This window comes from Puma concolor, chromosome C1 (assembly GCF_028749965.1).
Source record: "Puma concolor isolate L17-30 chromosome C1, mPumCon1.1.hap2, whole genome shotgun sequence".
Lineage (NCBI taxonomy): Eukaryota > Metazoa > Chordata > Mammalia > Carnivora > Felidae > Puma > Puma concolor.
Genome location: NC_141674.1, coordinates 92,977,078 through 93,121,256, shown reverse-complemented (window position 1 = coordinate 93,121,256; position 144,179 = coordinate 92,977,078). Strand labels below are relative to the sequence as shown.

Genomic DNA, 144,179 nt, shown 5'->3' with positions numbered 1-144,179 from the left:
AAGGCAGCCTAAACCCAGCAGAAGAAGAGAAATAATAAAGATCAGAGCAGAAATAAACAATATAGAATCTAAAAAAACTGTAGAGCAGATAAACGAAACCAAGAGTTGGTTTTTTGAAAAAATAAACAAAATTGACAAACCTCTAGCCAGGCTTCTCAAAAAGAAAAGGGAGATGACCCAAATAGATAAAATCATGAATGAAAATGGAATTATTACAACCAATCCCTCAGAGATACAAACAATTATCAGGGAATACTATGAAAAATTATATGCCAACAAATTGGACAACCTGGAAGAAATGGACAAATTCCTGAACACCCACACTCTTCCAAAACTCAATCAGGAGGAAATAGAAAGCTTGAACAGACCCATCACCAGCGAAGAAATTGAATCGGTTATCAAAAATCTCCCAACAAATAAGAGTCCAGGACCAGATGGCTTCCCAGGGGAGTTCTACCAGACGTTTAAAGCAGAGATAATACCTATCCTTCTCAAGCTATTCCAAGAAATAGAAAGGGAAGGAAAACTTCCAGACTCATTCTATGAAGCCAGTATTACTTTGATTCCTAAACCAGACAGAGACCCAGTAAAAAAAGAGAACTACAGGCCAATATCCCTGATGAATATGGATGCCAAAATTCTCAATAAGATACTAGCAAATCGAATTCAACGGCATATAAAAAGAATTATTCACCATGATCAAGTGGGATTCATTCCTGGGATGCAGGGCTGGTTCAACATTCGCAAATCAATCAACGTGATACATCACATTAACAAAAAAAAAAGAGAAGAACCATATGATCCTGTCAATCGATGCAGAAAAGGCCTTTGACAAAATCCAGCACCCTTTCTTAATAAAAACTCTTGAGAAAGTCGGGATAGAAGGAACATACTTAAAGATCATAAAAGCCATTTATGAAAAGCCCATAGCTAACATCATCCTCAACGGGGAAAAACTGAGAGCTTTTTCCCTGAGATCAGGAACACGACAGGGATGCCCACTCTCACCGCTGTTGTTTAACATAGTGCTGGAAGTTCTAGCAACAGCAATCAGACAACAAAAGGAAATCAAAGGCGTCAAAATTGGCAAAGATGAAGTCAAGCTTTCGCTCTTTGCAGATGACATGATATTATACATGGAAAATCCGATAGACTCCACCAAAAGTCTGCTAGAACTGATACATGAATTCAGCAAAGTTGCAGGATACAAAATCAATGTACAGAAATCAGTTGCATTCTTATACACTAACAATGAAGCAACAGAAAGACAAATAAAGAAACTGATCCCATTCACAATTGCACCAAGAAGCATAAAATACCTAGGAATAAATCTAACCAAAGATGTAAAGGATCTGTATGCTGAAAACTCTAGAAAGCTTATGAAGGTAATTGAAGAAGATTTAAAGAAATGGAAAGACATTCCCTGCTCATGGATTGGAAGAATAAATATTATCAAAATGTCAATACTACCCAAAGCTATCTACACATTCAATGCAATCCCAATCAAAATTGCACCAGCATTCTTCTCGAAACTAGAACAAGCAATCCTAAAATTCATATGGAACCACAAAAGGCCCCGAATAGCCAAAGTAATTTTGAAGAAGAAGACCAAAGCAGGAGGCATCACAATCCCAGACTTTAGCCTCTACTACAAAGCTGTCATCATCAAGACAGCATGATATTGGCAGAAAAATAGACACATAGACCAATGGAATAGAATAGAAACCCCAGAACTAGACCCACAAACGTATGGCCAACTCATCTTTGACAAAGCAGGAAAGAACATCCAATGGAAAAAAGACAGTCTCTTTAACAAATGGTGCTGGGAGAACTGGACAGCAACATGCAGAAGGTTGAAACTAGACCACTTTCTCACACCATTCACAAAAATAAACTCAAAATGGATAAAGGACCTGAATGTGAGACAGGAAACCATCAAAACCTTAGAGGAGAAAGCAGGAAAAGACCTCTCTGACCTCAGCCGTAGCAATCTCTTACTCGACACATCCCCAAAGGCAAGGGAATTAAAAGCAAAAGTGAATTACTGGGACCTTATGAAGATAAAAAGCTTCTGCACAGCAAAGGAAACAACCAACAAAACTAAAAGGCAACCAACGGAATGGGAAAAGATATTTGCAAATGACATATCGGACAAAGAGCTAGTATCCAAAATCTATAAAGAGCTCACCAAACTCCACACCCGAAAAGCAAATAACCCAGTGAAGAAATGGGCAGAAAACATGAATAGACACTTCTCTAAAGAAGACATCCGGATGGCCAACAGGCACATGAAAAGATGTTCAGCGTCGCTCCTTATCAGGGAAATACAAATCAAAACCACACTCAGATATCACCTCACGCCAGTCAGAGTGGCCAAAATGAACAAATCAGGAGACTATAGATGCTGGAGAGGATGTGGAGAAACGGGAACCCTCTTGCACTGTTGGTGGGAATGCAAATTGGTGCAGCCGCTCTGGAAAGCAGTGTGGAGGTTCCTCAGAAAATTAAAAATAGACCTACCCTATGACCCAGCAATAGCACTGCTAGGAATTTATCCAAGGGACACAGGAGTACTGATGCATAGGGGCACTTGTACCCCAATGTTCATAGCAGCACTCTCAACAATAGCCAAATTATGGAAAGAGCCTAAATGTCCATCAACTGATGAATGGATAAAGAAATTGTGGTTTATATACACAATGGAGTACTACGTGGCAATGAGAAAAAATGAAATATGGCCTTTTGTAGCAATGTGGATGGAACTGGAGAGTGTGATGCTAAGTGAAATAAGCCATACAGAGAAAGACAGATACCATATGGTTTCACTCTTATGTGGATCCTGAGAAACTTAAAAGAAACCCATGGGGGAGGGGAAGGAAAAAAAAAAAAAAAAGAGAGTGGGAGAGAGCCAAAGCATAAGAGACTGTTGAGAACTGAGAACAAACTAAGGGTTGATGGGGGGTGGGAGGGAGGAGAGGGTGGGCGATGGGTACTGAGGAGGGCACCTTTTGGGATGAGCACTGGGTGTTGTATGGAAACCAATTTGACAATAAATTTCATATATAAAAAAAAACAAAAACAAAAACAAAAAAAAAAAAACGGTTCATGGGTTCGAGCCCACACAGGGCTATCTGCTGTTGGCACAGAGCCTGCTTCAGATCCTCCGTCCCCCTCTCTTTCTGCCCCTCCCTGACTTGCACTCTCTCTCAAATATAAACACTTAAAAAAGATAAAAGCACACACACACTTATGTAGAATTTATTATTGAAACCCTTGTTATAGATGTGAATGCATTCACCCAGAGACCTCCTCTTAGTTGGCCAAAGTCCAAGACTTTATTTTATAATAATAATAAATAGCAACAGACAAAAGGCATCAAATCTAATCATTCTTTAACTTATCCAAAGACTGTTTACTGAGGGCCTGCTATGTGCCAGGTAGACAGTGCTCTAGCCACTGCAGATACAACAGCTAACAAAACCAAGTCCCTAGTAGCTAACATTCCAGGGGGAGGAAACAGACAATAAGCAAGTGAACAAATACTAGGCTATCAAATGGCAATTAAGTGCTGACGCAAAAAACAATGCAGGGTAAAGAGAAAGGGAAGAGGGGTGGTGGAGAGAGATCTATTTGGCCTATTTGACTTAAACTCATTCTGAAAGCATAGAGCATGGTCTGTATCTCAGTGGGACTTAGAATCTGCGGGCAGAAGTTAAGATGAGGTACAGTGAAAAAAGAAGATGACAAAGAGTAAGCCAAGGTATTGGCCACGGGAAGGAACAGATGCAACTGACAGCTTGAAGAAGTCAAGATTTGGTGATTGTCCAAATGTGGGAGGGGTGGAAATGGACAGAGCCAAGGAGGATTTTCAGACTGAGAGTAGGAGACCAGGAAAATGATGAAATAGGCAAATTTGGAGAGGGAGCTGGACATGAGAATTCAAGTTCATAAATGAGCTGGCTAGCAGGTTAAGGCAAAAACTCTAGATCCAGGAATCCTGTACAGGCCATTAACTTAAATTCTTTAAATATTTTAAAATTGTGGTAAAATATAACACTGAAAATTTTTTTCCCAGTTTATATTGATTCAACAAGTCTGTTATGCTGAAACTTACCATCTTATTTAAAAAATTTTAAACATTTATTTACTTTTGAGAGAGAGAGAGAGGGAGAGAGAGACAGAAAGAGAGGGGACACACAAGTGGCGGGGGGGGGGGGGGCGCAGAGAGAAGGAGAGACAGAATCAGAAGCCGGCTCCTCCCTGTGAGTGCTGAGCCCAATGTGATCCTCGAACTCATGAACCATGAGATCATGACTTGAGTGGAAATCAAGAGTCAGCCACCCAACTGAATGAGCCACCCAGGTGCCCTAAAACTTACCATTTTAAATATATGGTTCAGTGGCATTAAGTATATTGATATTGTTGTGCAACCATCACTTCACCACCCATCTACAGAACTTTCCACCATCCCAAACTGAACTCTGTATCCATTAACCAACAACACTCCATTCCTTCTTCCCCCCAGCCCCTGGCAACCACCATTCTACTTTTCTGTCTTTATGAGTTTGACTACCTTAAGTGTCTTATATAAACGGGCTCATCTTGAAGGGGAGGAAAAATAATGTTCCCTCTATCCTTCTGAGTTTTTGGCTGAGACCCCTGTAATAAAAAACATATTAAGGGGCCCCTGGCTGGCTCAGTTAGTGAAGCATGTAACTCTTGATCTTGGGGTTATGAGTTCGAGCCCCACATAGGGTATAGAGATTACTTAAAAGATAGATTAAGAAGAGAAAAACAGGGGCGCCTGGGTGGCGCAGTCGGTTAAGCGTCCGACTTCAGCCAGGTCACGATCTCGCGGTCCGTGAGTTCGAGCCCCGCTTCAGGCTCTGGGCTGATGGCTCAGAGCCTGGAGCCTGTTTCCGATTCTGTGTCTCCCTCTCTCTCTGCCCCTCCCCCGTTCATGCTCTGTCTCTCTCTGTCCCAAAAATAAAATAAACGTTGGAAAAAAAAAAAAAAAAGAAGAGAAAAACAGACAAGTTTATTAACATGCATACCTCGTGTATACATGGGAGATACCTGGGAAGAATGAGTAACTCCCAGAGAAAGCCCAAACCAGGCCTTTTTTTTTTTTTTTTTAATTTTTTTTTCAACGTTTTATTTATTTTTGGGACAGAGAGAGACAGAGCATGAACGGGGGAGGGGCAGAGAGAGAGGGAGACACAGAATTGGAAACAGGGGGAGGGGCAGAGAGAGAGGGAGACACAGAATCGGAAACAGGCTCCAGGCTCTGAGCCATCAGCCCAGAGCCCGACGCGGGGCTCGAACTCACGGACCGCGAGATCGTGACCTGGCTGAAGTCGGACGCTTAACCGACTGCGCCACCCAGGCGCCCCAAACCAGGCCTTTAAATCCCATCTTCAATAAAGATAAAAGAAAGATGTTGGGGTAGGGGTATTGGGGGAGGCCAGTTATGGGAGGAAAAGCACAGTAAACAAGGGTGATTATTTTTTTTTTTGCATTTTTTTAATGTTTATTTTTTAGACAGAGAGAGAGAGGCAGAGAGAGAGGGAGACACAGAATCCGAAGCAGTCCCTAGGCTCTGAGTTGTCAGCACAGCGCCTGATGCAGGGCTCAAACTCAAGGATCCGAGCCACCTAGGTGCTCCTTAAATGTTTATTTTTGAGAGAGGGAACGGCACAGAGAAAGGAGGACAGAGGATCCCTTTTAAGGGCTTTGCGTTGACAGTAGTGAGTCTGATGTGGGGCTCAAACTCAAGAACCATGAGATCATAACCTGAGCTAAAGTTGGATGCTCAGCCGACTGAGCCACCCAGGCACCCCTTACTGAGCCATCTCTTAACCCTGAGAATAAGTCAGTTAAGTTAAAGAGTTGTGCCTCATTTCATGAAGTGGTGTTGCAGGTGAGATCCCAAAGTTAGGCCATATGGAACAAGCAATCAGGATTTAATAAGAGGCATTTATTAAAAATTTTTTTTTAAAATTTTTAAAAAACATTTATTTTTGGGGCGCCTGGGTGGCGCAGTCGGTTAAGCGTCCGACTTCAGCCAGGTCACGATCTCGCGGTCTGGGAGTTCGAGCCCCGCGTCAGGCTCTGGGCTGATGGCTCAGAGCCTGGAGCCTGTTTCCAATTCTGTGTCTCCCTCTCTCTCTGCCCCTCCCCCGTTCATGCTCTGTCTCTCTCTGTCCCAAAAATAAATAAAAACATTGAAAAAAAAAAAAAACCAAAAAAAAACACATTTATTTTTGAGAGAGAGAGAGAGACAGAAACAGCACATGATCGGGGGAGGAGCAGATAACGAGGGAGACAGGCTCCAGGCTCTGAGCTGTTAGCACAGATCTCGACGTGGGGCTCTAACTCATGAACCGTGGGATCATGACCTGAGCGGAAGTCAGAGTGCTTAACTGACTGAGCCACCCAGGTCCCCCAGTAAAAGAAAAACAGAAGTTATGGGATAGACTACAAAGTGAGTTTTTGGGTGCAAAGGGGCAGTTAATTGAGAAGATTTCCAGATGCTGGACTTGAAGCATCTTCAGTCAGACTGAGGAGAGGCAGTGGTGACCATAGATTTTCCTGGGATGCGGTGTGAATGTCTCTGGTGATGTCACCAGGTGTTCTAGTGAACTTTCTGGTTTGGCCCATATAACAAGGCACAAAGGTTGTCCATACATGAAGTGTTGTGGTGACTTCCATGGAATTCATATCAAATTAACCAGCTTTGGCTTTCAGGCTTTTGGAAAAGGACACTTTGTGTTATTACTGATTCCAAGTCAGAAGGATGGGAGAAAACTGATAATGTTAGAGAGTCAGATATTGGAGCAAACTAGAAAAATTCAAGATCCAGTCATTTGCAGGTAGATAACAAAACCTCAAAGACAATGAACAGGACTAAAATCTGATATCCATTAAAGTGTGCTACTGAAAATTATTTTTCCTTGTTCCCTTTTGTCCTTTTGTGACTGGCTTATTTCACTTAGCATAATGTCTTAAAGTTTCAACCATATTGTAGTAAGTTAGAATTTCCTTCCTTTTAAGGGCTGAACAATATCTCATTCCATATATATGCGACTTTTGTTTATTGATGGGCATTAGGGTTGTTTCTACCTTTTGCTACTCTAAATACTGCTGTGAATATTGGTGTACAAATATCTGTTCAAGTCTCTGTTTTCAATTCTTTTGTATATACACTGTTAATAGGTAAGCTGAAGCATATTGACATTTTTAGGAATTTGAAAAGATTAATTCAGATCAGGTAGGTCGTAACCACCGTCAGGAACTAGAGGAAAGACCTGTATAAGGAAGATGCCAAAGCAAAGCAGGGAAATTATTTGACTGGTTACAGCTTAACCAATTACCTTATTTGGGAAAGCCTAGAGATCTGTTTGCCCTTGGACATTCTTAGGTTTCCATGTTTTAACCTTGAGACACTTAAGAGGTTTAGGTTTGCTTATGTAGGGCTGCCAAGGCACTAGAGTCATCTCAGTCTAACGGCCTCCTTGTTTAATTAATTTAAAAATACCCAGAAGTGGAATTCACTCATTAACTTGTAAGGTTCTGTTTAAAAAAATTTTTTTTAATGTTTATTTATTTTTGAGAAAGAGACAGAGACAGAGTGTGAACAGGGGAGGGGCAGAGACAGAAGGAGACACAGAATCGAAGCAGACTCCAGGCTCCAAGCCATCCAGAGCCCTGCGGCGGGGCGGGGGGGGCGGGGGAGTTGCGGCAGGCAGGCTCGAACTCATGAGCTGTGAGATCATGACCTGTGCAGGAGTCAGCCGCCCAACCGACTGAGCCACCAGGAGCCCCTGTATGGTTCTGTTTAAATTATACATTCTGTAATAAGGAATATGCTCTTCTAATGAAGACAGTCTGTTCACATTGCAGTTTTAACCCCAGGACAATAGGAACCTCTCAAACAGTGAAGCTTGAGTTATATGCTTTTTACTGAGACTAGACCCCTCAAAACACCAAAAACAAAGATTGTGTAATCTAACCTTGTGATATTCCAAAACCGTTAGCACTGTCCTTTGCATATTGTAGGTGTTGTTTGAAAGTACAGTTCTAATATATAATTTATGATATATCAGGGGATTATTAATTCATTGGTAAACACCAGCTTTTGAGTCTTTTAAAATGGAGAAAAAAAAATTTTTTTCCCAAAGGCGGCGGCTTCGCATCTCTCCCCTCCGCCTCCTTAAACCCTTCCATCACATACAATAAAGAAATAACCGATTATAAAGTGTCAGGTTAAATGTCTGGCAGGAGAAGGACAGGATACAGTAACTTTTCTAGGAGATCATACAGTTGCATCCCCAGCATGCGTAAATTACCAGTTGGAGGTTTGGGGCTGAAAGAACGTTCTTCTAGGCTTAGATGTTATTGGACCAACTTTACTCAGCCCAGAGTCCTCTCCAGGCCCCTGAGGATTGTTGTGAGGCTCTGAGAGGCGGCTGAATCGGACACAAGCCGCTGGCTGGCTCGCGCTCCGCCTGGCCGCTCACCTTGCTGCCTTCCGCTGCCGGGGACCGTTTTCTGTTCTTTGCTGCGAACGGGGAGAGCCAGGAACCCAACAGCCGCCGGAGCCCGCCGCCCCGCTCGCGGCCCGCAGACGCGCCTGGGGCGTCGCCGCCTCGACTCAACAGTCTCGGCTCCTGGAGGGCCGGGGCTGGTCGAGGTCGCGCGCCAGTGCGGGGCGTGGCGGTAACAGTGGTCTCTACAGAGGTTCCGAGGGAAGGCTAGAAAATGGCCTCGGGAGATGCGCTACAGCGGCCGTTTAGAGACGCAAAACCAACGCTTTGGAACCTGGAGCCCGGAGAGGAACAGGGCAGGGCGCGGGGCCCGCGAGCGCCACCTACCCTGCAGATTAGGGAGTACCGCGGCAGAGCCGGCGGCGCAGGTGTGGGCGGTGCAGGTGTGGCCCCGGCGGGCAACGCCCCGCGGCGAGGCGGCGCTAGCGGAGGCTCGGGGGCGGGGCCCGAAGTTAAATAAATACAGTGGCGGCGCGGCGGACCCACTCAGTGTTTTCTGCGCTTTGCTTTTCTGCGGTCGAACTCCTTACGCGGAGGTAGGACGTAGTGGGTATCGTGCCCTATGCAGACTTTGGCATTGGGTCGCATGGGGTTGGGGGTGGCTTGAGATAGGACTTAGTGAATAACTGAAAAGTGAGGTGATTGACATGCTTACGTTTTAGGATGAGAACCAAAATTTAGTTTCAAGTCCATCTAAATTGGATAGATGTTGAAGCGTTTAGTTTATAAATTACTTGGGACATCCCCCCCCCCCCCCCCCGCCCCAGTTTTGATTTTGGTCATGTGTGAGCAAGTGCTTGAAAGAAATTCAGGGGAGACGGGTGCCTGGCTGGCTCAGTTGGTGGAGCATGGGACTCTTGATCTTAGGGTCCGGAGTTCAAGCCCCGTGTTGGTTGTGGAACCTACCTAAAAATTTTGAAGTTGAGGGCTTTAATGAAATAGTCACAACTGATAGGATTGTTCAGTTTGTATCAACTTTAACAGGAACTGGGAAGAATGGGTGTTACTGCATTTAGCCAGATTTGTCCTAGTGAAAAGTCACTTGGGCTTTCTGTGCTTGTTTCTTACCCGAAACCATACTCAGTAAATTCTGTGGATTAAATGGTAATATGTAAAGAGAAGGGAGGAAGCCTGCTTTCTCCCTTTCCTTGCCTTTTTTTTTTAAAACTTAGATTATTTTTTTAAAAAATGTTTATTTTTGAGAGACAGGATGTGAATGGGGGAAGGGCAGAGAGAGAGGGAGACACAGAATCTGAAGCAGGCTCCAGGCTCTGAACTGTCAGCACAGAGCCCAATGCCGGTCTTGAACTCAAAAACCACAAGATCATGATCTGAGCTGAAGTCAGACACTTAACTGACTGAGCCACCCAGGCACCCCACTCCCTGTCCTTGTCGATTAATACAGTTCTTTCTTGTCCAGGCTCCTCTTTATGAGAACTAATATTTTGTGTTTACAGAAGAGTCATTGCTGATTCATAGAACTTGAAGGAGAAATCTGCTTTTTGTCTCAACGAAGCTTCAAACTTGGAAACAAAATGGAAAAAAACAGCATGGAAGAGGTAATGCTGCTTTTCTCAACCTACTTGTATGAGTTATCTCCCTGAGAGGTATTGTGAGGTAGTTAGAAGTAAAATCCATCAGATTTAGTCCCTAACATTTCCCAGGGTGTTGGTTGGGATTGAATAAGAATCTACATAGATGAAATTTCACATTGGTGTATCTGAAGTGGAATAATTTCTGGTTGTTAAGTTAAAATCTACATTAGACACATCTTTAAAAAATGTGTATTTTTGAGAGCTACTGGGAGAGAGGCAGAGAGAGGGAGACAGAATCCAGAGCAGGTTTCTCTCAGCGCAGAGCCCGATGAATTGAGGCATTTTTTTGTCTGAAGAAATTTGATTTTGGCCACGTGTAAGCAAGTGATTGAAAGCAATTTGGGGGTGCCTGGCTGGCTTAGTCGGTAGAACATGCCACCCTTGATCTCAGGACTGTGAGTTCAAACCGCACATTGGGCTCTGTGCTGGGTGTGAAGCCTACTTCAAAAATGTTTGCATTTATTCTGGATTAATCCAGATATTATGATTAATCATTCCTCATGTTAAAGAAATTCTGGCACTTGTAGAAGTGATTAATACAACTCAATGAAAAAGGAAGGCTTTTCAAGGACTGAAATAAACATGACAGTAGGTAGGGGAGGTGGATTTGGGTTTAACTCCTATATTCAACAGTTTGTGATTTATAGCCTATGGGATTTATAGTCTATGAAGACCACAAGGGTGTCAGGGTCTTGCTAAGATTTAACAGGAATCGGGATTAAGGCAGCCCAGGGGGATCAGATTACAAAAGTGGTGGTGAGGAATTTGATCTGATAAGAGTTTAATAAGCTATTTAGGGTAGGGAATTTTTGGCTCAATTGACTTAGTAAAAACTGGGCTAATAAGCAAAGACTAGTCAAGGCCTAGTTAGAAGAGGTTTTAAGGAGCCTGACTTCAGTTGGGTCAAGAAGTCTTTGTCAGTCTCCTGTCTCCAGTCTTGGCAGTTCACTCCGCTATAGGTCCCTTGTGGCTAGGAGACTTTATTGTTATTAAATGCATTCATTAGGAATTTTGCTTTCGGCAGACTAAATTCTAGGAAAGCATAAAGCCAGATTCTCAAAAAATAGGAGAAGGCTTAGATGAACTGGAGAGGAAATGCAGTATCACATAGTGGTTGAAAGGCCAAGCTATTACAAAGTGACTGGGGAAATTAAGCTGTTTTTTCCTCGTGGAGTTCCTGAAGTTGGGCATGATTGGGAACACTTTTTTTTTGTTTAAAGTTTCAGCGCAGCACTGTTCCACGCAAGAACGTGATCGAGTTCAGACCTCCGTTATACAAACAAAGATACTTCTTTGTTAAAGATATAGTCAATCAATATAAACCAAAGAAGGTAGGTATTTTTCCTTTATTTTAAAATAAAAGTTTATCTATTTTGGGGTGCCTGAGTGGCTTAGTCATTTGGGTATCTGACTCTTGATTTCAGCTTAGGTCATGATCTCATTGTTTGTGAGTTCAAGCCCCACGTCAGGTTCTGTGCTGACTTGTGGAGCCTGCTTGGAATTCTTTCTCTCCCTCTCTTTGCTCCTCCCCTGCTCGCCCTCTCTCTCTCAAAATAAACATTAAAAAATCTATTTTGAAAAGAGTGTGAGTGGGGGAAGGGCAGAGAATCCCAAGCACACTTTGTGCTGGAAGATCATGACTTGAGCCACCTAGGCACCCTAGTATTTCTCTTTTCAAACATTGAAGAGGGTCTTTATGAAATGTGTAGTCAAAAAATAGGAAAAAACTTAAGGATTTAGCAAGTGTGTTTAGAATATTCAAAGATTTGTTACAGGGAAGGAAAGGGATTAGGGCAATAGGGAGAACCCTGACTGTAAGATTAACCGGTATCCCAGTAGTTGGGAAAAAAGGTTTTTGTATAAAAACTGGGTGTGGGGAAGTGGGATAAGAGGGTGGGTACAATTTAATTCCCCTGAGGCTATCCTGTTTTCTAGGAGGGAATCCTTGAGTAGAGGCTGCCTTCAAGTTAAGGCGTGTGTGGGAAGAAAAGCTTTAGCTAGTTGGGCTAACAAGAAATTGGGTATACTATAGAAGCACAGTTTAAAGCTGCTAAGACTGTAATTTGCTCTCTGGGATTAGGTTTTTTTTTTTTAATTTTTTTTTTTTTTAACGTTTATTTATTTTTGAGACAGAGACAGAGCATGAACGGGGGAGGGGCAGAGAGAGAGGGAGACACAGAATCAGAAGCAGGCTCCAGGCTCTGAGCCATCAGCCCAGAGCCCGACGCGGGGCTTGAACTCACGGACCGCGAGATCGTGACCCGGGCTGAAGTCAGATGCTTAACCGACTGAGCCACCCAGGCGCCCCTGGGATTAGGTTTTTTAAGTGCTTGCTATGTAACCCTTCTCCCCCATAGGTGTGCCTGCTTCAGAAAAGAAAATTACTGATTGTGGCCAGGGCACAACATTGTGGTTTACCTAAAACATTGAAGGAAATGATTTTGCAGTCAAACACATTTGAGGACTGAGTATAGGTTGAATATGCCTTATTTTTTAAAGTTTATATTGAGAGAGGTGCCTGGAGGCTCCATAGGATAAGCATCTGACTCTTGATTTCAGCTCAGGTCATGATCTCACAAGGTTCCTGAGTTTGAGCCCCACACCAGGCTCTGTGCTGATGGCATAGAGCCTGCTTGGGATTCTCTCTCCCTCTTTATGCAGATCCCCTGCTCACATGCTCTCTCACCCTCAAGCGTTAGAAAAAAAGTATTTTGAGAGTGAGCAGGGGAGGGGCAGGAGAGGGAGAGAGAGCCTGAGTGGGGTAGAGGCTGAGAGAGGGAGAGAATCCCAAGCAGTCTCTCCATTGTCAGCACAGAGCCTGCCACCCAGGCTCCCCTAAATGTGCCTTTATTACTAAAATATAGTTGTATTCCCCCTTTCCAGAGGAGAATTAGTGGCTTTTTGTTTGTTTTTTTAAAATATTTTTAACTTAATTTTTGAGAGAGTCCCGGAGAGCGGGAGAGGCCCAGGAGACAGGATCCAAAGCAGGCTCTACACAGTGAGCACAGAGCCTGTTGCTGGGCTCAAGAATTCAACTGTGACTGAGCCACCCAGGCACCCCCTTAGTGGTTTTTTTGAAAGCATCCTGGTAACTGCTGTAATGGAGAGTTTATGTAATCTTCGTTTTCTAATGGGATGAATTTTGAGGTAAACTTTAGTCTGTTTTTTAAACCCTTTGGAAACCTTTTTGTGCATTTTAAGATATATGGAATCTTTCCTGTCTGAGTATCCAGAAATAGTTCAAATTCCCAGATATCCCCTTTAGACTGGATTAGAGCCAATTAGCTACACTAGAAGCTGATTTGGGGTATCTTTGGTATTGGGTACCTTTAAATGTCATTAAATTTTTATCTTAATTTCCTTTTCCTAAAGTGGCAATCAGAAATTTAGGTGATACAGCTGTGGTAAATGAAGACTTTAGGGCATGATTAAAAAATCCATTTAAGAGTACATAACATTCACAATAAGGGGAATAGGTTAACAAGACTGTGGATAAATTATAAAGCACTGGTAAAGATCAGGCTCTGTCCTGATGTTTGGTAGGCACCCTTTTTTTGTGTTAATTATGAAGCTCAGAGGTATAAAGTTTGTATAGGGTACCTGCTTGCCATGTGTGGTGTCCCTGTGCCAGGCCCCTAGGATGCTGTTGGTACTCAACCTGAATTAGAATTTACTTGTAACAATCCACAAATCTGCCTCACCGCCAACCCATCTAATATCTCCGATTAATTTCCTTTTTGTGTACCTTTTTTCTACCAAAAAAGATCTTGGCATAGTGGTTTATTATATTGTAATTTATTTCTAATACCCAGTTTCCTAAAGAGGCTTTGGTCATATTTGACTTCTGGCTGTGTCTTCAATGTTCTATTTCATCTGTAGGTTGCAGACTTGGGGTGTGGTAACGCCACACTCTTATGCATGCTGAAATTCCATAGTTGTGTTCAAGAACTTGTTGGAGTAGATCTCCTCATGGATCGTCTATTAGATTGGAACAGGTAATTCAAGTGGCAAAATCTTAAATTTCTTTCTTTTTTTAAAAAGTTTATTTTATTTTGAGAGAGTGGGAGTTGGGGAGGGGGAGAGGGGGAGAGGGTCCCGGGCAGGCTCTGAACTGTGTGGAGTCCCACACGGAGCTTGAACTCACAAACTGAGATCATGACCTGAGCTGAAACCAAGGGTGGGACGCTTTACCCAGCCTCCCATGTGCCCCTAAATCTAATTTCTTTAATGCTGGACCCCCAAGGCAACTCATTACAGAGGATTTAAGTTGCCCCAGGTCTTTTAATTTAATTCAAGGCAGAGCAGCTCTCTGGTCTCTCTCTTGTACACATTTTTTCAGGAATGTTTTTCCTCTACAGAACAAAAATTTGAAATCACTGATCCAAAGGGAGTGGGAAGACCAAAAATATTGAGCAACAGCAATATTCAAAATCTTGTTCTCATTGGCCAATTTTGAGAGGAAGTTACCCCTATGCTTAATACATCAAGTCATGGAAAACTGATATAGGGAGATAATCATCAAAAGATCAGATTTATAGCTGGTGAGATATTCTAAATTAGAGTGTTCAAATGTTCCTTCTATATTTTTGCAGTGATAAGTTGTCTCCGTCAATAGGGGATCATTTAGGTCCTAGGGACCTAGATTTGAGTATTGTCTTGTATCGTGGCTCCGCTGTAGAGAAAGACTCCCGCTTGCTTGGATTTGACTTGATAACATGTATTGAATTGTAAGTATTCTTACTGTGTTGAAGTTATTAGAAAAATGTGAATTAATCTCCGTAAATTAGTGTCCTAACTAGATTTAAGTCCTCTTAATTCAGATTTGTAAAGTATATGCTTGACAGTTTGGACTGGCTTTTTACTAGCATGTTTTGGGGCTTTAATTCAGAAATTTCAAATTTACAGGTAAGCTGCAAGCAGTGCCAGGATCACCCTTTATGCAGATTCACCTATCAATTTTCTCCCCTACCCTTTTCTGAATTATTTAAGGGTAGGTTTTACCCATCATAGCCTTTTGCCCCAAATTCAGAATGTATTTAAAAGCAGCGGTGTTAAATAATGAGTCCCCCTCACCTCACTTTTAATAAGAATACTCATGTTTTGGCTCTTGGTCATTATGCCTTCCTGGAATACTGTAGAACGGTATTTGGGTCCTTCTCCGGGCTTCCATTCACAGAGGCCCAACGTCCATTTGTCTCTCCCCAGTGATGCTAATTTTGATAACTCCCCCAGTCAAGGTATATGTTCCTACTGGCTGCCTGTATTGGCAGTTGATCTTGTCCTTGGGTGTGGGTAGACAACTCTACTGGGATCTGCTGCTGAAGCCCACAACTTATTTAAGACATTCTGGTTATGGCCCTGCAGGGCTCCTGGGAGCTTGCCAGTCTCCCCTTGCATGCTTGAATCCATTGTTCATTGTTGGTGCTGCAGACTTCACATGTAGTCTCTGGCACTTGGCTATTCATCCCGGTGTCTGGGTTTGCCTGTTTTCTCATTACACGTTCACTGTCCTGGTTGGTCTACCACAGAAGTGGTTGTATTTGCATCCTGCCAGGGAGCGGGCAACATGGCTGATGGGCAGAGTGAGAATATATGAATAGTTGATTTTTAGGTCATGTAAGTACTATTATGTATTCAGAGAGGGGATAAATCAGTGTAGAGATAGAAAGTGTTTGCTAAATCAACTAGGAAAATAATTGCAAGAGAACTTCATTCTGTCCTTCCCGTTAACCATTTCAGAATAGAACATTTGGATTCAGAAGATCTGGCCAAGTTTCCCGAAGTCGTATTTGGGTACTTTTCTCCAGGCATGGTTGTCATCAGCACACCAAACTCAGATTTCAATCCCCTGTTTCCAGCATCGACCTTTAGAAATTCAGATCACAAGTTTGAGTGGAACCAAACGCAGTTTCAACACTGGTGATTTCATAAAGTGCTTCTTTGTTTTTTTGGGGGGCGGGGGACCCCACAGGAGTTTAAAGTACTATGAAGTCAATCATGACCCCTATACATTACTGAAATTATTTTATCATAATAAAATTCCCAGGATGCAGCTTAGCAATTAATAAGATCCTAAAGGGACCAGCATATTTCGGCAAAATAAATGGGGGAGTTTATTTTTTATGTCCCACAGGCAAGCGTGGAAAAATGGGGTGCACCAGGTGCTTTTTTATATGAGAACATTAGGAGTATCTGTGTGGAGGAAACAGAACAGGGTGTGGGGAGGTGAAGATGTGCTTCATGCCCTCATGTGCAGGGGTGTTTCCTCCCAGGAGCTTGAAGGGTGGTCATGTTTCCGGCATAACTGCAAACCCTAACAGGTGTTGGGACTGTAGTCATCATGGTCTTATTTACTCCTAAATTCTCCGTAACTTTCCCTTTCTGTCATTGTGATCACTTGGAAACTGACACTCATTATCCTAAAGCCCCTCAGAAGTAAGCAAAACCTGTGATTTGGCACTATCTGGTGCTGTAAGAATTTGCAACAAAAGTATTTTAGTTGTATTTACGCTCTATTCTAGTGGAGATTCTTTAACAGAACCTCTAAGTTTCAGAAGATGGTTTCTTGTGATTTCAGGGCTTCAAATGTGGCAAAACTCTATAGTTACACTGTAGAGTTTACTGGTGTGGGTGCTCCACCACCATGGGCTAAGCATGTTGGATACTGTACCCAGATAGGGATCTTCAAGAAAAAGCAACCGGATCCTGGCAGCTGGATCCTGGCAAAACCAACTGGATCCCGCGTTTCAGAGCCAGAGGAACATGCTTATCAAGTTGTGAGTATTCTTTGTGAGGTAGCTACCGGGGCAAAAAGCACATAGATTAGGATGGTTAATTATAGTGGGTACAGAGTCCCCACTGTAGAGATAAGTGTAAATGACCTTATTTTGAGATTGACCCTAGGAAGATCCTTCATGCTCACAAATGGTGTCAGAGTTGGTCTACTGCAGTCCCGGAGACCACCTGGCCTTTTGCCATATCTCAATGCGCACCACAGAGAAAGATCTGGAATCCTAGAAAGCTTCCAAGTGGTTGGGCCAGCTACCCCCCATTGTAATCTGTCAGGATCAGCAGCAGGAAAGAGGAATGCCAGCAGACTTCCTCCACAGCGTGGCTCAGGAAATGACTGTTGGCAGATGAGCCTCTAAGCTTAAGCTTCTTAGACCCTTTTGGTTGGGTTCAGGAGGAATGGTGAAGAATAAACAACACATTTCCCTTTTTTTTTTTTTTTAATTTTTTTTAACGTTTATTTATTTTTGAGACAGAGAGAGACAGAGCATGAACAGGGGAGGGTCAGAGAGAGGGAGACACAGAATCCGAAACCGGCTCCAGGCTCCGAGCTGTCAGCACAGAGCCCGACGCGGGGCTCGAACTCACAGACTGTGAGATCATGACCTGAGCCGAAGTCAGCCGCTCAACCGACTGAGCCACCCAGGCGCCCCAACACATTTCCCTTTTAACAATTTTTCTTTGCCTTTTTCCCTCTAATATCAAGTACAGGAACATTGGGTTAGTGTGAATTTGTGAATAGTGTGACTTGGTGGTGGCTTTTGTGACTTTGATCTTGATAATTAGAATTTTTAAAAAGAGATCAGATAATGTCTGTCAATAGTTTGATTCCTATTATACTGTGGCATTTTGATTTGCCTTCAGGTTTTTACAGCCTCATTCCCGAGTTTACAGCAAAAACACTTCCTCCTGTTTGTATTGTGTACGGAGGTGTTAAAAGAAGTCGAAGCCATAAGACAGAAGTATGTCTGGATTATGAAGAGAAAGGAATCCAGTGAACCCGAGTCAGAAGAAGACACTGACAGTGGCTTGGTCAGACGGCCCGGATTATTCCTCACCGATGCCCAAGTAGCCCAAATAGAGAAGTCCCCCAAACCCTACTCTGTGGGAAAGAGGTTTTATGTACCCCTGAAAAGACTTATTGGTTATCCGAAGGTGAACCGCTTGGTTGCTGACGTGTCCACGCTGAGAACACTCCTTGCTGAAGGAATTCCAATGCGACTGAACAGAGCTCATACTTCAGTGCAGATCGACTTGGACCCTTACGATTACCCTCACGATTACCGTTAGTGAGCGGGAGCTATCTTTATGTCCTAAAATTCATGATTTTAAGGATAGTTAGGCTCATTTAGAAAATTGTAGTCATACCTAGGTAGCTTAATTTTGATATTAACCTCGTTACGTGTTTTTTTAAATGCTTTTTTGGGTGGATGGTGTAAGTTCACAGTGTGAGTGTTCAGGTTTTTTTGTTAGACCCATGTTGATGTGACATTAAAATTTTTAAAAATAAATTGAGTTATCAATGTTTAAAGCTTTTCCCAGGGAATAAGAGTAACTTTAAAATCTTCTTAGGATTCCCTACCTCCTTTGGCCTAAATTCTGACCTGTAATACTTGGATAAAACACAAGACAGGGTGGGGGTGGGGAGGGGAGTGGGTGTTTGAAGGGAAGAGAAGCCTCAGAAGCCCTGTCCAGTTTTAGAGCATCATCCTCTTCGGGTAGTTTTCTGGTTAGAATTGGGGTAGTGGTCTCCATTGGGAGAGAAATAGAGTTTCACACAATGGGGAGAACTGGTCTAAATGAGACACTACTTTCTGAAGTATAGGGAGGGGTGTAGGGTGTAAGTTGCCCACACAGGGCAGCTCTACCACCAAAGGGACTTAATTCATCCACCTTCCTGTTCTGATGCCCCTTGGGGATGTTTTAGCATCCACTTGCATATTCCAAGTTGGGAGAAAAAGGAAAGGGGGCAAAGAGCATGTGCCAGCTTTTGGGTAAAGTTCTACACTGTTAGGCTCTTGTTGAGCGGATTGAAGTCCTCCTTACCACCTGGGAAAGCTGGGAGGTGTAGTCTGATATTCTGGGAGGGCGTATGCCCACGTGACACTCCTGTGAAGGGACAAGGACAGAAAGGACATTGTGGCAACTCTGCCACAACGGGCATGTCTTCAACTAACCTGGGAGAGACTGGCTGTGCTGTGTTGGTGCTGGGAATGGCATGCTGGGGCAGATTTTTCAAGGCTTTTTGAAGGGTTAATAAGTAGATGGAAAGTAGATTTGGTGAAGGCAGGGAGGGAAAGAAGGGATTCTGGAAGAGAATCCGATCACTGGAACCACTCCTATTTTTTTAAAATTAAAACACTTAAAAAAAAATTATTCGGAGAGAGAATCCCAAGGAGGCTCCATACCACGGGTCTTGAACTCACAATACTGTGAAATGGTGACCCGAGCCGAAATTGGGTCAGATGCCCAACTGAGCCCCCCCCCCCCCCCCCCCCCAGGCATCTGGTGATCACCGTAACCACTGTTAACCAGTTGTTCTTAAATATAGACTGCTCCATCAGTCACCTACCCCCTTTTTTTCTTACTGATTTTTCCCTCTTGAATGCATAGTACCAATAGATTTACCTTTGCTGCCCTCCCCTACCCACACAAAAGGCCCTGTCCTCCCCTTTCTAGGCCTCTGCCTGACTTTCACCCTAGGGTTTCCTTCTCATCTGTGTTAGAGCCAACATCTTAACCCCAAGGCCAACGCTTTATCCTGTTGTCCTCCAGGCTAATTGATCACTGTTCAAGCTTCATCACCTGAAAACTCAGGGCTGCTATGGGTGATGGCCTTCCCAGGGCTCCCCCATGTCTTGGTAACAGCAGCACCTACATTCTTCATGAAATTGGTCTTTACCTTCTATTTTGATAGAGGCCTTTCTCTGCACATGGAAAGCTTCTGTTAATGCTCTAAGCCAGGGGTCAGCAGATGTTCTTGCAGGGACAGCAAATCTTTGCAACCTTGCAACTACTGAGCTCTCTGGGAGTTGAAGTGGAATAGCAGCCAGACATAACATGCAAACAAGTGCATGTGGTGTTCCACTGAAATACTTACTAAAAAGGCAGCTGCTTGATGTTGTCAATAGTTTGCAGTTTTTTGTTTTTGTTTTTTAAAACAAAGCTATCTACTCCAACCTGCAGCACAGAAATGAGATCTTTCTAAAGGGACAAAACCAAGTAGAGACCTGCTTTCGTACTGCTGTAAAAGCAGCCAAAGTCAGGTTTGCTAAGGGAATTTTTGGCCCACTTGTGTGTATGCCGGGAGCAACGAACTGCTTCACAGAGTTCTTGTAAGCACTAAGAAGACTGCGCCTGGCCCAGAGAAATGTTCCTTTATAAGGCAGTTGTGTTAATCTTAGGGATGTTAGGTAACTTCAGTATCTGTTCAGTAATAAGGCTCATTCTTGTATCTGGCTAGTCAGTTCTCACATCAATGCATGTTGCATGTCTAGAAGGTGAACAGTCCTTCTTTAAGGTTCTTTCTGAGACAACCATCAAATACCTGACTAAAAAACAGTGGTGGGGCACCTGGGTGGCTCAGGTCAGTTGAGCATCTGACTTCGGCTCAGGCCATGAGCTCATGTCCATCCGTGGTTTGAGCCCCACGTCAGGCTCTCTGCTGTCAGTGCAGAGCCAGCTTTGGATTCTCTGTCCCCTTCTCCCTGCACCTTCCCCATTCTAGCTCACTCTCAACCATTTTTAAAAAGTGGCAACCCTATTAACTTCTATGTAGAGAATTTGCTCCGTATACAGCATGAGTTGTATATACTTCAGGCCAGATTTGAGAGGACTCACAGGTAACTGAATGTGGGGAGCTGCTCAGATGAGAAGCCTAGTCCTCTCCAACCACTACCTCTGTTACACCTGCTCTCCCTTTACTACCCCATCCTAGGGCATTCCCTTGTTCTTGTAAAACCCACCACCCCGGGGGGCAGGGGCAGTGCTGGATGGCCACCTCCCTTCATTCCTATTCTGTATTTCTGAAAATGGTTTTCTAGGAGCTTCCCAAGAAAAGGGAACATGAAGGCAATTTTAAAATTTTTGTCTAAAAATGTCTCTTTACATAAGAATCATGTCTTGCTATGAATGGCTTTTTTCTCATTTGGTGAGCTGTGTATTAGCTGCCACCCCCCTCCCCTTTTTTAAGTTTATTGTAGGGGAGGGGCAGAGAGAGAGAGAGAGAATCCCAAGTAGGGTGTGCACCATCAGCCTGGAGCCCAACTTGGGGCTCTGATCTCATGAACCATGAGATCTTGTCAGACTCATAACTAACTGAGCCACCCAGGTGCCCCCCCTTATGTAAATGGTAATAACTATTTTTTTGATGCAGCTTCCTTTATCATTAGCAATGTATTTTATAAATTCATTAAAAAGAATGAATACACATAGATGGTACAAAACATGAACAGTAATGCAAGTTCATGCTAAAAAAATCTAGACTGATTATTAGGACAAAAAAAATGTCAACAGTTTGCATAACCCCCATTTCACTCCCTAGGGACAACTATCAAAAGTTCTTAGGTTTCTTCAATTAACTGAGAATACACACAGATTCCAGTGTTGCAAGAACCAGTGACTTTTTTTGTGGGAATGGTTGTTCCTTTTTCTAGGAAAACCCTTTGAATGGATCCCAGGGTTTTGTAAATATAGAGGCCTCGAACATTTCAGATGACTTTCCTCCAAGGAATTTCACTGCACTGAATGACAATAAAAAATGTGGTTCTGCTGGAGACCATTTTATCTGCAGATCTTTTTCTTAAGAGGGAGAGTTGTCAAGACCACAGTTCACCTCCCAGAGTAGGTGTGAAATGGGTTACAAAGTATTAGAACACCCTGGCCCTTGATCTGAGTGAAAGTTTGTCTCCAATTTTTCTTTTCATGGTCTAAAAGTAAGTTCTCGAGGCACTCTGTCTTCAAGTTCGGTTTCCATGCATTCTGTTTCCATGCAGTTGAGATATAAAAGTGCGCTGACAGCTCCTTGAGGCTCAGCTCACATGCTGCCCCCCGCTGCTCCCCACCCTCCTCTGTTCTCTCACTTCCAGTCTCAGGTACATCATATCCTGCACTTGAGCTCTCTTTGAAGTACTTCTGTCAGCCCCTTGGGCTCTCAGTTCTGTTGCTGATTGTCAAGGAATAAATTCCTAGAGTTTTTGTTGTTGTTGTTGTTGTTATGTTTTTTTTTTTTGAGAGACAGAGAGAGAGAGAGGGAGGGAGGGAGAGAAAGAAGTGGGCTCACCCGATGCTGGACTTGAGCTTACCCAATTTGAGACTTGAACTCATGAACTGTGAGATCATGACCTGAGCAAAGTCAGATGCCTAACCTACTGAGCCACCCAGGTACCCCTATCAAGGAATAATTCCAAATGTAATTTCCTCAGCTAGATGACAACAAAAGCACCTTGTTACATGGGTCCTGTGCATTTAGCTGCTGACAGATCAGGGAGGAGCATGGTGCAAGGTACGATGTTCAAGGATGCCAGAAGTTAACTATGACTGACATCCTTTATTATCTATAGGACACATATCTTTGGGGATATCCCAAAAGAGGGAACACTTATGGGTATTGTTGATCTAGCAAAACAAGCTGGTAGGAGTCAGAAGTCTAAGTCTGTATGGTAAATGTTAGTTTCACCTCTTGTGCAACTAGTTTTTGAAGACTGTATGAAGCATGCAATATACTTTTTTAAATTTTTAAAAATTTATATTTTAATTTACATCCAAATTAGTTAGCATGTAGTGCAACAATGATTTCAGGAGTAGATTCCTTAATGCCCCTTACCCATTTAGTCCATCCCCCCTCCCACAACCCCTCCAGCAACTCTCAGTTTGTTCTCCATTTTTATGAGTCTCTTTTGTTTTGTCCCCCTCCCTGTTTTTATATTATTTTTGTTTCCCTTCCCTCATGTTCATCTGTTTTGTCTCTTAAAGTTCTCATAAGAGTGAAGTCATATGATTTTTGTCTTTCTCTGACTAATTTCACTTAGCATAATACCCTCCAGTTCCATCCACGTAGTTGCAGATGGCAAGATTTCATTCTTTTTGATTGCTGAATAATACTCCATTGTATATATATCCACGTCTTCTTTTTTTTTTTTGATTTTTTTTTATTTATATATGAAATTTATTGTCAAATTGGTTTCCATACAACACCCAGTGCTCATCCCAAAAGGTGCCCTCCTCAATACCCATCACCCACCCTCTCCTCCCTCCCACCCCCCATCAACCCTCAGTTTGCTCTCAGTTCTCAACAGTCTCTTATGCTTTGGCTCTCTCCCACTCTAACCTCTTTTTTTTTTTTTTTTTTTTCCTTCCCCTCCCCCATGGGTTCCTGTTAAGTTTCTCAGGATCCACATAAGAGTGAAACCATATGGTATCTGTCTTTCTCTGTATGGCTTATATCACTTAGCATCACACTCTCCAGTTCCATCCACGTTGCTACAAAAGGCCATATTTCATTTTTTCTCATTGCCACGTAGTATTCCATAGTGTATATAAACCACAATTTCTTTATCCATTCATCAGTTGATGGACATTTAGGCTCTTTCCATAATTTGGCTATTGTTGAGAGTGCTGCTATGAACATTGGGGTACAAGTGCCCCATGCATCAGTACTCCTGTGTCCCTTGGATAAATTCCTAGCAGTGCTATTGCTGGGTCATAGGGTAGGTCTATTTTTAATTTTCTGAGGAACCTCCACACTGCTTTCCAGAGCGGCTGCACCAATTTGCATTCCCACCAACAGTGCAAGAGGGTTCCCGTTTCTCCACATCCTCTCCAGCATCTATAGTCTCCTGATTTGTTCATTTTGGCCACTCTGACTGGCGTGAGGTGATACCTGAGTGTGGTTTTGATTTGTATTTCCCTGATAAGGAGCGACGCTGAACATCTTTTCATGTGCCTGTTGGCCATCCGGATGTCTTCTTTAGAGAAGTGTCTATTCATGTTTTCTGCCCATTTCTTCACTGGGTTATTTGCTTTTCGGGTGTGGAGTTTGGTGAGCTCTTTATAGATTTTGGATACTAGCCCTTTGTCCAATATGTCATTGGCAAATATCTTTTCCCATTCCGTTGGTTGCCTTTTAGTTTTGTTGGTTGTTTCCTTTGCTGTGCAGAAGCTTTTTATCTTCATAAGGTCCCAGTAATTCACTTTTGCTTTTAATTCCCTTGCCTTTGGGGATGTGTCGAGTAAGAGATTGCTACGGCTGAGGTCAGAGAGGTCTTTTCCTGCTTTCTCCTCTAAGGTTTTGATGGTTTCCTGTCTCACATTCAGGTCCTTTATCCATTTTGAGTTTATTTTTGTGAATGGGGTGAGAAAGTGGTCTAGTTTCAACCTTCTGCATGTTGCTGTCCAGTTCTCCCAGCACCATTTGTTAAAGAGACTGTCTTTTTTCCATTGGATGTTCTTTCCTGCTTTGTCAAAGATGAGTTGGCCATACATTTGTGGGTCTAGTTCTGGGGTTTCTATTCTATTCCATTGGTCTATGTGTCTGTTTTTGTGCCAATACCATGCTGTCTTGATGATGACAGCTTTGTAGTAGAGGCTAAAGTCTGGGATTGTGATGTCCCCTGCTTTGGTCTTCTTCTTCAAAATTACTTTGGCTATTCGGGGCCTTTTGTGGTTCCATATGAATTTTAGGATTGCTTGTTCTAGTTTTGAGAAGAATGCTGGTGCAATTTTGATTGGGATTGCATTGAATGTGTAGATAGCTTTGGGTAGTATTGACATTTTGACAATATTTATTCTTCCAATCCATGAGCAGGGAATGTCTTTCCATTTCTTTAAATCTTCTTCAATTACCTTCATAAGCTTTCTATAGTTTTCAGCATACAGATCCTTTACATCTTTGGTTAGATTTATTCCTAGGTATTTTATGCTTCTTGGTGCAATTGTGAATGGGATCAGTTTCTTTATTTGTCTTTCTGTTGCTTCATTGTTAGTGTATAAGAATGCAACTGATTTCTGTACATTGATTTTGTATCCTGCAACTTTGCTGAATTCATGTATCAGTTCTAGCAGACTTTTGGTGGGGTCTATCGGATTTTCCATGTATAATATCATGTCATCTGCAAAGAGCGAAAGCTTGACTTCATCTTTGCCAATTTTGATGCCTTTGATTTCCTTTTGTTGTCTGATTGCTGATGCTAGAACTTCCAGCACTATGTTAAACAACAGCGGTGAGAGTGGGCATCCCTGTCGTGTTCCTGATCTCAGGGAAAAAGCTCTCAGTTTTTCCCCGTTGAGGATGATGTTAGCTGTGGGCTTTTCATAAATGGCTTTTATGATCTTTAAGTATGTTCCTTCTATCCCGACTTTCTCAAGGGTTTTTATTAAGAAAGGGTGCTGGATTTTGTCAAAGGCCTTTTCTGCATCGATTGACAGGATCATATGGTTCTTCTCTTTTTTTTTGTTAATGTGATGTATCACGTTGATTGATTTGCGAATGTTGAACCAGCCCTGCATCCCAGGAATGAATCCCACTTGATCATGGTGAATAATTCTTTTTATATGCCGTTGAATTCGATTTGCTAGTATCTTATTGAGAATTTTTGCATCCATATTCATAAGGGATATTGGCCTGTAGTTCTCTTTTTTTACTGGGTCTCTGTCTGGTTTAGGAATCAAAGTAATACTGGCTTCATAGAATGAGTCTGGAAGTTTTCCTTCCCTTTCTATTTCTTGGAATAGCTTGAGAAGGATAGGTATTATCTCTGCTTTAAACGTCTGATAGAACTCCCCTGGGAAGCCATCTGGTCCTGGACTCTTATTTGTTGGGAGATTTTTGATAACCGATTCAATTTCTTCGCTGGTTATGGGTCTGTTCAAGCTTTCTATTTCCTCCTGATTGAGTTTTGGAAGAGTGTGGGTGTTCAGGAATTTGTCCATTTCTTCCAGGTTGTCCAATTTGTTGGCATATAATTTTTCATAGTATTCCCTGATAATTGTTTCTATCTCTGAGGGATTGGTTGTAATAATTCCATTTTCCTTCATGATTTTATCTATTTGGGTCATCTCCCTTTTCTTTTTGAGAAGCCTGGCTAGAGGTTTGTCAATTTTGTTTATTTTTTCAAAAAACCAACTCTTGGTTTCGTTTATCTGCTCTACAGTTTTTTTAGATTCTATATTGTTTATTTCTGCTCTGATCTTTATTATTTCTCTTCTTCTGCTGGGTTTAGGCTGCCTTTGCTGTTCTGCTTCTATTTCCTTTAGGTGTGCTGTTAGATTTTGTATTTGGGATTTTTCTTGTTTCTTGAGATAGGCCTGGATTGCAATGTATTTTCCTCTCAGGACTGCCTTCGCTGCGTCCCAAAGCGTTTGGATTGTTGTATTTTCATTTTCGTTTGTTTCCATATATTTTTTAATTTCTTCTCGAATTGCCTGGTTGACCCACTCATTCGTTAGTAGGGTGTTCTTTAACCTCCATGCTTTTGGAGGTTTTCCAGACTTTTTTCTGTGGTTGATTTCAAGCTTCATAGCATTGTGGTCTGAAAGTATGCATGGTATGATTTCAATTCTTGTAAACTTATGAAGGGCTGTTTTGTGACCCAGTATGTGATCTATCTTGGAGAATGTTCCATGTGCACTCGAGAAGAAAGTATATTCTGTTGCTTTGGGATGCAGAGTTCTAAATATATCTGTCAAGTCCATCTGATCCAATGTCTCATTCAGGGCCCTTGTTTCTTTATTGACCGTGCGTCTAGACGATCTATCCATTTCTGTAAGTGGGGTGTTAAAGTCCCCTGCAATTACCACATTCTTATCAATAAGGTTGCTTATGTTTATGAGTAATTGTTTTATATATTTGGGCGCTCCGGTATTCGGCGCATAGACATTTATAATTGTTAGCTCTTCCTGATGGATAGACCCTGTCACTATTATATAATGTCCTTCTTCATCTCTTGTTACAGCCTTTAATTTAAAGTCTAGTTTGTCTGATATAAGTATGGCTACTCCAGCTTTCTTTTGGCTTCCAGTAGCATGATAAATAGTTCTCCATCCCCTCACTCTCAATCTGAAGGTGTCCTCAGGTCTAAAATGAGTCTCTTGTAGACAGCAAATAGATGGGTCTTGTTTTTTTATCCATTCTGATACCCTATGTCTTTTGGTTGGCGCATTTAATCCATTTACATTCAGTGTTATTATAGAAAGATATGGGTTTAGAGTCATTGTGATGTCTGTATGTTTTATGCTTGTAGTGATGTCTCTGGTACTTTGTCTCACAGGGTCCCCTTAGGATCTCTTGTAGGGCTGGTTTAGTGGTGACAAATTCCTTCAGTTTTTGTTTGTTTGGGAAGACCTTTATCTCTCCTTCTATTCTAAATGACAGACTTGCTGGATAAAGGATTCTCGGCTGCATATTTTTTCTGTCTAGCACACTGAAAATCTCGTGCCAATTCTTTCTGGCCTGCCAAGTTTCAAAAGAGAGATCAGTCACGAGTCTTATAGGTCTCCCTTTATATGTGAGGGCACGTTTACCCCTTGCTGCTTTCAGAATTTTCTCTTTATCCTTGTATTTTGCCAGTTTCACTATGATATGTCGTGCAGAAGATCGATTCAAGTTCCGTCTGAAGGGAGTTCTCTGTGCCTCTTGGATTTCAATGCCTTTTTCCTTCCCCACTTCAGGGAAGTTCTCAGCTATTATTTCTTCAAGTACCCCTTCAGCACCTTTCCCTCTCTCTTCCTCCTCTGGGATACCAATTATGCGTATATTATTTCTTTTTAGTGTATCACTTAGTTCTCTAATTTTCCCCTCATACGCCTGCATTTTTTTATCTCTCTTTTTCTCAGCTTCCTCTTTTTCCATAACTTTATCTTCTAGTTCACCTATTCTCTCCTCTGCCTCTTCAATCCGAGCCGTGGTGGTTTCCATTTTGTTATGCATTTCGTTTAAAGCGTTTTTCAGCTCCTCGTGACTGTTCCTTAGTCCCTTGATCTCTGTAGCAAGAGATTCTCTGCTGTCAGCTATACTGTTTTCAAGCCCAGCGATTAATTTTATGACTATTATTCTAAATTAACTTTCTGTTATATTATTTAAATCCTTTTTGATCAGCTCATTAGCTGTTGTTATTTCCTGGAGATTCTTCTGAGGGGAATTCTTCCGCTTGGTCATTTTGGATAGTCCCTGGCGTGGTGAGGACCTGCAGGGCACTTCCCCTGTGCTGTGGTGTATAACTGGAGTTGGTGGGCGGAGCCGCAGTCAGACCTGATGTCTGCCCCCAGCCCACCGCTGGGGCCACAGTCAGACTGGTGCGTGCCTTCTCTTCCCCTCTCCTAGGGGCGGGATTCACTGTGGGGTGGGGTGGCCTGTCTGGGCTACTTGCACACTGCCAGGCTTGTGATGCTGGGGATCTGGCGTCTTAGCTGGGGTGGGTAGGCAAGGTGCACAGGGGCAGGAGGGGCAGGCTTAGCTTGCTTCTCCTTAGGTGATCCACTTCAGGAGGGGCCCTGTGGCAGCAGGAGGGAGTCAGATCCGCTGCCGGAGGTTTGGCTCCGCAGAAGCGCAGAGTTGGGTGTTTGCGCGCGGAGCGAGCAAGTTCCCTGGCAGGAACTGGTTCTCTTTGGGATTTTGGCTGGGGGATGGGCGGGGGAGATGGCGCTGGCGAGCGCCTTTGTTCCCCACCAAACTGAGCTCTGTCGTCCGGGGGCTCAGCAGCTCTCCCTCCCTTTGTCCTCCAGCCTTCCTGCTTTCTGAGCAGAGCTGTTAACTTACGACCTCCCAGCCGCTAAGTCGCGCTTGCTGTCGGAACACAGTCCGTCAGGCCCCTCCGCTTTTTGCAAGCCAGACTCGGGGGCTCTGCTTGGCCGGCGAGCCGCCCCTCCGCCCCGGCTCCTTCCCGCCAGTCCGTGGAGCGCGCACCGCCTCGCCGCCCTTCCTACCCTCTTCCGTGGGCCTCTCGTCTGCGCTTGGCTCCGGTGACTCCGTTCTGCTAATCCTCTGGCGGTTTTCTGGGTTATTTAGGCAGGTGTAGGTGGAATCTAAGTGATCAGCAGGACGCGCGGTGAGCCCAGCGTCCTCCTACGCCGCCATCTTCCCTCTCTCCCCTATCCACGTCTTCTTTATCCATTCATCCATCGATGGACATTTGGGCTCTTCCCATACTTTGGCTATTGTTGATAGTGCTGCTATAAACACTGGGGTGCATGTGTCCCTTCAAAACAGCACACCTGTATCCCGTGGATAAATGCCTAGTACTGCAACTGCTGGGTCGTAGGGTAGTTCCATTTTTAGTTTTTTGAGGAACCTCCATACTGTTTTCCAAAGTGACTGCATCAGCTTGCATTCCCAAGTTAACACACCTTTTATACATGTTTTGAAAGTTACCTGTCAGCGCTCTATGCCCATTTGTTGGGTTCTCCCTGTGCCTGTGAAACTGTGCATACTCCTGCATCACTGCAGTTCTCTCTGCTTCTCATCCTGCTGTCAGGACCCTAGCCGGAAGTAGTCAAATTAGGGTCTGATCCTTTTATTGGCTTTTCCAGAAACACTGCATTCCTACTTCCACACCTTGGCTTCGATCCAATCAGAAATTTTGCTTTTGTTGGACAGGCTGTTATTCCACTATCTTTGTCTAGCCTCATCCCTCTGGAAGCCATTTATCATGCTATGCTGACCATCCACTCCTTTTTGGTAGGAATCCTCATGAACTGAGCTGACAGAATCTTTTAATTCCAAACTGAAGGAAAGTAATTTTACCTAATTTAAGCAAAGTCTGTAATGCTTATTTTTTTGCAAGTATATCACATTATGTAAAATTCGTACTGAAAAGTGGCAGCTACCTGGCTCAGTTGTTTGATCTCAGGGGTTGTAAGTTTAAGCCCCACGTTGAATGGAGAGAATACTTAAAAATTAGTAGTGGGGGCGCCTGGTGGCTCGCTCAGTTGGTTAAACATTCGACTTCAGCTTGGGTCATGATCACTTGGTTCATGAATTCAAGCCCCATGTTGGGCTCTGTGCTGACAGACAGCCTGGAGCCTGCTTCGGATTCTGTGTTTCCCTCTTTCTCTCCCCTTCCCCTGCTTGCGCTCTTTCTCAAAAAATAAACAAACATTAAAAAAAAGTTAGTAGTGGGGCGCCTGGGTGGCTTGGTCGGTTAAGTGTCCGACTTCGGCTCAGGTCATGATCTCACGGTCCGTGAGTTCGAGCCCCGCGTCGGGCTCTGTGCTGACAGCTCAGAGCCTGGAGCCTGCTTCAGATTCTGTGTCTCCCTCTCTCTCTGCCCCTCCCCTGTTCATGGTCTGTCTCTCTCCGTATCAAAAATAAATAAACATTAAAAAAATTTTTAAAAAGTTAGTACTGAAAAAATTTAGTGTAGTTTTTCTTTGTCTTAATTCCATGTTGTATTGGGAAAGAAGGGCAGACACAGGGTCACTTTGGGAGAGTTGAACTGAATCACTGAATTTAAATACCACAAGGTGGCACACTTTTCCCATTTAAAAGTAACTGCACTCAAGAACTCCCCAATATAAATAAGCTATAAAATAACTTGAAGTTTTTTGCAATGCTACTTGGAAATCACTGCTAAATGGTTTAAAGATGTAGTGGTGAAGTCAGTTTAAGAAATGGTTAAGGAGAGGGGTGCCTGGGTGGCTCCATTCTGTGCTGACAGCTCAGAGTCTAAAGCCTGCTTTGGATTCTGTGTCTCCCTCTCTCTCTGGCCCTCCCCTGCTCATGCTCTGTCTCTCTCTCTCTCTCAAAAATAAACAAATATTTAAAAAATTTAAAAAAATGGTTAAGGAGAACTAGGAGTTAAAAGTAATTCATGCAGGAAGGTCTCTAACATTTCCTTGTCTGGTGGGCCCATATGGAGATGTCATTGATTTGAGGAATGTCCATAGTTAAATCTTTTATTTTTCCTGAATTTTTGTTACATTTTGTGTAATGTGGGATGGATTAACTCCACTAATGATTTCCTATCATGCAAATGTAAAATATTTCATTTCCTTACATGTGTCCACACCAGGTATGTGAGATGTAGGTACAGGAAGGAAGGAGTAAAATGTAATGAGGCGGAATGAGGGAGATAAAAACACTGGTGTTGAGGAAAGGTGGGTAAGTCATAAGCAGGCTGGGCCTGGGAACTCCATGCTTCAGGTGTGGGCAAAGTAGTATGAGGGCAGAGCAGAGGGCCCTGCCAGGTTCTGCTGTGATCTGGCACAAAGTTATCCCCATCCCACTTAGGCCAGCAAGCAGGATCTTTCTCCTTAATGCACATTACCTCCCATAACCTGCACTGTCCAGGAAAGCCATGGCAATCTGCAGAGAGAGAGAGAGACAGAGAGAGAGAGAGAGAGAGAATGCACACATGCACACAGGGGAGGGGCAAAGTGAGAGGGAGGGAATCCCAAGCAGGCTCCACTCTGTCAAAGCAGAGCCCCAGGTGGGGCTCAGTCTCATGAACTGAACCGTGAGATCATGACCTGAACAGAAACCAAGAGTTGGATGCTTAACCCACTGAGCCACCCAGGCGTTCCTGAACCATTGCTCTTTATTTAAATTGCTATTGTAATTTGAATGACAGCAAAGGGAATGTCATGGCATTGTTTTTCATCTGTGAGGACCTAGTCAAAGGGAGGAACAGTCTGTACAGTGGTGACACTGAGTATCATTTAAGTGAGGGTCTTAACCTAATAGTGGCACATTTATTGACCATCTATGTGTCTCACACTAGAATTAAGCTCTGTACGTAGCTGCTGCACAAAGGCAAATTTTGGCTTGATAATAGTGCTTATTGTGACATGTTCTTCACACTTCATGGGCTCTTGCTCACAACACAGAAGAGTTAGTGGTAGTATTATCTCCATCCTAGATTAGAAAACAGGTTCAGAAGGGGGCTTGGATTCAGTCTCAGGTCGGTCTTACTCTAGAGCCCATGTTCACACCACTGCAGGGTGAACCTCAGAGTTCAAAGAAGGGTCTTTCACCAGAAGATTCAAGTCTGTGCTATACCATCTGCTAATAAATGAGGGGAACCTCTCAGGAAAAAGTTACACTGTTTTACTTCTGTTTTTTTACCTTGGCAAGGATCTGATGGATTTCTGGCAGAATCTTAACTGACATTTTAAAGTATAAACACTGTAAAGTTTAAGATGATTTTTATTGAAGATTCACCTTAACATTATTACAAATACAATAAAAGGGTTTTTTTTTTTTTTTGGTAAAAAAATTTCCTGGAATTATAGTTGTACAGTAAAACAAAGAAATACATAAATATGAAGGTCATTTTCCAAGTATTAGAACAATACTAATGGAATCACTTCCATAACAATTTTTTTTTCGGTAAATATTTACATGATCACCCACAAGTATACCAACTTCCAGAATAAGACATATTTCCAAAAAACAATCAAACAATATATCCGAAGTCTTTCTCTGCATGGGATTTGGTCAATGAATATCAGCAAGAGAATTTTGTTATATGTATATATATATATATATATATATATATATATATATATGATGAACATAAACATTTGTAAATGCAGACTATACTGTCTGTGTAAATAAAAAATTTTGCCAGCTTTGTCATATAGGGAGTAGCTAGAGACCACTCACATGATTAAAATATACTGTGTATATATTATCTTACGAAAAATCACATATAAGGTAATAATAAGGCCTTTGCTTCCAGAGTAGTCTTAAGATAAAGTTAACAGGCTTAATTTCATCCTTTATATTTTTAGAGTTCATATTCTTAAACATCTTGGCTATTAAAATTATGCATAGTACCTAAGCCAACACAGAAAGTGGCATAACAATTTCAGTTACAGTACTTGACTATATTCACATGACGTACCATCTAAGAATTGACCAAGTATAATTTCTGAACTGTCCCAGTTTGACCTGTTAAAACAAAATGCAACCCCATCATATGAGCCCAGTTTCTTTCAAGCATATTATAAAAGTCTTAGGAAGCCTAACAGTTCAGAGTACTTAAATGAAGTATTTTTTTAATTTTTAATTTTTTTAAATGAAGTATTTAATACTGTCAGCTTGAGCTTGCAAAGTGGTCTAGTTGGCATGGAAATCTCAGTCTAAAATTACTTCTGGATGTTTTATGTTTTGGTTGGTGGTTCGTTGAGGATTTGTTTTCTTTCTAGAAACAAATGGGCTAAGGTGGTGGATCTTGATGGCTCACAGTTTTCATGAAAAGCAAAACAAAACAGAAGAATCTAGTTTGGATAACATTACTCTCATGGTATTTCCTGGAATGGGATGATGGACTTCAGGATTTTTGGTCAAGACTTTCTCAGATTTTAAGTACTAATCCATATCGGTTGCTTGTATATGAAAGCCTTCAACACCACAAAGGGGAGTCAACCATCAGAATGCAAACTGATGGCCCAGGGCTGCTCTGCCTGTCCCCTTCACATCCGCTCTGGTCTCAGTTACCAGCTCAAGTCATGGGAAGTGGGCTCCTGACCAGCTTCTGTACTTCCCCCAAACAAGGTATTTAAGATTTCTGTATCTAACCACAAATATATAGCTTTAATATGCCATTATGTTTCTCTAGGATAGGATTAGAAAGACAAGGTTATATATCTGCAAATTCTCTAAGACTGGGTGATTTGAAATTTGATTTTAATATTAAAAATTAATTTATTAAAATCTATTTTTTCGGGGCACCTGGGTGGCGCAGTCGGTTAAGCGTCCGACTTCAGCCAGGTCACGATCTCGCGGTGAGTTCGAGCCCCGCGTCAGGCTCTGGGCTGATGGCTCGGAGCCTGGAGCCTGTTTCCGATTCTGTGTCTCCCTCTCTCTCTGCCCCTCCCCCGTTCATGCTCTGTCTCTCTCTGTCCCCAAAATAAATAAACGTTGAAAAAAAAAATTAAAAAAAAAATCTATTTTTTCAAATCCAATTTTCTAAACTCCAAATGGAACAAAAAGTGCACTTGGTATTTAAAAGGCAATTTTTTTTTCAGTAGTTACATGGTTACATGTTCTAAGAAAAACCAGAAAAGTAAGGCAGACACTTAAGTGAACTTTAACAAATATTTTCAGAGGACTGTAATGAAATGTGATTGCAAAGTATCCCAATGCAACACAAACTAATATGAATCCAGACTTGCACTGATTTTTCCCTAATCAATTTTTCTATTTATTAAAATGATTTCTGGGGTGCCTGGGTGGCTCATTTGGTTAAGTGTCGGACTCTTGATTTCGGCTCAGGTCATCGTCTCACAGTTTGTGAGTTAGAGCCCCTATGAGTTTGAGCCCCTGCATCTGGCTGTGTGCTGACAGTGCAGAGCCTGCTTGGGATTCTCTTTCTCTCCCTTTCTTTCTGCCCCTCCCCTACTTGCGCAGTACATGTGTGTGCGCGAGTGCACACAACTCTCTCTCAAAAATAAACATTAAAAAATAAAATGATTTTCTACTACATAAATCAAGATGTATCTGGTGGCTGCTAAAATTATAAAGCCATGATATTTATACATTTCAAGATTTCCACATTTTGTTTTAAAAAATAATTCTGTATCATTTTAAATACTGGGAGTCAGTCTTGTATAAAGGTATCAGGCTGAGCGCAGGCAAGATGGACAATGCCTGGATTACAGCATGTTTTACATATCTGAAGAATGTCTTCCCTGAACCTTGCTTACAATCTATAGTTCTTATTTTCAAAACTGCAAAATTATTTGCATTAGTGCCAATGAAAAATATAGTCTAGAAATAATATTTTGAAAATAGAAAAATATGTTTTTAATACATCATAAATATCTCCAACACTACCTTCTTATCTCTGTTAAATACTTTGACACCCCCCCCACCCCCGCAACACCCCCATAATATATAATGGACAGATCAACTCACTTGTTAATCACAGAGAGCAAGCAAGTCTTTACCACTTCAGCTAACATTTTCCTTGGTTAGACTAAAATGTTCAGGTCACCTTTTTTCCTTTCAAAACAAAACAAAAGTATTAGTAACGACTCAGAAAACCTTATCTTTCAACATTCAAAATATTCTAAAATGGAATTTAACCTTTTAAAAAATATCTAGGTGCAACAGTAGTACTGGATTAATTTGGAATACCTAATCCTTGAATTGTTAAAAAACCAAAAACTGTAACATGAACTACTCAAATTTTTCTAAACCTTTAAATTTGGGTATTGAAATCTTTTAATATATTTTCCCTTTACTTTGCCAAAACAAAAATACCTAGACCAAAATTATTGAAACATACCACATTTTTTTTGACATGGTTTTGAAAGTAAGGACTGGGAATTACTGGTTCTAAAGAATCTACATTTTTCTTCAGTGACTGAATGATTCCAAGAAAATTAAAACTTGTCATGTAAGACCAGAAAAACTCTTCCCACCTGATAAAAAGATGATCTATCTTTCGAACTTGTTAAACTGGATCCAGATCAGATAATACTTGAAAAGCTGCATTGGATTATGTTATATTTTATTGTCTCAAAACAACAACTGTTATAGTAAAGGAAAAAACATACTATCCCATCATGGGGAGTTAAAATAGAAAATCACGAATCTATGTCAGTAATGTCAAGCAGCTGTCCCCTGTCTTATCTGCCACCTCCTTGGAACAATTTTCAGTTTCAGATAAGTCTGAACTTACACAGAAAAGGCTGCTTGGCTTTTGATGCTAAGGTTTTTCTCCTGTTCTGAATTTTGACTCCTGAAACCAGCAGATATTATTCAGTGAATAATAGAACAGCTCTTAAGGTGCCTCATGGGAGCTTACCATATTGAATATTAAGCTTAGCTTGAATCTCATATATAGTGCTAGCGGGAGTTGTGCAGCTCATCTAACATTAACAAGTAACAATGCATGCTGCATAATAATGGCGTTACACTCATTCACACATCTCAGACTTAAACACGCTTATTCCACTTGTGACGGATACGTTTAGAATTAAGCATTCTCCACGCTTTGACTGTAGTATAGCATTTCCCCGAAGGATGAACACCCAAACTTTCTATCAGTTATTTAACCAAGAAGAGTTAATAAACCTAGTACAATACCATAGGTAGTATATAATATTATGGAAGATATCCTTAAGAGATTGTAACTATCTTGACAGAATTTATAGGGTTTAAGACATTCACTTACTATCTCCCAAACATTAAAATTAAATAATTAGAGCCCAAACCTGTTGAGCACCTACCTCTACTACAGGTTTTACGCTTCAGGACTGAGCTATACTCAGACGTATAATGTTGTTTTCCCCACCTGGCTGTTTCAAAAGAAAGAGCAGGCTTTCATTATCATGTGCAGTGACCACAGAAGCTGTGTGCCTCTAAACACACGTGGCACAGCACCTGGATACTACTGTTCTGATGTTCCCTTTTGGTGGGTGGGACAGGATGGTGGCACACACTTTCACAGAAGGAATCAGTGTTGGCTTTCCTCTTGATAGAGGAACGTGCTTCATGTTTCAAATATGTTCATTTTCTCATAAATGCTTGAATGAAGTGCCTTGACAGCTTGATTGCCCATGTCTCAAACCCCCAGGGAAGAAGCTTCAGTTCACCAGCTTGACTTCTAGCGTTTGATCACAACTTGTTCATAAGCTCCAGACCCCACCCTACAACCAGAGGAAGAAAAAAAAACCCTTCAAAATCTTGAACTGTAATGTTTGAAATTGTTCTAATTAACCTTGCACTCAAAGAGTTAGGTGCATTAGGCATTTTCTACTAGATTTGATTTCCACAAGGTTTAAAGATATCACAGATAGAAAACACTTGAAATATTAAATGTTTAGGATTAGTACACTGGATTAGTCTAGACACACTTATTCCTACAATAATCTAGTACTGTTCCTAAATCTTGACCTGTGGCAAGAAAACTTTTCTTTAAACATGTTTATACATAAATCCTAAAATCAGTCTTATCCTAGGGCATATACTGACTGGCAATTTACCCAGGCCTTGCAGAGTTATGGGTGATAGTTTTTAGTTGCAATTATAGTGTGATGTCTTTTTTGTTTGTTTTATTTATTTATTTTGTGAGAGACAACACAAGTTTGGGAGGGGCAGAGAGAGAGAGAGGGAGAGAGAGAGGGAGAGGGAGAGGGAGAGGGAGAGGGAGAGGGAGAGAAAGAATCGCAAGCAGGCTCTACACTGTCAGTGCAGAGCCCCATGTGGGGCTTGAACCCACGAACTGTGAGATCATGACCTGAGCTGACGCTTGGACGCGCAACTGAGCCACTCAGGCACCCCTACAGTGTGAGGTCTTAATGTATCTTCCTGGAAAGTGTGAGAATTTTTTTAGTCAACATGCCAATGTTTTTATATGTAGTCAGTAATGTAAATTATACCCGTGTAATACAGATTTGAAGTGAAGTGATCTTGAAGAGAGGTTTATTTCTTCACTAGCTTGGTTTGGCAGGCTGCTGGTTGTCCCTCTGAATCTATCATTTCCTTCTTCGCAGTTTCAGTTGGCAACAGGCTGTCCAGGCTGCTCACCTAGAGGCCACATTTCCTAAATGCCTTGTTGATAGGTGTTGCCATGTGACTGTTTCATGCCATGGAACATGAATGGGGTTGTGTCAACTTTGTCTCACTTGCTTAAGGAGCAATTGCTTGCCTTGGACTAGTAGCAATCCAAGTTTGACAACAGGTAGGGAGGATGGTGAAGGGCAAAATGGAGGGCACTTGCATCCATGAATCACCTTTTACGGCAAAACTCTCTGTCCTAACAGCCTGGCCACTGTATTTTCGTTATACGTATTTGTGATAGCAGCTTTGCCGCAAAGCTGCTCTGCCTTGATATTCCAGGTGCTAACTGACCTCTATCAATAAAGTATGGAGAATACTAAAAATTTAAAATTAGCAAACTCTGTGAATAAAACAGGTGTTTAAATGAAGTAATGGCCTCATCAACAGAAGGTTTGTTACTGCTGATGTACCCAGAACCTTGGCCCTATGTTATAATGGAACACACATGTTCCCTCTATTGTTTCTTCATCTGGGAGGATACAGGTTTTCTACAAGTCTGTAAAAGCACAGTGTCTTTTTGATGGTAGCTGGATTTATTTTTAGATGAGGATTTTTGACCCCTCGAGCAATCAGGCGGGGAGCTGAGTGATGGTGTCGCATGGAGGGGAGAGTATTACTGCTTTCAGTTTTCACCAGTACCTATCTCCTCATGTGTCAGGATGCCAGGGGCCACACAACCTGACATTTCACTCTGAGAATTCCAGAGACCAGTAAGACCAAAAGCAAACAACATGGTTGGTGTCTTCCCATAATGAAATTTTAAGAGGAAATCCTAAAAAAGTGGGAGTAATGCAGTGGTTACCAGGCCACTGTGTACTGACTTGGAATTCTCAGTTGACTGCTTAGAGGCTCCTGTTCTTACAGATTCATTCTGCAGAAGAAACAGGAACATCCTTAACGGAACACCAGTGAACACCCATTCACAATTACAGATATTGGAATTTGAAGGAGTCTTGGTGAGCCCCACTGCACCCTGGCTGTTAGATGCCCTAAAACTGTTCTACTCTGGCAATAATGTAGTAATAGGAACCAGACTTTCCCTCCTGTTGTAAATAGCTATAATATTTTATAGAACATATAAAACAACAGTTCATATACTGGACAACAAGCAGCACAGGACTGGTCCTGAGAGAAGGGAAATCAATGAAGAAAAGTCTAAGACAGTTTCCTTCAGGGTCCTCCCGGCCTTCACTGCAGGAAGACAGAACCCAAACATAGCCAGGTGGTATGTATGTATGTATGTATGTATGTATGTATGTATGTATGTATGTATTTATTTATTTATTTATTTTTTACTTTCTAAGCAGGCTCCATGCTCAGTGTAGAGCCCAATGTGGAGCTTGAACTCACAACCCTGAGGTCAAGATCTGAGCTGAGATAGAGAGTCGGACGCTTAACCAACTAAGCCATCCAGGTGCCCCAGCCAGGTGGTCTTTCTGAGTGTGGGAGTCACAGGTCAGAGCACAGGGGGGCTGTGGGCTGGAATTTGTGGGTTAGGATAACAGAAGGAAGGGTAGGGGAAAATAACGGCTGGAGAATTTCCAAATTTGATGACAACTGTAAACCCACAGACCCAAGAAGCTCAATGAACCCCAAACGGAATAAACACAAAGAAAAACCCAGGCACATCATAACCAAATTGCTAAGAACCAGTGATAAAATCTTAAAAAAGTAGCCAGAGATGAAAAAAAAATCACATAGAAGAATAAAAACCGAAATGAAAGCAGACTTTTTTGTCAGAAACTATTGTCTCAAAGGCAAGCAAGGAGCAGCCTGTGCAAGCACTCCCAGGCCGGTTGGGCTGTGTCCACTAGACTTTAAGTGTATGACTGGGGATACTGCTCCCCCAAGTCTCTACTACTCTGCTCTGTTCTCTTCATTTTCATGGGTTCACTTTCTTAACCACATATGGTTCTTGTGCCTCTTCAGTGCCTGAGTAAATGACTCTAGTTTCATCTTGTGCTGCCAGTTTCTCTCTCAGAATAGATCTAATGCTAACACATTAGTTTCTCTGAGACACACCAGCTAGTTATGGAGAGTCTACGTGCACAGGTATTGTGCTGGACACTGCAAATAGCTCGATCTCAATCCTGCGAGAGAGACCTTTAATTAGTGTATATGGAGTACTGCATGCCAGATTATGTTTTAGTCACTTACATGTCTTACCTCACTTAATTTAGGCCTTGTAACTCTTATGAGGTGGGTTCTGTTATTGTCACTATTTCGTAGGTGAGGAGACAGGCAGAGAGAAGTGAAGTAACTTATCAAAGATGCACGGCTGATACGCAGGAGGGCTTGGGACTGCACCCATGAAGCCCAACTCCAGAGCCTGTGTTGTTAACCCCAGTGATAATGGTTGTCTTTTTGGTGGTAAGTAAGAGATGTAACTTGTCAGGATCATAGCTAAACTAAGCTAAGCTGGGTCATGATGGTTAAGCCAGGAATGAAATCCATGTCAGACCGCATGGCCCATTCTCTTTACCACGATACACTGTCTCTAACATTCCTCAGGTTTTCAGTGGCATGTAACATTAATCATCTACTTCAACCCCTAATTATCATTTTAGGCTTTCATGCATGAGGTGATGATTATTCTTTTTTTCTTAAATGTAGATTAAAAAATTTTTTTTTTTAAATTTACATCCAAATTAGTTAGCATATAGGGCAACAGTGATTTCAGGAGTAGATTCCTTAATGCCCCTTACCCACTTAGCCCATCCCCCCTCCCACAACCTCTCCAGTAACCTTCTGTTTCTTCTCCGTGTTTCAGAGTCTCTTATGTTTTGTTCCCCTCCCTGTTTTTATATTTTTTTTTGTTTCCCTTCCTTTATGTTAGGTGATGATTATTCTAACATTCATTTGGAAAAGGAGTGGGAGCCAGAATTCTAAATGCCTTCAGAGCCTAGGTTCTAGATTATTTCTCAAATAGAAAATTAACCTTCTTTCCTCTTAATAACTACAATATAAACAGCTAGCATATACTGAGAGCCTTCTGTGTATTAAGCACTACGCTAAGTATTTTACATAAATTATCTAATTTAATCAGTAAAATCCTATCAACTAGGCATTATTGGTCACTCCCATTTTTCAGGTGAGGAGAGTAAGGCTGACAGAGGTTAATAGTATCAGTGAAGTCAATAGGGGAGGGACTCTGACCTGGACCCTGAGCAGTCTGAAATGAGAGTACAGATAGCTGTTGCTTTTGAACATTCACTATTTTGGTTCCTTTTGGTTGGAACTTCTATTGTTTGCTGTTCCTGTACCTAAATTAATAAACACTGAGTATATTAGGTCATTTGCTCTTTACAACAATCCCATGATTATCTCTGCTTTTCAATGGAGGTAACTAAAGTTCCATTGAAGTTAAATGATTTACTGAGGCCCCAAGTGGTCTGGCTCAGATAGGAACTCAAGTCTCTTTAACTCAAAACACATGGTCTCTCTACCATATAATATGTATTACTGTCTTCATAAATGTCATTTTCTACCTGTTCCTTGCTACTAGTCTCTCCTTGTTCCAACCTCCCCACCCCCATCAAATTATGGCCACTTAGTTTTCTAATATGCCAGTATCATAGATCATTTTCCTGCCAAAGAATGACCAAACTGTGCACATGACAGAAAAGGATACATTCTTTGTTATGGCAACAGAGGCTGTTTATAACCTGGCTTTGAGATTCCTACCAACTTCATGTCCCACAGGCAGCCTTCACATGCCCCCTCCTCAGAATGCCTGTTCACTGGCAACTCCCAAAGTGGGTTATATTATTCATAAGCCAGTAAGGTATGGCAGTTAGGTACAACGAATGTGCTCTGGGCTCAAAGAAACAGGAGTCTGAATCTTGGTTTTATCAGTTATTAGTTTTAAGGCCTTGGGCAAATTATTTAACCACTTTGTTTTGTCTTTTTAAAGACTAATAATAGTACATCATGAGTACTGAAAGAGATAATGTAAGAACTGAATGAAGCATATATATGTGCCTAGCACATATGAGTAAATGCTCAGTGTTATTAATAATTATTATATATTTACTATTATATAATTAGATATTATAACCGTTATGCCTATACATTCATTCTCTTTGAATCTACTACCAGGTATATCTGTCTTCCTCACATCCACCTGTTAACCCCCCACACTTACTTTTAATTCTTCCCAACTCTCTCTTCAGGTGTCAAATTTCTAGTAAGTTTTCTCTGAGTGAGGTCCCATCTCTGTTCTCTCAGAGTCTCCTCTACTTCTCTATATTATAGTGCTTATTACACTACTATAAATTTTAGTTTGTCTATCTCACCTGCTAGAAAGAGTCAGATAATAAATATTTTAGGCTTGGTGAGCCATTATGGTCTCTATTATACTATTCAATTCTGCTGCTGTAGCATCAAGGCAGCCATAGATAATACATAAACAAGAGTTGCTATATTCTAAAAAAAATATTTTTTTACAAAAACAAGTAGTGGGCCAATTTGGCTCACAGGCTGTAATTTCCCAACCCCATATGCTAGACACATAGGCTAGCTGAGGGTGAACTTGGTCTTTCTATGTTGCATCCTTACCCACGACTTGGCCCAATAAATAGCTACTGAATTTAATGAGTGGATAACTCAGTGAGAGTTAATGAAAACTATAAATTGCATTTACATCCTCTATAAACCCTAGTTCAAATTAACTACTTCCTCATGGCCTCTTTATATGTCTCTCTCTTACCTACCTATCACAACTGATTGCAGTTAGTTGCTGATGTAGGTTCTCTGTTATATCCTTTGTAACTTTTGGACTCTGCAACGTGCTGGACGTGGAGGAGGAACTCAATAAAAGCAGTATTGGTGGAACAAATGAATTAGAAATTCCTTCAGGTTTTGAGCATTAGAGAACAAAATAACTGTCTTAGACACGGGGGCTCCCCAGTACAACTGTGACTTATTCTGGAACTCTAAATAAATATTACATGGAAATACTGAGTATAAGGGATGCACATAAGGTCAGGGGTCAGAATTCCTTAACTGTCCCAAGCCATCTGTGCTCAGTACTATTTGCTGCAGTACTGGAAATCAGAAGTAAGTCTGGCAGGTGCCTTTTCTTCATCTGAATCTGAATAACTACCAGAATGATGCTTGGTATTCTCAACTTTTCTTAGTATGTATGTTAGACTCTTGTAGGGTGGAGAAAGGGGAGTACAAAAAAGGTTAGTACCAAGTGTATGCTGGTGAGTGGTCATGTAACTGCTCATAACAGACAAGATGACTGACTGAAATGTAATTTTGCTTTGCTCTTTTTAAAATATCAGACTAAGAACTCTTTTCTAAACATCCTTTTTCATTGCATCTTGCCCAATGCTCTTCTGGTCCTCTACTAATATGTTCTAAAAACACATTTAAGAAAACCAACAGATAAAACTTACTAAATATAATTTCAAACATACTCAAGATAAGGAAAGCTAAGAGCTGTAATTCTTCTCATGGATGCATTATATGTATTTTCCAGCCTCAGTCTAATACAAACTTTGTAACTTTCACCTTCTACTCAAGAACATATTCTTTATTTAATACGAAGCTATCTGGACCACGTACCTATTTGGAAGATGATGGCTGCCGAAGGTCGTACTTCCCCCGGGACCCACAAATAACCTCAGTCCTTCTTCTGCAATTCATATTAAAATATTTGTTATAGGCACATGTATTACATTATTGTCAAATTATATTCCTATATTAAATTCATAATTTACATTTAAGTTTTATTAAATACATTTTTATTTTTTATTTTTAGATTTTATTTTTAAGTAATTTCTACACCCAACATGGGGCTTGAGCTCACAACTCAGAGAGCAAGAATTGCACACTGTACTGACTGAACCAGCCCCAAGAAATAAACTTTTAGAAAGCTACACATATATTTTAAAAACAGGCAATTTAAAAGATATGCTTTTTTTTTTTTTTTTTTTTTTTTTAAGTAGGCTCCATGTCCAATGTGGGGCTTAAACTCACAACCCTGAGATCAAGAGTCACATGCTGTACTGAGTCAGCCAGGCGCCCCTAAAAGATATCCTAATAGTTATTTCTCATTAACTTCCCTAAAGTTGTTTTTCTTTAAAACTGAGTAAAAAAGATTTCTCTTCCTACAAATTTCCATAAGTAAGGTTTAATTACTTCTCTTTACAACCAGTTACATAATGAAACTAAGTCCATTGCTAACTGCTCTCTATTCATGCCGGCGTGAATAATTACACCTTTCAAATTGGTGGCATGTAAATTTCGCCTCAGTGAAAATGCTGAGGAGGGAATAAAGGATTCTGTGATTCACTATCATCTCAAGATCACTATCCAACCCTGCAAATTACACAGTTGTTGTGTCCAGTTATGATAAAGCAGATACAGACATCTGCTGTAAGGTACATAAACACGGTAGACGTTGATGCATACACAATAAAAGGCTTCTTTAAAATTGGATGTTTTTAGGGGCATCTGACCGGGGGGTTAAGTCAGTTCAGCATCTTTTTTTTTTTTTTTAATTTTTTTTAATGTATATTTATTTTTGAGAGAGAGACAGAACGCGAGAGGGTTAGGGGCAGAGAGAGAGGGAGACACAGAAGCAGAAGCAGGCTCCAGGCTCTGAGCTGTCAGCACAGAGCCTGACGTGGGGCTCGAACTCACGAGCTGTGAGATCGTGACCTGAGCCGAAGTCGGACGCTCAACCGACTGAGCCACCTAGGCGCCCCAGCATCTGACTACTGATCTCAGTTCAGGTCTTGATCTCAGGGTGATGAGTTCAAGCCCCACGCTGGGCATGCAGCCTACTTAATCCACACACCTTCTGCACTGGAATCTAGGCTGAAGTCTTGACTCTGCAGTATTTTCTCTACAATATCATCTGCATCCACTCTGGTGTCATCAACTCGCTTCAGCTGAGATTCTACAGAATCTTGCTTCACTGGGCATCTTTGAAAATAATTAAAAAAATTTTTCCCTGTTTTTATTATGTTACAAGAACAAAGTTGTTTTTTTCCTCTCCATTTAAACAGAGACTGGAAAAATACCTGTTGAACGGTTCTGAAGCGGTATCTTCTTTGCCAGCTGTATCAAGATTTGGTTCAACTATTTTTTGCTCAATTTCATCACAGGGCTCTAGAATACTTTCAATTCCTGTTGATGTGCTTCCCACTGAGGTATTTCTCCTGTGGCAGAAGTCAGAGAAGCTAGATGACCGGGAGTGGCACGAGCTATACCCTGTTAGAGAAAAATTGCTTTGGGTAAAATACTAACACCAAACACACTGCACATAAACGTTCTCCCACATCCTGGCAGTTACAAGTAATACTTTAGAACAATAAATATCTAAGGAATTCAACTTCACTGTTAGCCTCTACCTGATACTTTTGACTGCTGGCTTGCATAGCTTGATGTTCTAGAATGTCCACAGGCACCAAGTTCATCTGGAACAGAGGCACTCTTTGCTGAAAGATCTGCAATAAGTCATAACATGATGTTACCATTACTGCCAAGAGGTCAATGGTCAATTTGTATTCTTGTCTGCAGATTTTATTAACTGCTAAGTTCATTATCAAGAAAAATTAGTTGCGAAGTGAAAAGAGACCTTTTAAATTGGTACAAGGTAAACAATTGCATTGTAGTGAAATTTAAAAAATTTAAATACCATGGTTTATTGAAGAAATATAGTTTTGGGTGCCTGGGAGGCTCAGATGGTTAAGTATCTGACTCTGGACTTTGGCTCAGGTCATGATGTCATGGTTCATAGGACTGAGCCCTGTATTGGGCTCTGTGCTGACAGTGCAGAGCCTGCTTGGGATTCTCGCTCTCACTGCTCCCTCTCAATATAAATAAACTTAAAAAAATTTTTTTCATAAGATTTAACAGCACTCTTAAATAAAACCATTTCAGGGTGCCTGGGTGGCTCAGTGGGTTAAGTGTCCGACTGTGGACTTCGGCCCAGGTCATGATCTCACAGTGCGTTTGAGCCCCACCTTGGGCTTTGTGCTGACACATCAGAGCCTGCTTGGGATTTTCTCTCTCTCTCTCTCTCTCTCTCTCTCTCTAAATAAATAAATAAATAAATAAATAAATGTAAAAACAAAAAGCATTTCAGTTTTTATGTTCAGTATTTCTCTAATAAAAATGAGTCAGATGTATTCTTATAAATACTCACAAAATTGTGTGCTTTTTGAGAAAATCCTGCTCTCAAAAATCCATCACAGCAGTAAACTAAAGAGCACGTTGTTACTTTAATATTAGTGTTGCTAGTGTTAGGCTATAATTTGGGCAAATGTCTGTGGTTTAAATCAACACAGCATGCAATGTAGCAGTGAGAATAAAAGTTCTTAAGAATTGATTATAGTATTCAGTTTCCAAGTAAATGTACAAAAAAACAGTGTCAAAGCCATTTCTAGCAGTTCCCTGATAATGTGCATATTCCAGATGCCAATTATGTATTTCCAGAACCAGGTTTCACAGAATGCAAAACTGTGGCCATTTTCATTAGCATGAACTATTTGAAAACTAGAACTGCTTTTCACTTAGAGGCAAAAGGAAACCAACTGAGTAACACAGCAATTACAGCAGCAATTCTATAAATGATACTGGATGTTGCTGGACCAAGCAATGCTGCCAAATGAGTAAGCTACTGGAGCAAAGGTTTCTCACTTCTGGGCAGGCTATAAGATACAAACTCCAAACCAGCATCCCTAGTCCACTTTATAGTGGTCCTAAATGCAAAGCTGATCTATACGAAGATCTAAACCCAAAGAGGTGGTTCATATCAAGAATTATATAGGACCAGGGTGCTTGGATGGCTCAGTTGGTTGAGGTCTGACTTCGGCTTAGGTCATCATCCCACTGTTCTGTGCTGACAGCTCAGAGCCTGGAGCCTGCTTTGGATTCTGTCTCCCTCTTTGTCTGTCCCTCCCCCACTTGTACTCTGTCTCAAAAATAAACAAACATTACAAACATAAAAAAATAAAATCTTAAAAAAATGATATAGGACTGTTTTTTTTCTTATTAAAATATTTTTTTAATGTTTATTTTTGAGAGAAAAAGTGAGACAGCATGCACAGGGGAAGGGCAGAGAGAGAGGGAGACACAGAATCCAAAGCAGGCTCCAGGCTCTAAGCTGTCAGCACAGAGCCCAATGTGAGGCTTGAACGCACAGACTGTGAGATCATGACCTGAGCTGAGGTTGGATGTTTAACCGACTGAGGCACCCAGGCGCCCCTAGGACTAATTTGTTAATCGCATCACTACACCTTTCTTTTCATTCTTTCAAATAATAACCCTGCTCACATCACATGAGAGAAGAAAGAAAGCTCCTAACTCCTTTTTCTTCAGGCAACTGAACATTTTAGGCTTTTAACTATTGGAGCAGATCTGAGTGTGGCTGGGAGTTTGCCTGGGGAGGTGGCTCTCAAGGTGTGGCCCGGGGCCCGGCAGCATCAGTGTCACCTTGGAACCCACGAATGCAATTTTCAGGCTCCAACCCCGATCTACCCAATCAAAAACCTCTGGCTGCAGTGTCAGCAACCTATGGTTTAACAAGCCCACCAGGGGACTCTGATGGACACTCATGTTTGGGACCACCAACAAAGGAGAGTGTTCGGTGGGGGAGAAGCAACACCTGACAGGTGGCTGGCAGAAGTTGCTAGGTACACTCCTGTAGTGTCCCGTTCCATCTGTGGGGAGAAGTACACCAAGGGGGTGTGTGTCAATACAACATTGAGTTGTTAATCTACCAGAGCCTGACATTTCAGACAAAACAAAGCACTGGCTCACCCCAAAATTGCATAATTAAAACTCTGCTGATAAATTCTTGGCCCATTTCAAGCCATGTACCCACAGAATTTTTTATTTTTCTTTCCAAGATCTTATTAAAAAATTTTTTTTAATGTTTATTTATTTTTGAGACAGAGAGACAGCATGAACGGGGGAGGGTCAGAGAGAGGGAGACACAGAATCTGAAACAGGCTCCAGGCTCTGAGCTGTCAGCACAGAGCCTGACGCGGGGCTTGAACTCGCGGACCGCGAGATCATGACCTGAGCCGAAGTCGGCCGCTTAACCGATTGAGCCACCCAGGCGCCCCTCCAAGATCTTATTTAAATTCCAGTTAGTTAACATACAGTATAGTATTGGTTTCAGGAGTAGAATTTAGTGATTCATCACTTACATATAACACCCAGTGCTCATCACAAGTGCCTTACTTAGTGCCCACCATGCTTCAGCCCATCCCTCTACTCACCTACCCACCTCCTTTACCCACAGAATTTGAAATCTGGGTGGGACTTTGGGAATCTTTCATGATGTCAAGTGGTGCCATTTCTCACAGATTAAAAAAAACAGTAAGCTACACACCCGTACCTGCTATTCCAAGATGGATTTTGAGAGTCTCTCCACCTTTTCTATCTTCTTCCAGAGATTCAGATTCACCAGCAATTGGTAGAGACATTGATGTAGAAGGAGGCCTGTAAATAAATATTTCAAAGGATCAGAACTTGATTAATGGATGGGTGAATCAGAAAGCTTGAGATAGTGTTAAAGAATGGTTGTGGAGTCAGTGCACCACTTTAGTAAGGTGCCTGCTTAACGGTACCTCTTTGAGGGTGAACGTCATAAAAATCAACACATACTGTATGAGCTGCCTCAAAACTGGAATACACTTCATGGGGAAAACAAAAGATTTTTACTCAACAAAAAATGTGAGACCAGAAAGGGGATTGCCTCCACAGAGTCTGGAAAAGAGGAGCTCTGGTTGTGTGTCCCCGGCACCATCTGTGGAGGATGCTTCAACTGTCAACTCTCAGACAAGGCAGGGAGGTTACCTGAGGCAGAGAAGGTGGTATCAAGACCCTTTGTATCTGAGGTCGGAGGGGAATATGTCATGCCTTCCACTCCAGGGCCTGAGCTCTCTTGTTGGCCTACTAACTTCTTAAATGTACCCACGGTTTTAACTTCTACCTTCTCTGTCAACGGCTCACTTACCCTAGGGGGAATCTGTAAAGAGCCCCAGTTGTTTAGATTGTTTTTTGGGCTGGATTCTCTAGGGGCAGGTGATGGTATCTTTTCATTGGCTAATTCAAGGCTCCTATCTCCATGTGGAAGATGTGTAGCAGGTTGGGGCAAATCTGAGTTCTAACAGGAATTTTTTTTTTTTTTAATAAAACATCCCTAACTTTTGAGGTTGACAGTCTAGAGGAAAACCACATCTTCCTGGAGACTATCCCTTGGTGACCTGAGGTAAAATAGGGAGGTGGCTGAAGGGATAGTGGGTGAAGCTGACCAACTACATGGCAATTCCTTTTTTGTTTTTGTTATTTTGTATTTACTGAAATTCAAAACATACTAGCAAAGTACCTCTAAAATAAAGATTGCTAAAATAAACTAGAAAAGTATTTCCAAAATACAGATGACCAAAAATTAGTTAGCCTGAGTATATTAGTTATGTTGTTGCTGGAACACATTACCACAAACCCAGAGACTTAACATAAATTCATTATCTTACAGTTTCTGTTAGAGGTCTGACATAGGTTCCACTGGACCAAAATCAAGGTGTTGGCAGGACCACATTCCTTCCTGGAGGCTTTAGGGGAGAACCTGTTTCCTTGCCTTTTCCAGCCTCCAGAGACTGCCTGCACTCTTTGGCTCAGGCTCCTTCCTCCATCTTCAAAGCCAGAAAGGCTGCATCTCTCTCTGACTGTTCTGTATTTCGCATTTCCCTCTAACCCTGACATGCTGCCAATTACCTTTTCTCTTGGATTATACCTCTTCCCTTTAAGGACCCTTGGGATTATAGTGGGTCCACGTGGAGAACCCAGAATAATTTCCCTATTTTGAAGTTAGATTACTACTTTAATTCCACCTGCCACCTCATTCTCCTTGGCCATTTAACTCAACATATTCACACGTTCTAAGGATTAGGTGTAGACATCTTTGGTGGTGCTGGGGACATTAGTCTACACACATTAATATACTACAGTTTAATATTTTCATGACAGTTCAGTAATTGTCATTCAGTTGCCCTAATACAGAATTTATCTTTTTTATCTATGTAAAACATTAAACTGGCCAAATGCAATAGTAACAAAAAAAATGTAATGCAATATAAAACCCATTGTACAACAGTATAAGTAGTGGTTATTTGTATACATACGTTCATATATGTATATATAAAACTATACATGTGTACACATGTGTATGTGTATATATTGTGTGTGTACATATATTGTGTGGTAATTCTTAAATTCTTAATATATTATGTCAGTAGAATCCTCTGGCTATTTAGGTCCTTGAAGATACAGACATTTAAGACCGTCATTAAACCTATTTCGAGATTCTTTCTTTCTTTTTGTGTTTATTTATTTTGAGAGAGAGAGAGAGAGAGAGAGAGAGAGAGAGAGAGAGAGAATGAATGAATGAATGAATGTGGGGAGGGGCAGAGAAGGAATCCCAAGCAGGGACATAAGACTTGATCTCACAAACCATGAGATCACAACCTGAGCCAAAATCAGGAGTCGGATGCTCAACTGACTCAGCCACCCTGGTACCCTGAAACCTATTTATAAATTATTTTTATCATAAGGTCTCCTAAATTCCAAAATTGCATATCCTGCTGGGATATTTTCAAGTATTTGTCTTGCAAGTATATTGAAGTCAATATATGCCCAGCTAAGGCCATCTTCTCTTCCTAAATCTGCTTTCTTCTTGTATTCTCCAACTCTGTGAATGTCATCATAGTCCACAAAGTCACTGAAACTACAGTCCTAGATACTGCCTCTGGGTCCTTCCTACTCACATTTCTCCATACCCAAACAGTTTCCAAATCCCACAGATTCTCCCATGTTCTTTCTATTTGTCATCTTTTCTCTGCCTCCAGTAATTACTTTAGTTTGGTCTTTGTACCTTAAGACCATAAGAGTCTCCTAGCTAGGAGCTTGTTATGAACATGTTATTCTCTGATTAAAAGCATGTCAATAGCTCCTTTCAGATAAAGCACAAACTCTTTGGGGCGCCTGGGTGGCGCAGTCGGTTAAGCGTCCGACTTCAGCCAGGTCACGATCTCGCGGTCCGTGAGTTCGAGCCCCGCGTCAGGCTCTGGGCTGATGGCTCGGAACCTGGAGCCTGTTTCCAATTCTGTGTCTCCCTCTCTCTCTGCCCCTCCCCCGTTCATGCTCTGTCTCTGTCTGTCCCATAAATAAATAAAAACGTTGAGAAAAAAAAAAATTTTTTTAAAGCACAAACTCTTTATAAGGCCCTTTGTAGTCTGGCCTAGACCTACTTCTTCAGTTACCAAAGGCTGTATTTTTAAATAGTGTGAAATAATAGTGGCCTAAAAAGCCCTGCATTCAATATTCCATAAGAAAAAGTAACATGCAAAACAAATACACTTACAAAGAATGGAGTCTACAGTCCCAGTCATTAATCACTGATGGTGACTCATGCCTGCCTGTCCTATTTTTTTAATGCCAAGTCCTTTGTTCCTCCTTTCACAGGTGGCCTGATTCCAGTGTCTCCATCCCTCTACCTCTTAGACCTGTTTTCCAACTTTCAGTGCTCCCAGCCTGTGGCCTGTTCCCTTTCTCCCTGTCTCCCTCTGGCTCCACTCTTTCCTGTTCAGCCTGACTTCAGGGCCACGATACTTTTAGCAATACCTTCAGTTTGGCATCCCTTGTTCTGAGGTCTCAAAACACTTGAAGAACCCCAACCCTTGATAATTTGAGCCTTCTTCACTAACTTAGTTAACTGGGGTAACTAAGCATTACAGAGAAAATTCAATAGTTTTGAATTATTGAATCAGTCCATGGGGACTGATATTAATTATGGTCCAAAATTTATAGTGGGGCCTTGGCAGCTCTCCTAAGTCTCCCTACACAACTCAGTCAGGTTGAATAATCACTGTGCTTAACGTGTGTCAGTTTTTATTCTATTACCCCTTTTTGTTCTGAAAATGTTTTTGTATCCCTTATAAGAACTTGTTTAATATAGCTCAATTACAGAACGAAGAGATGAGATTTTATTTTAATGTCACAGCAACGTTAAGAGTATGTGAAAAATGACCTGAAGTGACAATAGTACGTACTTGATATTCATGCCCTGTAACAATGCCATAAACTCATGCAAGACGTTTTCTATTCCTGGAATGTCCTACCCACCTCCTCTGCTTGATAATTTCCTATTCATCCTCTAAAAATTAGCTCAGTATCACCCCCTCAGTGAACACTTTCCTGCATTTCAAGAAAAAGTAGTTAGGGACTCTACCATCCATGCCTCAGTAGCATCATATGTTCTGTGTCTGTCTCCCACAGAAGGAGTAAATTTTTCAGAACAGGGGCTGGCCTTACTTAAGTTTGGTAAATGTTAGCACATGGCAGACAATCAATGCACACGTACAGAATAAATGAGTGAATCCTGGGACCCTGGACAAATTAGTTCCTTAACCTCGGAGCCTCAGGGTCCTCACTTAAAAAATACAGATACTGTATCAGAGTTGTTTCAACATTTAAATTGGAAGACAGTAATATTTACTAAATCATTTTGACAAATAGTACTCTCCTTCCTTCTAGAATATGAATGCTCCAGAACCCTAGCTATTCAAGAGGATTATCATCCCTAGATCTACTTTACCACCATATTGTCAGATGTCAGTGTAGCATGTATTTTTTCTCTCAAAATATCCTTTTTCTCTTAAAATTCTTAAAAAAAAATTTTTTTAATCTTTATTTTTGAGAGATAGAGAGAGACAGAGTGCGAGCGGGGGAGGAACAGAGAGAGAGGGAGACCAGAATCTGAAGCTGGTTCCAGGCTCTGAGCTGTCAGAAGAGAGACCAACATAGGGCTTGAACTCACATTCATGAGATCATGACCTAAGCTGAAGTCGGATGCCCAACCGACTGAGCCACCCAGGAGCCCCTCTCTTAAAATTCTTAAAAAGATTTTTATTTTTGTAAGTAATCTCACCCAGCGTGGGGCTCGAACTCACAATCCTGAGATCAAGAGCTGCATGTTCCGCCAATTGAGCCAGCCAGGGGCCCCTATCCTTTTTCTTTATTAGCACTAGTGGTTGGCTTTTTTTTTTTAGCCAGTTTCATTCTTTTACAAGAGTCGGATATTTGATGATTTGCAGAGAACTACAAAACAGAGTCCAGGGCAGGTAGGTAGAGGGTGACTTACCAGCTATCTTATTCATAAATACAGGCCTTATGGTATGAAATTTATCTTTCAGAAAATGATACAAATTATGGTACAGATCCTATGCTCATAAAATGTCAAAACTAGGGGCGCCTGGGTGGCTCAGTCGGTTAAGCGGCCGACTTCGGCTTAGGTCATGATCTCGTGGTCCTTGAGCCCCGCGTCGGGCTCTGTGCTGACAGCTCAGAGCCTGGAGCCTGTTTCAGATTCTGTGTCTCCCTCTCTCTGACCCTCCCCCGTTCATGCTTTGTCTCTGTCTCAAAAATAAACATTAAAAAAAAAGTCAAAACTAGAATTTAAAGCTGAGAATGCTGAAGGTCTGCTGTATTCTTGTTAGTTTCTCTAGGTTTAAAAAAAAATTTTTTTTAAAATGTTTACTTATTTTTGAGACAGAGAGAGACAGAGCATGAATGGGGGAGGGTCAGAGAGAGGGAGACACAGAATCTGAAACAGGCTCCAGGCTCTGAGCTGTCAGCACAGAGCCCGATGTGGGGCTCGAACTCACGGACCGTGAGATCATGACCTGAGCCGAAGTCGGCCACTTAACCGACTGAGCCACCCAGGCGCCCCGAGGTTTTTAAAAACTTTATATCCTGAAAAATTCAAAGACAGACAAAAGCAGAAAGAATAGTAGGATGAACCTCTCCAGCAGTTACTTACATCTATGTCTTAGAAATATTCAGTCATGTGACTCAGTTGTTTTTGCCTTAGTTTCCCCATCTGTAAAATGAGAACTTGGATTTTATAATACTTTTAAACTGGCTTGATGAAGCTCCTCCCTTAGAGACTTTAGGGGTAGTAAAGTACTATATCTTTTTTCAATAGAAAAAACTTATATATTGAGATTTATAATACATTTGAACACAAAGATTTTGTGGCTAAATATTCTGAAAAAAAATCACTGGACTGGACAAATTCCAACACTCTTTTCAGCTCTAAAGTACTGTGATTTTACATATTTGAGATATACTGAAATACAATATAATAAAAACAATTTACTTTTATCTTAAAAAAAGTTTTTTTTTTTAATGTTTATTTATTTTTGGGAGACAGAGAGACAAAGCGGGGGAGGGGCAGAGAGAGAGGGAGATACAGAATCGGAAGCAGGTTCTAGGTTCTGAGCTGTCAGTACAGAGCCTGATGTGGGACTGGAACCCACGAAGTACGGGAACATGACCTAGGCCGAAGTCGGATGCTCAACCAACTGAGCCACCCAGGTCCCCCCCACCCCCCGCTTTTTTTCTGTTTTAGAGAAAAAGTGCGAGCAGGGGAGAGGGGCAGAGGGAGAGACAGAATCTTATTTATTTTAGAGACAGAGAGCATGCATGCAAGCGAGTGGGGGAAAGGGGCAGCAGGAGAGAATCCTAATCCATGCTGAACGTGGAGCCCAATGTGGGGCTCGATTCCATGACCCTGGGATCATGACCTGAGTTGAAATCAAGAGTTGGATGCTCAACTGACTGAGCCACTCAGGTGCCCTCCAAATAATTTACTTTTTACATCAGTAGTTTAAACACTTTTCTGTTTTTTTAAAGTTTATTTATTTATTTTGAGAGAGAGGGAGAGAGCATGTGTGCACACATGTGCATAGGGGAGGGGCAGAGACAGAGAGGGAAGAGAGAATCCCAAGCAGAGCCCAACTCTGGGCTCGATATTATAAACTGTGAGATCAGCACCTGAGCTGAAAAACCAAGAGTCGGATGCTCAACCAACTGAGATACCCAGGCGTCCCTCACCATTTTTCTATTCAGTCCATACTCAGTATGCATAAGTGCATGGATGGGTCAGAGTTGATCCTTTTCCACTGACAGTTGTACAATTTCAGATATTCAGAGAAAAGAGAAAATAACTATTGGGAGTTTGGTTCTCCTGAGAAATATTTTTATGTATCTTGGGATTAGGTGAAGTCTGTTTATTCTAATGAGTTATAAACATCTTTCCTATAAATATAAATTCTAGACTCTCAGAATTACATTCCCAGAGATAATACAGAACATAAGGTGATATTTTTGAGCTCGTCAGTATTTGAGTTGCACAAGTGGAGAGATAAAATGGTAGGGAAAGGGCCAGAAAGGGAATATTCTTAAGTTCACGAGAAGGAATGATGAATTCCTTTCCTTCCACTTTGTTTTGCTGCTCATTTTCTCATTTTTCCTTAAACTGATTCCACTAGAAAAACACTGTTACCTAAGAAGCCAAATGTAGCATAGCAAAAATTGTTTAGTCTCAACAGAGCAGGATATAAAGAAAGAAGCCAGGAAATTACGGTTCAAGAGATGACAACACAGGAAAGGTAAGTTATAGTAAAATGCATAGTTTAATCAATTGATTTTTTATTAAATATGTATTTTCAACTTTACAAAACACTGTAAATAGGGAACTATATGGATGTTACTATTAAAAACATGGAAGTTGGTGCACAGCGAAAAATTAAGGTTTTCTTTCCTTTACTAAATATATTTTTCTGATATTCAAGTGATATATAATTAATTTTCTTTTGTAATTGAGTGTCTTCAGTATTGCTAACAAGCAAGCCTCTCCCCATTCAGCTCACTCTCCCACACTCTGACAGGACTCTTCCACATCTTTCCTCTTTCCTCAAACCCATCGCCATCTTTCCCGTCCGCACTCTTCAATGATCATCTCATTTCCTATTTCACTAGGAAATAAGGAGAAAATTGAAAATAACTTCTACATGCTTCCATTTCTCATATAACTGCATCTAAAGCCATATTCTCTGCATTCATTGCTCTTGACAATCCAAGGACACCGTCTAGCAACTGTCCTTTTTCTCTTCTGTGTCCCCTCTCTCCCTACCGAACCATTCAGATCTGTACACAAATACTATCTCCCATCTTAAAAAACAAACAAACAAACAAACAAGTAAACCCAAAGACCTGCTCTTGACCCTGCATCCTCTTTTTATTTGTAACTTGATTTTCTGTTCCTTTTTTTGCAGCAAAATTGTTTATGCTGTCTCCAATTTTTCTCTTCTCAAGCCCTCTTTAACCCACTCCAGAAAGATTACAGGCTTCCAGCAATCTATCAAAATGCTTGTCAAAGGCACTGGTGGTTTCTGGACAGCAAATCCAAAGGTCAGTTTCCAGTCCTCATCTTCCGTGATCTACTTCCACAGTGTGGGACACAGGCAATTACCCTTTCCTTTTTGAAACACGTCCCACACTTGGTTTTTCAGGACAGTCTTCCCCTTTGGTTCATTCCTTTTCTTTCACAGGTTGTTCCTTTGCTGATTCTTCCCCATCTCCCCAACCTCCAACACTGGAGTGTCCCACCCTTCAGTCTGTGGTTCTTTTCTTTATTTATAGTCACTCCCTTTAGGTCATTTAACCAAATAGCATGGCTTTAACTGCTCTGTATGTGCTGATGACGTCATGATTTCCAAAATTATGTCTTCAGCTCGGGCCTCCCCACTGAACTCTTAGTGTTATGTCCAACTGCCCACATGATGTGCCTGGCTGGATGTTAAATAGGGATCTCAAATCCTATTTGACATGCCTAACATCCAAGCTCCCAACCCCCAACCTGTTTTTCTTAGAGGCTCTGCTATTTCAGTAAGTGGAAAAACCATTTCTCTAGTTACTCAGGCCCTAAACCTTGGACTACTGAAACTGCCTCCTAACCCTTTACCTATTTCTGCCATTCCTCCTGTCGTTGCTTCCCCAAATTGTCTACTCTCTACCTAGCAGCCATAAGTCCGATAATTTTATTCCCTTGCTCTAAACCCTCCAGGAGCTTATTGTCTCACTCAGGTTATAAGTGGCTGACGAGACTCTTCATCACCTGATCCTATCTCCAATCCCCCTACTCCTCATTCTCTCTGTTCTAGACATACTGGTCTCCTGGCAGTTCCTGGGACACGACAAACACACTCCTCCCTCAAGACCTTTGTCCCTGTTCCTCTAACTCAAATGCTCTTTCCCCAAATGTCTGCATGGCGTGCTTTCCACCTCCTTTAGGTCTCTGCTCAAATATCAGCTTTGCCAGGGAGGACTTTCTTGACTATACTCTAAAACAGCAACGTTTCTCCCCACCATGCCTTCCTACCCTGCATTATTTTTCTCCAAAACCCTCATTGCTCTTTTTAAATTATACGTGTATTTATTAGCTCGTTATCTGTTTTCCTCTTAGAATACATGCTCCAAGAGGTCAGGGACTTGGTCAATTTTTTTTCACTGCTGTTTCTCTAGTGTCTAGAATAGGGCCTAGCACATGGTAAGGCACTTAAGAGGTATCTGTTGAAGAAATGAGTAAGTCTGCGGGGGTCAAATTAAAACATTTAATTTGTATAGTTTCACCCAAAACTTGAAGATGATAAAAGACCTATAGCTTAAATAATTTTAGACTGTGGGGAGCTTGTTTGGTAAAAGGTAATAGTAACTTCTATGTGGGTCAGGTCAGTCTCCTAGAAAAAGAACAGTCCCTTCCCTAGTAAATATTATGAAATATGAATGCAAAAATTTAAACAAACAAAAAGAAACCACTTTTATACTTTCAGATAAATAATTCATTTACAAAGCTTCAACTTACGTTTTAAAACATGGGTCTCCAGACATCAGCTGCATACTGATCAAAACCTGAATATTAGGAAAAGAAATGTGATTATAAAAGTTTCCTTGAGAGGAGAAGCCACATTCCGCTAATCTATGCATCCACCACAGAATCTAGGCCAATATTTTCTGTTTAGAAAGTATTAAATAAAATGATAGCTTAATTGGGTTACATCTAGTATTAAATTGCTGCTTTATACAGACACAGATTTAAAACCACTTTTTAACATTCAAAACTCTGTAACTGCAAAAATCAGAGTGGAAAAGATGGAAACAAAAAGCAAGTGCTGCCCTCATAACAGTTCTGTGGGTGTGTGCTGTGCTGGTCTAGTTTATCTGTCTTTCCTCCCCAATTCCTGTGGTGCCCAAGTGTCTGGAATGTTTTTCTCCAACTTGCCATGTTGTTGCCTCATGGGCTGCCTGAAGTGGCTTGCAAGAGCACAATGCTTCTGGCCCGTGTTCCAGCTTTAGATCAGAATTTAAACCTTTGCTAATGCTTTCTGAAATGCTGCTGTTCTCTAGTTGTGACTGTCTTTTAAGACTCAACCACAGCGGGCGGGGGGGGGGGGGGGGGGAGGAGGCGCCTGGATGGCTCAGTTGGTTAAGTGTTGGACTCTTAATTTCAGCTCAGGTCATGATCTTGTGGTTGTGGTGAGATGGAGCCCCGAGTCAGTCTCTGTGCAGAGTGTGGAGCCTGATTGGGATTCATTCATTCTCTCTCTCTCTCCCTCTGCTCCTCCCCCGGACTCACTGGAGCTCTTTTTCAAAATAAATAAATAAACATTAAAAAAAAAAAAAAAAGACTCAGCCATAGGACCTTGTTTCCTTCTTCTGGGAGTAATAATGATAACGGTAGTAACAACAACAACATTAACAGCAATCATGATTTGAGAATTAATTATGTGCCAGGCATAAGCTGTGTTTTATAATGCAAGATTTCACTGGATCTTCAACACTCCTATGAGAGATGGATACTTTCATTTTAAGTTCAGGAGATATATTAGTATTTTCAAGATCAGGTAGCTAATAAAGGGCAGAGCTGAGATCTGAAGCTAGGACTGCACAATACTAAAACCCACGGTCTTTACGAAGAGGAAGAGATATAGTGGCTGACATGTATCCTAATATAACCAACCTCATTTCTTTCTTATTTCTTCACCCCAGTGCCTCCACTGCTGTTCTTTTCCCCTTTGAGCACTACACTTACTAAATGTGTGCGTCTGGGCCTGCTGCGATGGTAGACTTATCCCCTCCACCACAGTCTGGTTTCTAACTCCGTCAAAACAGCACTCTTGAGTATCTTTAATGTCTGAGGAGGGAGGGAGATGGCACATGCAGCTCTTAAGAAATTGTGTGGGGAAGCAGAACAGAGAGAGTAGGATAGTGGTTGGAGGAGGTGAGAAGCGGTTTTTGTTTTAAACACAGCAGATACTAGAGCTGTTTCTCCGTATGTTAATGAGGATGATTCACTAGAGATAGAGAACGTCAGGAGAAGGGATAGTCCAAGTGGCACCGCTCTGGATTAGGCAAGCTCTGGATTCTTCAACCCAAGGGAAGCGATTGACTTCTGACAGGGAGAGGGGCATTTCCTTCATTGTAACCAGGGCAAAAAGGATAACAGGGCTGGACAGACAGGAAGAATCATAAATTTGGCAATGGGAATATGAGGGAATTTGATTTAATGGCTTCTGTTTTCTCAATAAAGGATAAAGAAAGACCATCAGTTGAGAGTAAGAGTGGTGCATAGAGATCCAAGGAGAAAGAAGGTATACAATAGAGTCTCTAGAAAAATGGGAAAGGATGCTTTCAAAGGAAGTACAGTTGCTTGATGTCAGGGAGCAAGACTGAAGGAATGGCAGCTGGATGGTTGTATGATGTTCCCCCCCCCCCCCCCCCCCCCCAGCAACATTCGGCAACTAGGATGCAAGTCCAGAGAGGACAGTTGAGTCTGACTGGGGTCGGGGATTACTCAGGGGAGAGCAATGAGGGAGACAGGGGCAAAGGAGCGAGGAATATTTTTGAGCATAGGATAATCAGGGATCCCAGAATCGAAGCTGGATAAAGAGGGAAGTGGAAACAAGTGGAGGCTGGTAGACAGTGAGAGCGGTCAGGTTAAGGATAGCCAAGTGAACAGTAGACCAAGAGGACTGGAAACATAACAGATGGGGGCAGGGGATACTTGGAACTAAAATTCTGGAGGTGGTGGGATTTCTAGAGGTAAGTCTAGACTGTGACCATGGGGTGTGGAATGGAGGTGAAGAAAAGGAAAAGGTTCCTGGAGAAGGGTAGTTTGAGGAAAGGAGAGGTCCTAGGTACATGAAAGATTAGCTAGAGGGAGAGAATGCACAGAAAAGACAGTCTGCAGGGACAGATCACCCACCAGATGGTGGAGCCATCAAAAAATGATGACAGAAGGGATGGAAAGAAAAACTGTCAGCCAGGAGCTAAGTCATCATAAGTAGGAGAGAGAAGGTAACTAGGTGACCAGGAGATGACAGCTCAGGCAGGGAGACAGTGTGTGTGATACAGAGTGGTATGATCTATAAAAGAGTAATTTCTTTGTAGGGCCAAGTGGGAGAAATGGTGTGAAAGGATCAATGGAGAGCCAAAAGGAAACTACTCCAGGAGCTGGCCCTAAGGAATAGCAGGGGATGGAATTTAAAATTTCCCAGAACACGTGGGTGGCTCAATCGGTTAAGTGTGGGACTCGATTTTGGCTCAGGTCATGATCTCACGGTTCAGTTCGTGAGATCAAACCCCATGTTGGGCTCCACACCCAGTGTTTCTCTCTTAAGATTCTCTCTCTTGGGGTGCCTGGGTGGCTCAGTAGGTTAAGAGCCTGACTCTTGATTTTGGCTTAGGTCATGATCTCATGATTTGTGAGATCAAGTCTTGCTTCAGGCTCTGTGCTGAAAGTGTGGAGTCTGCTTGGGATTCTCTCTCTCCCTCTCTCTGCCCTTCCCCTGCTCATGCTCTCTCTCTCCCTCTATAGATAAATAAACATTAAAAAAAAAAAAAGATTCTCTCTTTTCCTCTGCTTTTCCCCTGCTTGAGTGCATGCGTGTACATGTGCCTTCCATCTCTTTCTTAAAAAAAAAAATAAAGAAAAAAAAGAAAGTCATTTCAGTTCCTAATGAAAACACTATTCAGAGAAGGATTATCTTTCTTCTTACACTGCAAATATGAAGAAACTTAGCGGCTTGTTCAGCTTGTTTGGGATCAGTCTAAGAAGGAATAGGGCAGCCTGTTTCTTCGGAGTCTGATGCTTAGACAGCATGGCAACATGAAAAGACCACTGACTACATAATGGTAGAGATGCATTCTGGTCTCTGCTCTGCTACTGATGACTGATGACTTTAGTGAGACACTTAACCTTCTAAGTCTCAGCTTCTTCATCTATAAAATGGAGAGAATCTATCCCCATCTGAAGAACACTGTTTACCTTACATGGGTATATGCAAGTACTCTGAAATTTTTTTCAGTTATATTTATTGAAAACAAAGTTTGAAAAGTGTAGGTATAGGGTAATTCTTTGCTCCACTAACTTCCGACCATACAGTTTTTACTAGGAATTATTTTCCTTTCTTATCATTAGATAACTTACCATCAAGGGGTAAACTAACTAAAATACAGCAAAAGGTCTGTCCGGTGAGGCTTAGTAGGTACAAGACACTTTACAAACATATTCAGAACTGGTCTCATTTAATACTCCCACCAACCGTATGTGTTCTCTGTGGCCACCACACTATGGGGCTGCTGATGCTACTTGGAAACAACATCGCAGATGCCCAAAGTGAGTTCCACCTGTCACTTTACTAGTTACCAGAGAACCCAGTGACTTCTATGTGCCCACCATAGCTGCTTGGGAAGTCACTTTTCGGGAGTCATACATGTTTTAAGGTATTCATTCATCATGCTCCTTACTGTCAATGAGCCTGATGCTGTAGCAGTTGTATGTACTATTCCCTGAATGTTCACAGCCTCAGAAACACCTTAGGATCATGAAGGTGAACACTTGTTACTTTTTGCTGCTTCTGTGATATGGGTAGCCTTTTTCCCTTGAAGGTGAGTATTTCAGTGTGGTGTGGTCAGCTTATGATCTCAGTACTGATTCCCATCTTGCCCTTGACTGTGTATACCTATGCTTATTCAAAGGCAGAGATTCTCATTTGTTGACATGTAAATCTCAAAACATGCTTACTTTAAGAATGGAATTATCCTGTCTTGTATTTTTGGTATCATAGCCTTCCAGTAAACAGCGACGAGTGGTATTTCCTGATCCAGCAAACTCTGCCAGGTTTAGATCTGCAAAGCCCAGCTATGAAAAGAAAGGGAATTATATTAATAGAATATCTACTAGGCTTCTATCATATTCTCCTTAAAATAAACATTCAACCCATGCTCTAGACAAGTTTTCTCAAACAACGGTCATTTGCAAGTGTGGCCATCTTAACAATATCTGCCCCATTATTTGCTTAATGTGTATCTTAAGATTGGCTCACCTTTTTGTTAAAATATATCACCTTTTCAATTCTTAAGCAATATGATCTCTGAAATCACAGACTTGATGCACTAAATATATATTTTTTCCTGTACACACTGAAATATATAACTGTTGAAGTAAAAATAATGTTTATCAAACAATTAAAATCATTCCAAGTAGCAGCAGTACTCATCCAACACTGTGGGAAACGGCAGCAGACCAATCATGCATGATCATCTGCATATTCATATAGAAAACTGATCAGACTTTCTTCTCCCCATTCTGGTTCTGGCTCCTTTCCCAGTTAATCACTGGTGACTGCAGATAGTGGCAGGTTATTAAATTCTTACTTTAAGTGCAAGAAGTAGAATGATTTAAATGTATCAGACATTTTCTTTGGTATAAGCCCCTTCTCCTTCACCACCTTTCACATTGCCTTGCTGATCTCTCTTTACCTTTCTTTTCCCCTTCCCCAAAGCTGCACCCCACAACAACGCTCTATGCTGCTATCCAGAAGTTCAGCTGAAAGCTGTTCCTCCCTCTCATTATGACCCAGGTTCTTCTCCATTTTCTGAAGTTACCAATGATTGTCCTGCACTCTTCCCTCTGATGTTGTTCAACTTCTATTTCCCGTTTCCAAGCAGTAAAGAAATATGCCCCACCCCCCCCTTTTTTTTTTTTTTACAAACTAAGTCTGTTCTACATGACTAAATGTATATGGAATCTTTTGTTAAAAACAACAAAAAATGTTTTGAATTTGTAATTAAGCACATCTCCCTGAATACCTAATGAAGAGTATTAGCCATTTCAAGCACTGCTATGATTTTAAGCTGCCTGTTTTAATATTTAAAAACACATACTGGACACATATGAATGGCATTCAAGATGAAGATTTTAACTACAGGCTGGAGCATTAATTTAGTAGCTTTTACTAATTTTTTTAAAATGTTTATTTATTTTTGAGAGTGAGACAAAGAGACAGAGCATGAGCTGAGAAGGGGCAGAGAGAGAGGAAGACCCAGATTTCGAAGCAGGCTCCAGGTTCTGAGCTGTCAGCACAGAGCCCAATAAGGAGCTCAAACCCATGAACCGTGAAATCATGACCTGAGCCAGAGTCGGACGCTTAGCCGACTGAGCCACCCAGGTGCCCCTAGTAGCTTTTAACTGGTACAGAAAGAATGAAGAGTAAGAACTTTGAGACCAATTAAAGGGCCACAATTTCCCAATGCAGTAAGTCAGAACACATCAGGCCACAGGTGACATCTACTTAATTTTCACGTGGCTACTCCGGCCTTAGGGGAGTACCTTTTAGGGGTTCAGAAGAATAGCCTGGATGCATCCAGGGCAAAGCCACATCCAAATGAGCATGTGAAGATTCACGTGGCTATTTGATTGCACATCATCCAAAGGCTCTATTTCATACATTATCCTTTTTCTTTAAACCTCCAGCACCTCCTTTCCATCCAAACTCTGCTGATGCCTTACTTTTTAATTCACTCAGAAGATAAAAGCAATCAAAAAAGTGCTTAACTTCCACAAGCTCTTACTGCCAGCCACATCTACTCACCTGCCTGCAGCTAGGCCTGCTTATTTTAAGTGAACTGGCTGTGCTCCGATCTGAGGCCACCCACTGTCCTCCGGCCTACTCAAGTTCACTGCTTCAGGAATTCCTCCCTCTCTTCTGCATTCTCAAGTTTCCCTTCTCTACTGAACCATTCCCATTCCACCACGTGGACCCGCTGGAGTTTTTGCCATCTGAATGAACAAAAGAAAACCTCATCTCACATCTCTGTCCAGTCTGTTGGACTATTTTTCTGCTCCCTTTTATAGCAAAGCTCCTTGAAAGAGTCGTCTATGTTGACTGTCTCTGGTCCCTTCATCCTTGGCCACTACCTTGTCAGCTTCACTTCCCTGCTTTCTTATTTATTTGTATTTATCTTATTTATTTCTTATTTCTTCTGGACACAATGTCCTTTTACTTGCAAATGCCAAGTCCACCTCAAGGCCTTTAACACTAACTGTTCTTTTGCCTGAAACATTCTTAGATCTTGTAGCTTTCTTCCTCACTCCATTCAGGTCTACGTTCAAATGTCATCTAAGGGGCTTTCCATGACCATTCTAAATGCCTTGCCTCCTTCCTCCCTCTCTAACCCTGTAGTTGTCTCTCTTTACCCCTTACCTGCCTTGTTCTTCTCTTTAGTAGTTGTTACCATATCACATACATACATATTTCATATTTATTTTGTTTACTGTCCATCCCCTCCAACCTTCCATGAGAATATAAGCTCCATAAAGGCAGGAATTTGGGTCTGTTTTGTTTACTGCTATATCCACAGTACTCAGAATAGTGTCAAGAACAATGCCTGCCATATGGTAGGAGTTAATACATATCTGTTGAACAAATACCAGCCCACTGGCCCACTATCCACTATTAGAATGCTGGTATTATAGTGTCATTATGCATAATTCAAGTAAAAAAAAAAGGTATCTGGTCTGTCATCACTAAGAAAGCATATTAAAAGGTGGGGTATGTCAACGTGATATTTTAGGCTGCAGGTCAACACTTACTGAGCACCTTTTATGTGCTAGGCCCTGTTGGGGACCCCACAAAACAGTGATGAACAGGACAGATAAGGACTGTCTTGAAAGAGCTTACATTCTAGTGAGGCACAAGATAGTCCACATTTCCTTAGGATTGTCTCTGGCTTCACTGAGATAACTGTCTCATTAAAATGGCAAGTGTACATAGACACTAGCTACATCTGTGGTAGATATTACTTCATTTGGCAAACAATTTTGAGCATCTACATTTCAGGTAACACCAGGCATCAGGAATGTAAATCACTCCTATTCTCAAGGAGCTCATGGTTTAGTGAGGGAAGAAAGAAAGAAAACAAATTCTTATAAAAAGTGTAAGTGCTGTGACAGAGGAAGGCACAATTACAAGACAGAAAGGAAAAGAGAATTTCTCAGGGGAAAGGACAACTAAACTGAGTGTTTAATGTTCTAAGTGGTGACAGGACAAGGGAAGGGGGAAGCACATACATGGCAGGGAAAACATCAAGTCACAAGGCAAAGAGGCTAAAAGAGCATGGCACACTCCAGGAATTTTCTGAGCGCAGTATGTCTGAAGCATAAGAATAAGTAAGTGAGTGGGGCACCTTAGTGGCTCAGTTGGACAAGTGTCCGACTCTTGATCTTGGCTCAGGTCATGATCCCAGGTTCATGGGATTGAACCCAGTGTCAGGCTCTGTGCTGATGGCATGGAGCTTGCTTGGGATTCTTTCTTTCTCTCTGCCCCTCCCCCTTCCCTGCTCACACCCACATACTCTCTCTCTCTCTCAAAATAAATAAACTTAAAAAAAAGAAACTCTGGAAAATAATTTTTAAAAAAAGGAGTATATGCATGTACAGACAGATGATTTGTAAACCAAGATGGATCTAAATGTTGGGTTGAAGACTTTTCATTTCGTTTTCCCTTCCAGGCAATAGATAGCTGTTGAAGAATTAAAAGGGCGAGAATGATTGTGTTTGAATTTCAGAATGATCACTCTGGCAGTAATGTAGAGGATGGATAGAGGGAAACATCAGAGGCAGAGAACAAAAGATAGGAGGCCAGTGCAGGTTTTAAATAAGAAATAATGAAGGTATAACCTAAGGCACTGGCCTTGGGAGTGGAAAAAAAGGGATGGTTTTTAAATTAGAAGGGGGAAGTCACAGGATTTGTCAATCACAGCAGATCCTTTTTTTTTTTGCTTACCCACCATTATTCAATGTTCTGATATTCCTTGTTAGCAGAACCCTGATTTTATTCAAGTGTCCACTCTTAGCTCATCTATGTGGAAAAGAAAAGTAACCCAATCCCTAGCTCATTGTTAAACTGTGAGACTAATCACAAGCTAGCCATGGCAATCCATTCCTATTGTCCATGACTGGTTTAGGAGTGGGGATATCATCTAGTTGTGGCTAATGAAAGCTATGGGGGAAATTCTCTGAGGTCCAACTAGGAAAAGTTTTCTCACTCAAAGCCATACATAGAGAAACAGCTGCATTTTGTCATATGTGAACGTGTGGACTAAAACTCGAGCTACCTGGTGACCATGAGAACAGCTAGCCAAGGACAAAGTCATCACACAGAGAATGGAAGAATGAAAAGAGAAAAGTAACATGGGTTCTTGATGATGTTCTTCACTTAGTGGATTAACTAATCCTGAAGCAGCTCTATCTCCTATCTCAACTGTATTTCATACCTACTTGTTTTGTGACATTCAAATCTCTAGGTAAGAAGGGTATTCTGTTGCTTATAGCAAAGAGCATCCTAACTGACACTGCAACCAAGGAGTTTTAAGGAGTTAGGCAGATTTGATGGCTGAAGCTAGTGCCCCATCCTTGGCTCTGATGACTGAACTGATGGAGATACCATCAGAGACTGAAAATAAAAGAGGAGTATGTGGGTTTCTGGTAGTATTACTAATTACTAACTCCTTCTCTTCAGCAAAGAGGTGAGCACACTCATTAGTAATTCCATTTACGTAGTGAAAGTATAAAGGAGATTAGTGAACATGTATATAGAGTGCTAAGAGAGCACAGAGGAGAGGTCCTAAAACCCTGGAGGTGGGGGAGGTGGGATTGGGAATACTTTCCAGGACAGACTGAATTAATAGATCCTATTGCTTAATGGAAACCAGAGATCATCTTCTAGTAGGGAAGCTGAAATGTAAGAATAACATCCCATAATCAGCATTTAGAAAGAGTATGTCTATAATTTATTGTTGGGTCCAGTTGTTCAATCTCCAAGTTGCTTTATTTTATCTATCTATCTATCTATCTATCTATCTATCTATCTATCTGAGAGATCATGAGCTGGGGAGAGGGGCAGATGGAGAGTGAATCCCAAGCAGGCTCCACACTAAGCGTGGGTCTCAGTCCCACAAACCTGGGATCATGACCTGAACCGAAATCAAGAGTCAGATGTTCAACCAACTGAGCAATCCAGGTGTGCCTCCAATTTTTATTTCAATTTGAAATCTATATTTAAAAACAGCCAACTTGAAGAGCAATAAGAAGAGAAAACCATTTGAGGGGCACCTGGGTGACTCAGTCAGTTAAATGTCCAACTCTTGGTAGTGGCTCAGGTCATGATCTTGCAGTTGTGATCTCATGGTCATGAGATTGGGCCCCATGTTGGGCTGTGTGTTGAGTGTGGAGCCTGCTTGGGATTCTCTCTTTCCCTCTCTCTCTGCCCCTACTCTGCTCGTGTGTGCATGCTCTGTGAAAATAAACATTAAAAAAAGAAGAGCAAACCATTTGATTTTTAAGCTTATAAACAGCAAGAGTCATAAGTTCTAAAAGAGTTAAATAACATCCACTTACCTTTGCATAAGCTTTTCCACCTTTTAATTCCTGTCAAAGATAAAAAACACTATAAGGGTATCATATGATTGAAGATATAAAATTAAATATATGTCAAATAATCCTGAAGTAGATATTTACATATTTACATGCTGGAAAATATTGATAGTAAATTTCTGATGACCTTGAATTCAACTATTTGGATGACCATCCCACCCCACCCCCCAAATTACCAGAATTTTATTTTAGAATTTAACTTAAATCTGAAAGAGACAAATGGTAAGAAGACAAACTAATATTTAATCTACCCTGAAGAAGAAATCACTAAAGTGTCATAGACACACTGTAAGAAATTGAATCACCAAAGAAAAGTGAAATTAGTTATCAAAAAAATTACTTGGTAAGCACATTAGTAACACTGTAGATTTTCATAAGAGTTGAAGCCCCCACCCCAGAGATAACCATTATTACCAATTTTTAGGAACAGTCCAAAAGATGTTATGTATTCCCCTTTTATTCAAATATACCATACTACACACACTGTTCTAGACCTTACACACACACACACACACACACACACACACCCCATAACATAAATATTGTTCCATGTTCGTATAGAAGCCCTCTTAACTAATGTGACCAAGACTGGCAAAAGTGGAAAGTAACAAAAACCTAATATATAGATACCTTAACATTTTAATTTCAATTTGAAATCTATAACTACACTAATTTGCCAAATCTCTGGATTTAGGACACCACGCATATGTGTGAATTAAATGTAAAACACTTAGAACAAAGCCCTTATACTCTGTATCGTGTTTGCCATTACATGAGGGTGAACCCTCGATATACGAGGGTCAAACTCTCCTCTCCCGACCTACTTTTAAAAATGTGTTTGTTGAACGGAGTTATCTCATCTTTCTTGCATAAATGAGATATAATGCATTATATACCATTTCCATCTTTTTATTATTGAAGTATAGTTGACATACAACATTATATTAGTTTTAGGCACACAACACAGTGACTTGACAATTCTAAACATCACACAATGCTCACAATGGTAAGTGTCATCACCATCTGTCACCATACAGCACTATTATAATATTAGTAACTATATTCCCTTATGCTGTACTTTTCATGTCTGTGACTTATTTTATAATTGGAAGTTTGTACTTCTTAACCACTGATTTCTGCCATCCCTTCATACCCCTCCCTCTGGCAAGCAGGAGTTTGTTCTCTGTACTTATGAGTCTGTTTCTGGGTTTTGATCATTTGTTTTGTGTTTTAGATTCCACCTATAAATGAAATCATATGGTATTTGTCTTTCTCTGACATTTCACTTAGCATAACAATACCCTTTAGGTCCACCCACGTTGTTCTGAATAGCAAGATTTCATTCTTTTTTATACCATTTCCATCCTTGAGGTGGTAAATTTAGGTTCTCTGCTCCTCCCCTTTCTTTTTTTTTTTTTTTTTTAAATTTTTTTTTTCAACATTTATTTATTTTTGGGACAGAGAGAGACAGAGCATGAACGGGGGAGGGGCAGAGAGAGAGGGAGACACAGAATCGGAAACAGGCTCCAGGCTCTGAGCCATCAGCCCAGAGCCCGACGCGGGGCTCGAACTCACGGACCGCGAGATCGTGACCTGGCTGAAGTCGGGCGCTTAACCGACTGCGCCACCCAGGCGCCCCTGCTCCTCCCCTTTCAATGGACAGTTGCGTCTTTTGGTGCAGTACCAGCCGCGTCCCTGAGACACGATGGTGAAGGTCAGAGGAAACAGATTTAGCCATACTGGGCACCTGGATATCAGGGCTGCCTTTAACTCCAGCAAAGTAGATTTTGTCACCATCAATGACCCCTTCACTGACCTCAATTACATGATCTACATGTTCCATTATGAGTCCACCCATGGCACATTCAATGGCACAGTCAAATCTGAGAACAGGAAACTTTTCATCAATGGAAAGCCCATCTCCATCTTCCAGGAGTGAGATCCCACCACCAACAAATGGGTTGATGCTGGTGGTGGGTATGTTGTGGAGTCTTCTGGGGTCTTAATCACCATGGAGAAGGCTGGGGCTCACTTGAAGGGTGGGGCCAAAAGGGTCATCATCTCTGCCCCTTTTGCAGATGCCCATATGTTTTTTAATTTTTTTTTTTTTCAACGTTTATTTATTTTTGGGACAGAGAGTACAGAGCATGAACGGGGGAGGGGCAGAGAGAGAGGGAGACACAGAATCGGAAACAGGCTCCAGGCTCTGAGCCATCAGCCCAGAGCCCGACGCGGGGCTCGAACTCACGGACCGCGAGATCGTGACCTGGCTGAAGTCGGACGCTTAACCGACTGCACCACCCAGGCGCCCCATGATGCCCATATGTTTGTGATGGGCATGAACCGTGAGAAGTATGACAACTCCCTCAGGATTGTCAGCAGTGAGTCCTGGACCACTAACTGCTTGGCCTCTCTGGCTAAGGTCATCCCTGACAACTTTGGCATCACGGATGGCCACTCATGATTCTGTGCCATCACTGCCACCCAGAAGACCATGGACAGTCCCCCTTAAAAGCTGTGGTGTGGTGGCCAAAAGGCTGCCCATAACATCATCTGTTCTTCTACTGGCACTGCCAAAGCTGTAGGAAAGGTCACCTCTGAACTGAATGGGAAGCTCACTTGCATGGCCTTCTGTATCCCCACTCCTAACATGTCAGCTGTGGATCTGACCTGCCATCTGGAGAAAGCTACCAAATATGATGAATCAAGAAGGTGGCGAAGCAGGCATCAGAGGGCCCCCTCAAGGGCATCTTGGGCTACACTGAGGACCAGGTTGTCTCCTGTGACTTTAACAGTGACACCCCACTCTTCCACCTTTAATGCTGGGGCTGGCATTGCTCTCAATGACCAGTCTTTCAAGCTCATTTCCTGGTATGGCAAATGAATTTGGCTACAGCAACTGGGTGGTGGACGTTATGGCCTTCAAGGAGTTAAGAACCTCCTGAACCAGCAGCCCCGGAAAGAGAAAGAGAGAGATCTTCAGCTGCTGGGGAGTCCTTGTCCCAACTCACTCCCTCACCTGACACTGAGAATTTCCCAACCTCTACAGTATCCACCCTAGACCTCCTGAAGAAGGGGGAACTTGTGGAGCCCTACCTTGTCATGTACCACCAATAAAGTATACCATAGGGCTGCTGGGTGGCTCAGTTGGTTAAGCATCTGACTTTGGCTCAGGTCAGGATCTCACAGTTTGTGAGACTGAGCCTCGCTTTGGGCTCTGTGCTGACAGCTGAGAGCCTTGGAGCCTGCTTCGGATTCTGTGTCTTCCTCTCTCTCTGCCCCTCCATTGCTCATGCTCTGTCTCTCAAAAAACGAATAAATTAAAAAAAAATTTTTTTTAAAGTATACCATATTCAGGCCCCCCCACCCAAAAAAGTGGTGAATTTAAATAATATGAGAAGCAATCTACGGTAAACTCTATTATCATGAATATTTGCTGCCCTTCCCCTTTCCTGTCCCATTGATGTCAGGCATGGCCATTCCCCTAGATCTACCCCTATTATGAATTCTCAAATTATTCTTCTTTCTTAGGTTATTGTGATATCCCTTAATAGCACCTTGCACTAAATAAAACTTTACCTAGATGATCCCTGTCTCTTCTAGCTAATTCTTTGCTCCCCTCTACAGCCAAACTCCTCAAAAGACTTCTCAATTTGCTGTATCCCACTTAAATTCAATCTATTTCAAATATGTTTTTGTCCTCATCTTCCTTCTGCAATTGCTCTTAATGTTATCAATGATACTCATTTTTGTAAAAGCCAAAGGCTCTGTCTTCATCTTACTTAACCCCTCAACAGCATCTGACAAGATTGGCCTCTCCACTTCCTTTTCTAGAACGTCATTTTTTTTCTCTAACCTTCTGTGGTGCTGCAATGGCCTGGTTTTACTCCTACCTCAATGGCTGCTTCTTCTCACTCTCCTTTGCTGGACCTACTCCTGTTTTAACCTCTGTAGAAAAAATGCTAGTTGTACTCCAATTATCCATTTCCCTGCTCACCAAAGTAATAGAAACCTGCATTTTTAGATGGGTGTCTGGTTACCCAAAATAAAATAATGACAACATTTTCTACCTTCCTTTTGTGCTGTGGCAGTATGATTAAGATCTGGCCAAAAGGATGTAATATGTGATATATAGGAATTCTTGCTCCTCTTCTGCTAACAGTAATTTATACTTCCTCTGAGTATTAGACTGATCTAGGATTTGGTTCAGGGTCTCTTGTCTTCTGTCTATATTATCCCCCTGGGTGAGCCCATTCAGGTCTGTTGCTTTAAATAAAAACCATATGCTGCTAACTCTCATGTCTCTGTCTTTATTCTGACTTCTCCTGAGTACCACATCAGTATCTTCAATTTTTTATTTTTTAAAGTTTATTTATTTTGAGAGAGAGAGCAAGTAAGCATGCATGAACTAGGAAGGGGCGGGGGGGGGGGGGTGGAGAGAATACCAAGCAGGTTCCATGCTGTCAGCACAGAGCCTGATGCAGGGCTCAATCCCATGAATGATGAGATCATGACCTGAGCTGAAATCAAGAGTTGGACACTCAACTGACTGAGCCACCTAGGTACCCAGACCAGTATCTTTGTAATTTTTTTTTTTTCAACGTTTATTTCTTTTTGGGACAGAGAGAGACAGAGCATGAACGGGGGAGGGGCAGAGAGAGAGGGAGACACAGAATCGGAAACAGGCTCCAGGCTCTGAGCCATCAGCCCAGAGCCTGACGCGGGGCTCGAACTCACGGACCGCGAGATCGTGACCTGGCTGAAGTCGGACGCTTAACCGACTGCGCCACCCAGGCGCCCCTCAGACCAGTATCTTTAAATGAGTACTGGACATCCTTGCTTGGAATCTCACAGACACCTCCAATTTAACACGGCCAAAACAGGCCTGCTGATCTCTGCTTATTGGTCCCCCAAATTATTTCACTGTGAGCCTTTACCGTTTTAATAAATAGCACCATTACCTATCTATATGCTCAAAGGTCTAAGTTATCCTCAATTCTTTCCCCCTCATTTACCACATCCAATCCATTAGTGGAGGGGTCTACCTTGCAGAATCCATCCTGAATCATACCATCTCTGTATGGTATGCCATAGCAATAATGCCATACCAATGCAAGCATTGCTCACCTGAACCATCCCCACTACCTGTGTGGTCTATCTGCAATGCATCCTCCACACAACAGAAAAGTCATCTTAGAAGATCATATATCTCTCCTGACTAAAATCCTCAAATGGATTCCAGTTATAATTAGAATAAAATCCAAACTCATTACCTAATCTACTGCCTCCAACCTCACTGACAAGAGCTTTCCCTCTCTGTGTTACCATCTTCCAGCCTGGCTGGAAGACATTTAAACATGCCCAGATTTGTTGTTTATCTTAAATGGGGTTCACAGTACTTTTGAATCTGTGGCCTGATATTTTTCATCAGTTTTAGAAGATTCTCCACCACAACTTCTTTCCTCTCTTTCTAGGGATCCAATTATATATATATTAGACATTTATACTGTTTCCCATGTCTCATATTCTTTTCTGTATTTTCTACTCTTTTTTTGCTCTGTGATTTTGTCTATATATCTTTTGTCTTATTTTCCAGTTTTACCAAACCTCTTTTCACTTCTGATAAACCTGCTGTTAAATCCATCTGTTGAGATTTATTTTCATCTATTTAGCTTTAAATTTTAGTTATTTTTCAGTTCTAGAATTCAATTTGCTTCTTTATGGTTTCTAGTTCTCCAATAAAATTCCCCATATCATTCACTCATCACAGTTACTGTAAAAGTTTGTCTCTGATCCTCCCAAGACCTGTATCTTCCATGGATCTGTTTATTTAAATTTTATTTTTATCTGTTTTTATTATCTATTTTCCTTTTGATTTTGGTCATGCAATCACATCTCTTGGTATGCTTGATAAGTCTTGTGCATGATCACTTGAAGAAGTAATGTGAGGTTTGGAGTAATGTTATTTTCCTTCAGAGAAGATACACATTTGCTTCTGGCAAGTTCTTATAAGGCAGATCACCTTCATCCAAGCAGGGATTAAGATGATTAGAAGCTGAGTTTCATTCTTTTTACAGGCTGATCTATATCCACTACACACCTTCTAGGTTGAAACTCATAGAGAATCCCAATGAAAAGCTCAGGGTATTTACCAAGGCCCTTCATGATAATGGGTCCTGGACTCCAGTTTTTGTCCCTTTAGTCCTGTAAAATTGCTGTGATCTCAGCTAGCTTCTTAGCCTCTAGATCGCTGCTTTCAGCTCAGCTTATTAACCACTGCTTACAACTTAAATGCTCTGAGGGAAAAAGCAATGCCAAATGTCAGGCTCTTCTCTGTATGCTTCCCTTGTCTATGATTCTAAGCTTCTTAAGGCATTACTGCCATGGCAGCTTCTGATACCTTCAAGAAGCTGTTTTTTACATTCTGCCTCGTTTTTCTGGTTGTTCTCAGAGGGACAGGAGGGCTTTAATAAGCTGGTCCATTAATTTCAGAAGCGTAAGTCTCCAGTCTTATTATAATCTTAGGGCCTGTTACAGATCGCATTGTGCGTTTCTCCCCCACACCCCTAAAATATTTTGAAGTTCTAACCCTCAATACCTTGGAATGTGATATTATTTGGAAATACACAGTATTCTGTGTAATCTAGTTAAAATGAGGTCCTAATCCAGTAAGACTGGTGCCCTTATTAAAAAAAAAAAGAGAGAGAGAGATTTGAATGTAGATATAGATACAGAGGAAAGATGACGTGGAGACACAAAGGGAGAAAGCAGCCACGTAACTGGAGTGATGCATCTACAAGCCAAGGAATGCCTGAGGCTACCAAAAGGTAGGAGAAAGACATGGAACAGTTTCTTTCCTGGAGGCTTTAGAGCAAGGCCCTACTGATTTTCACTTCTGACCTCCAGAACTATGAGATGGTACATCTGTGTTGTTTTAAGGTACCCAATTTGTGGTATTTTGATATAGCAGCTCTAGGAAACTAACACAGGGCCTCTTTACTTGAAGGTATGGGATGGTTACTTTCATGTGACAACTTGCTGGGTCATGGGGTGCCCAGATATATGGTTAAACACTATTTCTGGCTATGTCTATGAGTGTTTCTGGATGAGATTAACATTTTAATCAGCCAACTGAAGAAAGCAATCTGCTTTCCTTAGTGTGGGTGGGCACCATCCAATCTGTTGAGGGCTTGAATAGAAGAAACAGGAAGAGGAAGGTTATAGTCTTTCTCTCTCTCTCTACCTGTCTGAATTGGGACACTGGTCTTCTCCTGCCCTCAGACTAGGACTTAACACCATTAGCACTCCTGGTTCTCAGGCTTTGACTTGAACTCACACCACTGGTTCCATGGTTCTGAGGGCTTTGGACTCAGACTGGAACTATGCCACCAACATTCTAGGGTCTCCAGCTTGCAGATGGCATATTGTGGGAGTTCTCAGCCTCCATAACTGTGTAAGCCAATTCCTTATAATAAATCTTTATCTATATACCTATATCTTGACTCTATTGATTCTGTTTCTCTGGAGAACCTTGACTAATACAAGGCTCTACTCCTCTATTTTTTAAAAAACATGTTTATTTATTTTGAGAGAGAGAGAGAGAGCGCATTAGCAAGGGATGGGCAGAGAGAGAGAGAGAGAGAGAGAGAGAGAGAGAGAGAGAATCCAAAGCAGACTCCATGCTGTCAGCACAGAGCCCAACGCTGGGTTTGATCCCATGAACCATGGGCTCGTGACCTGAGCTGAAATTAAGAGTTGGATGCTTAACTGACTGAGCTACCCAGTGCCCCCCAGCTCCTACTCCTTTAGACTGGTCTTTCCCTAAATCTTTACAAAGGTACCTCCTCTTCAAATGTTACCTTTCAGAGAAGTCTGCTGACCCTTCGCCTAATTTTCTAAAATGATCTTCTCTGAGTTATTCTCTATTATCTTATTGTATTTTATATACAACACTTATCACCATCTCAAACAATCTTATTTGGTTACATGTTTACTCTGTCTTTCCTACCACTCTTCCCCCCCAGCTCCAACCAGAAAGTAGAGTCCTTGAGGGCAGGAACTCATTCCAGTTCACTACGGTCCTTTAAGTGCCTAGAATAGTACCTGACACTTTGTAGGAACTCACATATTTGTTGACAGGTGATGGATGGCTTCCCTGTGTCCTAGGCAGCAGAGAGCATTATCAACCTTTTGGGTTGTTGTTAAATTTATAGGTAAAAAAGGATGCTTTATTTGTAGCTTTACTATATGAGTGAGATTGAGTAATTTTTTATATGTTTGAAAGCTATTTATATTTTCCTTTTTTGTGAAATATATTTTCCTCCTCTTGCCTGTTTTTCTAAAGGATTATTGATCTTTTCTTTTTGATTTACTTGAAGGAACTCTTTCCATACCAAGGAAATTAGTCCTCTGACATGGTTTGGACGTTTTCCCCTAATTTATGACTTTGCTTAAGGTATTTTTAAAATGTTTACTTATTTGAGAGAGAGAGAGGGAAAGACAGCACATGCGCAGGGGAGGGGCAGAGAGAGAGGGAGAGAGAGAATCCCAGGCAGGCCTTGCATTGCCAGCATGGAGCCTGGCTAGGGGCTTGATCCCACGAACTGTGAGATCATGACCTGAGCCAAAACTAAAAGTTGGACACTTAACTGACTGAACCATCCAGGTGCCCCCTACTTAAGTATGTATGTATGTATGTATTTTTTTTTAATGTTTATTTATTTTTGAAGGAGAGAGACAGAGTGTGAGTGGGGGTGGGTCAGAGAGAGAAGGAGACACAGAATATTTTTAAAAAATTTTTTTAATGTTTATTTATTTCTGAGACAGAGAGAGGCACAGCATGAGTGCGAGAGGGGCAGAGAGAGAGAGGGAGACACAGAATCAGAAGCAGGCTCCAGGCTCTGAGCTGTCAGCACAGAGCTCGATGCGGGACTCGAACTCACAAACTGTGAGATCATGACCTGAGCCACAGTAGCTCAACCGACTGAGCCACCCAGGCGCCCCAGGAGACACAGAATCAGAAGCAGGCTCCAGGCTCTGAGCTGTCAGCACAGAGCCCAACATGGGGCTCTAACCCACAAACAGCAGGATCATGACCTGAGCCAAAGTCGGATACTCAACCGACTGAGCCACCCAGACGCCCCTAAGTTTTTTTTTCCCCCCCCTTAAGGTATTTTTTTGCAATGCAGAAAATGTTCATATAGATGAGTTTACTAATTTTTCTTTATGGGTTCTTACTTTAATTTTCATGTGGCTTCTTCTCTTTTTCACTGGATGAAAGACGAGACTGGAGTGATTCCCTTGGATCTAAAAATGGGCACCATGTGGTGAAGATGGCAGAGCTACTCTAGTAGTCCTGGACCCCTTGGCTATTACCCAAGACAGACATACATCTCTATCTTGTCTAAGTTCTTGTGTAGTTGGCTTTCTGCTTCAGCAGCTTAACATACGTACCGTGATACACTAAACATCATTAAAAAAATATTTGAGAGCGAGTGCATGCCAGTGGAAGAGGGGCAGAGAAAGAGGAAGAGACAGAACCCCAAGCGGGCTTCATGCTCAGCACAGAGCCCAACACCCTGCTCGAACCCATGAGTGGTGAGATCATGACCTGAGCCAAAATCAAGAGTCAGACACTTAACTGACTGAGCCACTCAGGCACCCCTACACCAAACCATCATAATCTGAGGAACTGATTTCAGATGAACAAGTCTTAACTCAAATTACCCACCCCCCCAAAAAAAAGTGTTTTGGTAATAGACTTTAAGTGTTTTTAATTAGCAGTTATGCTTTACTCTAAACTGGTTATATGTTTTCTTTTTATTAAAATTGAAAGATTAACTGGTCACCTTTCAAAAATCATGACTAGAACCCATTTAGTAAAGGTTTCAATATAAGAGCCACAGCAATAATTAAAGTAGAAAGAGAAGATGGTAGGATGCTTAATTACATCTTGGTTAACCCCTGTAACTTCTAGACAAAGAAATTATCATATCCTTAATTTGCATGAGGAAAATGATTTTTAGTAAGTCAGGAAAACTGCCTAAGGTCTCACAGTGAGTAAGTGGCATATCTGGGATTCAAACCCAGATCACTATGATGACACACATCCTGTCACTGAACTATACTTCCTTTAGGGAAGCCTCTGTGCAAATATTGTGCTCCAAGTCAGACTGTTTAGAGATCTGTTTTCAGTAAAGGCTTAAAATCTACAAATGTATACATGTATTTTTGTTATATCATAAATGAGTAGATTAAGCAATATAAGAATTTAAACATAGCCACACAAAACATAGTGCTATCAGTTCATTCAAAAAGCAGAATAAGGTTAAAAGTACAACTTTTTATTTGATAAAGGAGGACACAAGACTGGGGTGGAAAAGAACAAGGCAAGGGACTCTTGCTTTTCATTCCAAGGCCTTCTCTAATTTTTGAACATGTATATGTATTATTTTGGTAATTTAAACAATTTATATAAAGTGGAACATAAAGGTTATTATTATTTTTTAATGTTTACTTATTTTTGAAAAAGAGAGAGAGAGCGCTTGCGTGCGAACAGGGGAGGGGCAGAGAAAAAGAGGAAGACACAGAATCTGAAGCAGGTTCCAGGCTCTGAGCTGTCAGCACAGAGCCTGACGCGGGGCTCAAACTCACAGACTGTGAGGTCATGACCTGAGCCGAAGTCGGACGCTTAACTGACTGAGCCACCCAGGTGCCCCATAAAGGTTATGTTTTAAAGCCAGCAGTTTAATTCACCCGTAGTGGTGACAAATGGATTCCCTCTTTTCACCCCAAAAAAGTAGGATCACATGTTTTTATATATATTAGGTTGAACCATCAGAGATTATCATCTTTGTAGATTATTTGTAACATGTCTCAACCTAATATGTGGAAAGGAAATGATGTAAAAAATAAAACATGGCCTTGGAATTAGAAAGATGTGTGTTTGAGTCCTCAGTTTGCCATTTACTAGCTGTGTGAATTTGGGCAATTGACAGCCTTTCTGAGCCTCAGTTTTCCTGAAAGTGGGAAAAAATGACACCCATTTTCAGGGTTATTCTTAGACATAATATATGTAAAGTCCCTAAAAACAATGCCTAACAGAGAGAAATTCAATGAATGGGAATATAAATATATATATATATATAGCCACCCCCTGCAAATATTCAAATAGGGTTAACACTTAAATGTATAATGATGGTGAGATAAGTTTCCTGTATAATAATTTATAACTTCAGATTTTAAAAATCGTATTTGTCACACCAATTTAAATTACTGCTGCAAGTGTGAAGTGAAATTACATAGAGCAGTTCCAACAATAAAGTAGAGCTGAATAAAGTAGAGCTGACTATGGAACTAATTATGGTTTCTGAAAGGGGAGACGTAATAGGCTATTTTTATACCTTCCTCACAGATACTCTGTAGATACAAGGATCCAGGATGCCTGTGGTGGCACTTGCACTCATTTTGCACATAAATGAGAACTTCTTTCTCCAGTGAACACAGTTTGCCTGCACCACTTCCCTGAGGGAACAAAAAAAAAAAAAAAAAAAAACACACAAGAAATTACAATTGATGACAGATTAAAAAAAGCACACACACTCTTTCACTCAGGTCTGTAATGCAGAAGTGGTAAAGTAAAAGACCGTATTTGGAAACACGAAGAAAACAAATCTTAACAATGTGATCTGAAAAGCTCTAGTTTTAATTATCCACAGAAACTTACAAGTGAAATTACTTATCAATTTAATCAATACAAATTGAAACTTCACTACTCATTCATTCAGCACATAATACATCCTATTTTAGGTGTGCTGGCCATGTGCTAGGTGTTTGAAATATGAAGATGAGAATGACCACATTCCTAACCTTGGAGGGCTTATAGTTGACAGTACGAGAGACAGAAATATAAACAAATAGTTATTCTGAAATAAACTGCTGTTACAGTTTTACTCCTGTAAAGGAATATGTTGCGCTTCAAGGAACTTGGTTGTTCCTGTCACTGAGATCATTAACATATCAGGAATCAGAGGCAATATTAAAAAAAGAAAAATCCCTGTATTTTACTTAAAAAAAATTACATAAAAACTTTTACAGATTTCAAGTTGAGGGCATGTATTAACCTCTGTTCCCTCTCCAAAACATTCTATGTTAATTTTTAAGGCATCATTTAGCAAGGACAAAGAGAATCAGAAAGGAGACAAAAATAAACGACCAGGGATGAGGAAGTGATAGTGATTTAGCAAATCCAAGAAAGCTGAACATTAAGCTAGTTACTAGTGAAGCCAAGAGCAGGTATCTTAGGCCTGTGATGAAGTAGAATGAAGGAGAGACAAATGTCAGAAGAACTGACTGAAAGGTGTTTTAGAAAGGACCCTCAGATCTTCCTGACTCCTACAGAAGACAGATTTATTTTCCTGATGAGGTAAAACAGGGAGATCTCTGTACTACCTGACTTGAGGGCAGGTATTGAAAATGGCACCACAACATGATCATATTGAGTGGGGGGTTGGTGGGGGGGTACACAGGATGAAAGGTAACTTACTGAATGCTGAGACTTCCAACCTTTGTCCCCTAACCTGGCTCCTCAGAATATATTCTTTTTTTTTTTTTTTCAACGTTTATTTTTTTTATTTTTGGGACAGAGAGAGACAGAGCATGAACGGGGGAGGGGCAGAGAGAGAGGGAGACACAGAATTGGAAACAGGCTCCAGGCTCTGAGCCATCAGCCCAGAGCCTGACGCGGGGCTCGAACTCACGGACCGCGAGATCGTGACCTGGCTGAAGTCGGACGCTTAACCGACTGCGCCACCCAGGCGCCCCTTAGAATATATTTTTTAACAAGATATAGGAAGAACAATCTCTGGGGAATTACAACCAGCCCCAAAGAAAAGCTCTAATGAGATGTATGTTGACGGTGACAAAATTGCTCTGCCTGCTCAATCTACAGTAAATACCTGAGTCAATGAACACTTTCCACATGTACAAAGCTGCTGAGCAACTTTTGCTGCCTCATAGTTAAATATGAGCAAGCACTTGAGGAAAGTCTCTTAATATGAACAAACTGAGACCAAAATGAATAGAAAAAGGCAACCAAATCTATGCTGGAAGAAGAAAAAAGAGTCTCAGAGAGACAGAAACTGCATCTACCATAAAAGAATAGGATGCTATAAAGCAGGGTATATAGAGAGCTAAAAAGTACTCATGGAAATCAAAACTATTGTGCTTAATATTCTATTTGTCATTCCATATCCACTCTACTCTTCTCTGTGGCCCAGGAGCCTGGTCTTTAGGGACTACATCAACCAGGCTCACTTGCACTCTGTCACTGAATGTAGTGAAGGGACAAACACCAGGATAGAGGGTAGGAGAGAGAAGGTAGCATGTTTATTCCACTGGCTCTTTCCCTGTCAGACCATGTGGGAAATGGGTAAATGATTAGGGATTGCAGTTTTCCACAGTATGTCCACAGAAGTTAGACTCTAAACTATATGCATTTATAACTTTGTTAAAATAAAAACCAAATCAACAAATTAAGAAACACTGTCAATCGAGTCCCTGGGTGGTTCAGTTGTTTAAGTGTCTGACTCTTGATTTTGTCTCTGGCCATGATCTCACAGTTCATGAGTTGGAGCCCCACATCAGGCTTCACGTTGACAGTACGGAGCCTGCTTGGGATTCTCTCTCTCCATCTCTCTCTGCCTCTCCCTCTGTCCCTCCCCCACTTGTGCACAAGTGCACTCTCTCTCTCAAAATAAATAAACTTAAAAAAACCCACAGTGTCAAGTACTGGGAAATCTGAAAATGAGAACAAGAGTATGTAACACTGCAAGCTATTTTTCCCCTAACTGCCTAAAAAACCCAAAACTGAAGGTATCTTAAGGTGTTATTCAGACAGTTATGATACATATTTCTAGATACATATTCTAGAAATTATGTCATATGTACAAAAAGTCCATTAATACTAACTGCAAAACTGTAAAACTTTGTTTATGTTCTACTTTTCATTTGTTTACGAATAATAATTCCTCAACAATACTAATTACAGAAACACATCTTTAGATTTTTATCTAGTTTAAAACACCTTATAAGGCAGCAGACTTTACATACCAAATAGTATATGCTATCAGTTACACAAATAGGCAGTTTTAGCCTGAGTAATAAAAATGAAGGAAGTCAGGGCACCTGGGTGGCTCAGTCAGTTAAGTGTCTGACTCTTGGTGTTGGCTCAGGTCATGATCTCATGGTTTGTGAGTTCGATCCCCACATTGGACTCTGTGCTGGCAGTATGGAGTCTGCTTGAGAGGGAGTCTCTCTCCCTCTCTCTCTGCCCCTCCTACACACACTTGCTCACTCTCTCTCTCAAAATAAATAAATAAATAAATAAATAAATAAATAAATAAATAAATAAATAAATAAAAAATAAAAGAAGTCAAGTGAACTCTGTGAGTGTTTGTCTTAAAAAACAAACAAGCAGGAAGGGAATATTTACAAGAAATACAGATCTAGTTTATCTAGAGATTAGAGGAAGGCCACATGAAGTCTTGTGGGTCTGGGGAGAGATTAAAAAACAGCAGAGCATCATAAATTTGGGCAGATAACTGAAGTTATGGTGTAGAACAGAGATGGAGAATATGTTTTCATAAAATATGTGACATTGAATCTTAAAGGAAAAAATACACCTCCATAACCCTCTGTTCCCACCTACTTACTACCACTCTTTCCCTTCAGGTCCAAGCTCCTTGAAGATGATACTAATGACGATGATGACAACAATGTCAACATTTATGAGTGCTTGTTACACACCGGGCATTGTTGCAAATACCTCACATGTATTAAGTCATTTAATCCTCAAAACAACTTATGAGGAAGGTACCATAAGGTCCATTTTACAGATAAAAGAATGAGGATAAGGGGTAATTAAATGATTGTCCAAGGTCACTCAGCTAAAAAGGGTTGGAACTAGAATTTGAAGAACTGCCTATAGTGTAGACATTTTCCATTTCGTCATTTCTCAGTAACTTTTCAATCTCCCTTAAGAAGGCCTCTATCCTCCCGAACTCTACTGAAACTGGTTACTAGTGAGCAGCTAGTTGCTAAACCTAATTGGCTCTTGTTTTTAGCATAGTAGTTGACTCCTCTTATACATTCTTGAAATACTCTAGTCCCTTTCTATTTCTGTGACTATTTCTTTTCATTTTCTACTTCTGCCTCCTTAAAATATTGATGTTCACTAAGGTTCTACATTCTTAGCTTTCTTTTCTTTTCACTCTTATGGCCTTAATTACTATGTGTATACTAAGAACATACAAACCTAAAGTCTTTGCCTTTAGTCCTTGGATTCATATATCTACCTACTCACTGGCAATTTCCACCTAGTACTTCTAGTCTCTAGGTAAAGCTTTAGGCCTTTGACCTTTGTCCAACAGGATGGTTGTCCATCAGTATGACTAGTTAAACTAGTAAAATGGTTTGCCCAGGTGCATATGTGACAGGGACTGCCAGTTGCTTATTCAATATGCAGTCTCTTCTCTTCCTTAAAAACAGAGACTTGATTTTATTTAGAATGGCAATGTGTCCATTTAAAAGACTGCACCTTCCCATTTCTCTTACAGCTAGAGATGTGCTTATTACAAGCCAATAAGATATAATTGAAGGTTATCTGATATGACTTCTGTAAAGGCACAGGAAAGGTAATTGCTTTGTGTCTTTTTACGCCTCTTTCCTTCCTCTGCCTGGAAAATGTCATGATGATGGTAAGAATGTCAATAGCCATATTGGGCCACAAGGCTACCTGAAGGAAAAGCCATGTGACAGTGGTACACAGAGACAAAGGAAAATGGGTCCAAATAATCATGTACCCTGGATGGTTTCCCTTCAAAGTTCTTAAGTTTTATGATTTAAAGTGCTTACTTTGGACTTTGTTATATACGGCTAACTAAATCCTAACTAATAGAGCCTACGACCAATCATGTCCAAATAACAGAATCTGCAGAGTTCAAACGTCACACATTGTGGTAGGTGCTCAGGAATCCCAGAGTCCTGTTCTCTTCATTTAATGTTTACTTATTTATTTAGAGAGAACAGGTAGGGGAGGGGCAGAGAGAGAGGGAGGGAGAGAGAATCCCAAGCAGGATCCAGCTATCAACACAGAGCTTGAGGTGGGCTTGATTCCATGAACTGTAATCAGAGATCAAGAGCTAGACACTTGACTGACTGAGCCACCCAGACACCCTTGCCCCTCATTTAAAATTACTCTGGGGGCACCTGGGTGGCTCAGTTGGTTAAGCATCTGACTCTTGCTTTTGGCTCAGGTCATGATCTTGTGGCTTTGTGGGTTTGAGCCCCACACTGGGCTCTGCATTGGCAGCACAGAGCCTGCTTGAGATTTTTTCTCTTTCCCTCTCTCCCTGCCCCTCCTGCACTTGTACTGTTTGTCTCTCTCAAAGTAAACTTAAAAAAAAAAAAACTCTTAAAAAAATAAAATTATTCTGTAGAGTGAGACAGTGGAAAATGAGGTACCCAGACTATATCCTCTCAAAAACAATGGAAACTAATATAATTGGTTTCATTTCTCCAAAGGAAACTAATTAATAAAGCTCCAGTAACCAAATGAAGAAATGGAGACCCACAGACTGCTTGACAAAGAATTCAAAATAATCATCTTAAAGCAGTTCAATGAGCTGCAAGACAACACTGACAGACAATGAAAACAAAATCAGGAAAGTAATACATGAACAAAAGGAGAAGTTCAATGAAGAGAAACTATAAAGAAGAAAAAGTCTGGAGCTGAAGCACGTAAGGTCTGAACTGAAAAATTCAACAGTGAGCTTCAATAGTATATTTGATCAAGCAAAAGAAAGAATCAATGAGCTTGAAAACAGGTCCGTTGAAATTACCTATTTGGAGGAACAAAAAGAAAAGAACAAGAAAGTGAAGAGAACCTCTGAGACTTACAGGAAAGCATCAAAAGAACCAACATAAGCATTACGGGAGTTCTAGAAGGAGAAGAGAAAGACAAAGGGGCAGAAAACTTATTCAAAGAAATAATGAGGGCACCTGGGTGGCTCAGTCGGTTGGGCATCCCACTTCAGCTCAGGTCATGCTCTCACAGTCTGTGAGTTCAAGCCCTGCGTCGGGCTCTGTGCTGACAGCTCAGAGCCTGGAGCCTGCTTTGGATTCTGTGTCTCCCTCTCTCTCTGCCCCTCCTCCACTCACACTCTGTCTCTGTCTCTCTCAAGCATAAACATTAAAAAGAATTTTAAAAAATAAATAATGGCTGAAAATTCCCTAAATCTGGGTAAATAAATATCCAGATTCATGAAGCCTAAAAGACCTCAAATAGGTTGAACATGAAGAGTTCTACAGCAAGACACATGACAAATTATCAAAAGTTAAAGACAGAGAGAATTTTGGAGACAGCAAGAAAAAAGCAACTTGTCATATACAAGGGAACCCCCATAAAACGAAGGAGGATTTCTCAGCAGAAACTTTGCAGGTCAGGAAAGAGTGAGATGATATCGTCAAAGGACTGAAATACAAAACTGCCGACCAAGAATACTATACCTGGAAAAACTGTCCTTTAAAAATGAAAGAGAAATAAAGACCTTCTTATATAAAACTGAGTAAGTTTGTCACCATTAGACTTGCCTTACAACAAGTGCAAAACAGTTTTTCAAATTGAAATGAACTGACACTAAACAACAACAAGAAACTATATGGAAGTATAAATCTCACTGGTAAAGGTAAATATCAACAAATTCAGAATATAATATTGTAATAATGGTGCATAAGTCACTTTTAATACGAGTATAAAAGTTAAATGATGAAAAATATTAAGAATAACTACAACCACAAAAATTTGTTAATAGATACGGTAAAAAAAAGTAAATTCTGACATCAATAACAAAATCTGTTGGGGGGACATAGAAGTGTCAAGTTTTGGTAGGCAATTGAACTTAAAGAACAGACTGTTATGAGAAGTTTTATGCAAGCCTCATGGTAACCACAAAGAAAAAAAGCTACAGCAAATACAAAAAAGATAAAGAATCAAAGTATATCACTACCAAAAAATCAGCAAGTCATATAGGAAGACAGCAAGACAGAGGAGAACCATAAAAACAGAAAACAATGAACAAAATGGCCATATTAAGTCTTTACTTATTAATAATTACTTTAAATGTAAGTGAACTAAACTCCCCAAAAGGTACAGAATGGCTGCATAGGTAATACAAAAACAAAACCCCAAACAAGACCCAACTGTATGCTGGCTATAAGAGACTCACTTTAGATTTAAGTACACACATGGACTGAAAGTGAAAAGGTAGAGAAAGATATCCTATGCAAATGGTAGCCAAAAGACAGCAGAGGTGGCTATATTTATATCAGACAAAATAGACTTTAAGTCAAAAACAAAGACGAGGTCATTATTTAATGATAACAGAGTCAATTCAGCAGAAGATATAACAATTATAAACGTAAATGCACCCAACATCAAAGCACCTCAATATATAAAGTAAATATTGACAGATCTGAAGGGAAAAATAGACAACAATATAATAATAGTAGGAGATTTCAATACTCCACTCTATACGGGGACCTATAATAAATAGATCATCCAGACAGAAAATCAGTAAGGAAACAGCAGAACTGAACAACACCATAGACCAAATGGACCTTAAAGACATATACAGAACTTTTTACCCATCAGCAGAAGAATATATTTTTTTTCCTCAAGTGTACATGGAACATTCTTTAGAGCGGATTACATGTTAGGTCACAAAATAAGTAACCAAATTTTAAGAAGATCTAAATCATTACAAATATCTTTTCCAGGAGCGCCTAGGTGGCTCAGTCAGTTAAGCATCTAACTTCAGCTCAGGACATGATCTTGCAGTCTGTGCCTTTGAGCCCCACATCGAGCTCTGTGCTGACAGCTCAGAGCCTGGAGCCTGCTTCGGATTCTGTGTCTCCCTCTCTCTCTGCCCCTCACTCACTTGCACTCTGTCTCTCAAAAATAAATAACCATTAAAAAAAATCTTTTCCAACCATAAGGAATGAAACTAGAAATCAGTAACAATAAGATGGGAAAATTCATTAATACATGAAAATTAAACATAGACACTTTTCCAAAGAAAATATGCAGATGGCTAACACACACATGAAAAGATGCTCAACATCACTCATCATCAGAGAAATACAAATCAAAACCACAATGAGATACTACCTCACACCTGTCAGAATGGCTAAAATTAAAATTCAGGAGACAACAGATGTTGGCAAGGATGAGAAAGGGGAACGCTTTTGCACTGTTGGTGTGAATGCACACTTGCGCAGTCACTTTGGAAAATAGTATGGAGGTTCTTCAAAAGATTAAAAATAGAATTACCCTACTACCCAGCAATTGCAATACTAGGTATTTATTCAAAGGATGCAAAAATGCTGACTCAAAGGGACACGTGCACCCCAATGTTTATAGCAGTGCTAGCAACAATAGCCAAATTATGGAAAGAGCCCAAATGTCCATTGACAGATGAATTGATAAAGAAGATGTGGTATATATATACACAATGGAATACTACGTGGTGATCAAAAGAATGAAATTTTGCCATGTATAACAACGTGTGTGAAACTAGAGTGTGTTATGCTAAGTAAAATAAGTCAGTCAGAGAAAGACAAATATCATATTATTTCACTCATATGTGGAATTTAACAAACAAAACAGATGAAGGACACTTGGGTGGCTCAGTCAGTTAAGCGTCCAACTCTTGATTTCTGCTCAGGTCATGATCTCACAATCATGGAATCAAGCCCCACACTGGGTTCTGTGCTGGGTGTGGGGCTTGCTTGGGATTCTCTCTCTCTCTCTGCCCCTCCCCTAATCACACTCTCTCTCTCAAAATTAACAAACAAAAACAAAACAAAACAAAACAGATGAACACATGGGGAAGGGAAGGAAAAATAAAAACAGAGAGGGAGGCAAACCATAAAAGATTCTTTAAAAAATTTTTTTAATGTTTATTTATTTTTGAGACACACACACAACACATGAGTGGGGGAGAGGCAGAGAGAGAGAGAGGGAGACACAGAATGTGAGGCAGGTTCCAGGCTCTGAGTTGTTAGCACAGAGCCTGATGTGGGGCTTGAACTCATGAACCATGAGATCAAGACCTGAGCTGAAGTCAGACACTTAACCAACTGAGCCACCCAGGCGCCCAAACCATAAAATATTCTTAAATACAGAGAACAAACTGAGGGTTGCTGGAGAGAAGGTGGGTGGGGGAATGGGCTAAATGGGTGACGGGCATTAAGGAGGGCACTTGTTGGGATGAGCACTGGGTGTTATATGTAAATGATGAATCACTGGGTTCTACTTGTGAAACCAATACTACACTATATGTTAACCAACTTGAATTTAAATAAATAAACTAAAAGAAAAAAAAGGTGGGAAAATTAATTCATACATGAAAACTAAACAATGACCCTGAGTCAAAGAGGAAATTGAAAGAGAATTTAAAAACAATCTCAAGACAAATGTAAACTAAAACACAACATACCATAACTTATGGATTGTAGCAATCCATGCAGTACTAATAGGGAGGTTTATAGCAATAAATACTTTAAGAAAGAAGAAAGATCTTAAACAACCTAACTTTACACCTCCAAACTAGAAAAAGAACAAGCTAAGCCCAAAGTAAGTAGAAAGGAGAAAATAATAAAGATAAATATAACATAAATCAAACATAAATCAAATAAAGAACAGAAAAAAAATCAACAAAAGTAAGAGGTGACTTTTTGAAAAAAGTAAACAAAATCAAAGAACCCATAGCTAGACTAAGAAAAAAAAAAAAGAAAAGTCAAATAAAATCAGAAACGAAAAAGGAGACATTACAACAGATATTTCAGAAATAAAAAGAAACAAGGGACTATAATGAACAATTATATGCTAACAAGCTGGGTAACCTAGAAATCAATAAAGTCCTAAAAGCATACAATTTACTAAACCTGAATCAAGAAGAAACAGAAAACTTGAACAGACCAATAATAAATAAGGAGATTGAATCATGAATCAAAAACTTTTGAACACAACAACAAAAAGACCAGGACCAGACAGCTTCTTGGGTGAATTCTACCAAACTTTCAAAGGAGAATTAATACAATCCTTCTTAAACTCTTCCAAAAAAATAGAAGAGAGATCACTTTGAAATTCATTTTGAAGCCAGCATCACTCTGATACCAAAGCCAAAAACACCACAAAAAGAGAAAGCTAAAGGCCAATATCCCTGATGAATACAGATGCAAAAATTCCCAATAAAATACTAGCAAACTGAATTAACAACACATTACAAGGATCAATCTATGCAAATCACTGTGATAAACAACAGTAAAAGAGTGAAAGATGAAAAAGCACATGATCATGTGAGTAGATGCAGAGAAACCATCACAAAATTCAACATCCACTCATGATAAAGACTTTCAACAAAATTAGTAGAGTAGGAACTTACCTCAATAAAGACCATATAAAGGGATGCCTGGGAGGTTCAGTCATTTAAGTGTCTGGCTCTGGCTCAGGTCATGATCTCATGATTCGAGAGTTTGAGCCCCAAGCTCAGAGCCTGGAGCCTGCTTCAGATCTGTGTCTTCCTCTCTCTCTGCCCTCCCCCACTCAGGCTCTGTCTCCCACTCTTTCTCTCTCTCAAAAATAAACATTAAGAAAAAAAAAAAAGACCATATATGAAAAGCCCACAGCTAACATCGTAATCAATGAGGAAAAACTGAAAGCTCTTACTCTCAGATCTAGTAGGATACAAGGATCCCCTCTCTCACCACTTCTATTCAATGTAGTACTGGAAATCCTAGCCAGAGCAACTAGTGAAGAAAAGAAATAAAAGGCAACCAAATCAGAAAGAAAGAAGTAACATCAGCTCTATTTGCAGATGACATGATCATGTATAGAGAACACCCTAAAGACTCAAGAAAAAAACTGTTAGAAGAAATAAACAGATTTAGTAAATTTGCAGGATACAAAATCTAAATAAGAAAAAAAAATCTGTGGTGTTTCTATACACAAACAGCAAACTACCTGAAAAGGAAATTAAGGAAATAATCCTATTCACAATAGCAACAAAAAGAATAAAATATCCAGAAATAAATTTAACCAAAGTGGTAAAAGACTTGTACACTGAAAATTATAAAACACTGATGAAGAAAATTAATGAAGACACAAATAAATAGAAAGACATCCTGTGTTCCTAGATGAGAAGAATTAATATTGTTAAAAGGTCCATTCTACCCAAAGTGATTTACAGATTCAACGTATCCTATTCAAGAATCTCAATGGGATTCTTTACTGAAGTAGAAAAAAACAACCCTAAAATTTCTATGTAACCATAAAAGACCCCAAATAGCCAAAGCAATCTTGAAGAAGAACAAGGCTGGAGGTATCAAACTTCCTGATTTCAAAATGTATTATAAAGCCACAGCAATCAACAGTATGGTATTATGAAAATAAAACGAAACAAAACTAGAAATATAGACCAGTGGAACAAAATAGACATCCCAGGAATAAATCCACCCACTAACACTCAACTGATCTTTGACAAGGGTGTCAAGGAAACACAATGGAAAAAGGCGAGTAATATTGGGAAAACTGATTATTCACATTAGAAGAATGAAATTGGAACGTTATCTCACACCGTATACAAAAATCAACTGAAAATGGATTCTTAGGTCTTTAACATAAGACACGAAATAGTAAAACTATCAGAATAAAAAGCAGAGAAAAAGCCTTAGATCTTTTTAAAAAATGTTTATTTTTGACAGAGACAGAGCGCACGCGCGCACACACACCTATGGGGGAGGGGAAGAAAGAGGGAGATACAGAATCTGAAGCAGGCTCCAGGCTCCCAGCTGTCAGCACAGAGCCAGATGCAGGGCTTGAACCCATGGAGCACGAGATCATGACCTGAGCCGAAGTCAGATGGCCAAATGAGCCACCTAAGCGCCCCAAGCCTTTTTCCTTTTTTTTTAATTAAAAAATTTTTTAAAAATATTTATTTAAAAAATTTTTTTAATGTTTATTTATTTTTGAGAGAGAGAGACAGAGACAGAGCATGAGTGGGGGAAGGGCAGAGAGAGAGAGACACACACACAGAATCCTAAGCAGGCTCCAAGCTGTCAGCACAGAGCTCGATGTGGGGCCCGAACTCACGAACTGTAAGATCATGACCTGAGCCGAAGTTGGCCGTTTAACCGACTGAGCCACCCAGGTGCCCGGTGCCCCAAAAATATTTATTTATTTTTGAGAGAGAGAGAGAGAGAGAGAGAGAGAGAGAGGAGAGAGCACAAGAGGGGTAGGGGCATAGAGAGAAGGAGACAGAATCTGAAGCAGGCTCCAGGCTCTGAGCTGTCAGCACAGAAACTGAGGCTGGGCTCGAACCCACGAACCATGAGATCATGACCTGAGCCGAAGTTGGATACTCAAAACTGACTGAACCACCCAGGTGCCCCCCAAGCTTTTTTTTTTTTTTTTAATGTTTATTTACTTTTGTGAGAGAGAGAGGGAGAGCGAGTGGGGAAGGGGCAGAGAGAGAGGGAGACAGAATCTAAAGCAGGCTGGGAGCTGTCAGTGCACACAGCCCAACATGGGGCTTGAACCCATGAACTGTGCCACCCAGGCACCCCGAGAAAAAGCATTTTGACATTGGTCTGGGCTGAGTTTTGGGGTATGACACCAAAAGCACAGGCAACAAAAGCAAAAATAGACAAGTGTGATTGCATCAAGCTAAAAAGTTTCTGCAGAGCAAAGGAAATATCAATAGAATGAAAAGGAAACTTATGGAATGGAGAAAATATTTTCCAACCATGTATCTGATAAGAGGTTAATATCTAAAATATATCAGAAACTCCAACTCAGTGGCAAAAATAAACACACACCCATACAGCACAATTAATAAACGAGCAAAAGATGTGAATAGACATTTCTTTTTTTTAAATGTTTATTTATTTTTGAGAGAGAGAGTCAGAGTATGAGCAGGGGAAGGGCAGAGAGAGAGGGAGACATAGAATCTAAAGCAGGCTAGGAGCCTTAAGGTTTTTTTTTAATGTTTATTTATTTTTGACAGGGGTTGGGGGGTGAGGGGGAGGGACAAAGAGAGAGGGAGACACAGAATCTGCAGCAGACACCAGGCTCCAAGCTGTCAGCACAGAGCCTGATGCGGGGCTTGAACTCATGAACTGTGGGATCACGACCTGAGCGGAAGCCAGATGCTTAACCAACTCAGCCACCCAGGCGCCCCCTGAATAGACATTTTTTTTTTTTTTTGAATAGACATTTCTTAAGTGAAGATATGATATATGAGAAGGTGCTTGTAATCACTAATCATCAGGGAAATGCAAATCAAAACCACAATTAGATATCACCTCATGTCTGTTAGAGTGGCTATTATCTAAAAGACAAAAAATAAGTGTTGGTGAGAATGTGGAGAAAAAAGACTCCTCCTACATGGTTGATGGGAATATAAGTTGGTATAGCAATTATGAAAAATGGTATGGAGTTTCCTTAAAAATTAAATATAGAATTACCATCAGATCCAGCAATCCCACTTCTGGGTATATATATCCAAAGGAAATGAAATTGGCATCTTGAGATATCTGTGCTTCCATGTTCATTGCAGCACTGTTCACAATAGCTTAGGCATGGAAACAACCTAAGTGTCTGTTGAGGTATGAATAAAGAAAATATCACACACACACACACACACACACACACACACACACACACCTACACACCCATGCACAAATATTCAGCCATAAAAAAGAAGTAAATGTAGTCACATAGGGGAGGGTAGAGGACATGTTGCTAAATGAAATAAGTCAGACATAGACAAATACTACCTGACCTCACTTATATATGTAATCTAAAATAGTGGAACTCATAGGAACTCAGAATAGGATGGTGGTATCCAGGAGTTGGAAAGTGGGGAAATGGGGACGATGTTGGTCAAAGCATACAAAATTCAGTTAGGCAAGATGAATAAGTTCTGGAGATCTAATGTACAGTATGGTGACCACAGTTAACAATGCTGTATTGCATACTTCAAATTTGCTAAACGAGTACATCTTAAATGTTCTCACCAGAAAAAAACAGGCACTTATGTGAGGTGATGGATATGCTAATTAGCTTGTTTGTGGTGGTCATTTTATAATGTATACATAAATCAAAACATCAAGTTGTACCTCTTAAGCATATGTAATTAATTTGTCAATTACACTTCAATAAAGATAAAAATTAAAATTATGGATGAAATGCTTTTATATTTTTACACATATTGTACATATTTTTCATTACCCGTGTAGCCTTACCCAATGAAGCCACAAACAAGCTCAGATCCACAATCCACTTGCTGGGAATTAAGGCACTATCCAGACATGTGAATACTGTCTCCCAAGTAGTAGACTGATATATATGTTAGGACTCTGGAATAGGTTCTTATGTGAAAGTAAGAAAGTTTAGTGAGCTAAGAGATCAGGTTTGCACAAATGAGGGCTATGAAAAGTGTGCCGGATCATTAATTAACTCATAATGTCACACAATAAAGAATCCTTATTGGAGGAGAAATCCAGAAAGCTGAAGACAGAAAATAAGAACCCAGCCTAACTATACTCTTGACAATACACTGCCAACCACAGTAAACGCTCGATAAGTATTGACTAAATGAGTAAATGTCATGAATTAGTCACAAATAAACACACAATTACTTCACAGTTATTCTTAAACCAACCCCTTTCCTGAATCTAGCATAACTACCCTAATTCAGTCCCTCAACAGCTCTTTCTTGAAATATGGCAACAGCCTCCTACATGGTCCTTACTCAAATCTACCTTCCTCATTGCTACCAGAGAGCTCCTTCTAAAACACAAATTTGATAATGTCATTCCTGTTTAAAATCCTTCACCACTTTGCCGTATCTTAGAGGATCAGCTCCAATCTCCTTAACATGGCCATGAGGAGGTCCTTGCTTATCTTTAGTCTCTTGACCCTTTCTGTCTCCTACTACTTATTGTTCCCCATTTGCTTCACACTATTTCTCATTTGTATGCCTTATTCATGTTTCCTTTCCTTTGTATGCCATCCACTCTCCCTTTCAACTCTGACATTTACCAGTTTAATTCTTACTCACGCAGTCATTACCTGTTCTAGGAATCCCTCCCCAACTCAGCCTTCAGGTGAAAGCTCGGTGTCATGTATGGCGTGGTTTGCCCTAGTTCCCTGTATACCTCAGGGAACCACTGGGTGTCCTAGAGGACTGCCACCCAGGGGAGGAGTGGGCAAGAACTGGCAGAGTTGGCTTTCTCCATCATTCCATTCAGTCCTCATCTCCCAGGACATGGTCCTTTCCTTTCCTTTTTTCTCTGCCTTGTTTCTGGCAGATGCTCTCATGATTACATATATTTCAAATGAACCAATATTTTAAATTAATTTTAAAAATTTGTAAGCTTAAAAAATAGCTGTCTTTGCCCTTTCTTAATAGGAATTCATGTAGAAATAGATATGACAACTTAATTAATCTTTTTTGATTTTATAACATCAGAGTAATAGCCCTGGAGTATTAAACAATTTCTCTAAATTAAAAAAAAATTGTGTGCCCAAGACAATTATTCAGAATTTTTTTGTGATAATCTTCAGTGTGTATACACACATACGAATATACATGCACATACACACAGCTGCCAGAAAGCTGTCCAAACTATACAAACAAAAAATTAGTGGCAAAGCTAGTTCGTGACAGTTTGTTATACTGATGGGTTACCATGGAAACAAACTCAGACTACTTGGCAACTGAGACAAAAGTCACATTAGTAATGTTTTCCGTTATGTGAGTCATTAACTTCCTATGAGTTTTATATGGTTGCTTACCCACTTTCAAGAAACAAAGAAAGAGAATAGGATTTGTGTTGAAACTGTGGAGAGTCAAGTATTTCCAAGATAAATGATAAAGTTGCTGATTGTGAAATACACAAGGACTTAAAAGAAGATAAATATTGCTATGGACATTGTTTATGCTTCAATAGTCAAAAAAAATCTAAAAATTCTTTTAAAAATTAACATAAAATAAAGTGAACATTATGGATCCTTGTGACTTTGTTACTGTACCAGCAAACTGCATTACTTAATATTCTAAGAATAACTTGCATATGTATACTCTACACTTATATTTAAAATTATGCCATGTCCTGATAATTTGAAGTATTTTTAACTTTTTAGAAGCAGTGATAAAAAAAAAACTGCTATGAGGAATGCAAGCTGTTTTTCCAGACAACGTTATTGCCGGGAGGTTAAGAGCTTGTATCCAGAGCCAGTCTGCTTGGGTTCAAATCCTGCCTCTGCTACTTGCCAGGTGTCACACTGGACATTAACCTCTCTGCATTTTCCTTAACCTCTCTGCATTTTCCATTTTCTCCTCCATGAACAGGGGTGGTAACAATTCCCACACCTCAAGGGAATTTTTGGAAACTCAGTGAATGTGAATTATTACACACAGTGTTTGAACAATGCCTGGCTTATAGTGGATCTCAATAATAAATATTAGAAGTTGTTATTATTAAGGATTTAAGTAGTACGTTCATTCATTCATTCATTCATTCATTCATTTATTCATTCTGATGGTAGTGTTAGACAGTGAGGGAAATGATGATCCAGTTTGGACATTTTGAGGTTGAGGAGCCTGAGAGTCCCTCATTTGGAAATGTTCAGTAGGTGGATAGATATACAGACCTAGAACTCCAAAAAGAGGACAGAGCTGAAAACACAAATGTTAAGTCGTCAGCATGTGAATGGTCATTGAAATCATGGGAATGGATAAGGTCATTGAAGGAGAGTGGGTAGAGTAGGAAAGGAAGAGAACGGAGGCTGGAACTCTAGGGAACACAGATACATAAGGTATAGGAGTAGAAGGGGGCAGGTAAAGGAAACCATAGGGTAAATGGAGAAGCAAAGGAAATCATGTCACTGAAACCAAGAGAAAGATTTTTAATAAGGAACTGCTCAAGAATATCCAATGTGGCAGACAGTTCAGGTAACAGTATGATGAAAAAGAAGCAACAATGAAGTCACTGATAACACTGGAGAGTGTGGTTTCAGTGCAAAGGTGAGGGTGAAAGGCAGAAAACTATAGGAAGTAGAGACCGTAGTAATAAAGTAGAGAGATGAGGGTGGGGGTTGAAAGAAGATTTCAGTTAACATGTAAGAGACTTAGACAAACATGTTTTAGTACTGATAGGAAAGAACTAGTAAAGAGAAAAGGTCAAAGATTTGAGGGTGTATGAATGACAGCACCAGGGAGGAACCATCCCTGAAAATGTCACAGGGGATGGGAACCAGGCAATAACTGGAGGAACTGGCCCTTGACGAAAGAAGGGGCTCCTCTTTCATCATGAGGAGGGAAAAAGAAAAGAACAAACTCTAATGGAGGCAGGTTTGTCAGCAGATCACTGTTCACTTCCCAGAACTGTTCTGATGAGAAATTTCATATAAACACGCACACTACTACTTGGCATATAGTAGGTCACCAGATAAATGTTTGTTGAATACTTGTTTATTAATAATCTGCTGAATACATGAAAACAAATCTTTGTAGCCTCATACAAGAAAGACTGTGACTTAGCAGTGACTTAGCAGATATCCTAACGAGCAATGTCATTAAAAAAAAAAAAAAAAGTATGCAGGGCACCTTGGTGGCTCAGTTGGTTGAGTGTCTGACTTTGGCTCAGGTCACGATCTCATGGTTCATGAGTTTGAGCCCTGCATCGGGCTTGTTGCTGTCAGTGCAGAGCCCACTTAGGATCCTCTGTTCTCTCCTTCTCTCTGCCCCTGCCCAGCTCATGCTCTCACTCTCAAAAATAAATAAACATGAAAAAAAAAGTATGCAGTGGGGCACCTGAGGGGCTCAGTCAGTTAAGTGTCTGACTTCGACTCAGGTCATGATCTCATGGTTCATGGGCTCGAGCCCCACTTTGGGCTCTGTGCTGACAGCCCAGAGCCTGGAGCTGCTTTGGATTCTGTGTCTCCCTCCCTCTCTGCCCCTCCCTCAAAAAATAAACATATAAAAATATTTTAAAAAGTATGCAAAATTATGCCAATTTTATACTATAATAATTGGGTAGTTGTTTTTATGAGTAGAATACAAATTTTATGTTCACTTAAACAGACATATTTTTTAAGTTCCCTCATATCTAGTTACAGATTCTTTCTACATACTTTTGATCACATTTAATAGAAACAATCAGAGTAATATAAAAAAGGAGGACCAGCACCCAGTTCACCTGCCAGTGAACATATAGTTTTTCTATTCACAACTTTTCAGCTTAACAGCCAAAGAAAAGTAGGATAATGGAAAGAACAAAGGACAGAGAACAAACATGTTTTCTTTTCTTTTCTTTTTTTTTTTTTTAACAAAGATGTTTTCTATTATAAACTAGGTAAGTGACTAGTCATTTAACCTGATGGGGCCTCAACTTCTTCATTTAGAAACAAGTGTTAAACTAGAAGCTAAAATTTCATGATTCCATGTATCAAAATAAATATTTTTGACAAGAATATTTTATCATCCAAGAAAATTAATATTTTGCTGTAAATATAGACATTCTACATAGCATTGCTTCCCTACTTTCTAGAAAAGACAGTACAGATGAAAACACAATAAAAAATGAAATAAGAGAAAAAACCCATGCCAATCTAAGGAAAGACTTTATACTACAAATTTAAGAATACACAGGATAATCTAGGAAAATTTAATGAAAACTACACAAAACTTCCCAATTTTAATAAGGTAAAATCCTTCATGAATATATGTACTTAAATCAGGTTATGTGAGGGGTGCCTGGGTGGCTCAGTCGGTTAAGTGTCCAACTTTTGGTTTCTGTTTTTTTTTTTTTTTTAATTTTTTTTTTCAACGTTTATTTATTTTTGGGACAGAGAGAGACAGAGCATGAACGGGGGAGGGGCAGAGAGAGAGGGAGACACAGAATCGGAAACAGGCTCCAGGCTCTGAGCCATCAGCCCAGAGCCCGATGTGGGGCTCGAACTCACGGACCGCGAGATCGTGACCTGGCTGAAGTCGGACGCTTAACCGACTGCGCCACCCAGGCGCCCCCAACTTTTGGTTTCAACTCAGGTCATGATCTCGCGGTTTCTTGAGTTCAAGCCCGGCATCGGGCTCTGTGCTGACAGCTCAGAGCCTGCTTGGGATTCTCTCCCTCCCCCTCTCTCTGACCCTCCCCCACTTATGCTGTCTCTTTCTCTTTCTCAAAATAACTAAATAAACTTAAAAAATTTTTACATATCAGGTTATGTGCATAGGAATGAAAGTATGTTCTCCACAACCTTAAAAGCAAAGGGACAAGGGATTGATTTCTCAGAACTCATAAGCAGATGTGAATTGTGGAATCTATACCTAGCCCAAACTATGCATTGTGTACGAAGGAAGAAGAAGGATACTCTGTCAGACATGCAAGGATTAAAAAACCCCAAAACAATAACAACAAAGCAAAGCAAAAAAAGCTATCACCCAGGTACCCTTTCTAAATACGACACTTGAAGAGTTGTGTAAGAATAAGAAAAATGAATTAAAAGTTAGATTATAAGAATCAAAAAAAGGCAAGAAACCAAGTCAGTAAGTTACCTGTTCTTTCAAGAGTACTTTACTTTTGAACAAAAGGACTTTTTTGTTCTTTCTGAGTAGTCTAAAAACATGTTTAACAGCTGTAAACAGCTTCTTCCATCACGTAGTCAATTAGCCAGTTTCTAGATGTATGGCTCCATTTTGTCTATAAACACCAAATTCTTCAACTACATATTCATCCCTCCATGGCTGCCCTTAAACTCTCAAATTTGATCCCCTATGGTTTACCTTCACTGACTCTTCACTAAACTGAATATCTGTTATTCTCTAGGCGGGCTCCTTGTCTCTGCCTTCATGCTGCTCTTTCCCTTTGGGTGCCTCCCCAATGCGCACTGTCCTTTGCCTACCATCCAACCTCAGGCACACAGTCTAATGGAAAGGGAGCAAAGTTCAGACTGAGAAGATCTGGGCTCAAGTCTAATTTGAACATTGAAAGATGTGGAACAATTTCCCCAAGTTTCCCCCTTTTATGAAATGTTTTGTAATTAGCTACAAATTGGTAAACATATGTTGCCTAAATCTATAAAATGGTATAAGAACTTACTTCACAGGGTAGTTTGAAAAATTATACACACACACACACACACACACACACACACACGCACGCACGCACACACACACCACTGTGTAAATAACAAAATGTTATGAATCCAGAATTCACTCAAAAGCTTTTTCTTTTTCTTTTAGAGAGAGAGAGAGCACATGCAACGGAGGAGAGGGGCAGAAGGAGAGAGAATCTCAAGCAGGCTCCACGCCCAGCACGGAGCCCAGTGCAGAGTTTGATCCCACAGCCCTGGGATGACCTGAGGCAAAATCAAGAGTCGGACGCTCAGGCGCCCCAAAAGCTTTTTCTATAATACACTTCCCGAGTCCCTGAGTAAAATTATTCTCTTGTTTTGATAAATTCCTGGGACAGTTTATTTTTAAAATTTATTTCATTTTATTTTTAAAATATTTTTGAGAGAGAGAGAGAGACAGAGAGAACATGTTGGCATGCATACAAATGGGGGAGGGGCAGAGAAAAGGAGAGAGAGAATCCCAAGCAGGCTTTATGCTGCCAGCGCAGAGCTGGACATGGGGCTCGAACTCACAAACTGTAGGATCATGACCTGAGCCAAAATCAAGAGTCAGACGCTTAACCAACTGAGCCACCAACACGCCCATCCTGGGACATTGTACAAGTGTGTGTGGAGCTACCTTGCAAATGAAAGATACTGAGAACAAGGAAAATGGGACTTCAGTGAAGTTTTGCTGCATGTTATGAGAGTACTCCCCCTTTGGTATTTTCACAAGCACAATTATTGAAAGGGAACTCTATAGTATGAGAGGAGGTTTTCTGATACAGTGATATTAAGTAGTGAATTCAAAAGAACATGCACAGGCCATGAGAACTGATTTGGAGATACAGATAAGGAAAAGAAGAATGCAGAATGCTTACATTCTTGAGATCGGGAGTGAAATGAGCCAGTGACACAGTTGGAATGTGACAAAATAGCAGGAAAACTATAAAGGCTCTACTCTGGCTGTCTTGGTAATTCTTAAAATAATGATAATGATACAATAGTGAGGAAAAACTCATGCAAAATAAGTAAATTAAAATCAAAGTCACAGCAGGACAGTCTAGTGAGTGGTTTTTGTTTTTGTTTTTATTGGAGTGCTACTTTGAAGGGAGGTCTGGGTACTAGACAGAAGAGGGAAGAGATCTGGGTAGTGCTGAAAAGATAAGGTTACAGGGGTTGTGCAGAAAAGGCCTATCCTGGGTATGTGGGTTGGGATATTTCTCTTTTTTTTTTTAATTTTTTTAATGTTTATTTATTTTTTAGAGAGAGAAAGAGTGTGAGCAAGGGAGGGGCGCAGAGAGAGGGAAACACAATCTGAAGCAAGCTTTGGGCCCACAGTGCCCAATGTGGGGCTGGAATTCACGAATTGTGAGATCATGACCTCAGCTGAAGTTGGATGCTTAACCGACTGAACCACCCAGGCGCTCCAAGGGTTGGGATATTTCTTAAGTGGCAGAGACCCACTGTGGTATCTCCTGCTGACTGTGAGAACAGTCAGTGTAAGCTTTGTGCTTAGGCATCACACTGCATTGCCTGACACATCTGATACCATTCCTCACATAGAAGGAAACTCCAGGGGGAGCAGAGCAGGTGAGTTAAGAAAACTGCAATGAATACTTAAAATAGCTTCTCAACTTTTTTTTTTTTTTTTTTGTATGTTGGTTTTATATAGATGACCTTAGTAAAAATAACTGTCAGATTCATTTTGGCTTACTATCACAGTTGGCACTAACGTACAGTCTCTCAAATGAGGAAACGGCAAGTGTTGATATGGCAGTTACTACCCAATTCCTGGTAGCTTCAGGAAGGTTTATACTTTATTAGTATAATGAAAGAGTTTACAGTTCTCAGTTGTATATAATTACAAATGTTTATCATCTGTATTACTAATTTAATGATTGAATTAACTTTTCCATGAATAGAAATGCATTAATAGATATTATAAAGGTAATTTATGGCTGCTTATAAAATGTTCTTTATTAATTTAGACTACAAGCAAAAGTTTGGAACCAATTATTTTCTTTTGCAGGAACTATAAACAATCTTTCGAACTATGTTTCTGGGGTTGTTATTTCTGTAACTGTCTCTGCCTCGGAAACAGAGAAAATAGTGATGTCTACAGAACACTCCAAGGAAGATATTCATTTGAGCTTTCTGAAGTCATTCCTTGGAAGAAATGACCAAAATGTAGAGACCTTTAAGATGGTACACAGAGGTGATACTTAAACAAAACAAAACAAAAAGCTTTACGGGACCCTGAAATGGCCTCAAAATGTTAACAACTTAATGTTTAGACACCAGCACTAGAGAATTCTCAGGAATTGCTACTGAAATGTGGTTGCAGTCTGTGAACAAGGAAATAAATAAAATTTTAACTAGAGAGAAAATGTCACCAAATGAGTTTATTCCAATGTTATGCTAATGATGACTCACTAAAATGAAATGAAGCAAACATGTAACGTCCAAAATCAATACTCTGGGTACTTCCTCATTTCATTAAGATAAAATAAGACTTGGGTGTAAGCTAGTATCTAAGTCACAATGTTTGAAAATAGCATTTGACTAGGAAAAGCCTGAGAATTTCTTCTGAAACCAATGTCAGGGCAGGAAATTCTTTTTTCTTTGAGATTACGGAAAGGTGTTCAATCATGGGTTTGTTTAAAATATCTGTATGCCTATTTCCTCTTACATTGTTTCTTCAGGTCTCTATCCTAAACATAAATACATAAAACTGTTGTTTTTTTCCTGTGTTTCCCCCCTTTACCAAATTCCACTTTTCTCCTTCTCTTCATTAACAAACTTCCCCAAAGAACAATTACACTCAATGCTTCTGCTGCTTTACCACCTGTTCACTCCTTAACCCCTTGAAACCTGGTTTCTGCTCCTATGATTCCAATGAAACTACTTTCTGAAGTTCACCAGTGGACAAGAACAAGCAAAAGAATGAAACTAGACCACTATCTAACACCATACACAAAAATTAACTCAAATTGGATTAAAGACTGGAACATAAGACCTGAAAACATAAACCTCCCAGAAGAAAACATAAGTGGTAAGCTCCTTGACATAGGTTTTGACAACGATTTTTGGGGCTTGATACCAAAAGCAAAAACAACAAAAGCAAAAACAAGCAAGTGGGACTACATCAAACCAAGAAACTTCTGCACAGCAAAGGAAACCATCAACCTACTGAAAAGGAGAAATATTTGCAACTTATATATCTAATAAGGGGTCGATATCCAAAATATATAAAGAACCCATACAACTCAATAGCAAAAAAATCTGATTAAAAAAATGGGCAGAGGAAATGAGTAGAGATTTTTCCAAAGAAGACATACAGATTGCTAACAGGTATAGGAAAACGTATTCAACATCAGTAATCATCAGGACAATGCAAATCAAAGCCACAATATCACTTCACATCTGTAAGAAAAGATAGAATCAAAAAGACAAGAAATAACAAGTACTGGTAAGGATGTGGAAAAAAGGGGGAACCCTCATACACTGTTGGGAATGTAAATTGGTGCAGCCACTCTGGAAAACAGTATGCAGGACCCTCAAAAAATTAAAAATAAAACTACCATCTGATCCAGCAATTTCATTGTTGGGTATTTATCAAAAATACAACAAAACACAACAAAATAAAACCAAATGAAAACACTAACTTCACTATTAACGTACTGCTCCTTAAAATGGTTTTTAATTATAAACACAATTCAAAAAGTTATTAGAATCAAAATGTCTGACATTCTACCACCCCATTTACCCCTACTGGATAAATCCTACTAATCTTTCAAAGTGTAGCTCACATACCACCTTTTCTAAGGAGTCTTTCCTATTTTCTCAGTCAGGATTGACAGCTCTGTTCCCCCTCTGAACTGCCAATTTGTACATATACTGTAGACTTGGTCACTCTGCCCTATATTGCATTTAACAATATATGTGTCAGTATCTCTCATGAAACTGCAGGTTGCTTGATGATGAAAATTGTTTTATACCTATGTTTACAGTAATTATTACTATGCTATTATATATTATATTAATATATATTATTTTAATATATTTATAATATTATTATTATGAAGGATATACCATTTGAGATAATGAAAAAGACTCATGCAAAAGACAAAAATAAATGTCATATACAGTAATTTCACATAACAAATTTATTAAGGTAATACATTTAATAAAAGATAAACCTGAAATAATATTATCAATAAATGCTATTTGTTGGTGAATGACAAATATCTTAAGACTTATGGCACAAGCAAAAATAGCTTATATACCCCGCTTTGTGCTCACTCTCTCTCTCTCAAATAAATAAACATTAAAAAAAAAATCAGTGACTGATACTGTTAAAAAAAATAGCTTACATAAGCACAAATACAAGTAGGAAAAAGAGGGACCTGCCTAAAATTGTTATACAAAAATTAATTACTACATAAACTGATACATCTTAGTTTTATTAAATCATATTGTTTGTAGAATGACTGAATGGACTCATCAATGCTATTTCAGAAAATTCATGGCAAAATATTCCTTTTTTATGAAGTTTTAAAAGGAGAAAACTTTCTTCTTGATACTAATCAACTTTACTTAAATATACTAATATGTAAACAATTGGCTTGACCTAATAAAAATTGGGGGAGGGGGACTGAAATACTTATTTAGAAACTGTGGTAAAATACACATAGCAGAAAACTTACTATCTTAACCATTTTTAACTGTACAGTTCAGGAGTCTTAAATACATTCATATTGTACCAAATCTTTTTTTTTTTTTTTAATTTTAAATTTTTTTTTTTCAACGTTTATTTATTTTTGGGACAGAGAGAGACAGAGCATGAACGGGCGAGGGGCAGAGAGAGAGGGAGACACAGAATCGGAAACAGGCTCCAGGCTCTGAGCCATCAGCCCAGAGCCCAACGCGGGGCTCGAACTCACGGACCGCGAGATCGTGACCTGGCTAAAGTCGGACGCTTAACCGACTGCGCCACCCAGGCGCCCCTCATATTGTACCAAATCTTTAAGAAGTCTTTCCATCTTGTAAAAGTGAAACTTTGTACCCATTAAATAACTTCCCATTCCTCTTTCTCCCCAGGTCCTGGCAACAACCATTCTCCTTCCTGTCTCTATGAATTTGACTACCCTAGGTAACTCACATAAGTGGAATTTACACACACACACACACACACACACACACACACGCACAGTGAATGGTAGGTGAACATATTATTTGTGGTAATTCAGACTATAGAATACAGCTATCAAGCTGTGAAGACATGGAAGAAATTTAAATGCGTTATTACTGAGTGAAAGAAGCCAATCTGAATAAGGTTAGCTACTGTATAATTCCAACTATATGACATTCTGGAAAAGGCAATCTATGGAGCCTGGGATTAGGGAAAAGAAGGGATAAATAGGTAATACAGAAGATTCTTAGGGCACTGAAACTATTCTGTATGATACTATGAAGATGGATACGTGTTAGAACACATCTGTCACAAAAAGCCCATGGGACACCAAGAGTGAACCTGAATGACAACCATGGACTTTGGGTGATAATGATGTGTGAATGTAGGTTCATCAGTTGTAACAAATGTACCCTCTGGTGGGTGATGCTGATAGTCCAGGAAGCTGTGCATGTGTGGGGCAAGGGGTACATGGGAACTCTCAATTTTTCCCGGAACATAATAATGCTCTAAAAGTTAAGTCTGTAAACAAACAAACAAACAAACAAACAAACCAAAAACAAAGAAGGTGAGCAGAAGTGACCTCAGAAGAATCAGAAGTGGGAGGTTAAAGTGGAGAATAAAATTCATGAAAGCCAAGATAGTCAAGTTTCAAGAAAGAGGTAAATTTACCAGATAATTTTGAATAGAGCACAAACGAAGGAATAAGAAAATATTGACTAGATGTGGTAGAGATGGCTGATGATGTCAGTAAGGACAGTCTCCACTGAGTGGTGGGGTGGAAATCAGAGTATAGGGATGAGCAGGGAGGAGGAACACTTAAGAGGCAGCAAATGTGGATTATTGTTTCATGAAGTTTGGATCAGAATTGTGCAGAGGGAGAGGGAAGTTAGATGCAGGTGGCGTCAAAGATACTCAAAAAAATGAGCACTGAACAGAAGGAAGAACATTTATCCTCTGAAACAGGGTGACAAGGTTAGTAGGGTGAAGATCACGTCTGTAGGTAGGGGACTGAGAGACACAATCAAGGAGAAGGCCTCCTAGGAAGTGGAAGGAAAGATGCAAGTGACCTTGTTTTTGTACTCCAAGAAGTGAAGTAGTAGAGACAGCTGGAGCAAATGTCTTGTATTACCTGGGCCTTAGAACGCTAAATTATTTCATGTCCATATTGGAAGTCTTCAGGCCATTCATTTCTCTATATACCTCTCGTCCCTGTAATTCACAGGAAAAGACTATGACGCAGATCCTAGTTGCCCAGCCTGCCTGAATCCCCAGCTGGCTCTTTCCCACTGTTCTATCCCTCCTCGCTCTGATTCATTCTCCTGTTGCTGCTCTCCTTCCCAACTCCTTTGACCATGTTGCCTGAAACCCTGGTTCCGGAGGGGTAAGTAAACTGATACAGCCTGAACCTCTTCATATAAGAACACTCTGCTCACTGCCTAACTGAAACCAACTATCTCAGGGGGACACTACTTGTACTGAAGCCCTGTGGAATAGGTGATGTTTATTCTCCACCCCCATCTTCCACAGAAGGCGGCACTAGAATTTCCCTAACTCCTCAATGTCATTTGTAGGCTGTAGTTCTACTTCCAAGTTTGAGGCACACAATGTCAGGCTATAGTATCAGCCTACACTCTTCTTCTCCTAGTTAATTTCACACTGAAGCATGTCTTTTTTGATCTTTCCCTCTTCACCCCCACACCTGCAATCATTGTCACTATTTAACACCATGCACATGACCTAACACCCTAGACCCAGAGTTCTTTGCCCTATGCCTATCCTTACATCACTTTAGTAACACCTGCACCCTGGACCTTGCCAACCCTCCTGACTGCTCTAGAAGGAAGGAACCTCAAGCTTCCATACCCCACTCTCTGAGCACATCTCTTATTCCACCAAATCTGTCACAGCCTCATTCCTTCCATACATACAATCATCCAGGCCTGCATCTTCTAACCATTTTATGTTTTCCTGATTTATCTTTCTGGCCTGGTTTCTCTCCTTATGAAGTGCAGATCCCATGAATGACTGCTTAAATTCCTTTCTCACCAACACTCTTAATTCCCTTGCCTCCTTGGTCTTTCCACATACCTAACAAACATCTAAACCTGAATCAAACCTTCTAACCATTTCTTCCTATCTCACTATCTCAAACCTATGAGCACTGCTGAAGAAAAATGCATTAACATGTACATTGCCATCACTAAAATTCATGTTTTAAATTCCACTTGGGCCTTTTGGATTTGTCTTTGGTCAGCTTCCTCTCCCATCACTTACAAAAGCTTTTCTGATCTTTTATGTTATCCTCATGTTCCTTATTCATCCTTTCTCAGTTGCTACTGAGAAAGCTAAGGCCGTCAGATGAGAATTCTCTTAAATGCCAGCCTTAAGCCAACCTACTAACTTGGCATAAATCACACACTCCTCTGCTTTTGGCTCCATAGACCCTACAGTATCAAAGTTAAGTCCAAAATCCTTATAGAGACCACTCTCTCTCCCTTTCTTTATGTGTCAGCAGTAATACACAATTATAGTAGTGCCCCCATGACTGGGGGGGGGGTATGTTCCAAGACTCCCAGTGGATGCCTGAAACCACGGATAGTACTGAACTCTATGCGAACGTTTTTTCCTATCTATACATACGTACCTGTGATAAAGTCTAATTTATAAATTAAGCACTGTAAGATTACAGATTAGCAACAATAAGTAACGATAAAACAGAACAGCTACAATATACAGTAACAAAAGTTATGTGAATGTGGTCTCTCCCTCAAAATATCTTACTGTACTGTACTTACCCTTCCTCTTATGAGGATATGAGATGATAAAAGGTCTGTGATGAGTGAGGTGAATAATGTAGGCACTGTGACACAGCCTTAGGCTACTGCTGACCTTCTGACCATTCATTAGGAGGATCATCTGCTTCCTGACCACAGTTGACCTCTGGTAACTGAAGCCTCAGAAACCGAAACCACAAATAAGGGAGGGGAATACCACACACAGGTATCCCTCACTTTCTGAAAGTTTGTCACTCCACTTCACGTTTAGGAAAGACTTACATTAGCGCCCAGTTTTGCTAACTGAAAGAAATCTGAAGAGGATTTCTGCTTTTATGAGAAAAGTTGTTACCACACGATAGGAGATCTTTCCTAAATGTGAAGTGGTGTAACGTGAACGTTTGGAAAGGGGCGGGGGTTACTCTCTCCTTCAAAGAGTTCACAATCTTTTGGATAGTGTGATAAACCCGTCTTCACAGTGTTCCCTGCACATACCATGCTGCTGTTCCTTGCCATTGTGTATATACACTGCTCCTTCAGCTAGACTTTTTTCAAAATCTTGCTAAGGAATTCTCTTCCATGACACTTTCCCTGCTCTACTCTCCTCCCCCAAACAGTTAAACACTTCTTTCTACTTTTTCCTTTATTTATTATTACTACTGTAAATTTTATACTATGTGGAAATTTTTCATAAAGGCAATTAAAAGAACAAGTTTGGGGTAGAAACAAGAACTATAGGAATTGAGTGTGAGGTAAAACTGGAGTGGGACAGTGAGGTAAGATTTCATTCATTCAACAGACAACCACCATTAATTAAGGACACAGTATGTGTAGTAAACATTGCAGGAAAGCAGTGGGTGGACTGTAGGTTGGGACAGGTATGGGCATAAAGGTGATGAGACATTTGACTTAGCTCTTGAAGAATGGTTGGAATGTGAATCAACTGAAAGAATGGTGAAGAGGTGGGCAAAGGAGAGAGTACCAAGGAGACAGAAACCCACAGACATTTGGCTAATATAAGCTGAACAGTCTTGGCTAAAATGGGAGACTTGCGAAGAGCAGTATCAGGAAATACTGATAAAAAATCAGAAAGCCCTGTCACACAATCCTGGAGTTAGAAAGGGCTGTGAGAACCATCTAGGTCACCAATCCTTCTAATGAAGGACAATATCCCTGACAAATGGACCAGAGACTGAGGTAGCCTATTTACTACTATATTCTTCTAAATGTTAGAGATTACTTTTCTAATGTCATACTGGATAGAGACATGCCTTCTTTAACACGTCTCCATTGGTCCTATGTTCTGTCCTCTGATGCACCCAGCATAAGTCTATTCCCTCTTTATGAGATAGTCTTTCAAATGTCTCTCATTTAAGTGATTTGTGACCTTGAACAAATTATGTTGCTTTTTCTGAGGATCAACTTTCTCATTTCTAAAAAAGTGGTGTGACAGAGGCTAGCTGTACCCTGATATCTGTCCTCCCTTTTCTTTACCATAATTGAACCTTTTTCTGAGTACACGGACACCCAAGAAAGACTATATTTCTCAACCTTTCTTGGGGCTAGGTGTGGCTTTCTGCTTAAGTTCTGGTCAATGCGCTATTTGCAACAGGGACCTCCTCTTCCCCTTTCCTTTTTCCTAGTGGCTAGAATTCGGATGTGGGGTGAACCAACTTAGACCCTGTGGATGAGAACAATACCCTGGGTATGACAGAGCAACAAGATAAAGTCAGGGCCCCTGACAACTTGACAGAGCAGAGCCACCACATCAGCTTGGAATTTATATGAGAGAAAAACAAACGTCTATATGTTTTAAACCACTTATTATTTTTCAATATACATGTTATAGCATCTAATGTATATCCAAACCCAATAGGAGGCAGCATCTCTTTAAAAGGGATTTTACCAGAATTAAATAAAATTAAGAATGTAAAATACACACACACATACACACACTCACATACACACTTTTTTTGTTTTAGTATTTGAAGACTATCATTTTCTCTCGAGTCTCACCCTAGTCCCCCATTGTTAACATAATTCAAGATTCCTCAGAATCTTAACAAATTTCTTTGGATCTCACATAGTATCCCTCAAAGGCTGACACCCCAAACTGAACACTAATTTTTTATAAGCCATGTACATAGGACAGCATATACTTCCCTAAATGACTTCCCTATATATTTAATTTGGGGGTCTCTGTGTATTTGTCATCCTTAGCAAAGATATGACAGATGCTTTCTCTAAATATCTGCATTCTCTTGATAAATATTTATGAACTGTTTACTGTGCAAGACTTAGAGATGCAACAGTGAATATCAACTTACTGGTTAAAATGATATTAATAATGTTGTTATAAGGCACAACTATCCAGTAATGAGACTGAATTTTGAGGACTTCGTACTAGAAAACCACACCTTGAAAAAAGAAACATATGTATTAGTACTATGTTTCTTATGTCTGATATACAATAATCTTAGGGCAAATTTAGAGGGGCCAGGTCCAGTGACCTGTTTAGTGGTGTCACATATTGGAACCAGTTTTCTGAGACTAGCATTCAGAAAAAGTCATACTATATATATTTACCTACAATTTTGTTAGAATATAAAAATGAGAAAACATAAAACTTGAAAGGCAGCAAAATTTAGTGATCAAGAGTGTACCCTAGAACCAAACTGCCTCCTAGCTCTATTGCTTATTAACTATAACTTCCAGTGCCTCTTTGCAGTTCTGTTTTCTCAGGTATAAGCAAAAGTAACAACAGTAATAATGTAATAATAGTACCTTCCTACTAGGGGTATTTTGAGGATATAAAGGCTTAGAAAAGTTTCTGGCACATGGGAAAAGCACTAAAAAATGTTAGCTATCATTATTACAATATAGCATTGTAATAATGTAAGATATTCTAATAATGTGAATAGATGACCCCATTTCTGGTCAGGGTATAAAGAATTTTGTGACACATACTCAATGGTGAAAAGCGGAAAGCTTTCCTAAGATCAGCAACAAGACAAGGATGTCCACTTTCACCACTTTTATTCAACATAGTACTGAAAGTCCTAGCCATAGCAATGCGGCAAGAAAAAGAAATAAAAGGCATCTAAATTGGTAAGGAAGAAGTAAAATGTCACCATTTGCAGATGACATGATACTTTACATAGAAAATCCTAAAGATTCCACCAAAAACTACTAGAACTGATAAATTAATTCACTAAAGTTGCAGGATATAAAATCAATACACAGAAATCTGTTGCATTTTTATACACTGATAATGAACCAGAAAAGAAATTAAGAAAACAATCACATTTACAACTGTACCAACAAAATAAAGTACCTAGTAATAAACTTAACTAAAGACTTGTACTTTAAAAGACTTGTACTTTAAAAATTATAAAACACAGATGGAAGAAATTGAAAATGACACAAATGGAAAGATATTCCATGCTCATCGATCAGGAGAAAAAACATTGTTAAAATGTCCCAGCTATACAAAGCAATCTACAGATTTAATGCAATCCCTACCAAAATACCAACAACATTTTTCACAGAACTAGAAAAAATAATCCTACAATTTGTATGGAACCACAAAATACTGTGAGTAGCCAAAGTAATCTGGAAAGGAAGAACAAAACTGGAGGAATCACAATCCCAGATATCAAGATATACTATAAAGCAGTAGTAATCAAAACAGTATGGTATTGGCACAAAAACAGACAAATCAATGGAACAGAATAGAGGACCCAAAAGTAAACCCATGATTAATTAATTAATGTCAATTAATCTTTGACAGAGACAAGAACATGCAATGGGAAAAAGGTAGACTCTTCAACTAATGGTATTGGGAAAACTGGACAGCTACATGCAAAAGAATGAAATTGAACTACTTCCTTACATCATACACAAAAATAAACTCAAAATGGATTAAAAACCCAAATGTGAGACCTGAAACCATAAAACTCCTAGAAGAGAGCACAGGCAGTAATTTTCCTGACATCGATTGTAGCAACATTTTTCTAGACATGTCTCCTAAGGCAAAGGAAACAAAACCAAAAATAAACTATTGGCATTACATCAAAATAAAACTTCTTCACAGCAAAGGAAAAAAATCAACCAAACAAAAGACAGTGTACTGAATGGAAGAAGATATTTGCAAATGATGTATCTGATAAGGGGCTAGTATCCAGAATGTATAAATAACTTATACAACTCAATACCCCTTCCCCAAATAATCCAATAAAAATAGGCAGAGGACATGAAAAGACATTTTTCCAAAGAAGACACACAGATGGCCAAGAGACACATGAAAAGATGCTCAGTATCACTTATCAGGGAAATGCAAATCAAAATCACAATGAGAGATCACCTCACACCGGTCAGAATGGCTAAAATAAAAAAACACAAGAAACAAACATTGGTAAGGATATGGATAAAAAGGAACCCTAGTGTTTGCATTGCTGGTGAGAATGCAAACTGGTACAGCCACTACAGAAAACAACATAGAGGTTCCTCAAAAAATTAAAAATAGAACTATGTCCAGTTATTGCACTACTGGGTATTTACCCAAAGAATATGAGAACACTAATTCAAAAAGATACATGCACCATTAGGTTTACTGCAGCATTATTTACAATAGCCAAATTACAGAAGCAGCTCAAGGGTCCACTGATTGACAAAAGAAGACATGGGGGATAAAGATGTGATGAAATGCATAAAGAAGATGGAATATTATTCAGCTATAAAAAAGAATGAAATCATGGATGGTTCTAGAGAGTATAATGTGAAATAAGGGAAATAAGTTAGTGAATGACTGGAGGAATACTATATGATTTAATTATGTGGAATTTAAGAAACAAAACGAAGAAAAAAGACAAAAAACAGTCTTAACTATAGAGAACATACTGGTGGTTACTAGAGGGGAGGTGGGTGGGGGGGGACAAGTAAAACAGGTGAAGGGGATGAAGAGTACACTTATAATGAGCACTGAGCTGCATATAGAATGGATGAATCACTATATTGTACACATAAAACTAACACTGTATGTTAATTGTACTGGAATTAAAAAATAAATTAATTAAAAAAAAAACCCTCTGTGATGGGGGGGGTTGTCCAAGATGTCAGCATAGGAAGATCCCAAACTCACCTCTTCCCACAGAAACATCACATCTATAGCTACATATGGATCATTTCTGATAAAGATCTGAAAACAAGATGAAGTACTCTCCACAACAAAGGAAAAGAGGACCACATCAAGATGGGTAGGAGAGGCAGAGACACAGTCTCACAAAAAAACCCACCCCTGGTGTGGTGACACATAAGAGAGAGGGATCTCACCAGATAGGCACTCTTCTGGAGGTGTCAGGGGTTGGTACTCCACAATGGGCTCTGCAGCCCCTGGAATATGAACCATGAAGACAAGACCCAAAATGTCTGGCTTGTAAAACCAACAGGACTGATGTCTGGGGGTCCCAAAGTGCTGTAGGATACTATGACTCCCCTCTTGGAGAGCTCATGTACATCCTTACTCACCCTGAGACCCAGTGAAAAACAGCAGTTTGAAAAGAACTGAGGTTTTGTGTGAAGGAGATTCATTTGCTGATCTGGGGGCACTGGGTGGAGGAACGGAGGCTAGTTTAGATGCTTCCTAGATATGAAGGCACTGGCAGAAACCACTGTGGCACTCTTCACATAGACTACTAGCACAGGTGGGTGACCTTAGATATAGAACTGCTTTGCTAGGATGAGTTGGGTAAGCAGTCATGCTTACTTCTCACCTGCTTAGACCAGAGAGCACATACAGTTGTGGAGTTCTCCCACTCCATAGCTACAGTATGCCAGCACCGGCTGTTCCAACCCCCCACCCCCCAGCTGGGGCTGGAAAGTGCAAGTAGTTGGGGCATCCTCCTACTCCCAAGCCTAAAGCCTGTGTATGTGCATGGACCAGGCACTCACTCACTTGCTACACTGCTGAATCATATGAATACATGAGGTTAAGACATTTTCCTGTTGCTTTTCTAACACTGGGGAGCATGTCCTACCCCCTAGATTTTCCAGCTCCTTTACTAAAGCCAGGGGGCACGTGCAATCCATATAGGGGATGTCTGTTGATTATCTGACACTGCTGGTCAAGAGGACTGGTGTTCCAGAGCTCCATGGGACTGTAATAGTCCAAAAGACAGCTCTTGGCAGGCCATCATGACCTGGGGACTACAAAGACAGCAGACTGAAACACAACTCTAGTCTTCCTGTGAAAAAGGCCTATTTACTTAGCCTGGAGCTTCAGCTCAAGGCATAGGCTTCAGGTTTCCTATACATCTAGAGGCTAATGAGGCCTATCAGGGAATGTAAGCAGGAAAATACCACCCTTGTGCATGCCACTCACCTTGCTACGGCTCAACGAGCCTTCCCAGATTTTTGCAACTGTTGCCCAGGGAATACCTCAAGATCTCCTGGTCTGGAGGCTAATATAGATTATGACTGTGGCTCCATAAGATTGTATATATTTTCAAACTTTAAAAGCTCCTGCCTGAGGGTCTGGCTTCCAGTCTGAAACTAGATGCTAAATGAGATTCCTCCCCTTGGATCACTAACAGGTATTGGCACAACCTCAACATGGGAATATCAAGAATAATAAATCAGGTGGCTTAGACAATCACAAAGGTTTGAGAGATAGTCAAGAGTTAGGGCAAAGTTGAATGACAAGGATTATCACCTACACAAGGCCATTCCTTCAAGACAGAGAGGGAGCTGTGTCACCTAATACACATAAACAGGGAGTCAAGTAAAATAAGGAGTCAAAGAAACACGTTCCAAATAAAAAAACAAGGCAAAACCTCAGAAAAAGGCCTAAATGATACAGGGATAAGTAATGTACCTGATAAAAAAATTCAGAGTAATCGTCATAAAGACACTCACCAAACTCAGAAGAATGAACACAGTGAGAACTTCAACAAAGAGATAGAAAATATATTTAAAAAGTACCAAACAGAAGTCACAGAGGTGGAGAATACAACAGCTGAACTGAAAAATATACAAGAGGAATTCAACAGTAGACTTGGTGAAGTAGAACTATTGATCAGTGAGGAGGAAGATAAAGCAATGAAACTCACCCAAACAGAAGAGCAAACAGAAATAAGAATTTAAAAAATAAAGATAATTTAAGGAACATCTAGGACAACATCAAGTGGAATAACATTTGCATTTCTGGGGTCTTATAGAGAGAAGAAAGAGAGTAAGGGGCAGAAAACTTACCTGAAGAAATATGGCTGAAAAATTCCCTAACCTAGGAAAGGAAACTGATGTCCAGGTCCAGGGTGCCCAGACAGTTCCAAATAAAATGAACCCAAAGATGCTACCAAGACACATGATTAAAATGTCAAAAGTTAAAGAGAGAATCTTAAAAGCAGGAAGAGAAAAACAAATTGTTATGTACAAAGGAAACCCCATGAGGCTATCAGCAGAAACTCTGCAGGTCAAAAGGGAGTAGCATAAAGTATCAAAGTGCTGAAAGGAAAAAACTTCAAACCAAGAATACTCTACCCAGCAAGGTTATCATTTAGATTTGAAGGAGAGAGAAAGAGTTTTCCAGACAAGCAAAAGCTATAGAAGTCCATCTCTATTAAAATGGCCTTATAAGAAATATTAAAGAGACTTCTTTAAGCTGAAAAGAAATGGCATTAATTAATAACAAGAAAACATATGAAAGTAAAAATCTCACTGGAAAAGGTAAATATATAGTAAAGGTAGTGGACTAATAGCTTATAAGGCTACTAAAAGGCTAAAAGACAAAAGTAGTAAAATTAAAAACTATAATAATTAGCTAAGGGATACATAAAACAAAAAGATGTAAAAAGTGACACCAAAAGCATAAAATGTGTCAGGGGAGAATAAAAAATGTAGAGTTTTGGAATGTGTTCAAATTTAAGTTGCTTTCAACTTAAAGTAGACTGCTATATACATAGGATGATATATGTGAGCCTCATGGTAACCACAAAGCAAGAACTTATAGCAAATACACAAAAGAAAAGGAGGAAGGAATTTAACACAACACTAAAGAAAGTCATCAAGCCACAAGGGAAAAGAGAAAGAACAAGAAAGGAAGAGAGGAACTACAAAAACAACCAGAAAACACTTAACAAAATTGCAACAAGATCTACCAATAATTGCTTTAAATGTAAATTGGACTAAGTTGTCCAATCAAGAGATGTAGATTAGATGAATGGATTAAGAAACAAGACACATCTATATACCACCTACAAGAGACTCACTTTAGAAGGGCACACACAGGGGCGCCTGGGTGGTGCAGTCGGTTAAGCGTCCGACTTCAGCCAGGTCACGATCTTGCAGTCCGTGAGTTCGAGCCCCGCGTCAGGCTCTGGGCTGATGGCTCGGAGCCTGGAGCCTGTTTCCGATTCTGTGTCTCCCTCTCTCTCTGCCCCTCCCCCGTTCATGCTCTGTCTCTCTCTGTCCCAAAAATAAATAAAAACGTTGAAAAAAAAAATTAGAAGGGCACACACAGACTGAAAGCGAAGGGATGAAAAAAGATGTTCCATGCAAATGAAAACAAAAAGAAAGCTGGTGTAGTTATACTCATATTGGACAAAATAGACTTCAGAATCGTCTGTTTAAAGCAAAAATGATTAAGATCACAAACCAGCAAAAAGATACAACATTTATAAATATAAATACACCCAACATAAAAGCACCAAAATATCTAAAGCAAATATTAAAAGACCTAAAGGGCCAATTGATAGCAACATAATAATAATATGGAATTTTAACACCCCAATTACATCAATGGATAGATTACCTACGTAGAAAACCATAAGGAAATATTAGCTTTAAATGACATGTTAGACCAGATGGACTTAATAGATATATACAGAATATTCCATCCAAAAGCATCTGAATACACATTCTTCTCAAGTACCTAGGAAACATTCTCCAGGATCAAATCACATTCTAGGCCACATAACAAATCTCAATAAAGTCAAGAGGACTGAAATAATATCACTCATCTTTCCTGACCACACTGGTATAAAACTAGAAATCACAAGAAGAAAACTGGAACAACTACAGGTACATGGAGATTAAACAACATATTACTGAACAACTACTAAGTCACCGAAGAAATCAAAGGAGAAATAACAAAATATCTAAAGACTAATGAAAGCAGAAATATAACATACCAAAATCTGTGTGATACAGTAAAAGAGGTTCTAAGAGACAAATTTCATAGCAATACCTCAAGAAATAAGAGAAATATCAAATAAACACTTTAACTTTACACCTAAAGAAACAAGACAAAGAAGAACACATGAAGCCCAAAGTTAGGAGAAAGAAGGAAATAACAAAGATCAGAGTAGATAAATAAAAGAGAGACTTAAAAAGACAAATGGTCAATGAAACTAAGAGCTGGTTCTTTGAAAAGGTAAATAAAATTGACAAACCTTTAGCTAGATTCCCCAAGAGAAAAAAGAAAGATGGCTCAAATAAATTCAGAAATTAAAAGGGAGAAGTTACAACTTCTCAGAAATATGAAGGATCACAAGAGGATACTAAGAACAATTATATGACAACAAATTGGACAGCGCAGAAGAAATGGATAAATTCCTAGAAGTTTACAATCTTCCAAGACTGAATCATGAAGAAATAGAAACTCTGAACATACTGATTACTACTAAAGAGATCAAATCAATAATCAAAAATCTCTCAACAAACAGAAGTCCAGGACCAGATGGTTTCACTGGTGAATTCTACCAAAAATTCAAAGATTGAATACCTATCTTTCCCAGACTCTTTAAACACTATTTTTTAAAAGTTTATTTATTTTTGGAGAAGGGCGGGGGGAGAGCACGCAAGCAGGGGAAGGGCAGAGAGAGGGAGAGAGAGAATCCCAAGCAGGCTTCTCGCTATCAGCAAGGAACCCAATGCGGGGCTTGATCCCATGAACCATGAGATCATGACCTGAGCTGAAATCAAGAGTGGGATGCTTAACCAACTGAGTCACTCAGGCGCCCCCTTCCCAAACTCTTAAAAACAAAACAAACAAAAAACACTGAAGAGGGAAAGCTCCTAAACTCATTTTATGAGGCCAGCACTACCCTGATATCAAAATGACATAATGATACTGCACACAAAAATAGAATTACAGGCCAATATTCCTGATGATCATAGCTGCACTACACTCACAAAATACTAACAAAATGAATTCAACAATACATTAAACGGATCATATACCAAGATCAAATAAATGGGATTTATTTCAGGGATGCATGGATGGTTAAATACCTGTAAATCAATCAACATTATGTACCACATTAACAAAATAAAAGATAAAAAGCATACAATCATCTCAATAAATGCAGAAAAAGCATTTGACAAAATGCAACATTCACTCAAGATAAAAACTCTCAACAAATTGGGTATAAAGGGAAAGTACCTCAACATAATAAAGACCATAACTGACAAAATCACAGCTGTCATACTAAACAGTGAAAATCTAAAAGCTTTTCCTTTAGGATCAGGAACAAGACAAGGATGCCCACTATCCCTACTTTTATTCAACACAGCATTGGAAGGCTTAGCCACAAAAATTATGCAAGAAAATGAAATAAAAGGCATATAATTTGGAAATGAAGTGAAATTGTCACATTTGCAGATGACACTATTTGCGGATGACATGATACTACATATAGAAAGCATTAAAGATTGTACCAAAAGACAGTACTAATAAACGAATTCAGTAAAGCTGCAGGATGCAAATTAATACACAAAAATCTGTTGCATTTCCATACACCAACAACAAAGTAGCAGAAAGAGAAATCAAGAGAATAATCCCATTTACAATTCTATAAAAAAGAATAAAATAGGGGCGCCTAGCTGGCTCAGTTAGTTGAGTGTACAACTCTTGATTTCAGCTCAGGTCATGATCCCAGGGTTGTGGGATGGAGCCCCACGCTGGACTCCATGCTGAGCGTGGGGCTTTCTTGGGATTCTCCTTCTCTCTCCCTCTCTGCTGCCCCCATCCCCCTTTATGCTCTCTCTCTCTCTCTCTCTCTCTCTCTCTCAAAAAAATAAATAAATTTTAGGAAAAAGAGTAAGTTACCTAGACATAAATTTAACCAAGAATCAAGAGACCTAAAAACTGAAAAGTATAAGACATTGATGAAAGAAACTGAAGATGACATAAAAAAGTGTAAAGATATTCTAGGCTCATGGACTAGATTAATATTGTTTAAATTAAAAAAAAATTTTTTTACATTTATTTTATTATTTTTGAGAGAGTGAGACAGAGTGCAAGTGGGGAGGAACAGAGAGAGTAGGAGACACAGAATCTGAAGCAGCCTCCAGGCTCTGAGCAAGCAGTCAGCACAGAGCCTGATGCGGGGCTCAAATCCACGAACTGTGAGATCATGACCTGAGCTGAAGTTGGATGCTTAACTGAGCCACCCAGGCACCTCTGGATTAATACTGTTTAAATGTCCATACTACTCAAAGCAATCTACAGATTCAATGTAATCCCTATTAAATCCCAAATACATTTTTCACAGAACTGAAACCAATAATTCTAAAATTTGTATGGAACCACAAAAGATCCTGAATAGCAAAAATAACATTGACAAAGAAGAACAAAGCCAAAGGTATCACACTACTTGATTTCAAACTATACTACAAAGCTGTGGTAATCAGAACACTATGACACTGACATAAAACTGACACACAGATGAGTGAAAAAGAATAGAGAGCCCAGAAATAAACCCATGCATATATATTCAATTAATTTAGAACAAAGGAGGACTACCTAGATGGTTCAGTCAGTTAAGCGTCTTGACTTTGGCTCAGGTCATGATCTCCCGGTTTGTGAGTTCAAGCCCCATATTGGGCTCTGCGCTGACAGTGCAGAGCCTGCTTGGGATTCTCTCTTCCTCTCTCTCTGTCCCTCCCTCAAATGCACTCTCTAAATAAATAAATAAAAAATATTAGGACAAAGGAGGCAAGAATATACAATGGGGAAAGGACAGTCACTTCAATAAATGGTGTTTGGAAAACTGGACAGCCACCTGCAAAAAAATGAACTGAACCACTGTCTTATACCATACATAAAAATCAACTCAAAATGGACTAAAGACTTGAATGTTAAACCTGAAATCATAAAACTCCTAGAAGAAAACATAAGTGGTAAACTTCTTTACATTGGTCCAAGTGATGTTTTTTGATCTGACTCCAAAAGCAAAAGAAACAAAAGCAAAAATAAACAAATGGGACAATCTTAACTAAAAAGCTTCTGCACAGCAAAGGAAACCAACAAAATGAAAATGCAACCTACTGAATGGGAATAGATATTTGCAAGTCATATATCCAATAAGGAGATTAATATCCCATATATAAAGGATTCATACAACTCAATAATAAATAGACAAACAATCAAATTAAAAATAGACAGAGAGGGGTGCCTGGGTGGCTCAGTTGATTAAGTGTTCGACTTTAGCTCAGGTCATGATCTCACGGTTCATGATTTCAAGCCCCATATCAGGCTCTCTGCTGTTAGCACAGAGCTGGCTTAGATCCTCTGTCCCTCTCTCTCTCTCTGCCCTTCCCTGTGCTCTCTCTCAAAAATAAACAAACATTAAAATTTTTTTAAAGATTAAAAAAATAGGCACATATTTCATTTTATTCATGGCTGAGTAATATTCCTGTGTGTGTGTGTGTGTGTAGACACACATCTTTTTTTATCCATTCATCAGTCAATGGACACTTGGGCTGTTTCCATAATCTGGCTATTATAGACAATGCTGCTATAAACATCAGGGTGCATGTACCCCTTTGAATTGGTATTTTTGTATTCCTTGGGTAAATACCTGATAGTTCAACTGCTGGATCGTAGGGTAGTTCTGTTTTTAATTTTTTGAGGAACCTCCATACTGTTTCCACAATGGCCATACCTGTTTGCATTCCCACCAACAGTGCAAGAAGGTTCCCCATTCACCACATCCTCACCACCACCTGTTGTTTCTTGTGTTGTTGATTTTAGCCATTCTTATAGGTGTGTGGTGATATCTTATTGTAGTTTTGATTTGTATATCCCTGATGATTAGTGATGTTGAGCATCTTTTCATGTGTCTGTTAGCCATCTGCATGTCTTCTTTGGAGAAATGTCTGTTCATGTCTTCTGCCCATTTTTAAATTGGATTATTTGTCTTTAGGGGGTTGAGTTTCATAAGTTCTTTATATATTCTGGACACTAGCCCTTCATCAGATATGTCATTTGCATATATCTTCTCCCATTCTGTAGGCTGCCTTTTAGTCTTGCTGATTGTTTCCTTCGCTGTGCAGAAGCTTTTTATCTTGATCAAGTCCCAATAGTTTATTTTTGCTTTTGTTTCCTTTGCTTCAAGAGACATATCTACAATGAAATCTTGTCATTTGTGAGGACATGGATGGAGCTAGAGAGTATTGTGCTAAGCAAAATAAGTCAGAGAAAGACAAATTACCATATGATTTCACTCATATGTGTAATTTAAGAAACAAAATAAATGAGCAAAGAGAAAAAGAAAAGAGAGGCAAACCAAGAATAGACTCTTAATACAGAGAACCAACTGATGGTTACCAGAGGGAAGGTGGGTGGGGGGATGTGTTTAATAGGTGATGGGGATTAAGAAGCACACTTGTTTTGATAAGCACCAAGTGTTGTATGGAAGTGCAGAATCACTTTGTTGTATACCTGAAACCAATAATACACTCTATGTTATCTAACTGGAATTCAAATAAAAACTAAAAAAAAAATAGGCAGAGGATTTAAATAGATGTTTTTCTAAAGAAGACATACAGATAGCTAACAGGCACATGAAAAGATGCTCAACATCACGAATCATCAGGGAAATGCAAATCAAAACCACAACGAAATACGTTACACCTTTAAGAATAACTATTATCAAAAAGACAAGAAATAACAAGTATTAGGGAGGATGTGAAGAAAAGGGAACCCTACTGGTGGGAACGTAAATTGGTGCAGCCACTATGGAAATCAGTATGGAGATTCCTCAAAAAATTAAAAATAGAGCTACCATATGATCCAGCAATTTCACTACTGGCTATCTATCTGAAGAAAAAAATATTAATTCAAAAAGATATACTCACCCTATGTTCACTACAGCATTATTTACTATAGCCAAGGTAATAGAAACATGTGTCTATTGATGTGTCCATTGATGGCTGAATGGATAAAGATATGGTATACATATATAATGGAATATTATTCAGTCATAAAGAAGAATGATTTCTTGCCATTTTGTGGCAATGGCACAATGGATGGATCTTGTATTATAATAAAAGAAATAAATCTGACAAAGAAAGACAAATACTGTATGATTTAACTTACATATTGAAACTAAAAAACAAAACAAGGGGCACCTGGGTGGGTTAGTTGGTTGCGCATCCAACTTCAGCTCAGGTCATGATCTCATGGTTCGTGGGGTCCAGCCTTGTGTCGGGCTCTATGCTGACAGCTCAGAGCCTGGAACCTGCTTCGGATTCTATGTATCCCTCTCTCTCTGCCCCTCCCCTGCTCACGCTCTGTCTCTGTCTCTCAAAAATAAATGAAAATGGTAAAAAAAATTTTTTTAAATAAAACCCAGACTCATAGATATAGGGAACAGACTGGTGGTTGTTAGAGAGAAAGGGTTGGGAGGATGCGAAATGAGTGAAAGGTATTCAGAAGTACAAACTTCCAGTTATAAAATAAATAAATCATGGGGATGTAGTATACAGCATGGGAAATATAGTCAATAATAGAGTATTGACTTTGTAAGGTGACAAATGGTAATTAGACTTATTGTGGTGACCACTTTGCAATGTATACAAATGTCAAATCCCTATGTGGTACACCTGAAACTAATATGATATATATGTGAATTATATATGAAAAAATAGAATTCTGTGCCATATGGCCAAACAGCATTTCTAATACTGGTTATTTTTCATATTTGCTAATCATTAGTATTTTTTACCTTAAAAAGTCAACTTAATGTACTGAAGGGCAAGTTGATAATTCATCAAGGGCATTAGAAATCTGCATTCCCTTTGATTCAGTAATTCCATTTCTAAGTATTAGTCCTAAAAAATAATGATGGATGTGCACAAAATTTGGTTTTAATGATGCTCACTGTAGTGTGTTCATAAAAGTATTAATTAAAAAGATAGCAGAGAGAGGCACCTGGGTGGCTCAGTCGGTTAAGCATCTGACTCTTGGTTTCAGCTCAGGTAATGATCTTACGGTTTGTGGTTTTGAGACCCATAAGGGGCTCTGTGCTAATGGTGCAGAGCCTGCCTGGGATTTTCTCTCTGCGCCCCTCACCCCCCCAAGCCCCGCCCCACTCCTGGGCACTCTCTCAAGATAAATAAATAAACTTAAAAAAAAAAAAGGTAGCATAGAATAAAGACTATTTCAAAAGAGGCATGGTTCAATTAACCATGGAGATCCATACAATGGAATGAATGATATACAACCTATTAAAAAATATTTTGTAATTGAATATGTAATGATATGGGAAGATACATTAAGGGAAAAACATATTAAGTACATTATGATATTATTTTGGATTTTAAAAAAGTATGTGATGTGATGTGATCTGTGGGTGTGTATAAATAAAGACTCCCATGTTATATACCAAAATATAATAGCGATACTTTCTAGTTGGTCCTTTATATGCAACTTTTGTTCTTTCTTTTTGCTTTTCTATTTCCTAAATTTTTAAAAAAAATTTTTAAATGTTTATTTTTTTAGAGGGAGATAGAATCCAAAGCAGGTTCTGCACTGTCGTTGCAAAACCCCATGTGGGGCTTGAATCCACAAACCCAACCATGAGATCACAACCTGAGCTGAAGTCGGACATTCAACCTACTGAGCCACCCAGGCACCCGTCTATTTTCTAAATTTTTCATAAGAATCTCTCACTTTTGCAATATGGAAAAAAATTACTAAAAATAAGTACACAATGCACAGTGAACTAAAATCTTGAAAACATGAAGACATACTCTGGCCAAAGAGAAGAAATCCCTTCAGCTTGTTTACAGAGTAAAAGATCCAACACACAGATGTGCTCATTAGCTTCCCAGACACTCCCTGAATTCACATGGTTTTTGCCACAGGCTCATGTGAAACTTAGAGAAGTATTTAGCGATGAGCACAGAAAAAGCTGAACAAAATATGGCAAACTTGGGAATCCTAAAAATGCAGGAAAATTTTCTTCTTATTCCTTTATTAAAGCAGACCAGAAATGAAACTTGTTCTCACAGTCTTAAGAAACCTCAAGAGATTTAAATGCTTTTACAAAGGAAGCACGCTCTTAAAAGATTTAAATAATGTAATTTTCTGTCTTTTTGAAAGGTTCAAAAATATTTTATTAGGCAATAATTGGGTTTCAGTTTATTAGATTACTGTAATCATACAAAGTGTTATCTGAATGTTTTATTTATTATGATATGTAAAATCTGACAATTTTAATAACATTTATCACAAATAAACACATTCTGGTCTTTATATTATTTCTAACCCCTTCACTAAGCACACTTTCCCAGGAGAAACTGGATCCTTCTAAAATTAATTTTCACTACTAATCTTTAAAAAGGCAAAACAGTGTAAGGAAATTCTAGATGAAAAGTTTAGTAAGCAGCCTTATTTGCAATAGAACAGAACCTAAGAAATCTACAATAAATTTCTCTAAGTGCTTATCAGGCTCACTGTCACCTCAATGTTGTGTGTTAAACATAAAACCTACCTCTTCATATCCTCCCCCCACAGTATTCTATCAACAAATACACCTCAAATACACCACGATATACCTCAACAAAACAAAATGAAACAAAGATTCTTCTGGACTTCTTTGTCATGTCATAAGGGCATTTGTCATAGCATTATCATTTTATCAGTTACTTATATAGAACAACCTCCAAGTTCAGGTTCTTATTAGCTCCTTCCTGGGTTATTTTAACAGACTCCTACTTTGTCTCCCCACTTCTAGTCTATCCCCACTTGAATCTGACAAACATCAGCCCGCTAGCCATCTTCAATACCATTTTAATCACATTACACCTTAGTGCAAGAATCTCAAATTGACTTTTATCCAATGAGCAGTGGAAAGCAAACTCTTTGTAATGGTTTCAAAGTCTTTATCTTTGCTTCTGTTCGGTGTGAACTCTCTCTGCAATCAAGCTGATCTGTCACCAGCTCCTACTGATAACCTGCTCAAGCTGCCCTCTCACCCTCACTTCCTTGTCAATGCAAATTCATCCTCCTGGCATGCTCAGCTGAAAAGCCAATATAGTTTTCAGTAACCATTTCAGCTGCAAATAAATCCTCTACCTACAGAATTTCAACAACACTCATATACTGTCTCACCCATTGATTAGCCACTAAATCATACTGTCTCCTACTGGTGAGCAATTATACATCTATGATCTAATTTCATTAAGTAGAGCTAATTCATTTATGGGCATTTTTATTTGTTGTCCTTCTCAGAGCCCCTGATACACAGTTAGAAACCTGGTAAACGCTCAATTAATATTTGGTGAGCAATGAATGATCTGCATCTTTAATTTCTGTATAAAGCTAAATATATTTATAATTTGATATGTACCTCTAAGGCTTTTCTCTAAAAAAATGAATTATTATTTTATGTACATTCATGCATCAGGGGTCTCCAAGAATATCCCCAGGTTGAGTGATCCACTGGGAAGACTCATAAGACTCAGCATATAGTCATGCTCATTTCTAAGATTTATTATAGTGAAAGGACACAAAGCAGAATCAGTAAAGGGAAAAGGTTCATGGACCAAAGTCCTTGGAAACCATGGGCAAGTTTCTAAGTCTTCCCAGTGGAGTCACCCAGAACACAGTTTCTCTGGCATCAAACTGTGGCAACACCTGTCATCTACCAAGGAAGCTCATTTGGTGACTGGTCATATAGCCACCCTTCCCCTGGCACAAACCAAAACTCCAGACTCCTAGAAAGTATTCAGCATAAATCACATTGTAGTCTAGGCACAGTGAGACACTCTAAAGTTTTACATCAGTGTAGGGAACTGATGACCATTCAAGTTCCCTGATGCCAGCAAAAACATTGTAAGCAGGTCTTTTTAAGAAATTAGTCTCGGGCCTGCTATGTTAACCCTTTTCTATGAAGTTAATTTCATATATTTTTAAAAAATGTTTATTTATTTTTGAGAGAGTGAGACAGAGCGTGAACAGGGGAGGGCCAGAGAGAGGGAGACACAGAATTGGAAGCAGACTCCAGGCTCTGAGCTGTCAGCACAGAGCCCAATCAGGGCTCGAACTCAGGAACTATGAATCATGACCTGAGCTGAAGTTGGATGCCCAACCGACTGAGCCACCCAGGTGCCCCAATTTCATATTTTTTATGCGAGAAATGTTACAGTGTTAGCCATATTTGATTTATAGGAGGCACATAAAGTTATTTAAAAAAATTAAATTCTAGCATTTAATTACAGATGCAATGCCTAGCCTGGTACCCAATAATTAAAAATTAGGTAATTTAAAAATAATTTACATCCTTTAGATATTTCAGGTTTTTTTCTCCTCTTGTAGAATAAGGTACATTTTTCAATTTTTTTTAATGTTTATTTATTTTTGAGAGAGAGAGAGCGTGAGTGGGGGAAGGGCAGAGAGATAGAGGGAGACGCAGAATCTGAAGCAGGCTCCAGGCTCTGAGCTGTCAGCACAGAGCCTGATGCGGGGCTTGAACTCACAGACCGCGAAATCATGACCTGAGCCGAAGTCCGACACTTAACTATTTGAGCCACCCAGGCGCCCCTAAGGTATCGTTTTCAAACCAACACTTTTGTAATTGTCAGGATAAAGGAGTTAAGTATCAACATCTAAAGGAAGCAAACCCTCTCAGACAAGCTCCTCGTCTTCTCTTTAAATGTCAATTGGGTGCTAGAGCACTGTGATATCTGTTTTTGGTACATCAACTTACTAAATCCTCACAACAACCCCATATGCCAGTGATGGTTTCTATTTTGTAGATGCAATCTTTGAGAGGCTGAGTAACCTACCCAGGTTTACCACAGTGGAGTCAGGATTTAGGCTCAGATCTGTCTTATCCTAAATCCTTGCTCTTAGCTTTACACAAACTACCTCTCCCTAACAAGGCACAGGCTCCTTATGAATCATTTCCCTCCAAACTAAAGGGGTTTTTATTTGGCCACATAGAGCACTATTCTCAACCCTACTGATTTTCATTAAGGTCACATTTTTGTTGGAAGAGAAGGGGGTAAATTTAACCCAGGATACTCTGCTTTTTCCTTTCCAACTCTTGCAAATTAGAAATCAAATTATACCCCTTGCTTGTTAAAACCATTAGGAAGCTCCCTACTCAGCACAGCACACTTTTCTCCTTCATCTGGCATCAATCTGAAATCAGACAGACCCATATCAAGATCTTGGCATTTCACTTACCACATGTGGATGCCTTGGGAAAGTTAACCTGAGTCTCGGTTTATTCATTCATAAAATGTGAATCCCTACCTCACAGGTTTTCTGTGAGAATGAAATAAGGTAATAAGCTTAAAGGACCCAATTTACATGTATTCGCTGAATAAATGATTACCTGCAACACTGAAATAACGGATTTGTCAGTAGCAAGCCAAATCAATAATCTGAGGGAGGAAAGAGTTAAGAGAGAAGTAGTACCCTGACCACCAGGTGTCATCACTGGCCCAGAAGAGCTGGTCTAACAGCCATTAGTGGGGCATGTGACCCTGCAGCAAACAGGGTAAGATCCAGGATAAGACAGTCATTTGTACCTACAGGACATTCAAGAATTGGCTTTGGTTTTTCAACACTTTAGGAGCTGGTACAATAGCTGGTGCACCATTTTAAGTTACACTGTTCTCCTACCAGTGTGTTAAAATGATTGCAGTGTAATTAATTAGCTGAATAGCCACAAAAGATTTGTCATCAGTTTAATTTTTAAAAGTATCCTTGGCTAACTGTTTTTTTTAATTCTGAGAGTCAATAATGTTTTATAAATCCTTGGCTTTGGCCAACTAGACATTACATTTTCTGGCTTCTACAGGCTTCAGTGTTGCCACTGTAGACAATCTTCTGGCCCCAATTTCACAACCTATTATTCTCTTTACATTAATAGGGATGACAGATCAAAAGAAAGCAGAATATTTTTTAGGGTAAAAATAAAGTTCATGAACAGTAAATTCAGGCAAAATAAGTATTAATTGTTAATCTCTTTTCTTGATCTCAGGAACTTAAAAGTTCATTTTTAAAAATTATGTAAATTTCCTATTTTCTTAAAGAACACTTACCTTAGGGTAAATCTGTCAACCTACCCAATAGACCTTAAATTACTTAAGGAACACTATCACCCTTGACTTCAGTCCGCAATCTGCCAACGACTCTCCCTGAGAGTGCCTTGGGGTTCATTTCAAAATGAGCGCAGGTCTGGGCTCTCCTTCTGGTTCCAAGTCCTTTACACTGAGAGCCACTAGTGGCCACCTCAAGGCTGGTAATTCAGTGAGTGTTGAGCGCGTAACTGGAGACGCAGCTCTCCGATGAGGCACAGACTGTTGTCTCATCTGCCAGGGAACACTTGACTGAAGTCAAGACAAGCCTGATCAGGCCTACCCTGGCCACATCCTGGGCTTCTGAGTACACCCTCCCCCCCCCCCCCCCCCCCCACTAAGAAACAAAAGAAAAGGAGTTAATGCTAAGCACAGGTTTCTGTTCAGAGCGAGGGCTCTTGGAACGCAAGCGGTTTGGGTTATTTTTGTTTCTGTTTCAATAACAGTTCAATTTCCACTTTGCATTTCACAAATACGTAAATGTCTTAAGAGAAACCAGAAGCATTTTCTCCCTTCTGGCCACTGCACCCATTCCTAGAGAATTTAGGAGGGAAGAGTAGATACCAGGAACCATCTGGAATCAGGAGAGCAGGAGCCAAGCCCAGCTGGGATGGACCCATTTGCGAAGCACTTTGTGCAGATCAATAAACTCCTGACTGATTTCAGACTGGGTCCCTAGAGGACGAGGAGCTCACGAGGCTGGCTTTCCCCCTGAAGTAAACGGGCCAAGGAAAGACAAGCTGCCCATGAAACAAACCCCTTCGGGGCAGGCGGAACGGCTCGGGAGGCGCCGAGGGCGAGTTACCTGGGGGACTCCGCGGTGAAGCTGCCGCCGTCCAGCAGCCGCATCTTGCAGAAGAGGACCCCATTGACGAAGGGCACCGAGGAGAGCTCCTCGAGCTCAAAGTCCACCTTAAACTTAAACTTCTTCTTCTTCATCATCGTGAGAGCCAGACGCCGGCGAGCGGGATGCGGGGGCGGCCCCAAGGGGCGCGCGGGCCGGCGCCGCCGCCTCAGCTCGCCGGAGACCCGGGTCCGCGCAGCCCCAGGGCCAGGGCCGCGAGCTGCGCGCGGGGGCGCGGCCGGGGGGCGCAGCGGGCCGGCTGGAGCCGGGGCAGGGGCCGCCGCCGCCTCCGCCGCCGCCTCCGCCGCCGCCTCTCGCGGCAGCCCGGGCCGGAGCGCGGCGGCGCGGACCCCGCCCGCCCGCGAGGAGCGGTCGTGCTGCAGCTCGCCTGGGCGGTGGGCGCCTTTTCGGTGTGCAGCTCGCCGCCGCCGCCGCGCGTCTGAGAGCCCAGAGAGGCGAAGACTTGAGGACTGCCGTTGCCGCCGCCGCCTCAGCGCCAACCGGGCCAGAGGCGCCCCCAGCGGCGGCGGCCAGCAGCGCACCGCGGGCGGAAGCGGGAGGGCGGGCGAGGAAATTCGGGGCGGGCGGGCGCTTCGCCGGGAAATTGACCCACGACGGCAGTTAGAGCGTCACGCCTCTCTGGGGTTAAAAAAAGACAAAACCCAACCAAAATGGAGCTTCCTTCTACAGCTTCCCCCCAGCCTTCTTTCAGTTTTTGCTTCGCCTCCTTTCTCCCTTCCCCCTCCAGTGATTTTTTTCCACCCCTCTTGAGTTTGAGAGTCATGGGTTAATAGGGTTAATCAGAATCTCCACGACGTTACTTTCGTCATATTGAAATCCTATAACTAAGATTTCCTTTACGTATTCTGAAGTCAAGAGGCTTCTAATATTAGGACGAGGTAGGAAAAAGGAAAGGGATTAAAATGTGTGGAGGGCCTACCAAGTGCCCAGGCACTCAACTGCTGTGGACACATTTTCTCTTTTATGTGTATGTATGTATGTATGTATGTATGTATGTATGTGAAGTTATTTATTTATTTTTGAGAGAGAGAGAGAGAGAGAGAGAGACAGAGAACACAAGGGGGGTGGGGGGCGGGGGGGGGGGGGGGACGGGTGGAGGAAGAGGGAGAGACACAGAATCAGAAGCAGGCTCCAGGCTCCAGGCTCCAAGCTGTCAGCACAGCCAGACAAGCGGCTGGAACTCAGGAACTGTTAGATCATGACGTTAGGGGAAGTCAGACGCTCAACCAACTGAGCCACCCAGGTGCCCTGTCTTATTTATACTTTAATTCCTATCCCTAGAATAAAAGACTATAGGAAGGGTTAAAAGAATACCTTCCCTTTTAAATTGTGGCTGTTGATAACAAAGAACTGAAAAGCCTGAAAATAAAGCCTCCTTAGATGCATAGCAATTACCTTCTTTCCATAGGCATGCATATGTTATTACAATATATTTGCCTACTTGGATACATAAAGTTAGTGTTTTCAAACTGAATTGTCCTTTCAACTCAAATATTCCCTCCCACTAATCTCTGAAAGCTGTAATTGAAGAGCTTCTCATTCTCAGTTCACTCTTTTATTCATGCATTCATTTGTATAAAATAGTTTTTAATTTCCTAAAATGTCAGTCATTGGCTAGACCCAGTGATCAAAAAAACCAAAAACCTGGGGCGCCTGGGTGGCGCAGTCGGTTAAGCGGCCGACTTCAGCCAGGTCACGATCTCGCGGTCCGTGAGTTCGAGCCCCGTCGGGCCCTGGGCTGATGGCTCGGAGCCTGGAGCCTGTTTCCGATTCTGTGTCTCCCTCTCTCTCTGCCCCTCGCCCGTTCATGCTCTGTCTCTCTCTGTCCCAAAAATAAAATAAATAAACGTTGGAAAAAAAAATTAAAAAAAAAAAACCAAAAAAACCAAAAACCTGCCCTCAAGAATTTTACAACTTAGTGAGAGACATATATAAAGCAGTCATTAAAAACTAAATCTAGCATCAAGTTGTGTTTGTTCAGAATGAAGAAGCAATTTGTCTAGAACTCAGAAGAGGAAACAATTAAGTGAAGTTGAGACTTTCTGGATAAGATGAATAGGATTTTCCCGTGTTCAGGGTGGAAGAAATAGAAGACCCAGAGGCAGAGTACAGGAGTTTGGGGCTGGGGGTTTGGTAGTGGATAAAGTTGGCTGCCCAACAGGACAGGGAGGAAAGGCAGTGGGAAGAGTTAAGGGGACTTTGGGGTATGTAATTTGGACAATTAGATGCATGTTAATTCCATTGGTTGAGTTTTGGAAGCAGGAGGAGGGCAGGCTGGGAATGGAAGAGATAATGAGTCTTTATTTGAATTGCCTGTGAGATATACAGGGTGAGGAGGGCGGCCTTAGCTCAGGTGAAAGGTTAAGATTGAAAACATGTGGAATTTAGAGTATTTTCTCTGATGGCTGAAGCCCCAGAGGTGGATAAAAATGAGTTACTTTGAACAACATTTCATGGGTAGATGGGAGAAGAGGAGCCTATGAAGGTGCCTGAGACAGTCAAAGAAAGAGGAGATCAAGAGAGATGACCTGAAAACCAAGAGTTTTAATCATTTGAAATTTATAGTTTTTTTTTAAATTTTTTTTTTCAACGTTTATTTATTTTTTGGGGGGACAGAGAGAGACAAAGCATGAACGGGGGAGGGGCAGAGAGAGAGGAAGACACAGAATTGGAAACAGGCTCCAGGCTCTGAGCCATCAGCCCAGAGCCTGATGCGGGGCTCAAACTCACGGATCGCGAGATCGTGACCTGGCTGAAGTCGGACGCTTAACCGACTGCGCCACCCAGACGCCCCGAAATTTATAGTTATTAAGACCTGTGTGCCAGGCACTATGCTCAGTACTAGAGATAGGAATGAACAAGACAAACAGGGGCTTATAAATGAATGGAGGGTAGCATAGATACGCAAACAGAACATTGAGAGAGAGAGAGAGAGAGAGAGAGAGAGAGAGAGAGAGAGAGAGAGCGCGTGCGCACGCACCATGGTCCCTGGAGAACAGAGGAGGGAGTTTCCAGAAAGCCTGCAGAGCGTTCCTAGAGGATTTAGACTAAAAAGAATCTATTTGAAGGTCTAGGAGGTCATTGGTACCATTGGCAAGAGAAGTCCCCTTAAAAGGTGGTGGCCAATTAAGATTCAAATGGTCCGGGAAGTAAATTAAAGGTAGTAATGAGAACTGGGTGACTAAAATTTTTTTATGATTTTTGTCAGTGAATGAGAAGAGATAGGACAGTAGGTAGAGGAGGAGGCTTCAGGCTTTTTCAATAACATTTGGGTACTATCTAAGATTTGTTGAGAGCCTGTTATATACCAAGCACCTTAATAGGCCCTAGAGATCTGAGTTGCTGTCCCAGTTTTATATGCTACAGTCTACCAGAGGACACAGGTAAGTCCCCAGGCAGTTGCAGTACGATGTAACTTCGAGTTCTATCTATATGTGCTGGTAAATAGAGGTTTCCTTGGGAACACATAATAACCTCTAACTCTTATGGAAGAGTTTCTGGGGTAAGTGACATTTACGCTGATGTCTGAATGACGAGAGTGGGGGGTAGGGAGCAGTTTCCAGGAAGAAGGTACTGCATGTGCAAAGGCTCAGAGGAAGAGAGACCATGTTGCGAGAGGAACTGAAAGTAGTTTAGTCTGGCCACAACTTAGAGTGGGGTGTGGTGACAAGGATATAATAGCCAGCCTTAGACGTTTTAACACAGAGGAATGATATATTTTGATTTGCATTTTATAAAGACCTTCAGCTGGAGGAGGGAGAGAATTAGTAGCACTCTCTTTTTGATCCATGGTGTGATTATTAAACACCTTTTATGAATCAAAGTCCAGGCAAGAAACAGATATCACACACAAAATTTTTACATGAGGAAAGTTTAATAAAAGGACTCTTTACTGAGGGCAGGGTAAGAGACCCACAGTTTGGTGGGGAGTTGAAATGAGGGGGGATAAATATCCTGACCTCTCTCACTTCCTGCCTCTGAGCTCCTGCTGGTACCTCCCATGATCCAAAGGCAGAGGGCAAAGGAACCTGGAAGATGCAGTTCATAGAGGATGGCCTTCTGGAACCCAGAGTAAGGCACAGAGGGGTAGAGAGAAGTTAAAGGTAAGGAGACAGAAAGCTACCAGCCCATACCTGATTCAGTCAGGTTCACCATCAGGACCTGAAACCACTCTACATATTTCAAAAAACAAAACTATATCAGGCAATTCAGTGCTTCAAACCCTTGAAAGGGCTGGAGGAATGGAAGTCAACAGACTATTGAATTCAAGGTCACATCATTTATAGTAAACATTACTAGTGTTCACTAATATCTGATTCTCCTTTGTTGCCTGGGCCTATGGAAGATTACCTTTCCTGATCCTCTTGCAGTTAGGTGGGGCCACGTGACTAGCTCTAGCCAATCAAACGTGAGAAGTAATGTGTCAGTTCAAGAATGAGGCAGTGAAAAGCCTTTGAAAAGTTTTCTAGACGTTCTCTTCCTTGCCACAATAGTCATAGAGGAAATATTGGGTTAAAATGTAGTAGCCACAAGATCGAAGCAGCCCAGACCACTGAGTCAGCACATGAAGAACAACTAACCACACCCATAGTAAAGTTCTGCCCCCCCAGTTTTGTTGAGATATAATTGACATATAACATTAGATTAGTCCAAGATGTACAATATAATGATGTGATATAGGTATATATTATGAAGTGATTACTTAAGTTTAGTTAATATCAATCACTTCACATAGTTACAAATTTGTTTTCTTGTGATGAGAACTTCAAGATCTACTCTCTTAGCAACTTTCAAATACACAGTACAGTATTAACTACAGTCACTATGGTATATATTACATCTCAGAACTTATTTATCTTATAACTTTGACCCCCTACACCTGTTTTGCCTTCCCTTCTCCCCACACTTCTGGCAGTCTGTTCTGTCTATGAATTTGGTTTTTCTGTTGTTGTTGTTTGTTTTTTAGATTCCATATATAAGTGAGATCATGCAGCATTTGTCTTCCTGTGTCTGACTTATTTCACTTAGCATAGTGTCCTCAAGGTCCATCCATATTGTTCCAAGTGGCAGGGTGTCTTTCTTTTTTATGGCTAAATAAGACGTCATTGTATAAACATACCACATTTTTTTTATATTTTCAGCTATTGATGGACACATTTATTTCCATGAGTTGGTTATTATAAATAATTATTATGAACATGGGAGGGCAGATATATATTTTAATGTTTACCTATTGAGAGAGAGAGAGAGAGAGAGAGAGAGAGAGAGAAGGAGAGACAGAGCACATGCCAGCAGGGATGGGACAAAGAGGTAGTGAGAGAGAATCCCAAGCAGGCTCTACCCTGTCAGCATGCAGCCTGACATGAGGCTCCATCTCATGAAATGTGAGATTTTGACCTGAACCGAAATCAAGAGATGCTTAACTAACTGAGCCACCCAGGCACCCCAGGAGTGCAGATATTTTGGGGGACTGTGATTTTTGTTTCCTTCAGATATATACCCAGAAATGGGATTTCTGGATCATATAGTAGCTCAACATTTAATTTTTTGAGGAACCTCCATACTGTTTTCCATAGTGGCAGCACCAATTTTCATTTCACCAACAAGTGAACAGGTGTTTCCTCTTCTTCACATCCTTCCAAGCACTTGTTATTTCCGATGTTTTTGATAATAGCCATTCTAACAGGTGTGAGGTGATATCTCATTGTGGTTTGGTTTGTATTTCCCTGATCATTAGTAACGTTGAGCATTTATGTACTCATTGGTCATCTGTATGTCTTCTCTGGAAAAAATGTCTATTCATTTCCTCTGCCTATTTTTTAATTGGATTTTTGGGGGTTCTTTTGCTATGAGTTGTATGATTCTTTTTTTTAAATTTTTTATTTATTTTATTTTATTTTTTTTTTTAACGTTTATTTATTTTTGAGACAGAGAGAGACAAAGCATGAATGGGGGAGGGTCAGAGAGAGGGAGACACAGAATCTGAAACAGGCTCCAGGCTCTGAGCTGTCAGCGCAGAGCTAGATGCGGGGCTCAAACTCATGGACCGTGAGATCATGACCTGAGCCCAAGTCGGCCGCTTAACCGACTGAGCCACCCAGGCGCCCCTGTATGATTCTTTATATGTTGCTTTTTTCATTTTGTCGATGGTCTCCTTTGCTGTGCATGCAGTAAACTTTTTTTTTTTTTTTTGTCACTGAGAAAGAAAATTTGTGGCATTAAGCCACTGTGATTTTGGGGATTGCTTGTTACTACAGCATGTTACTAGCCTATTCTGACTATAGGCTATATCTCGTACACTATACAATGTAGCTGGGCTGGGAAGCTGACAATGGGACCCTGTTTCTGCTGCCACCACCACCATGAAGCCCATGTGAAGAGGCTGGATGCTGTAAACACATTGTCACATCTTGCTTGTACATGGCTACTGCAGCAGGAACATTTCGCTTCATTTTACTTGCATCTGTTATTTTTTTTCCCCCATAAGTGCATCTATTTGGCAGACCTTATTTGTACCTAGAATTTGGGTAGCAAGGGAGTCTGAGAAATATAATTTTTAGCTTTCCAAGTTCTTCAAATAGAGTGATAGACTGGAAGTTGAGGCAGCAGATCTAAGTATTTACCCTACAGCCTATAATAAAGTTCCCAAAGGCAGGGATGGTTTGTAATCACCTTTGTATCTCTTGTATCTCACCCAGTATCTGACATTAGTGGGTATTCAATAGTGTTTCTTGAAATGATCTGAATTTATGGGCCAATCCTAAGTGTTTTACCTCTCAGGTAAAACAACAAAGATGCTCTCAACTGAGCTGAGACTACTTGTGTCAGAGATTTGGTAGTTCTTATGGTCCCCTCTACCATGAGAAGAAAGTATTAAAGGTCTTCAACCAAAAGGAGTGGGCAAAAGAAAAAGTAACCATAGCAAACAATTAGAGAATAACTATATAAGTTAAAGTTAGAGTAACCCACAACTTAAAAACAAAAAACTCAAAACAACAGTGGCTTAAATATGACAGAAGTTTATTTCTCTCTTAATTAAGGTCAGGAGGTAAAGAGTCCAAAACTTGAATGAGAGCTCTATGATTACCAGGGACCCAAACTCTGTTTCTCCATCATCCTTAACATGTGCTTTTCATCCTGTGGTCTAAGATGGTTGCTTAAGCTTTAGCGTCATTTGTCCATTCCAGCCAGCAAGAAGCGCGAAGGAACAAAGATATGTTCCTTCCTTCAAGAATACTTCCTGAAAGATGCACACTCCACTTTTGCTTCAATTGTAACGTCCAGTGCAATGTGAACAGAAATAATGGCACCAATTCCAGGCCTGGCTCACAGAAACCTCCTACACATAATCCTCCCTCTCTTCTGGCATCTGCTGGTTGGAATTTGGTGTAAAGGGAAAAATTTGAAGTTACTTGCTGAAGATCATAGAGCCTCCATATGCCCGGGGCCCTAGGTGACTGTGTGGCAAAGGGTTATTCTTTTGTTCCTCCAACCCTGACCAGGAACACTTATACTGAACTGTTATGGGAGCAAGAAACAGATTTTACTGTGACTTTTTGAGGTATGTTTTCCTCAACAGCTAGCATTACCTTAATCCAGAAATTGTTACAGAAGTAGAGTGCAAATCTAAAATTAGGCAGGCAGTAGACAACAAGAAAACTATTATTAGGAGCTTGAAAATGGAAACCCACGGCAAGACATTGGGTAAAAAAAGTTCTGTGCAGTATTTGAGAAGGCTAATAAGGTGACTACAAAGTCCATAGCTCTAGAAGAGGTTGGAAAATGAAATGTTAGTAGGTTAAGTTTAATGCTGCATTTAGCAAGATATTAGAAAAATGAGGGGTGCCCGGGTTGCTCAATCGGTTGAGCGTCCAACTCTTAATTTCAGTTTGCGTCATAATCCCAGGGTTGTAGGATTGAGGCCTGTGTTGGGTTCCGTGCTGAGTGTGGAGCCTGCTTGAGATTCTCTCTCACTCTTTCCCTCTGCCCCTCTCCCCCGCTCACACACTCTCTCTCTCTTTCTCTAGAATAAAAAAGATAGAAAAAATAGAGAGATGAGCTCATGCAATAATAAGCAGATTTGCAAGCATAAATGAAAAGGAATATAGAAAGTACAGAAATTTGGAGCCTCAAGGGATTGGAAAAACTGCTCTGTACTTCAAAGAATAGGAAATAGGATTGAAAAAGCTTTTGAGCAACAAAGGTCCATTAAAATTCAGCCCTGCAGCAAAGATTAGATTTAGGGTGTGGCCTTCATATTTAAATCTGATAGCCCTTTGGGAAGAAGAGAAGCATAGGGGTGAAAAAGCAAAGAAATAAATTAGGTTGAGAATTATTTCTAGGAAAGAACTTTAGTGTTACTGGCAAATGGAACTGACTGGATGCAAATAGATCAGAATCTTTCAGTTTTTGAGGGAATATATTGCTAAAGAAACCATTTGCCTATATTAAAAGCTGTACTTTTTACAAGGAATTCACGTTTCTCCACACCTCTTTCACATGCGGGCTTAGAGGAAAAGCTTTCAGAGGGTAGAGCCAGTGACCACAGAGAACAATAAACAAGAGGGGTCATTGCAGAATGTAGAAGCAAGGAACCTCTCTCACTTCAGGGTCATCATGATGCCTCCATGCAGAATTTCATCTTTGCAGTGCGTCAGTCTTTCCCTTTCTCCTCTTTCCCACCTGGAAGTATTTGCTGCAATACATTTGCTTCATAATTATATATTGGATGTGATTGGGGAAGATACCTTATTAGATTATATACGTCACAACGAGCTTCTCACCCTTGGCACTATTTACACATTGAACCAGACAGTTCTGTGTTGTGTGGGGCTGTCCTGTGCATTATACAATGTTTGGCAGCATCCCTGGCCTCTACTCCCTAGATGACCCTCCTTCCTAGTTGTGAAAGTAAAAAATGTCTCCACACCTCCCGCATGCGATTCTTTTACTCTTTCCCCATCTAATGTCTGCATGTTGATGCCAAGCTGGCCTTGGAAGCCAGGTGCTAAAGATGAGAAAGCCTCCATCAGCCTAGGTCTTTCTCATTTTTTAATTTTTTTAAGATTTTATATTTTTAAGTAATGTCTACACCCAATGTGGAGCTCAAACTCACAACCCCAAGATCAAGAGTCAAACACTCTACTGACTGAGCCAGCCAGGCTCCCCAGCCCAGGTCTTTCTATCAGCAACTTATAGCAGAGCCCCTCACTCACTCTCCCAAACCCTTGACCAGAATACTGGTTTGTGAGGTGACTGAGAAATTAGCATTTAATTTTGTGTGTGATTTTTATTTTTTTATGAAATTATTTTTAAGTTTATTTATTTATTTTGAGAGAGAGAGAGACAGAGAGAGACAGGGAGAGAATCCCAAGCAGGCTCCACACTGTTAATGCAGAATCCAATGCAAGGCTTGATCTCACAAACCACTGTGAGATTGTGACCTGAGCCAAAGCAAGAGTCAGACGCTCAACTGACTGAGCCACCCAGGTGCCCCCCGATTTTATGTTGAATGTAATTTAGGAAACCTTATAATTACAATAATTTAAATTAACATTGGGAGTCCATAACATATTTTTCCCCTGTACATTGTTCATTTCATGGGAAATACTGCTATATTGAGTTTGGAAAAAGCATATATTCTAAAAGTGTTAATTCAAATACTTGCCTTAATTTTCCATTGCCTGAAACCAAACTAGAGTTATTCAGGAATGATTGTAGGAGAATGAAATAGAAGTTTGAATAAAACATTCCTAGCCAAGCAAAAGCTTTTTAATTTCACATCAAAGGAAACATGGCAGTAAAAACACTCCTTCTTTCTTGGGTCCTGTGGTTAAATAGGGATATTACTGATACCTAAATACTGATATTTAGGTGTCTTAAATATCAGTTTGCCTGATAGAAGAATAAAAGCTTTCAAAGAAAGAACTAGGTTACTTTCTGAGGTGTCTCCAGTAATTTGAAAACTTGATTTCTTTCATCACTAATTCTTTTTACCTTTTTTCAAATTTCTGTTGAAAGATGGCAAATTGCCTTTGCAGCTCTTAAAAAAACAAACACTGGATTGTACACTTTTCTATCAGAAACCACCATGTTTAGTTAACAACTCTTTCCAGTCAGGGAATAATTACAGTGGATTACAGTGGGTTCTTTAGCTGTTCAAGTGTGATAACCTAAGAAACCTAAGAAACCCTAGGCTGAAACATTTTCTGGGATCCTTAAACCCTGATTTGGTCCTTTCTTCTCTTGCCTCCTTCATGGTCTAATATTAATGTAGCTATGGGAATGATCACTTCTTCATTTCTTTATAATTATTCATATCAGGCAGAACTAGATTTCTCTTTCTAGAGAATAGTAAATAATAAATTCATAAGCAAATACGTTATGGAAATCATAGAAAATATGGCTATTTCTCTAAAAGCATTTTAGAAATTACAGATGCTCTCAAAAAAAAAAAAAAAGCTGAGAAAATCTTTTAAGAATTCACACCAGGGGTGCCTGGGTGGCTCAGTCAGGTGAGTGTTTGAGTTCGGCTCAGGTCATGATCTCAGTGTTTGTGAGTTGGAGCCCCACGTCAGGCTCTGTGCTGACAGCTCGGAGCCTGGAGCCTGCTTCACATTCTGTGTCTCTCTCTCTCTCTGCTCCTCCCCTGTTCACGTGCTGTCTCTCTCTCAAAAATAAATAAAGATTAAAAAATTTAAAAAAAAAAAAGAATTCACACCAAATCAATCTTGAGTCCCAAATCTGAATAAACCTGATTAAGTTGTTGACTTTGATCCAAATATTCTTTTTTCAATTAGTAAACCAAAGAGGAATCTTTAAAGAAACCAAACTAAAAAAGCAACCATTAAACCAGAACCTATTCTATGCATTTTCTAATTAAATTGGCAGAAGGCCAGAATACTATTTTGTTTAGCTAGGCAGCTGGAAAGTATTTTTAAAAATAGCATTATTTTCTACTTTTACACCAGAAGTACAGAACTTCTACGTACATTTTTTATCTGTCATATATTTCCTGTTTCTAAAATATGTACATTGATCAATTACAATACAAAAATAAAATATCCTCTATGGCAATCCTAAGACAAATACCATGCCTCTCATAATATCACCAGCTCTAAGTTATGGCTACATACAATTGGAGCTCTGAAATGAGTTATGTTAAATTAGTTATGATTTAACAATGATGAACATTGATTTAGAAGTTCCAAGTTTTAATCCTAGTTCTGCTTTTGAGGTTTGATTTGGAGCAAGCGACACTTTCCCTGAGCTCATTTTGTTCTGCAAAATGAGGGAAATAGTCTAGACCAGCACTGTCCAATAGAACTTTCCACACTGATGGAAGTAGTCTCTACTCTGTTCAGTATGGTAGATGTTAGCCGCATGTGGTTATCAAACACATCAGATGTGGCTGGTTTGACTAAAGAATTAAATTTTAAATTATATTTAATTCTAATTAACTTAAATAGGCACATGTGGTTAATGGCTACCATGTTGCACAGCAGTGTTCTAGTCTCACTCTCACTCAGAAAACATTTGAGTGCCTTTACTTTGCCAAGCATCAGGCTTCCCTGGGGGTCATCATAGTATCTTTACATTCAAGGAGTTAACATGGGGAAAAGCGAAATAAATACTTGCTAATACATGTGCCTCAGTAAACATATGCAAAGAGCATAGAAGAGAAAGCAATTACCAGAAGGCAAATCATCTCTAACATCCTCTCCAGTTCTAAAATTATATAAACGAAACTCAAGAAATATTTACTGAGCACCTATTTTCTGTCCAGTTCATTCTTGGCTTGATTTCTGAGTACAGCATTATCACTCAGAGATAGTAGCTAATGAATACTATCAAAACTCTTATTTTGTAGATTAATTCACTCAATATTTAGTATTTCTTTATGTACCAAGCACTTTGCTAGACATCTGTGAAAAAAATGAATTCGATGATGTTTTAAAGGTGATCTCAAATCACCTCTCAGATCATAGTTTGAATTGATAGTGTTTCACTTGATCTTAGCCAAAAGGCCAAGAAGCAATGAATTGATAGTGTTTCAAATGTTATTTCAACTACTTAGAGATAGGTCAGCAGCACTGATTAGTGTTAATAACAAAAAAGGTGGAAATGAAAGGATTAGGCATGTTTGTCTATTAAAAAGTACTCATAAGTTTTGCAGTAGAATATAGCGGAATAAATAATTTGAGGACATATTCCTTAGAAAAGAGTATTTTACTTTGTTATATAAATATAAGTACTCATTCCTTATCATAATGTTCTTTCTTCTTTTTTACTGCTGTCTAGCTATATTATCAAGTCCAGTATTTTTATTTTTATTTTTTTAAGTTTTATTTAATTTTGAGAGAGAGAGAGAAATCATGAGTGGGGTAGGAGCAGAGAGAGAGGGGGACAGAGGATCTGAAGTGGGCTCTTTTGATGACAACAGAGAGCCAAATGCAGGGCTTGAACTCATGAACAATGAGGTCATGATCTGAGCCGAAGTTGGATGCCTAACTGACTGGGCCACCCAGGTGCCCTAAGTCCAATATTTTTTTATGCATTAGATTATGTCTTCTTTGATATAAAATGTTTACTTGCCTTAAATCCCTATTATTTTGTATTCAATTAAAGAATACAAAAGCATATAAGAGTTGAAACTTCTAGCAAAGTTGAGGATGGGGGGAAAAAAACAGAAGAAAGTTGAGAAAGATGTATTTACATAACTACCAGAATACTTCAGGGGAGGAAGCAATTACTTCCAGATGAGACATTAAGAGAAGGTTTTGTGGAGGATGTGGCATTGAGCTAGACCTTGAGCCTTGAAGGAAGCATAGGTTCTGCCAATGTAGAGAAGGAAGGAAAGGTCACTTCCGTCTTGAGCCAGGGCAGAGAGGCAGGAAACATGAAGTTAGGGAGCAAAAGAGTCTGAGTTGAAACAAAGGAAAAAATAGCTATGAAAAGAAGTAGAGGAAAACCAGGTTTGGAAACATAGATTGTGGCCAGAACCTGGTTTTAAATGTTAGGCTGGGTAGTCTCGACCTTATTTTGTAGATTGTGAGGCATTTGAGCAAGGGAATGAAAAATCAGAGATGTTCATTAGGAACATTGCTCTGACAGTATTTAAGATAAGTTAGTCTAGGGAGAGGCTAATGCTGGGGCCAGTCAGAAGGCTAGTTATTACAAGAGTGCAGAAATAGGCTCTGAATTGGGATACTAGCAGGAGAATTAGAGACAGAGGACGCATGAGAGGTTACTGTAAAAGTAGCATCCATAGGTCCTGGCAACCTATTGCATATAGTGATGGAATAAGGGGAACAAGTAAAAAAAAAAAAATGACTTCAATATTATGAGTCTCCATGACGAAAAGGGTGGTGGTACTTCAAGCTAATTTAAGGAATGCAGGAGGAGAAATGGATTAAGGTTGATATGCAAAACACGCTCTTGTAAGGAAGAAATATGTTCATATTCTATGCTGGAAATATATATATTCAATTGAAGATTGAACTGATATCAGTGATGAAAGTATGGAATGCATTGGGGGACATCTTAAATTTTGCACTGTGATAATGAGTGTCCACGTTACTTGTACTCAGTGTTGTCCCCTTCATTACTTAAGTATATTTATGTTCTCAGACTGATAAATTGGAGAACCGCCTCTTGTAACCTTAGCCTGACCTTCTTGGTTAGCCAAGTGTCTGAGGTATATAGATTTTTTTTTAACTGCATTCAAAATCTTTAACCAAGGAGATTCTTAAAATAGCACCGATCTTTATCTTTAACAACAGCAACAACAACAGAAGTGCCCATCCATGGATGGACTTGATTTAAGCTTTTAGCTTACATGGTCTTTGAACACTTAAACTCAGGCTTTCTAGATTAAATCTGGTGTGGTTACTGTAGTTCAAATAAACAGCCTAGAGACAGGTTACTGTCGTTATCATGACTAACACAATCAAATATAATTTCCCAGTTGGAAAGCATAATTTTCATTTGTATGATCTGAGAGAGAATATTCAGGTTTCTGTAGAATTGGTCAAGATAAAAAAATATTTTTTAAGGGTTTAGTGATTATTTTACTAGAGTACTTTCTAACTAGGTAGATAGGGATGAATCTGTTAAAGTGAGCCCATTTATAACACAAAACGTTCTAAGTAGGACCTTACTTAGAAAACCTGTGGTTTTTAATTTTCAATATGAAAAGAATTACAGTAGGAATGTACAATAAAGCTACTATTTATTCTGATACCTTTAATGCCATATTTAACTTTACTCATTTTAAGTTCTCCTTTGACTCTTAAGAGCTATCTTTATAAAATGCTATTGTTGTTGTTGTTGTTTGAGGGAGAGGAGGGCCAAGACTTAAGGTATGTTGAGATACCCTGTATCATTTCCTCTCTTTGGCATGCTTCAGAATCCCAGCTAAGAAAAGATGGGTGGTTGCTTTGTGGGAACAAGAAGATTGCCACATGCTTGGCAGGTCAGTTTGGCCAAAGGAGGCTGTAGCATAATCTCATCCTGATGGTTTTACTATGAAGCAAGAAAAAAAAAAAAACAAAATAATAATGTGGATGATAAAAAACACTAAAAGAAAAAAAAATTTTCCAGTGACATGTAGGAAAGAAAACTGAGATAAATTCATAAACTAATTTAAAAGCAAGTTTTATTGAAATTATCCAGTGGTTTGTCAATTTTTGGCTTTATTTTCAGTGTAGGCTTGATTGCTTAGCACGTATTTTAGTTAATCAAATATATTCATTTATGGAAACCTTTTCTGGGGCCTTGTACTAGTGTGATAAACGTGAGCTAGAACAAGGGTGATGTTGCTGTCTCCCAGATAGAAGTTGTTAGTAAAAGGAGGATACAGTGGTTATGTGGTACAAAAGGGATAATAGCACAAGGAAAGGGTTCCCATCTGTCTTTGTTGATTAGAGTGACATTTGGTATTGAAGGATACAGATGTGCTTTGACTTAACACTGTAGACATGTTCCTGAAAAGTTGTGTATAAACTGATTCTTTTGTTGTTGTTAATCAAATCTGAACGTCTATGCCTTATTTCCGGAATTCCTTTATTTTCGTTTCTGATTGATCTTTAATTGGCAGAGGTTTCTAAGACTTTAATTCTAAATTTCTCTGCTATTTCTTACCTCTCATTTAGTTAAGCCCTGCTTTGTCAATCTGAACACATGTTTATTGGTTATTACTTTTATTTTTATTTTTTATTTTTTAAAGTTTATTTGTTTTGAGAGAAAGAGAGAAAGAGAGAGAGAGAGAGAGAGCAAGTGGGAAAGGGGTAGAGAGAGGGAAAGATGGAATCTCAAGCAGGCTCCACACTGTCAGTGCAGAGCCGAATGTGGGGCTCGAACTCACGAACCCTGAGATCACGACCTGAGCCGAGATCAAGAGTCCAAAGCTTAGGCTGAGCCACCCAGGGGCCCCTATTGGTTATGATTTTTAAATTCCTTTGTAAGTGAAAAATGTCTGTTTCTTCTACCATATTAATTTAAACTTTGCAAATCTGTATTTCTGTTATTCCATATATTTGCTGGTATTATTATTCCATAATAACAGGAATAATATCAGCATTCATTGAGCACTTACTATGTTGTAGGCATTGTTTTAGTCGAAGCACCTTCATGTATTCATTTGTTCAAATCTCACCATTCAGTGAGGTAGATATCATTCTTTCCTTTTACAGGTAAAGGAACTGAAGCATATAGAGATTAAGTCACTCTCTCAAGGTTACACAATCAGTGTAGAACCCCCCTATATCTGGGTTTCCTAAATGAGGTCCACAACTGTAATTGAGTCAAATTTAGAAGGCTTTATATCTGGGAGTGGTCTTTTTCTGCCTCTATTCCAGTAGCTAGAACTTAGTTATATGGCTGCACTAACTGCAAGGGCGGCTGGGAAATGTAGTCCAATTGTGTACCTAGGAGGAAAATGGAAATGCTTTGGTAAATAGTTAAGCAGTTTCTGCCATATGACTACAAACTAGTAAACATAAGATTACATAACTTGTGATAAATTCTATAAAATAAAATAGCATGTATGAGTGAGAATAATGGAGTGGAGGTGGGGAGCTATTTCAGGAAATTTCTTTGTAATAATAAGACAATATTTAAATTGAGACCTGAGAAATGAGAAGAAAAAGAGCGGTACAAGAAAGAACATTCTGGGCATGTATGAAGGCTCTGAGGTCAGAAGGAGCTTAGATAACCTAAGGAGTTGCAAGACCAGCACGGCTGAGCCCAGGAAAGAGTCGCACAAGACAAAGCTGGAGATGTAGGCAAGGGCCACATCATGCAGAACTCCATAGAACATATTAAAGAGTTCCCATTTGGGGCGCCTGTGTGGCCTGTTGGGTTGAGCATCCAACCTTGTCTCAGTTTGTGATCTTACAGTTCATGGGTTTGAGCCCTGTGTTGGGCTCTGTGCTGGTGGTGCAGAGCCTGCTTAGGATTCTCTCTCTCTCTCCCTCTCTCTCTCTCTCTCTCTGTCTCTCCCCTACTTGCTTTCTCTCTCTCTCAGAATAAATAAATAAACTTTAAAAAAATAAAGAGTTTGCATTAAATCCTAATAGCAGTGGAAAGACATCATATTTTAGTATTTCTAACAGGATGTTAAAATGGGATTCTTTCTGACTCACTGACTCAGCGGAC

At 40.2% G+C, this 144,179-nt stretch overlaps 2 protein-coding genes across 5 annotated transcripts; one reads left to right on the top strand and one right to left on the bottom strand.

The window, feature by feature from the left end:
* The first annotated feature begins 8,636 nt into the window (after positions 1 to 8,636).
* On the top strand, positions 8,637 to 18,441 carry HENMT1 (HEN methyltransferase 1). The gene is made up of 8 exons (XM_025912466.2): positions 8,637 to 9,082; positions 10,004 to 10,105; positions 11,362 to 11,472; positions 14,021 to 14,136; positions 14,734 to 14,868; positions 15,881 to 16,060; positions 16,719 to 16,917; positions 17,795 to 18,441. The coding sequence occupies exons 2-8, from the start codon at positions 10,082 to 10,084 to the stop codon at positions 18,218 to 18,220; spliced, it is 1,191 nt and encodes a 396-aa protein (XP_025768251.1). The 5' UTR covers positions 8,637 to 9,082; positions 10,004 to 10,081; the 3' UTR covers positions 18,221 to 18,441.
* A 15,365-nt stretch (positions 18,442 to 33,806) lies between these two features.
* Positions 33,807 to 128,003, bottom strand: EEIG2 (EEIG family member 2). Of its 4 annotated transcripts, XR_015254945.1 has the most exons (13): positions 127,464 to 128,003; positions 78,480 to 78,600; positions 67,042 to 67,071; positions 61,387 to 61,503; positions 57,166 to 57,212; positions 47,794 to 47,897; positions 44,798 to 44,893; positions 44,468 to 44,657; positions 44,242 to 44,369; positions 43,005 to 43,074; positions 36,255 to 36,520; positions 36,101 to 36,169; positions 33,807 to 34,868 (listed from the first exon to the last, which is right to left on the bottom strand). XR_015254945.1 is itself a non-coding variant. In XM_086717727.1 (11 exons), exons 1-11 carry the CDS (start codon positions 127,598 to 127,600, stop codon positions 36,478 to 36,480), a joined length of 1,083 nt encoding a protein of 360 aa, XP_086573853.1. In that variant the 5' UTR covers positions 127,601 to 128,003; the 3' UTR covers positions 33,807 to 36,477. The 4 variants fall into 4 exon arrangements, 1 of the variants encoding a protein (XP_086573853.1); XR_015254944.1 differs by having other exon boundaries at positions 36,101 to 36,520; XR_015254943.1 differs by having other exon boundaries at positions 33,807 to 36,169.
* Positions 128,004 to 144,179: the final 16,176 nt, after the last annotated feature.

Coding starts and splice junctions, on each gene's coding strand:
- HENMT1 (XM_025912466.2), top strand. CDS start 10,082: ATGGAAAAAAACAGCATGGAAGAG. Junction 10,106..11,361: donor AAAAAAACAGCATGGAAGAG/GTAATGCTGCTT, acceptor TTTTGTTTAAAG/TTTCAGCGCAGCACTGTTCC. Junction 14,869..15,880: donor TTGATAACATGTATTGAATT/GTAAGTATTCTT, acceptor TAACCATTTCAG/AATAGAACATTTGGATTCAG.
- EEIG2 (XM_086717727.1), bottom strand. CDS start 127,600: ATGATGAAGAAGAAGAAGTTTAAGTTTAAGGTGGACTTTGAGCTCGAG. Junction 67,072..78,479: donor ACAGAGTATCTGTGAGGAAG/GTATAAAAATAG, acceptor TATCTTTGACAG/GAATTAAAAGGTGGAAAAGC. Junction 57,213..61,386: donor AGGATAATTCCATTCTTAAA/GTAAGCATGTTT, acceptor CCTAATATTCAG/GTTTTGATCAGTATGCAGCT.